The sequence below is a fragment of the Centropristis striata genome, chromosome 19 (genome assembly GCF_030273125.1).
Source record: "Centropristis striata isolate RG_2023a ecotype Rhode Island chromosome 19, C.striata_1.0, whole genome shotgun sequence".
In the NCBI taxonomy this organism is placed as follows: domain Eukaryota; kingdom Metazoa; phylum Chordata; class Actinopteri; order Perciformes; family Serranidae; genus Centropristis; species Centropristis striata.
In genome coordinates, this window is record NC_081535.1 from 35,592,834 (window position 1) to 35,726,855 (window position 134,022).

At 35.0% G+C, this 134,022-nt stretch overlaps 1 protein-coding gene across 1 annotated transcript; it reads left to right on the forward strand.

The window, feature by feature from the left end:
• Positions 1-43,002: 43,002 nt before the first annotated feature.
• On the forward strand, positions 43,003-120,281 carry LOC131992175 (zinc finger SWIM domain-containing protein 6). The gene is made up of 14 exons (XM_059357657.1): positions 43,003-43,683; positions 89,204-89,560; positions 95,335-95,483; positions 95,575-95,725; positions 99,410-99,589; positions 101,803-101,979; positions 102,794-102,940; positions 103,959-104,102; positions 106,518-106,781; positions 110,933-111,068; positions 113,062-113,219; positions 114,397-114,560; positions 114,658-114,739; positions 117,604-120,281. Exons 1-14 carry the CDS (start codon positions 43,251-43,253, stop codon positions 118,464-118,466), a joined length of 3,405 nt encoding a protein of 1,134 aa, XP_059213640.1. The 5' UTR covers positions 43,003-43,250; the 3' UTR covers positions 118,467-120,281.
• The last annotated feature ends 13,741 nt before the right edge of the window (positions 120,282-134,022 follow it).

Genomic DNA, 134,022 nt, shown 5'->3' on the forward strand with positions numbered 1-134,022 from the left:
GTGAGTGGGGGTCACAGACAACATGCATATTAAATTGGGGGTCGCGACTCAAAAAGGTTGAGAACTACTGCACAACGAAATTTAAAGTGCCGCTGCATAAGGTGCATAGTTATGACAATCATAACAGAAAACAACATGAGTAAAAACATTTAAAAGAATACCGAGCTAAACAAGAACAAAAACAAGAACAAGGATGTAATAAATAAGAGTAAATAAATGGCTACTTAAAATGCTATAATTTATAGATAAATAGGTAAATTGAGTGTTTTGCACATATCAATTGTATTGCACATGTCCGTTTTATTGCACCTTTTAATTAATTTATCCTGTGTGTGTGTTGAGAGTTCTGAGTGTCTGTAGCTTTCAGTTTTCAGTATTTTTTCAGTATTTTCTGCTCTTCCTCCTCAGATCCCCAGAGTTCCTCTGAACGACGTCATCGACCCGTTTGCCTTCCCGTCTCTTCCCGCTGGGAGCATCAACCTTTCCCAGAACTCCGGCTCGTAGCTGCTCCGCACTGAACTCAGAGACTCTGACTGGATTTAAAGATGATGAGGAGTTTCCCTTCTGGGATATTTTTATAGATGTTGTGTCTGCTGTGACCGAGAAACATGAGCCTTGTCATTTCAAACTAAAAAAAGACATTTGCTGCATTACAGTTTTTTTTTAAGAAGATTCTGTAGGTTTCTGAACATTTGACTTCAAATATTTATCAAACAATCTTATGCAGTAATTAACTTTTTTATAAATATTTCATGCTGCAAGTAAGAAACAATGTTGTGAAGCGTCCTGTCAGCTGATTGGCAGCTGGACTTTACTCTTCATATGGATGAGTTTATAACACCAGTTATAACTCTTCCTCCTGTACATTTCAATGTGAATCTGTGAACTCTCTGTTCTTCCTGTTCATATCCAGTTTAAATGCAGTTTATAGCAGCGTTCTCCTGCTGAGAGGACACGTCATAGTCCAGGAGGACTTTAAATCAGATCAAGGACAATTCATTCCTGATATTTTACACTTTAACAGTAAAAAAGATTTTTGTTCTCGTTCAGGGAAAGTAAATGCAGCTTCTTCGTACCAGTCAATCCAACCAAAGGGAGTTGTTTTTATTATTAACGCTGTAATCTTTCCTCATGTTCATGCTGCAAAGATCATTTCCAAGCATAATGGGGGACAAAATCCTCATTTTGTGCAAAAATGCTTTAAATTAAAGTCAATGTATCTCTTTTCCTAAATCCGAGTAACACATATGAAGAGAAAGTCTCTTTTTTTAAGGACAATATTCCCTCTTTGTGCAGAGAAACCGTGCATCTGTTGTGTTGCTCATTTTCAGTTTTTCAGTATTCAAAGTGGAAATGCTGATATAGTGCAAAAAAAGGAGTGCAATGGAAACGGGCATTGCTATAATCATAACGTACATGAAGAGCTAAATAAAGATCAGATCTGTGAGGAGACTGGAACCTTCAAACTAACAACTTGTACAGCACGTTTTCCTCATGGATCAGTCAGGTCAAGTTTAAAAAAACATACGGATAAAATTGTGCTTCATTTAACACTCTTTAAATGTGAGCATTTAATAAAAAAAGGTCAAAACATCCCTCAAAAATACCACATTAAGGCACCAAGACTTTGAGGAACACCCAGTGGTGGAACAAGTATTCAGATCCCGTACTTAAGTAAAAGTACTAATACCACACTGTGAAATTACTCCACTACAAGTAAAACTCCTGCATTCAAAACTTACTTTAGTAAAAGTACAAAAGTATCAGCATCAAAATGTACTTAAAGTATCAAAAGTAAAAGTACTCGTTTTGCAGAATGAACCCACTCAGATTGTTAAATATATTCTCAATATATGATTTGATGATTATTATTGATGCATTTATATAAGCAGCATTTTATTTTCTCAAGGTAGGGCTCATTTTAACTATTTAACATACTTTTATGAGGTCTAATTTAGAAAATGTCACTTTAAACTTTAAACCGATCATGTTTTTCATGTTAAATCCCGATCTGAAAAGTCACTAAAGCTGCTGGCTAAATGTAGCGGAGTAAAAAGTACAATATTTGCCTCTAAATGTAGTGGAGTAGAAGTATAAAGTTACATAAAATGGAAATACTCAAGTAAAGTACAAGTACCTCAAAATTTTACTTAAGTACAGTACTTGAGTAAATGTAATTAGTTACATTCCACCACTGGGAACACCATATAAAAGTCCATGCTGTCTATCAAAAATATTTTGGACATTTCTGAAAATTGGGCTCATTGAATCCACCAGAGTCTCAGCTTTCCAGTCACACCCGATTTATGCAGCACACAGACTATCAATATGCAGAAATATTCAAATATCTGTGCATGCATTTGTTTTGGCCCCATACTGAATGTGAAAGAGGAGACTTGTGGGTTCCAATAGAGCCCATTTTCATTCAGATATCTTGAGGTCAGAGGTCAAGGGACCCCTTTGAAAATGGACATGCCCGTTTTTCCCCTAACTAAAATTGAGCCCTACTTTGGAGAGTATAGTCTAGACGGATTTCAGAATAAAGGCCTCCTATAAGAAGTGAGGAGCATTTATGGGTACAAGTCAGGAACCGGCCTACCTTACATATCTCAAGCGTGCTGAGTCCAAAAAAAAATGGTTCCCAAGCGAAATTTTGAGTTTTTGACCTTCTAATTTGTATCAAATGGCCACCAAATTGCCCATCTTGCTCAGTCATTGGACCATTTCCCCTTAGTTTTTTTGTAAGTAGGCAATCAAAGATGAGGAAATTAAGTTTCTGGATCTATAGTCTAGGGTCAGAGCAAGGATATAGTGGAGGCTCAGTGTCTTTTTTATGCATATATATATGTAAAATACCAACTGGAACATTTGAAAGTGATATTGATTGAATATTTATGTTGGCCTTAAAAAATGACACAAATAATGCTTAATTTCACCTTAAAAGTTGGTATTTTGCATATATATATATATACATAAAAAAGACACTGAGCCTCCACTATATCCTTGCTCTGACTCTAGACTATAGATCCAGAAACTTAATTTCCTCATCTTGATTGCCTACTTACAAAAAAACTTGGGGGAAATGGTCCAACAACTGAGCAAGATGGGCAATTTGGCGGCCATTTTGATATGCAAATTAGAAGGTCAAAAACTCAAAATTTCGCTTGGGAACCATTTTTTTTTGGACTCAGCACCCTTGAAATAAGTAAAGTAGGCCGGTTCCTGACTTGTACCCATAAATGCTCCTCACTTTCACCTTTTGGACAATTCCGTCTAGACTAGTAATTTCTCCCACTTCCCCACAAGATCTCATGACGTTTGGTGCCAGTGGATTCCTTAAATCTTTGCATAGTTTCATATAATATCAGTATCTTTTTCTTCAGGCTGGCTGAAGACTTAACCATCCTTGTGGAGTTTAAGAAGTTCAATTTAAAACTGAATAAGTGGAACAATCTCAAGATGAATTAAAGCTGCTGATACAGGACATAATGGTCCAGCTATTAATTAATTATTTCTAATGGTTTCACATGATACGGGAGAGATGGCAGCTGTAGTGTGAACAGATCTCTGAACTACAGTACAGGCCAAAAGTTTATATAAATAAATCTATATATATATATATATATATATATAAAGAAAATGCATTGAATGAGAAGGTGTGTGTTCAAATTTCAACCCTAGAGAATATTGGAGGATGTTACATACTGCCATAATGTGTAAAAAAAACTAAAAAAAACATACGGACCCGGGGATGGGGGGAATATTTTGAGAAAAAAATGACAAATTTATGAGAAAAAAATCTCAAATTAATAGTAAAAAAGTTGCAAAGTGGAAAATCTACGAGAAAAAATCAACGAGAAAAAATGTGCAGATTTATGAGATTTAAAGTGGTGAATCTGTGAGAAAAAAAAGTTGTTTTTTCACTTTTTTCTTGTAAATCTGTGACTTTTATCGCGCAGATTTGCCACTTTAATCTAGTAAATTTGCAACTTTTTTCTCACAGATTTGCCACTTTAAATCTCATAAATCTGCGACTTTTTTTATGATAGATTTGCCACTTTAAATCTAGTAAATTTGCAACTTTTTTCTCGACCCCATTTTGATATCCACTTTTGGCCTGTACTGTATATAAACATGCTGTTTAGTTTCACTTTAAATCTCAGCTGTAAGAAGAAGAACTATTTTTATGTCAAGTCAAATCATAAACATAATAAAGATAAAGAACACATTTATGCATTTTACCTGCAGGAGATGTTATTGTGCTTGTGTAATTATCGGTTATGTAACTCTGTAGCAACTTTGTATTTCTTGTGTACGAGATATATCCATCGGGGACAACATGTCTAATTTATTTTTCCATTAAAGAACAGTAACCTTCTGTTGTTATCACCTCCATGTTTTATTCTCTGTGGAGGAGTTCATGTGAGGATATAAACCGGGTCACCAGATATGAGCAGATATCAGGTTAACCCATTGAGATCATGTGGCCGGCCTGTATTGTTATCTGTTGAGTATCTGTGATGGCACATTTAATGTTTTTGTTCCATTCTTCCTGCTTCGTTTTTATCATCCCTCCTCTGAGATACATGTGTTCCCACCAGCTGTTATATAACCGCCAGCAGCCTCCTTCCTCAGTTCTTTTTTATATATACACTACCGGTCAAAAGTTTTAGAACACCCCAATTATTCCAGTTTTTTATTGAAATTCAAGCAGTTCAAGTCAAATGAACAGCTTGAAAGGGTCCAAAGGTAAGTGGTGAACTGCCAGAGGTAAATAAAAAAAGGTAAGCTTAACCAAAACTGAAAAATAATGTACATTTCAGAATTATACAAGTAGGCCTTTTTCAGGGAACAAGAAATGGGTTAACAACTTAACTCTATGGAGTCTTGGGCTATTTTGTCCATTTTTGAATTCTTTTGGTGTCTTTTTTTGTCATTTTGTGTCTTTTTAAAGTAATTTTGTTTCTTTTGGTGTCTTTTTTTGTCATTTTGTGTCTTTTTTTTTGGTCATTTTGTGTCTTTTTTTAGTCCTTTAGTCCAACATAAAATGTGATTTTGAATCTTTTTTTATTTTCAAAACACTATCATGCTCAATAAAGAATTTTAAATGTTGCAAATGTGCATTAATTTCAGAGTACACTGAGACATTTAACTGCATCATTTTCAATTAAATTCTGGAAAAGTTGGTGTGTTCTAAAACTTTTGACCAGTAGTGTATACACACATACATACATATACATGTATATATACATACATACATGCATACATACATACATACATATACATACACATAAAACCAAACAAATAATAATAATACTAAATAAATAAAGAAAATGACATGAGGGACATTTAGAGGAGATATACAGAATGCTTGGAAAAAAAAAAAAATAAATAGCTATAACAATTTGTATATGTTGTGACTAGAGTTTGACCACCAAATCAGTATACTAAAAACAATTACTGGCCATTTAAAAGTTATATCAATTTATCTTAATTAGAACCATCTATGTCTCCACCTGCTGGCTGCAGAAATAGCTGTTTTCGGTGGAATTAATGAATTTAACAGAGGTGAAAGCAATGTGCAAAACTTTTATTTAAGTAAAAAAAATAGCAATAGCACAGTGTAGAAATATGCAGTAAAAGTCCTGCATTTAAAAGTGAAAAGATGCAAAAGTATAAGCATCAAAACTCAAAGTACCAAAAGTAAAAATGCTCATTATGCAGAATGACCCATTTCAGAATAATGTATATTAAACTACTGGGTTAAAATTATGAGGAATTAATGTGTACATTAAGATAAAATACATTTATTAATCCCACAATTTGGATTTTTTTTATTACAGCAGCATTAAGACAAACAAGACAAAAATACAGATGAAATAAAGTAAAAAAAATTACATAAATACATTTTTAAAAATAGCTGTATAGCTATATTTTATATACACTTTAACTTAAACAGATGTGTTCATGATGAATAATTGCACAGAATAATTTCACCTGTAATTATAAACAGGTCAAACTCATGATGTGCATCTTTAACCCTTTATCAGGCGAAGAACCGTATTTGGTAACTTCAGCGGATATCCAAAATAAAAAATAAAAATATTTCGCGAAAAAAGTTGCAAATTTACTAGATTAAAGTGGCAGATCTACAAGAAAAAAAGTCGCAGATTTAAGAGATTCAAAGTGGCAAATCTGCACGAAAAAAGTTGCAGATTTACGAGAAAAAAGTGGGAAAAAAGTAAATTTTTTCTCGCAGATTCACCACTTTAAATCTCATAAATCTGCAGATTTTTTTCTCGTAGATTTGCCACTTTAATCTCGTAAACTTTTTTCTCACAATATTATTTTCGTATGTTTTTTTTTTTACACATTCTGACAGTATGTAATATCCTCCACTATTCTCTAGGGTTGAAATTTGGAATTTGCAAGTATTTCAATGAGTGTCCTATTAAGGGTTAAAGTGGTGAATCTGGGAGAAAGACTTTTTTTCTTGTAGATTTGCCTTTACTAGATTAAAGTGGCAGATCTACAAGAAAAAAAGTCGCAGATTTAAGAGATTTAAAGTAGCAAATCTGCGCGAAAAAAGTCACAGATTTATGAGAAAAAAGTGGGAAAAAAGCAACTTTTTTCTCGTAGATTCACCACTTTAAATCTCTTAAATCTGCGACTTTTGTTCTTATAGATTTGCCACTTTAATCTAGTAAATTTGCAACTTTTTTGTCTAACCCTTTTTGATGTCCACTGAAGTTACCAAATATAGTTCTTCGCCTGATAAAGGGTTAATTTGGATGACTTCCTAATTAAAGATAATTGACAATAGCTGTCTTTTTTCTTGTGCGTCAGACTCACTGAATAGAACCTTTCCATCTGAAACTGAAGAGGTGAGTGAATGCTATTTAATCTCCTCAGGTTTTGTGTTGTGCTTTAAGGGTTTTTCCTTCAACAAACCACCTCTCTAAGTGAGCAGTCACCTCATGCAATGCTAAACTATTATTTCACTTTTAGAATTTTACAGCAAAAGACCTGTATTTTAGCTTTTTTTTCTCTTTCTTACGCTTGTGCAAGTCCAGCTCTGAAATCCAAGCTGTCTCTGAAGAAAAGCCTGACTGAATGGAGGATTAAAGTGAAGTAACCCAATATCACAATCAACCGGACCTGATACCACGTTCTCACGCAAGGAATCTGATGCAGGAGAGAAAAAGAAAGAGAGGAAGAAGGGCTGATGAGAAAAAAGCAGAGAGAGAGAGAGAGGGAGGAAGTGGCTCTTAAAACAAATGACTGCTCTGGGAATTGGCTCATTACAGCTAAAGGCACAGTAGTTCAACTTCAGTTCACAAAAGGTAGACCAGAGGGGAAAGAAAGGCCTCACACTGTTAAAAATCTTTGTAGAAATAACAGTAAAACACTGTCAAATACATCAGAAATAGGGCGTAAAATAAAAAATTGTATATCACCATATTAGACACTTTTAATGAATCAAAATCAAATCAAAGAATAGCACAAAACTTTTACTTTTTTCTGCCATAAAGTGGAAGAAACACACAGTTTTGCTGTAAAAATATAACATTTTCATGCGAAATGAATGGAGAAATACCATAACGTCACAAGGACATAACTACCCTAAAAATAATAGCAGACCAAAGGACCTAACAAAGGACCTAAAATGACCAAAAGAGTCACAAAACGACCAAAAAAAGAGACAGAAAACGGCCAAAAGAGACACAAAACCATCAGAAAAAACACAAAATGACCAAAAGAGACACAAAACTATCTAAAAAGACACAAAATGACCAAAAAAAAAAGACAGAAAACGACCAAAAGAGACATGAAATTATCAAAAAAAGACACAAAATGACCAAAAAAATACGTAAAATTATCAAATGAGACACAAAATTACCAAAAAGAGACACAATAGGGATAAAATGGCAAGTGATTTTTCAGTCTAAATGACAGAAATCTTTGTAGAAATAACAGTAAAACACTGTCAAATACATCAGAAATAGGGCGTAAAATAAAAGATTGTATATCACCATATTAGACACTTTTATTGAATCAAATCAAATCAAATCAAAGAATAGCACAAAACTTTAACTTTTTTCTGCCATAAAGTGGAAGAAACACACAGTTTTGCTGTAAAAATATAACATTTTCATGCAAAATGTATGGAGAAATACCATGATGTGTGAATGAATGACACAATTACCCTAAAAATAACAGGAATACTCAGTCTAAATTACAGTTTTTGCTGATATTTACATTTAAATTTAGAATAGAAAACCCACTCACTGTATTTTTTACGGTGAAGTTCTGGCAACCACAGCTGCCGGTATTTTACCGTAAATTAAACAGATTTTTTTTTACAGTGCAGACAGAAGATAGTCATTAACACAACATGAACTTCCTGTCAGTTTATTAATATTATCTCAAAGTAGATTGAAATCAGATTTTAAATGGTTTTGCAGACATACCTGAGATGTCAGTATTTGGGAAACCACCAATAGTATCATTGATCCTGGTGCAGCTTAACCCTTTATCAGGCAAAGAACTATATTTGGTAACTTCAGGTAATATTTAGAGAAAAAAGTAGCAAATTTACTAGATTAAAGTGGCAAATCTACAAGAAAAAAAGGCGCAGATTTAAGAGATTTAAAGTGGCAAATCTGCGCAAAAAAAGACGCAGATTTACGAGAAAAAAATGGGGAAAAAGCAACTTTTTTCTCCCAGATTCACCACTTTAACCCTTAATAGGACACTCATTGAAATACTTGCAAATTTCAACCCTAGAGAATATTGGAGGATATTACAAACTGCCAGAATGTGTAAAAAAAAACATACGAAAATTATATTTTGAGAAAAAAATTTACGAGATTAAAGTGGCAAATCTACAAGAAAAAAATGTGCAGATTTATGAGATTTAAAGTGGTGAATCTGGGAGAAAAAAGTTGCTTTTTTCCCACTTTTTTCTTGTAAATCTGCGACTTTTTTCGCGCAGATTTGCCACTTTAAATCTCTTAAATCTGCGACTTTTTTTCTTGTAGATTTGCCACTTTAATCTAGTAAATTTGCAACTTTTTTTCCCTAAATATTACCTGAAGTTACCAAATATAGTTATTTGCCTGATAAAGGGTTAAGAGGAACAGTTTTTAGCCTCTTCAGTATTATAGTAGTATAATAGTAGTAGTTTTATTCATGGCCACACGATGGAGCCAAATACTGTTCTGGGTAAATTTCCTCCCAGATTCACCACTTTAAATCTCATAAATCTGCACATTTTTTTCTCGTAGATTTGCCACTTTAATCCCGTAAACTTTTTTCTCAAAATATTATTTTCGTATGTTTTTTTTTACACATTCTGGCTGTATGTAATATCCTCCAATATTCTCTAGGGTTGAAATTTGGAATTTGCAAGTATTTCAATGAGTGTCCTATTAAGGGTTGAAGTGGTGAATCTGGGAGAAAAAAGTTGCTTTTTTCCCACTTTTTTCTCGTGAATCTGCCACTTTTTTCGCGCAGATTCACCACTTTAAATCTCTTAAATCTGCGACTTTTTTTCTTGTAGATCTGCCACTTTAATCTAGTAAATTTGCAACGTTTTTCTCGAAATATTACCTGACTCTAACTACCAAATATAATCCTTTGCCTGATAAAGGGTTAAAAAGGAGCAGACTTTTATTCTACCATGTGCTTCTTTTTCTGTACTTCTAGCTCACTACATTTCAGAGTAAAATAATGCACTTTCTATTACATTATAACCTGTTTTTCTTTGACGTTGATGGTTACTTTTCGGAAAAGGATTTGTGACCTCGTTCAAAGAAGCGGAGCCTACACTGTAAAAAATATTCTGTTTAATTTACGGTAAAATACCGGCAGCTGTGGTTGCCAGAACTTTACCGTAAAAAATACAGTGAGTGGGTTTTCTACTGTAAATTTCAATGTAAATATCAGCTAAATCTGTCATTTAGACTGAAAAATCACTTGCCATTTTATCCCTATTGTGTCTCTTTTTGGTAATTTTGTGTCTCATTTGATAATTTTACGTATTTTTTTGGTCATTTTGTGTCTTTTTTTGATAATTTTATGTCTCTTTTGGTCATTTTCTGTCTTTTTTTTGGTCATTTTGTGTCTTTTTAGATAGTTTTGTGTCTCTTTTGGTCATTTTGTGTCTTTTTTGATGGTTTTGTGTCTCTTTTGGTCGTTTTCTGTCTCTTTTTTTGGTCGTTTTGTGACTCTTTTGGTCATTTTAGGTCCTTTGTTAGGTCCTTTGGTCTGCTATTATTTTTAGGGTAGTTATGTCCTTGTGACGTTATGGTATTTCTCCATTCATTTTAAATGAAAAATCTAATATTTTTTACAGCAAAACTGTGTTTTCTAAAGTTTATGACAGAAAAAAGTAAAAGTTTTGTGCTATTCTTTGATTTACGGTAATTAAAAGTGTCTACTACGGTGATATTACATTTTTAATTTCAAGCCTTATTTCTGATATAATTTGACAGTGTTTTACTGTAATTTCTACAAACATTTTTTACAGTGTACTTTTGTCTCCATGCCACGTTCCAGATGCCAACAGCTGTGTCCTAAATTAGACGGTAAATGTTGGTGCATTTTATAGTAAATAGGGAGTGTTTTTGGTTACAACTTAGCAGTTTCACCAAAAAGTAAAATTACACCTCTGGTTGTAATTTAGATAAGTGTTTGAGGCCCAAAGAGGTTAAATAAAATATTTAACCTAACAGAGGAGAAGAAAACATCTAAAAATTGAAAACAGATTTATCCGAAGATCGTTTCATCTTCTTTCTTCTCCATGAAGATTGATTAAACTATCTAACTGGATATAAAAGTAGCTTTTACATCTTTCTGGAAGTACCATATACTTCTGATATGCTTAAGTTTAATTTGATAATAATAGATGGATGTTTTTTAACTTAAGTAGGATTTTGAATGCAGGGTTTTTACTTGTATTTTACATTGCTGTACTAGTACTTTTACTTAAGTAAAAGATCTGAATACTTCTTCCACCAGTGTTGCATATCTTGACACAACACTGCTGCAGAAAAATTTACCCAGAACACTATTTGGCTCCATCGTGTGGCCATGAATAAAACTACTACACTATAATACTGAAGAGGCTAAAAACTGTTATATCAGGCAAAGAACTATATTTGGTAACTTCAGGTAATATTTCAAGAAAAAAGTTGCAAATTTATTAGATTAAAGTGGCAAATCTACAAGAAAAAAAAAGTGCACATTTACATGATTTAAAGTGGTGAATCTGCGAGGAATTTTTTTTGCAGATTTACGAGATTTAAAGTGGTGAATCTGCGAGGAATTTTTTTTGCAGATTTACGAGATTTAAAGTGGTGAATCTGCGAGAAAAAAGTAGCTTTTTTCCCACTTTTTTCTCGTAAATCTGCAACTTTTTTCGCGCAGATTCGCCACTTTAAATCTCTTAAATCTGCAACTTGTTTTGGTAGATTTGCTACTTTAATATAGTAAATTTTTTTGTAAATGGTTTTGTATTTTTATTTGTATTCATATTTGGAGATTTAAAGTGGCAAATCTACGCCAAAAAGTCGCAGATTTACGAGAAAAGAGTGGGAAAAAAGCAACTTTTTTCTCCCAGATTCACCACCTAAATTTGAAACTAGCCTTAACTGTCAGATAAATGTAGTAGAGTAAAAAGTCTAATATGTGCCTCTGAATTGTAATGGAGTAGAAGTATAAAGTATAAAATGGTATAGTAGAAGTAACATTGTCCTCTTTGGCCTGCAGGATGTTGTCTGATGACTCTTTATTCTTTCACTCATTGTTTGAATATAATAAATACACAGTCCAGCAGCAGTCCAAATGGATGAGCTTTATTATTTTTATGTAGTGAAATCCTAATGTTAGTGAAAACAGAGAAATATTCCTGATTAATATTCCCCGGTGGTCTAGTCCCCAGTTGGGGTCGCGAGATGATTTCTGGGGGTCGCCAAATCATTTTGGAAGTCAGCTCTGTCTCCACTGTGTTAAAGTGTTCATGTGTTCTAGTCTTTTTGGTAATTTTGTGCCTTTTTTGGTAATTTTGTGTCTTTTTTGTCATTTTGTGTCATTTTGTGTCTTTTAATAGTCATTTTGTGTCTTTTTTTTTTTTTTTTTTATCATTTTGAGGTCAATTTGTGCCTTTTTTGGTCATTTTTTGTTCATTTTGTGTCTTTTTTGTCATTTTGTGTCTTTTATTGGTCATTTTGTTTCTTTTTTGGTCATTTGTGTCTTTTATTGGTCATTTTGTGTCTTTTTGTGGTCATTTTGTGTCTTTTTTTAGTCATTTTGTGTCTTTTTGTGGTCATTTTGTTTCTTTTTTTGGTCATTTTGTTTCTTTTTTTGGTCATTTTGTGTCTTTTTTAGTCATTTTGTGTCTTTTTGTGGTCATTTTGTGTCTTTTTTTAGTCATTTTGTGTCTTTTTGTGGTCATTTTGTGTCTTTTTTTAGTCATTTTGTGTCTTTTTGTGGTCATTTTGTTTCTTTTTTGGTCATTTTGTTTCTTTTTTTGGTCATTTTGTGTCTTTTTTTAGTCATTTTGTGTCTTTTGTGGTCATTTTGTTTCTTTTTTGGGTGATCTGAACTTCTTCTTCTTCTTCTTCTTCTTCTTCTATCACTATATTGATGCTTGTTCTGCAGATGCCTGCAGGTGGCGCTGTTGTATTAGGTGAGCGCTGCACCACTCGTCTGTCCTGGTAGTTACTGCTCACGGTGAGTAATTTCCCCCAGAGGAAACTCTTTTTCACAGTCAGGGCAGAAAACCATGACACACACCTACTGAGTGGAGCGTTACATCAGCTGTTTCCTGGATACTGATGAATAATCTCACCATGTTGTTGTAGTTCAGCTCAGAGCTGGACTGAATATAGCATGCTGCTATTATACAATGCAGCAAAAGCAGCTGATTTCACACATTCACTTGATTTATATATTTAAAAAAAACTAAGTAAGGTAAAACATAAATTCTATTGTTTTCTCTATAGGGTATGATTTATTGTATTGCTATGTGCAGGGTAGAAAATAAAATGTATTTTACTGGGTAACACCATAATATTTTAAATTTGAAGGCGTTTTTACAGACACAATTGCACAATATTTTTGCTCCTGTTATTGTATTTTTTTGGCAAAAACCTTTTACATTTGGTTCAGTTTTTTGCCTTATGCTGGAAATTATTTCTGACACTAACTGTGTGTATATTGTATATATATTATTTAAATACTTCAATGCGTACATGCCTCTGTGTGTATATCTAGTACTTGCATGTGTCAGCTAAGTAATTGAAATCAATACTAGAATCATAAAATTAAGTAATGTACAATCTGCAGTGTAAACAAATCAATGGGATGAGGACAGATAAATGACTCTTGATTATAGACTTAAATCCTCAGATTTATACACTGTAAACAAAACAAACACTAGCTATTGACCACAAAATGATAAAAAAAAGACACAAAATGAACCAAAAAAGACACAAAATGACCAAAAAAGACACAAAATTACTAAAAAAAGACACAAAATGACCAAAAAAAGGAAACAAAATCACCAAAAAAGACACAAATTGACCACAAAATTATCAAAAAAAGACACAAAATCACCAAAAAAGACACAAAATGACCAAAAAAAGACACAAAATGACCAAAAAAGGAAACAAAATGACCAAAAAAGACACAAATTGACCACAAAATTATCAAAAAAAGACACAAAATGACCAAAAAAGACACAAAGTGGCCAAAAAAAGACACAAAATGACTAAAAAAGACACAAAATGACCAAAAAAGACACAAAATGACCACAAAATTATCAAATAAAGACACAAAATGACCAAAAAAACACAAAATGATCAAAAAAAGACACAAAATGACCAAAAAAGACACAAATTGACCACAAAATAATCAAAAAAAGACACAAAATGACCAAAAAAACACACAAAATGACCAAAAAAGACACAAAATTACTAAAAAAAGGCACAAAATGACCAAAAAAGTCATCAATTGACCACAAAATGGTAAAAAAAAGACACAAAATGACCTAAAAAGACACAAAATGACCAAAAAAAGACACAAAATGACCAAAAAAAGACACAAAATGACCAAAAAATACACAAAATGACCAAAAAAAGACACAAAATGACCAAAAAAAGACAAAATGACTAAAAAAGACACAAATTGACCACAAAATGATCAAAAAAAGACACAAAATGACCAAAAAAGACACAAAATGACCAAAAAAATACACAAAATGACCAAAAAAAGACACAAAATGACCAAAAAAGACACAAATTGACCACAAAATGATAAAAAAAAGACACAAAAGGACCAAAAAAGACACAAAATGACCAAAAAAAGGAAACAAAATGACCAAAAAAGACACAAATTGACCACAAAATGATCAAAATGACCAAAAAAGACAAATTGACCAAAAAAAGACACAAAATTACCAAAAAAGACACAAATTGACCACAAAATGATCAAAAAAAGACATAAAATGACCAAAAAAGACACAAAATGACCAAAAAAAGACACAAATTGACCACAAAATGAACCAAAAAAGACACAAAATGACCAAAAAAGACACAAATTGACCACAAAATGATCAAAAAAAGACACAAAATGACCAAAAAAGACACAAAATGACAAAAAAAAAGACACAAAATGACCAAAAAAAGACATTAAATGACCAAAAAGACTAAAACACATGAACACTTTAACACAGTGGAGACAGAGCTGACTTCCAAAATGATTTGGCGACCCCCAGAAATCATCTCGCGACCCCAATTGGGGTCCCGACCCCAAGGTTGAGAATAAAATACATGTCCTGTTGCAGGATGAATGTCTGGTAAATATGTCCGACAGCGTTAAGGTATGTAATAAAGTATCCACACTAACAATGTGCTCTGTGACACGTTTCTTTTGTCCTCACACTTTACCACTCAGTCCTTCTCACTCTGTCAAAGAAATTATTCATGATTTTCAATCAGCAATTCGTCAGTGTTTAACAGTAATTGAATTTTGATATGGGGCAATTATTCATCATTTAAGGTTATTTGCATTAATTTGAAATATTAATGGGTTCTTTTGGGTGAGAAAAGAGATGAGTATTTGGTCACAGAGGAGCTTTTTTTCTGCAGGCGTTTATCCAGCGACATTATCCAGCATCCTGCTCCGTCTGAATGGCACAGGTCAAAAAAAGGACAGAAAATAGAGGAAAAAAGAAAGAAAGGGGGACTCTTTGAGCATGCAGAGAAGAGCTTAAGTTAAATCCTTCAATGTGTCTTGGAAGTGTTTCCTCAAAATTATAATTGCAAATGATGATTTTCATAAAACCCAGTATGCTCATTTAATATCATCTATATTCACTCCAACGACCCTGTCAAGAACATACGGTAACCATGACAATATCCCCTCAAACTGTGTGTAACTTGAATTCACAAAAAAAGAAAAGTTGGGTGAACTCTAAATTTCAAGGCAACAAACTCCAATAAAATTTTAAGTTGGACAATTAAACTAAATATTTTAAGTTTTGTTTTTGAGTTTGCTCAACTCTGAATTCAGATTTTTGTCAACTCATCTGTAAGTTGTACTAACTTATAATTTTACATTGTAATAACTTTTAATCCTTACTTCTGCTAACTTCTGCAATGTGCTGAATTGGCACGATTGTAACGCCGCTATGAAATGTCAGCTAATGTTGGGACCACAATTTTGAGTTAGCATTGATACGCTAATGGCTACTCTTGTAGCTGTAACAAGCAGCGCCGCTAGCATCAGTTAGCCGCTAGCATCAGTTAGCCGCTAGCTTTCGCTAATGACCGGATTTCCCAACAAAGAAATAAGAGTTATCAGAACTATTGTCCCTTGTTGTGAACCCCAACTTAAAGATATAAGTAACAACAACTCACCAACTTGTTTTTGAGCAGACAACTGGCTTCCTTTGTTGTGCTAACTTACATTATTGCCCTAAATGTCAATAATTTATATTTCCAAGTTTTACCAACTTAAATCACTGTTTTAGGCCAAAAAATATAAGTTGGCTTTTTTGCAGTGTATGAAGCCATGCTGCCATACAGATCTGGAACGTGAAGACAAGTTCAGGTCTTTCCAAACAGCATTTTGTTTATGTTGTAAAATATGGTCCCGTTTAGAGAAACTGAAAATAAAGCAGAGTCTGTACTTTTCTTCTTGTAGATTTGTCACTTTAATTTAGTAAATTTGCAACCTTTTTCTCAAAATATTACCATTTTGGATATCCACTGAAGTTACCAAATACGGCTCTTCGCCTGATAAAGGGTTAAAAATAGCTGTGAACTTGTTTTTGGTTGACCTCCAATTATGGAAACTCACTTTGTTAGCGACTTCACACCGACTTCACACAGTGCAGCCTGGAGCCCCGGGGCAGTCAGGCTGCTGCTAGGTGGACCTGAATAATAATGTTATCATGATACCAGAATTTTAAACTTTGATACAATACTAGCATAAAAATACTTCTCTTGATACCACAGCAAAAAGAAAAAAATCCTAGGTACACCATTTTAAATTATTACATTAACAACCCAGTAGAGCTGTCAGTCTTCTCTATTATCTTATTCAAATTTAATTTATTATTCATATTTTTAATATTCACAATTTTCTTTCTAGAATCAAGCCTTATTATTAATGTACACAGCCTTTTGTATTGCAGATGCCACAGTCAGCTTGTGTTTGTTATACATAGGCATCTCTCTAATGCATGATTTCCCAGACAATTTTGAAAGTTTAACATTTAGACTGGTGGATTAATCATAAAGTGAGAAAACACTTGAGAACAATTTTATCTATAAGGTCAAACATTGTCCAAAAAAAAATCCCCATTGTGTACATTACAAGAACCATTCAAAATTATGTTTTTTTAATAACCAAATTGTATTTTAAATACCTGTTCTCAGTCAGATCCATCCTCTTCTGGCTCAAAAAAGGAAAGCAAGCCACTTTAACCCTTAATAGGACACTCATTGAAATACTTGCAAATTCCAAATTTCAACCCTAGAGAATATTGGAGGATATTACATACTGACAGAATTTGTAAAAAAAAAAAAAAAAACGGACCCGGGGGAGGGGCGCAATATTTTGAGAAAAAAGTTACAAATTTATGACAAAAAATCTCAAATTAACGGTAAAAATGCTACAAATTTGTGAGAAAAAAATCTCAAATTTGTGACAAAAAAAAAATCTCAAAATTTACGGTAAAAATGTTACAAATTTGTGAGAAAAAAATCTCAAATTCCTGACCAAAATATCTCAAATTAATGGTAAAAAAAGTTTACGAGATTAAAGTGGCAAATCTACGAGAAAAAAATGTGCAGATTTATGAGATTTAAAGTGGTGAATCCGCGAGAAAAAAGTGTTTTTTTCCCACTTTTTTCTCATAAATCTGCAACTTTTTTTTCGCGCACATTTGCCACTTTAAATCTCTTAAATCTGCGACTTTTTTCTTATAGATTTGCCACTTTAATCTAGTAAATTTGCAACTCTAAAAGTCAAGTTCTCCTGGTACAAGTCACTCAAGAATAACTGTTTGTATGGCTGTTTCTTGCAGATTTTTTTTCTCAATTTTTCATTTTTACATTGGAGGTCAAGGTCAATAAAGTTATTATTATATTATTATTATCATACTGATTGGTCAGTTTGATATCCACTGAAGTTACCAAATATGGTTCTTCGCCCGATAAACGGTTAAAGCGGTTAAACTAGTGGGTGATGTCACTGTGACCCCTTTGACTTCTTTTATACCGTCTAAGCTAAATACCTGCAAAACTATTAACATTGCCATCATCTTCCTCAGCTGTGGTGAGAATGGTAAACATGATACCTACCAAACATCACATGTTAGCATGTTAGCATGCTGCTGCTAGCATGTGGCTCAAAGCAACACTGTGCCTATAAGTATAAGGCCCCTAGCAAGGCTGCAGATTTATTCTGTTCTTGCTTTTCTTTTCCATCTCCTTCCAAGTACAAGATGATAATAGTCAATCCCGTGGTGTTACATTCTCCTTTAAATTTCAAATGTAATGAGATTTTTTTTTTGGGGCTGGACACAGAGGGAGGTTACAGTACCCTATGTGAAGGTGTGAGATAAGAACATATTCATCCGTTGATAAAAAGACGGCTTCAGTCTGGAATAACTGATTTTCTGATTCGCTGCTCAGAGTGTCACATGTCATCCCCGAGATTGTTTTGACACCCCGTTAAGAAATTCAGGAGGAGGAACGGCCAGCTCATGAAATTTGCAGATCCTGATTAAATTTAGGATATTTTCATAAAGGCCATGCACTGTGTGTGTGTGTGTGTGTGTGTGAGGAGATGGGGGTGGGTTTGGATGTCTTTCTCAGCTGTTCTCTTCTTCTCTTGTGGGATTTGAGAGAGACTGCTCCTTCACTCATCAATGTAGGTGCTCTCTTACATCAAGCAGACAGATATTGGACCTTTTTTTTGTCTTACACACCTTTCTGTCTGGTCACGCTCCACTGAGCTCAGGCTTTGCACATTCTGACAGACCTCAAAGGCTTCAAAGAGTCCGACTTCCCCCCAGACACCAGCTACCACCCACACAGGAACTCTGACCACAGTCCTTAAGGAAAGGCTGCAAAAGAAAGTGTTTCATTACTTTTTAAAATATTTTGATATACAATTTTTGTACAACCCTTTAAAGCCTGAACCATGAAATAATTGCCAGAAAATTATTTATTTTAAAAAACCGAGTGCTTATTAACCTGCTGACGAATTTTAAAAAATAAATAAATTGCATATATGAATTCTAATTTGTATCATATTTGATACATCAGGTCTTTTTGTGCAATTTGTTGCTCACAGATTGTTTTTCTTGAACTAACAAAAACATATAAAACCTAACATTTTTAACCTATTAAGACTTTGACTTTTCCTTTTTCCTCAAACATGCAAAATACATATTTTTTCTATATAACACAACATCATACATCTGCAGATATGAAGTTTTTTAATGCAGCAATGACTGATCCATTCGTGGAACCTGCATATCATTTTTGCTACATCTGGTATTTTTGTGCAATTTGTTGCTCAGTTTGTTTATCTTCAACACATGTATACATCAGGTTTTTGATGATGTAGAGGTCTCAAAAATTACTGTATCTAATATGATACACTTGGCTTTATAGGGTTAAAATAGAGAAGTACATTAACCCTTTATCAAGCGAAGAACTATATTTGGTAACTTCAGTGGATATTATAATGAAGTCCCTACACTGTAAAAAAATGTCTGTAGATTTTACAGTGAAAAACTGCTAAACCATGACAGTAAAAGAGCGTAAAATGATAAATGAGTTAATTCACTTTCAGTAACAATGAAACACCGTAAATGTATATATCAGACAAAATGTTTGTATGTTTTACAGTTTTGTTTTTTGAAAAATACATTACTCTACTGTAAAAATACATTGCAATATGTTTTTAATGTAATATATATACAAGCCACCACTGAAATTTTTGCATTTCTTTTGTAAAAAATAATTTTTCTCACTGTTAAATGTACTAAACACCATATCTCTAACAAAAATATACTGTAATATTTAATGGTAAAAAATGTGTGTGGCATTTATAAAGTATTTTCTTTTCAATTATATGGCAGAACAGCGTTTCTTTTGATGGAAAAACCTTTTATTTATACAGTAAAAAATTGAATAAAATGGAAATCTCAAACATGAAATCAACAGTGCCAATATCTTTTTACCGTAATATTTAAAAAAAGTTCTACCGTACTTATTACGGTAAAGTTCTGGCAACCACAGCTGCCGTTTTTTTACCGTAAAAACAACAGGTTTTTTTTTTACAGTGTATGTCTCTCTGTTTGGTCGTATGGATTCCTTCCAGATAATCAGCAAAGATCAGGCACCATGACATCTGACCAATCAGTATGATAACAATATAATAATATGAACTTTATTGACCTGGACGTCCAACGTAAAAATGAAAAATTTAGAAAAACAATCTGCAAGAAACAGTCGTACAAACAGAGTTATTCTTCAATGACTTGTATGAGGAGAACTTGACTATGACGGCATATTTGGGCATATTAAGTATGAATAAAAATAAAAATACAAACCTGGGGGGAGGGGGGTAATATTTCAGGAAAAAAGTAGCAAATTTACTGGATTAAAGTGGCAAATCTACAAGAAAAAAGTTGCAGATTTAAGAGATTTAAAGTGGTAAATCTGCGCGAAAAAAGTGGGAAAAAGCCACTTTTTTCTCGCAGATTCACCACTTTAAATCTCTTAAATCTGCAACTTTTTTCTTGTAGATTTGCCACTTTAATGTCGTAAACTTTTTCCTCAAAATATAAATATATAAGCCACGGGATATGACTGTCATTAACTTGCATTGTAGCGAAATCCGTGTCAGTTTCACGGAAATTTGAGTGATTCCGTGGCTATTCCACGGATTTTGAGTTAAGCAAATCCGTGGCTATTTCACGGATTCCTGTGAGACCAGGTTCAGTGAGTCAGTGAACACTGAGGACATTTTGCAGCGGTTCATATATAAAATAATTATGGTCAAAAAAATGTAGATATTAAACATTATCTGTGGTTTGCGGAAACGTAAAATGCCAACATTTATTCTTGCGGGACGAGATTAAAGCAGCTTTTAATAACTCGAGGTCATACTAAAATCTGAATGGAGACTTCTCCCAAGTTCCCAAATTACCAGAAAAAAATGCTGACTGACCTTCCTGTGAGATCCTAGCATCAAGTATTTAATACGCGACTTTGTGAAGTCAGAATGATTCATTTTAATGTCCTAAATCTGCCATCCGCTCATGAAATCCACCCCGAGAAAATGAAGAAATCCCGCCAACTTCCCTGACTGAAAGATGTTGGCTAATATGCAGATCAGGGGGGCCGGAGCCAATACTTTCCCCTCCTTTAACTTCTCAGTTTTAATGTATCACCTTGAAATCCACAGGGCATCCTCCCAGGAGTCCCTTTGTCTATGAATGCTAATGGGATCTCTCTATGTTAATAATAAATAGCTGCTGATAAAATAATAAATTTCTAATGTCCCCCCTCTCAGACCTTTTCCTCTCTCCTCCGTCTCAGATTAGTTTATCAGGGCTTTGCCGCCCCAAACACTTTGGGCTTAATTATTTAAAATGCCTGAAAAATTCATATCCTTCCTTTTTTGGGTGCAAAAGCCATCGTTCAGCCTGTGAAAATTTGGAAAAAGAGGCGGAGGGGGGATGAAATATTCAGCAGCGTGCAGGCCCTTCAATTATTTTTCAGATGCATGAATGTTAAAAAACACATGCACACTGAAATGAGCATTTTAAGGCAGAATAATTCCTACAGCAGTATAATACAGCATTGTCAATTATTCAGGGCTAAATCTCCCCACCGACACTTTACACATTTATGTTTAATCACATTCAGGGAATTTGGATACAATCACATGGTTGTCATTTGTTTTTTTCACCCTGAAGCAATGCAATTAAAAAAAGTTGGAGGATATTTTATGCCTACAAATATTTAAAAAAGTGAGTTGTGTCCATAAGGGAGCAGAGCCCAGTGCTCCAGTTTACAGCTCGCAGGCTCCCAGTTCCTTTACTGGCTTCTTTGGATGGTCAAACACCGTCTCTGTCCCCACTGGTTAGGCTCCCATCAATGTTTAACAGACAACAAAACATAAAAAAAGAAAAGATGTTTCCATTCTCATCTGTAATTTAAGCATTCCTCTGTGTTATATCCTATCCCCGGTATCGCTCTTCGCTACACAAATGCTTTTGTTTTCTTACACCAATATTCATTATCACACTGCAAAAAAGCCAACTTTAAGCCAACTTTAATTTGGTAAAACTTGGAAATATAAATTATTGACATTTAGGGCAATAATGTAAGTTAGCACAACAAAGGAAGCCAGTTGTCTGCTCAAAAACAAGTTGGTGAGTTGTTGTTACTTATATCTTTAAGTTGGGGTTCACAACAAGGGACAATAGTTCTGATAACTCTTATTTCTTTGTTGGGAAATGCGGGAAAGCGGTGAAATTCGGTCATTAGCGGAAGCTAGCGGCTAACTGACGCTAGCGGCTAACTGATGCTAGCGGCGCTGCTTGTTACAGCTACAAGAGTAGCCATTAGCGTATCAATGCTAACTCAAAATTGTGGTCACAACATTAGCTGATATTTCAATTTTAAAAAGTTGGAGGATATTTTATGCCTACAAATATTAAAAAAAGTGAGTTGTGTCCATAAGGGAGCAGAGCCCAGTGCTCCAGTTTACTGCTCGCAGGCTTCCCAGTTCCTTTACTGGTTTCTTTGGATGGTCAAACACCGTCTCTGTCCCCGCTGCACTGTAAAAAACATTCTGTTTAATTTACGGTAAAATACCGGCAGCTGTGGTTGCCAGAACTTTACCGTAAAAAATACAGTGAGTGGGTTTTCTACTGTAAATTTAAATGTAAATATCAGCAAAATCTGTCATTTAGACTGAAAATTTTGTGTCTCATTTGATAATTTTACGTATTTTTTTGGTTATTTTGTGTCTTTTTTTGATCATTTCATGTCTCTTTTGGTCGTTTTCTGTCTTTTTTTGGGTCATTTTGTGTCTTTTTTTTAGATAGTTTTGTGTCTCTTTTGGTCATTTTGTGTCTTTTTTTGATGGTTTTGTGTCTCTTTTGGTCGTTTTGTGTCTCTTTTTTTGGTCGTTTTGTGACTCTTTTGGTCATTTTAGGTCCTTTGGTCTGCTATTATTTTTAGGGTAGCTATGTCCTTGTGACGTTATGGTATTTCTCCATTCATTTTAAATGAAAAATCTAGTATTTTTTACAGCAAAACTGTGTTTTCTAAAGTTTATGACAGAAAAAAGTAAAAGTTTTGTGCTATTCTTTGATTTACGGTAATTAAAAGTGTCTACTACGGTGATATTACATTTTTAATTTCACACCCTATTTCTGATATAATTTGACAGTGTTTTACTGTAATTTCTACAAACATTTTTTACAGTGTGGTTAGGCTCCCATCAATGTTTAACAGACAACAAAACATAAAAAAAAGAAAAGATGTTTCCATTCTCATCTGTAATTTAAGCATTCCTCTGTGTTATATCCTATCCCCGGTATCGCTCTTCGCTACACAAATGCTTTTGTTTGCTGGCTGTCATTGTGCTGTATTATTTAGAGGCAGAACAAACAGAAAGCCCTCGCTGTCTTCTTCTCCTCTTCCAAATTCATTTGAACACTGGCTCCTCAGGCCTGTCAGCGCATCTACCACAGGGATCAATTTCACCACTGCAAACCCACTGGATCAGATCAGATGGGACGCCCACGCTATCTTTATCTTTGGCGAGTACGGGCCCTCCGAGGGGCCGGGTGACGACATCTTTGGGGGGCTTTTCTTCATACACAGATGATTTTGTGAAACTTATCGGAAAAACTCTTTTTGAAACTTTCTGATTAACTTTTATGAGAAGGGTTTGCAGTATAATATCCATCCGAAGCTCCTCCATGTAATTGAAAAGAAAATAAATGATGATGAGAGTTAAATGATGGGCTTGGAGACGTATTTGAGTCTCAAATTAATTTAAATTGCTGCATGACATGCCCAGAGGTTCTGGGTCAGTACTATTTTTTTTTTTTTCCTCACTCCATCTTGCCGTCTGTCCCTGTTTAACCTGACTATTTAAATAAAGAATTAAAGGAAATAAAACAGAGCACATATAAAGATTAATCTTTGGGAAGAATCTTTAAGACACATGTCACATAATTACCCAAGGGAAGTTTTTGTAAATTGAATTTTAAAATGTTGTAGGGCTAAAACAATCGATAATCAATTAGCCAAAGTTGCCAAAAATCTGATAATAGAATGTGAGGATTATCACTAAATATATTTGGCTTTCTTGCTGTTAGTTGGACAAAGCATATGAAGAGATCATATATGTGTATTAACAAGTACATTACTTTCTCTATTTCTAACTGAGCAATCAATTAATAGAATTAATAGTCAGCAGATTAATTTATAATTAAGATAATTGTTCATTTCAGCCCTGAAATGGAGATTTAAACATCACATTTGACAAGGAACTGGCTGTCCTGCAATATAAGTATTTAACTATACTAACAGGTGCTATAAAGCTGCTAAAAAACTAGGTTTCATAATCCCAAGTAGTTCTCTCTCGAGCATTAAATATCCATTTCTAACTTGATCAAATACACCAACATTCATTATCACACTGCAAAAAAGCCAACTTGTATTTTTTGGCCTAAAACAGTGATTTAAGTTGGTAAAACTTGGAAATATAAATTATTGACATTTAGGGCAATAATGTAAGTTAGCACAACAAAGGAAGCCAGTTGTCTGCTCAAAAACAAGTTGGTGAGTTGTTGTTACTTATATCTTTAAGTTGGGGTTCACAACAAGGGACAATAGTTCTGATAACTCTTATTTCTTTGTTGGGAAATTCAGTCATTAGCGAAAGCTAGCGGCTAACTGATGCTAGCGGCTAACTGACGCTAGCGGCGCTGCTTGTTACAGCTACAAGAGTAGCCATTAGCGTATCAATGCTAACTCAAAATTGTGGTCACAACATTAGCTGATTTTTCAATTTTAAGTTGGACAATTAAACTTAAAATATTACGTTTAATTGTCCAACTTAAAATTTTATCGAAGTTTGTTGCCTTGATATTTTGAGTTCACCCAACTTTTCTTTTTTTGCAGTGCAATAATGAGTTTAACAATCCAAAATATTATGAGTATACATAGTATTCTCATGACGTGTCATATATTTCCTTTTCCCCAATATCACTCCTGTTTCCCTCTCGCTGTCTCATGTCATAATGTTGCATAATAAAGTAAAAGCAGCATTGATGTTTGGCTAATTCCTCTCAAAATTTTAGCCTGATTCTGAGTTTTGTATTGTTGTAGCCGAGCACAACTTTCATTACATATTACATAACACATAGATATATAATGCATCATAAGTATTAAAATATTATAGCTTTAACCCTTTGATGCACAACATGGGTCTAAAGTGACCCGACTAAGTTTTTATTTTCTATATCTTTGCAATAAATTAATTTCATCATTCAGTATTCCAGGTTTCCCTCAATTAACTTGTTTTTGATCATCATATGTCCTAATTTTATGATTTAATTTCTTACTTTTTGAAAAAAAAACTTTTTGTATCTCTACACTTCTAATGCACAAGGTCATTTTTTACCCATGTGTGTAAACTTGACAAAAACTATTTTTCTTCTAATGATGTAATAATAAAAAAAAAAGACATTCAAACACACAGCCAGCATTAAATAACATGGGAAGTGAATGCAGGTCATTTTTGACCCATGTTGTGTATTAGAAGGAGTTTATATGTTGTGCATCAAAGGGTTAAAATAGATTGCATGACATATCTAATAACATGCTATGGAAAAAGAAGCAGGACTTATAGATTTCTGTGGGGAAAACATATTTTTGCATCCTGTCAGTCTGTCCGATATGTGAATGAAAGCTGTGTTCGTTTGTGTTACGCTAACAGAGTTTGAAAGCATTCAGATGATTAAAACATTTATTAACCAGCTTCATGCAATAAATTATTCATTTGGACAGCTCATTTTAAAAATCATGTCTGGTACATAGCTTACATTATTATTATATTAATAGAGTTATATTAGCATTATAGCATGAATTATTAAGGATTATGGTTATACTGAATGTCTAAGCGTGCTCGCCGTGGTCGTGGGCCAATCACAAGTCACATTTAATATTAGATGAAGAGCTTGTGTTGATTGGCAGGCTGCAAAATTGCACAAACTCAATGCTCAAATTTTCTGAGTCTTGGAATGAAAGCAATCGATCGAGTGTTGATGTTTATTAATGTGAACAACACTCAATAAATGTTAAAAATATAAACCTGCACCACATCTAACATGTTATTTTGGGTGATAGTAGCAGCATGTGCATGTACTGTCATCGTTTTTTAAATGTATTGTGAATTTTTGTGAATTATTTTGCATATTTCATGGCATCATGAGGTCAAAATTTGTCTTTTGGTTTATGAAAAACAAATAATATTCCCATGCATGCTGACGGATGCTAACACAGTAAACTAAGCTGGTGAACGAGTTAAAAAGACAGTTAACTCCAAATAAAAAAATACATATTTTTCCTCTTACCTGTCGTGCTATTTCAGTTTAGATTGTTCTGGTGTGAGTGTTCTCTCTGATATAATGAAACCAGATGGCACTCCCAAAAAAATACAAATAAAAATAAATAAATAAAAGTAATCCAGCCTAAGTAGTTGTAGGTAGATTATTGGACATGTGGCTGTTTTGTTACTTTAAATTAGCTTATTCTTTGTACATATCAATCCTCATATTTAATTTTATATTTTACCCCTATTTTGCAGTTACTGCATTCTTGCTTTGTATTACTTACCAAAAACGTGGCACCATACCAATAAAAAAGGCAGTACAGATTCTGCAAAAACTATTTTGCCACAACTTGGGCTCTGAGTGTGTTAGATACACTGTATTTGAAATAATTTGAACCATTTGTTTTCCTGAACATGGATATACCAAACCAAACTAATTTGACCATTTTAGGTGAATATTTTCCACCCGGAAGCTGAAACGGCTGCAAGGCTTTTTGCAGTTTCTGTACAAACGACTACCATTTTTCTCCAAAACGACACACATTTGAGATAAGAGTGTCACATAACAAAGGATGCTTTGAATGTCATGAAAATTATAATAACTAATTTTTGACCAAAAATGCAGTTACTGCCTTTTTGCTTTGTAGGGCACCATAGTACTTATATTTATCCCTTTGCACTATTTGTAATTGTTTACAAATTACAGACATTTGACTTGCATTTAGACATTTTTTCTTGCTTTTTATATATATTTGTTAGTGTGGCTCCGTCTAGTTTTACTTAAAACGCACACTTCAATTATGGAGCGTGAGGATGTAGTTGACGAGTGTCTTAAGCCGAAAAAATCCCACAGTTTCTTTCTTATGGTTTATTGAAAACCTTTCGTTTGAGCATTACAAAATAAACGCAGCAATCCAAAATAATAATAATTATGAGCACGGTCAAAAACTAGTGTGCTCTCCTCGTCTCCATTATCCTAATTAAAGCAAAGGAAGCAATTATGACGCTACACACATTTTTTAGCCAATAAGAAGAGTGCAATTCCTACGAACCAATAGGCATTCTTACAACCTCAATAAAGAACTATGAACTCATGAAATACAAATCTGAATTATTTATCAGCTTCTCTACAATGTACAAAATGGCTCTAACATAACCTGCCCCTAACAATATTATTATCCATAACTATGTCACCCACTTGTCCATAATGTTTATTTCTGCCTCTCTTTGTTCCTCCTCGCCAAGGAGGACTTGTCTAGGAGTCAAACACCCTTTATGTTTGCACATACATAGCCAATAAATTAAATGTTATATATTTAAATCTCTGGTGTGTATGTATATATCCTGCAGATATTAAGAATGGAGGTGCATAAAGATTTGGCAGCAGAGATCTACATGACAGCAGGTGGAGGGAAGAAACACAAACAGCAGGCAAAATATGAGAAGATACTGTATGTTTTAAACATTAAGTGTATGCAGCGACGACAACACACACACACACACACACACACACACACACACACACACACACACACACAGTCTTATAATCCCTACAGGCCCCGGGGCCTCGCTCTCAGGCCCCTCAACTGGGTGACAACAAACCTGCCCCTCTGATTTATGGAAATGCAGATGGAGTTTTTATTATGCCTCCTGCTGACACACACACACACACACACACGCACACACACACACACACACACACACACACACACACGCACACACACATCCTTCTCCGTTCGGCTAAAGGGAGGACAAAGGAGGTCAAACACTGTAAGAAATGTGTCAACTCTGCAGAGAAAATGGTGATTAGATTATGATGTGTGTGTGTGTGTGTGTGTGTGTGTGTGTGTGTGTGTGTGTCGGGTCTGTACATGAAGACATCTTGATATTTAATTGCTGTAATTAACATGTTTTAAGGATGCAATAAATTATACAGTATTTTTAGTAGCAAATAATTCATACTCAGGTCAGTGTGTTGGCTTCATGTGAATATTTGTGTTTGTTGTTATTGTTTTATTTATTGTTTTTCTGCAGTAATGGGAGATGTATTTAGATTCTTTACTCAAGTAAAATTGCAGAAGTATTGTCAGCACAATGTACGTAAAATATCAAAAGTATAGAACTCCATCTGCAAAACACAATTGCCATCATATCTTAATTATATTCATATATTCACCACATCAGCTGCTTCAGTTAATGAACTCAACTTCTTACAATATATTGATATTAATATTTACTTACATACATTAGATGCAATTCAAGGGGGAAATCTTCAAGATCACTTTAGCTTTATGAAAACTTTATGTTTTTCATTTTCCCAAACATCTTATAAGCAATTTTTTGATTCTTGTTGAACTCTTATTGTCATTTGGTTGAAATGTCACAAAGAATATTTAAAGATGAACTTGTCTCTCTGTAAACCAGCTATTCTCAACCTTGGGGTCGGGACCCCAATTGGGGTCGCGAGATGATTTCTGGGGGTCGCCAAATCATTTTGGAAGTCAGCTCTGTCTCCACTGTGTTAAAGTGTTCATGTGTTTTAGTCTTTTTGGTCATTTAATGTCTTTTTTTGGTCATTTTGTGTTTTTTTTGTCATTTTGTGTCTTTTTTGGTCATTTTGTGTCTTTTTTTGATAATTTTGTGGTCAATTTGTGTCTTTTTTGGTCATTTTGTTTCCTTTTTTGGTCATTTTGTGTCTTTTTTTGATCATTTTGTGTCTTTTTTGGTCATTTTGTGTCTTTTTTGATCATTTTGTTTCAGTTTTTTGGTCATTTTGTGTCTTTTTTGGTCATTTTGTGTCTTTTTTGGTCATTTTGTATCTTTTTTTGATCATTTTGTGGTCATTTTGTGTCTTTTTTGGTCATTTTGTGACTTTTTTTGATAATTTTGTGGTCAATTTGTGTCATTTTTGGTCATTTTGTGTCTTTCTTTGGTCATTTTGTGTCTTTTTTGATCATTTTGTGTCTTTTTTGCTAATTTTGTGTCATTTTGTGTCTTTTTTTGATCATTTTGTGTCATTTTGTGTCTTTTTTTGATCATTTTGTGGTCAATTTGTGTCCTTTTTGGTCATTTTGTTTCCTTTTTTTGGTCATTTTCTTTCTTTTTTGGGTGATCTGAACTGTGCGTGTGAGATTCTGTTCAGTGAGTGGGGGTTGCGGACAACATGCATGTTAAATTGGGGGTCGCGACTCAAAAAGGTTGAGAACTACTGCTGTAAACAACTCACAGCCAAACTACACAGGCCACAGGTGCGTCACAATGTTCCTTTTTGACTTTAACCTCCAACAGGTAAAAAATACATGCAACTGTAAAAAAAGATTAAAATAAATAACTGACTGTAGCGGAGGCAAAGCGAGGCAGCAGAGCAGCACCAGTCTGCAGCATCTCTAAATCGGCAGCAGCACAAAAAAAAGAGAATCAAATCTTCAGCTGAGCTTGATTGTGTTGTTTTATGGATAAATCAGAGATGTGAGACATCAAAATAAGATTGCATGTACGACGTTCATTTGAGCTGAATATTCATAATCCCTAAATCATGCGTGTCAGAGGAGGAGAAAGAAAGAGTGCAGTGGGGGGAAGGTAAAGGTGCAAATAAAAACGCTTGGTTTTCATTATCATCTTTCTGAAAGAGAGTCCCTGTCAGTCTTTTAAAGAGGAACAAAGGGAGAAATAAAAAAGGAGCACTAACAGGAAGAGCAGGGCTTGTCTACACACTTGTGAGATAAAAACACATCATTCATCCTCTGTTCCAGCTCCTCAACACTTAAATATAAGAGCTCTCACCTCTCAATCCTCTTCCTCTCATTCTCCCCTCCTCCTTTTTATGCTCTTTGCTATCAATCCTTTCTTCATTTCTCACTTCAATTTCTTTTCTTCCCCCTCTCATCCTCTCTGGAGTGCTCTTTATCCCCCCAGTCCTCAGTATCCTCCCACACCTCCCTCCCTTCTCTCTCATCTCATCCCCTCATCCCCTCATCCCCGCCCCTCAGCGTTCAGTGATTAATGCGAGTTTTAATTGTCATGCTCACTTTTATGCTCATTAAAGTGTATTATGCAGCAGTTAGGGTATTAAAGTTCAGTGAGAAATTTCATGCATACTGATGAGAATGCAAATGAGCCCAGCGTGAAAGGATACTATGGTTTGTGTTGTGTCTATGTGCGTGTGTGTGTGTGTGTGTGTGTGTGTGTGTGTGTGTGTGTGTGTGTGTGTGTGTGTGTGTGTGTGTGTGAGTGTGTGTGTGTGATTATCCCCAGGAGTGAGCCAGAGTGTCATTATCAGCCGCACTAGCCTTCTTAGCTGAGCAGAGAGTGTCCATCCATAGAAATCGCATTAATGTGAGTCTTAAAGCATTCTCTATGCTTGAATACCTGAGTAGTATTTAACATATAATGCTGTATATTGTAAGGAATGATGCATGGGTTTTATTCTGGAAAAATAACCTCAGGTAGTCATGCACATACAAAATAAAACAGTGGAAAGTCGAAGGTTTAGAATTGATATCAGAGTGCTTTTTTTTCATGCGTCTCCGTTGAAAACATTGGATTTGAGCGTGCAAAATGTGTCTGTTCTTTGGGACAGTGGTGCTTTAAACCAGCTATTCTCAACCTTGGGGTCGGGACCCCAATTGGGGTCGCGAGATGATTTCTGGGGATCGCCAAATCATTTTGGAAGTCAACTCTGTCTCCACTGTGTTAAAGTGTTCATGTGTTTTGTCTTTTTTGGTCATTTTGTGTTGTTTTTTTGTCATTTTGTAAGTTTTTTGGTCATTTTGTGTCTTTTTTTTGATAATTTTGTGTATTTTTTGGTCATTTTGTGGTCAATTTGTGTCTTTTTTGGTCATTTTGTGTCTTTTTTGGTCATTTTGTGTCTTTTTTGATCATTTTGTGGTCAATTTGTGTCTTTTTTGGTCATTTTGTGTCTTTTTTTTATCATTTTGTGGTCAATTTGTGTCTTTTTTTGATCTTTTTGTGGTCAATTTGTGTCTTTTTTGGTCATTTTGTGTCTTTTTTTGGTCATTTTGTGGTTAATTTGTGTCTTTTTATGGTAATTTTGTGTCTTTTTTTGGTCATTTTGTGTCTTTTTTTGGTCATTTTGCATCTTTTTTGATCATTTTTTGGTCATTTTGTTTCTTTTTTGGGTGATCTGAACTGTGCGTGTGAGATTCTGTTCAGTGAGCGGGGGTCGTGGACAACATACATGTTAAATTGGGGGTAGCGACTCAAAAAGGTTGAGAACTACTGCTTTAAACTAAATGTAACAACAGCATGCTAACATGCTCACAATACCATTGCTAACATGTTGATGCTAAGCTGGTATAATGTTGTGAAGTGCCAATAACAGCTTGAAGCAACTTAGTCTATTGCAATATATCATTATATTGTAGGTCAGTATTTTGCATTCTTTAATTCTAAATGTTATACTTTGCTACTTTTTAAATGACATATAATATGCTCCATGACACCACTGCTTCAGGAGCATGTGGAAGCAGAGTAACAATGACAGAAAGGACTTGATTAAAGCATTATTGTTGCCCGTAGTGAGGCCTGAGGCCACATCCACACTCATATTTAGCTTTGGAAACAGCGTTTAAAATTAAAAAGGTCTCAATCTTCTTTCTTTCGCAAGCATTATTCATGCTTAAATTAAGAAATAGTCTCTGTCACAGATCACAGAGCATTCATGTACGCTATAACGCTGCTGGAGAACGGTCACATGACAGAGGTGTGATGAAACAGACGTGTTTTCTCCATTTATGCATGTCCAGACTAAAAAGCAACCCTGGAGTTTTCAGACTAAAACAGGGTCAAGAGAATTTTTTACACGTCTATGATTTAGGGCAGAGGTGTCAAACTCTGGCACGTGGGCCAAATTTGGCCCGCAGTATAATATATTTTTTATAATATATTTATATATTATAAAAGGAAATCCCAAATGACAACCAGAGCTGGCCCGCCGGTATTATACAGCGCAAATAATACTACAAATCCCAGAATGCTCTGCTGGTGTTTTGGCTTGAACACAGTAGATCAGTGTGGAGCAAACTGAGCAACAATTAAAGTTGTCTTTATGCACTTTTTCTTGCTAGTCCAAGGCTTGAATGGCTGCACATTCATTGAAGGATATTATTATTAGTCATTTGGTTTATTATTATTTTATTCTTACATTTATTTTTAGCCTGTGGAAAAAGATTACTGTTAAATTTAAATTTAAAGAAGGCCGCATATAAAATAAAGGGACATACGATTTTTATTTAAATTTTATTTAAGAAATGAATGCCATTGATGTGTTTGTTTGTTTTATTTGATATTCGATTTTGAATGTTTGCAATATTAAGTTATATCAAGCTTTGCTTGTTCCATTTCGTTTGAACTTGTTTAGGTCAATTTTTTCAATAAATATCAATGTTGGCCCGCGACTTTGTCCAAGTTTTACATTTTGGCCCACTGTGTATTTGAGTTTGACACCCCTGAGTTAGGGGTTTGGAAATGCTGCAAAAGTGAGAACACTAGCACAAACAAAGCAAAAGTTATGCAATTTAAAATAAAAAAACATTGGTGTGGATATAGCCAAACAATCATAGAGTCACCTTTAGTTTGGTTCTTCCTCTGAGGGCCACACATCTCTGTACCAAGGTTATAATAGTTTTGGATTTTTCATTAGTTTTAGTTTTAATTTCGTTGTGAATTTTTGTTTTCAAATTCAGTTAGTTTTAGTTAGTTTTCCGAGTGAGTTTGCTAGTTTTAGTTTAGTTTTTATTTTTTGAAAACGCTTAGTTTTAGTTTAGTTTTTATTAGTTTTAGTGTTAGTTTTAGTTTTTTTGTAATGGGTATGTGCCTTCATTTCCTTTGGTTTATCATCTCAGCCCCAATAAGGTTATTAACTCTTACAGTTCTGGGTGTTTTGTATTTTGGTTCTAGTGTAAACATCCCAGTCTCAGTAAACATATTCACCATGTGTTGCATGTTGAAATAGAAACACTGAATTATGAATGAAAAAAGTTGACAAAGACGAAAACTAAGGACATTTTCACTATAATTTCAGTTAGTTTTAGTTAGTTTTGTAACCACACAATACAGTTTCAGTTAGTTAAGGGTTGTTTTTTAAAAACTCACTCACTTATTTTTATTTCAGTTAACAAAAATGTTTTTTCAATTTTAGTTTTCGTTATTTTGTTAGTTTTCGTTAACTATAATAACCTTGTTCTGTACAAAATATAACAGCAACCCATCCAACAGTTGTTGAGATATTTGTGTGTGGACCAAAGTGTTGAACCAACCAACTAACACGCCGCTAGCGTGGCTAAAACGATGCAAACAGCAGCAGCAGCAGCAGCAGCGTGGTGTGTTGGATGAGGTGTCTTGATGAAATGTGTGCGCTCTCAGCGAAGCAAAGATAAGAACCTTATTAACATAATGAGCGTCTGAAATTTAAATGTAATACAATTAAAAAGAAATGCCTGAAAGATGAATATAAACTGAGTTGTTAGAAGGTGACTATCTTATGTGTCATGTTTGTCTTCATTGCTTTCTTCCTGCTGCAGCCCACCTACTGTTCCCACCATGCTGAGTGAATAGGCTCAGTCATTACCGTGCTTCTACTGCGCTGTCTGCGGGGTGAAATGAGACAATAGTAAAGATTTTCAACCAGGGGGCCTAAATCATTTACACAGCATGGAGCAAGTGTGCTGAAATGAGGCTGCTGATAACTCTGTCCTGCAGGAGCAGCAGGTGGTACTGTAACTGCAAAAAACAAGGGAGGAAACAAGACGGATAAAGTCATTACGGTGACAAACACACTGTTTACGCATGATTAAAACGCTTTAAAATCATGACTGAAATGTTCCCCTGGTGCTGATCAAACGCTGATATCTAACATCTTTGACTCTGGGACGCTGCAAGTGTTACCGTCTATAATAAAGTATTATTGTGTGGATGGTACGTTAAAAAGAAATGAAGTGGTAGAATACAGTGGAGTACATATATTCTAGTACTGTATTCAGTGAAACATTTAAGGTCCTTGTACTTTACTTGAATATTTCCAATTTATGCAACTTTATACTTCTGCTCCACTTCATCTCAGAGGTACAAAAATATGCTATATTCTGATCTAATAATCATTATTATCAAGATATGAAATTAGCTGTTTCAGCATAGAAGGTTTTGGCCATACACTGTAAAAAAAACCTGTTGTTTTTACGGTAAAAAAACGGCAGCTGTAGTTGCCAGAACTTTACCGTAATAAATATGGTAGAACTTTTTTTAATATTACAGTAAAAAGATATTGGCACTGTTGATTTCACATTTAAGATTGCCATTTTATTCCAATTTTTACCGTATAAATAAAAAGTTTTTCCACCAAAAGAAACGCTGTTCTGCCATATAATTGACAAGAAAATACTTCATAAATGCTGCATAAATTAAAGATTTTACCATTAAATATTACAGTATATTTTTGTTAGAGATATGGTGTTTAGTACATTTAACAGTTAGAAAAAGTATATTTTACAGAATAAAGATAAATTTGAAAATTACAGTGACAAACAGACTGTTTACGCATGATTAAAACGCTTTAAAATCATGACTGAAATGTTCCCCTGGTGCTGATCAAACGCTGATATCTAACATCTTTGACTCTGGGACGCTGCAAGTGTTACCGTCTAAAATAAAGTATTATTGTGTGGATGGTACGTTAAAAAGAAATGAAGGTTTGTAGTGGTAGAATACAGTGGAGTACATATATTCTAGTACTGTATTCAATGAAACATTTGAGGTCCTTGTACTTTACTGGAATATTTCCAATTTATGCAACTTTATACTTCTGCTCCATCTCAGAGGTACAAAAATATGCTATATTACTACTACTATACTATATACTATATACATTATTATCAAGATATGAAATTAGCTTTTTCATCATAGAAGGTTTTGGCCATATTGTGCAGCCAGAAGTGTAGCTTTCCTGTGAGAAAACTGAGAATTTGCACATTCCTGTCTGCAAAGTTCATATTTTTTTTAATATTTTTTGTATGTCAACCTTTTCTATTCTTCACATTTTCTATTTATGATGTTGTTTTTTCACTAAAGTACTTACCTTAATCTATATCTTTATTTTAGTTTGTTTGTTCTTCTTCCAAAAGGGTTTATAAATGCTTAATTCAGCTGAAGAAGGAGGATAATTTTCTCAACACATATAGGAACAACTTTAAGTTTATCACAAACATCCAACATCAACACATGTGGTGATACATGGTTTTCACTGGACATGAAGGGGATGAAAAAAGGTCATCTGAAAAGTAACTAAAACTGCCAGGCTAATGTAGTAGAGAAAAAAGTACTCTGAAATACTCCAAAAATAATATTTAAATCAATCAATCAGACTTTATTTGTATAGCACTTTTCATACAAGAGAGATACAACACAAAGCGCTTTACATAAAAAAGAAAGGAGAAAATAATGATAATAAAAAGATAACAAAACATAGAAACAAACACCCTTCATCCCTCCATCCTATTAAAAACAAAACACAAACTGAGGAACTGAGGAAGCTCTATCTCAAAATGGAGCAGTGAGGAAACACAAAATATATAAATTAGATAAAGGATAGAGTAAGATAATATAAAATAAAATAAGATAAAAAGATATATATAATAATAATAATAATAATAATAATAATAAAAAATAAAAACTAAAAAGTAAAAGTCAATAATGACAATGGAAAGTATATATATATATAAATAAAATATAATAAAATAAAAAGCTAGATAAAAAAGACAAAAACAATAAATAAATAATTAAGAACTTAGAGCATGATAAAAAATATATATAGAAATAGCAAATAAATAAATAAATAAAAGAGAAGATGTTATAACACTAAGATGCATGAGCAGAAAAATCTCTAAAAATGGTTCAGGTAAACGCCAAGTTAGGTCTTCAGGTCTGTTCCACAAACGTGGACCTCAGTGAGAAAACGACGCCTCACGGTGGGTTTTAGTTCTAACTTTTGGTTTTATTAAAAGGCTCCCAGAAGACCTAAGGGTGCTTCAGGGTTCACAGGATAAAAGTAAATCAGATAAATAGGCTGGACTAAGACCATTGACCTGATTTAAAGGAGTATAAAGTTACATCAAATGGAGCAATTAACTATAGTTAATTAAAAGTAGCTTAAATGTGTACTTGAGTAAATTAACTTAGTTACATTTCACCACAGGGATGTTGGGGAGAAATTATGTTTCTCTTGCAGCTACAAGTATCATCTAACCACAGAGTTACTGCATTATAACTATCTCATATATTATATATGTATATATGGGCCTGGCATGGTTTAGGGCCCTCAATCATTCACTGTCACATGCATTCATCTGTTGAACCAAATCACGCCACATTCACTGTCCACAGTGTATTTCAGTTTTAACCTTCTACGTCACATTTTTCAATTTAGCTTTCCCTCAGGCTATAAAACACCAGCGAGACCAGATTAGCTCTTTTCTTAAAGCTCTATTAATCAATATTTCCCATATTAACACTAAATGAAACTACTGCATGTAATGTGAAAGAACCCGCAGAGAATCATCACCCAGCTTTTTAGCCACTTTAGCCTAATTTACTATATGATTCAGTCTCTCTGCGCTCATCAACCTGGTTTCCAGCAGCAGGCTGGCTGTGCACTAACCTGACAAACAGTCAGCTGAGGAAAAGAGGAAAAACAAGGTGTTTTTCTCCTAAGTAGAAGAAATCAAACCGGAGCTTAAAGGAGAGAAAATATAGGACTTGAATTTGTCAGGTGAACGTAAACATGAGACTAAATCTATAAATGTAGATGTTTTTTTTAAAAATACTTTATTGCAAGGCTTCTTACTTTCACAAACATAATCAGTCATTTTGTTTTCTTTACAATATTGTACCTTGCATTTTTCCCCCTTTTTTTTCAAGGTATAAATTCACAAAGTAAATAACAAAACATAGGGTAAACAGAAGACAAACATACACTACTGGTCAAAAGTTTTAGAACACACCAACTTTTCCAGAATTTAATTGAAAATGATGCAGTTTAATGTCTCAGTGTACTCTGAAATTAATGCACATTTGCAACATTTAAAATTATTTATTGAGCATGATAGTTTTTTGAAAGTAAAAAAAAAGATTCAAAATCACATTTTATGTTGGACTAAAGGACTAAAAAAAGACACAAAATGACCAAAAAAAGACACAAAATGACAAAAAAAGACACAAAATGACAAAAAAAAGACACAAAATGACTTACAAAGACATGAAAAGAATTCAAAAATGGACAAAATAGCCCAAGACTCCATAGAGTTAAGTTGTTAACCCATTTCTTGTTCCCTGAAAAAGGCCTACTTGTATAATTCTGAAATGTACATTATTTTCCAGTTTTGGTTAAGCTTACCTTTTTTTATTTACCTCTGGCAGTTCACCACTTACCTTTGTACCCTTTCAAGCTGTTCATTTGACTTGAACTGCTTGAATTTCAATAAAAAACTGGAAAAATTGGGGTGTTCTAAAACTTTTGACTGGTAGTGTACATACAGGGCAAACTGGTATTCCCCAAATGAAGATCTCCAAATGCAGATGTTGAACCAAATTTTAGATCCTTTACTGAAGTATCTATCTATCTATCTATCTATCTATCTATCTATCTATCTATCTATCTATCTATCTATCTATCTATCTATCTATCTATCTATCTATCTATCTATCTATCTATCTATATAACTCTTAACCAGAAATCAAATAAGTAAATGTCAAAACATAGAACTATTCCTTTAAAGTCATAACTAATGACACAAGTTTTATGTTTGCATAATGCTCATCACAGTAAATACACTGTAAAAAAAAAGAAGATAAACAATAGCTACTCAATATAATTGAGGCAACGGATTGCATGCAATATTATTAATTCAATCTAATTATGTTACAAGTTGAGTTAATAACAACTAAACAGGAAGTGCCTGTCAGTTAAAAACAGACTTATTCTATTGTGTTGGATTCATTCAAAATTCTCTTGATTTAGAATTACAAACACATAAAGATTATATTTAATGTGATCAAAATAAGTAGATTCTATCTCAAACATGTTTATATTAAAGTTACTTAAACAACTGCCTCAAAATCAAGGACACATTTATATTTAATACATTTTTATCAAATATATTAAGTAAAATTAAATGACTACAGAATCCAGGGAACACAGAAACAACTGTTCACAACAGTTCAACCACCAAAACGGTGCAAAGAGTTTTCATACTGAAGCCTTTGTTTCCATTCAAGGAGTGATTTACACCTGGAGCTCCAGGTGACTGCAATTAACCAGCTGATAAAACACAAATCCAGCAGTTTGGACCCCAAGGGCAACTGGGCAGCAACAGCACAACCAGTAACCATAGTGAACTGTGTCCAGTTGGCCCGGGGTGAGAACACTCATGTAGAAGTAATCAGGATCAAGAAAACAGTAAAAAGGCCTTTATAGGCATTGTGTATTATCCTCAGTACTTTATACAAGTACTTGTGCAAGAGTATTTTTATTGTCTGCTACTTTATACATATAAACCAGTAGTTCTCAAACTTTTTGAGTCGAGACCCCCAATTTAACATGCATGTTGTCCGCAACCCCCGCTCACTGAACACAATCTCACAGTTCAGATTACGCAAAAAAGACAAAAAATGACCAAAAGAAGACACAAAATGACTAACAAAAGACACAAAAAAGACAAAAAATGACCAAAAAAAGACACAAAATGACTAAAAAAAGACACAAAATGACCAAAAAAGACCAAAAAAATGACCAAAGAAGACACAAAATGACCAAAAAAGACACAAGATGACCAAAAAAGACAAAAAAATGACCAAAGAAGACACAAAATGACCAAATAAGAAACAAAATGACCCTAATAAAGGCACAAATTGACCACAAAATGACCAAAATAGACACAAAGTGACCAAAAAAAGACACAAAATAGACACAAAGTGACCAAAAAAAGACACAAAATGACCAAAAAAGACAAAAAATGACCCAAAAAAGACACAAAATGACTAAAAAAAAGACACAAAATGACCAAAAAAGAAACAAAATGACCAAAAAAAAGGCACAAATTGACCACAAAATAGACACTAAATGACCAAAAAAAGACACAAAATGACCAAAAAAGACAAGAAAATGACCCAAAAAAGACACAAAATGACTAAAAAAAGACACAAAATGACCAAAAAAGAAACAAAATGACAAAAAAAGGCACAAATTGACCACAAAATGGCCAAAATAGACACAAAGTGTCCAAAAAAGACACAAAATGACCAAAAAAGACTAAAACACATGAACACATCTCGCGACCCCAATTGGGGTCCCGACCCCAAGGTTGAGAATAGCTGATATAAACAACTGCATTTCAGAGGGAACAATTGTACTTTTCACTCTACTACATGTATATAACTTTTATTTTACAGATTAGAAATATTAAATACAAATATATGATCAGTTAAGTGTTAACATGATGCAATATTACACATTAAACTACCTTACAGTGGGCCAATATAAAGTACCTTCATTTAACTTTACCTCAACCTTCTACAACAACATTATTCCTATTATATGATATAGAATATTATTACACTGAGCAAAATGACCCCAAGTAAAGGTAAATCGATACAAAATAGATGCAAAATGACCACTGGGAGACACAAAATGACCACATTAATTAAAAGAAAATTAATTGACAAATTAAGAAATTAAATCTACTAAAAATATATGCTTTTAGCCACTTTCAAATTTGCAGTACTTCTTCCACAACTGCAGCAATCCAAAGACCTCATATATGTAAATATAATAGTAAAACACTGAGAAGAAACATTTTTATTGCACAAAGATTTATGTATTGTTTTGATGTTAATAGTTTTGTACTTTTACTTTGAATGTAGGACTTTAGCTTGCTACTTTAACATATTGTCACACTTTTAAAATAATCATTTTTTGTCAAAATTGGTTTTTTTTTGCCTAAATCATCTCCTCATTGCCACCTATGGTAAAATCACCTACATCCTCAGTTGATCAGATCATGTGATTTTACCCCTTTAAGATAATGGCCTATGTCAAGTGTGACTTAAGCGATTTATCATGCTGAAGTCAAAATAAAATGTGACTTAGGCAATTGTTTGAACATGCCTTTGTGACGTAAGCAAGATATGGTAAGACTTTATTTTGAAGGTGTCTTCATAAGAGTGACATGAGCGTGTCATAAACATGACATGGGATGTGTCATGAACATTAATGACACTTTGATGTAACATTAATGCTCATGATACTTGTCATGTCATGTTTCTGACAGGCTTGTGTCACTCTTATGTAGACACCTTCAAAATAAAGTCTTACCATATCCAGTGGTGGTTCTACACAGGGGCCTCCAATTGTGTCAATTTAATAATAAAAAGATCAATTTATAACGATGAACAATTCTGACCTATTTTTTTAAAACCATATCTCTTTGTACACAAAAGGAACCCAGAATGTTACATTGTATAATAGTTGAATTGTGCAATAAAATCTTGTATTATCTATATAAAAAGATCATTCTCACTGTACCACACTTTCAAAATAAAATAAAAAGTAGTTGTGCACAAAAATGAGAAATGTCATTGTCGTACAAAAATAACTGATTTGTTGATAAGTCTCATTGTTTCAATCAATGCATTTGTATCTTCCAAATATACTTAAATTAGATTTTTTAAATAAGCTAAGATAAAGGTTTTTTAATGCTTAAATATCATCTTTTACACCATTTTTGTGTTTTATGTGCCCCCCTGATTAAACACTGGCCCCTCCTTGGCCCCCACAGTAAAACTAGTCTAGAGTCACAAAGCCATCCTTTGTTATATCCTCTTTGAGTGAAATGATCAATAAATGTCATATGTAACACTTTTGGTGAAGTTTTTTATGTATCCTGCAAAACTTGAAAAATAAGTTTAGAAAAATAGTTAGGCGATTATTTTAACAGGGTGACAATAAATTGAAGAAATGAGTACTTCTTCCATCCACTACTATATTTCCCATAATGAGTTTCTTCAAACGGCTCCACATTCCTGTGGACCTTTAAACGTCACGCGGGGGGGCGGTGCTGCGTTCACTGCCCCCTCCCCCCAAACCACGAGGCTCCAGTGTTGACAGGCCGGATCACCGCCCAGCAGGCTCTGTTCTCTCCGGCTCCTGCAGCTCCGCTCCGCCAGACAAAGCAGCTCCTCTCCCCGCCTGTAATACCCGCCGCAGCCTGCAAGCACACACGGTCATTTTTACCCCCGTTTTAAAGCTTTTCTGTTCTAAAACCCTCACAAAGGATTCAACCTCTCAAGTCCAGAGGATTTTGGTTCAAATTTGTCAACTTCCTCTGCATTAATTCCTGTCTCTATTCAGCATCTTTCAGTCTGTGCTTACATCACATGTATGGCTCCTTTTTCTCCACTGAAAATACTTGACTATCAGTCAGATTTTTCTTCTTTAAAAAAAAAAAAAAAAGTATTAAAGCTGCCAGGAACAAAAGACACAGGTTTCTATGGAAATGTACTTTTTATTTATTTTATTTTTTACTATTTATACACACAAAAACAGCATAAAACTGCAAAAAAATAAATAATAATAAAACATTCTTTTTGCATGTAAATTCAAAAATAGTCATTCCAGGAACCCAAAATACAAACAAAAGACACAGGTTTCTATGGAAATGTACTTTTTAATATATATATATTTTAATTATATTTAATTATAATTAATATATATCTTTATATATATATATATATATATATATATATATATATATATATATATATATATATATATATATATACTATTTATACACACAAAAACAGCATAAAACTGCAAAAATTAAAAATTTAAAAAATAATAAAACTATAAAACATTATTTTTGCATGTAAATTCAAAAATAGTAATTCATTGTAGAAAGGAAAACAAAAATTTTAAAAATGGTCTATAAACATAAATGGCACACTGCATGATTGCACTTTTAACTAGCTTTCTCAGCTTGTCTATATATGATATATAAATAAAATTATTACAATATAAAACATGCGAAATAGATGGACTCCAGAGGATTAACGGCCGTGCGGGAATTCCGCCGGGAATTTTTTTACTATTTATACACACAAAAACAGCATAAAACTGCAAAAATTAAAAATTAAAAAAACCAATAAAACTATAAAACATTCTTTTTGCATGTAAATTCAAAAATAATAATTCATTGTAGAAAGGAAAATTCTAAATTTTAAAAATAGTCTATAAACATAAATGGCACACTGTGTGAAAGTCCCTATGATTGCACTTTTAACTAGCTTTCTCAGCTTGTCTATATATGATATATAAATAAAATTATTACAATATAAAACATGCGAAATAGATGGACTCCAGAGGATTAACAGCCATGCGGGAATACATATATAATAATAATAATAATAATAATACATCCACTCTTCTTTTAAAAAAATTAAAAGTATTAAAGCTGCCAGGAACCCAAAATACAAACAAAACTCACAGGTTTCTATGGAAATGTATTTTTAATTTTTCTTTTTTTTACTATTTATACACACAAAAACAGCATAAAACTGCAAAAATTAAAAATTAAAAAAACAATAAAACTAGTAGTAATTCAATAGTAATTCATTGTAGAAAGGAAAATTCTAATTTTAAAAAAGGTCTATAAACATAAATGGCACACTGCATGATTGCACTTTTAACTCGCTTTCTCAACTTGTCTATATATGATATATATAAATAAAATTATTACAATATAAAACATGCGTAATAGATGGACTCCAGAGGATTAACGGCCGTGCGGGAATTCCGCCATCCGGTCCTTTTTTAGCCCGGCGCTAAGCGGACAGGCCCCGCCTCTCTTCATTTGTCAACAAAGGGGCCTGACAAGCCGGGAGAAGCCCCGCCCCCATTATTCCATAAAAGGATCGTCTGACCATATACGGCCAGCCACCGGGCCGTGGTGACTCTTCCCTTCCCCATCCCGTTCATATGCTGCGTTGACTTCCTCCGTCGCCGTTAAAGCGGAGCTATCATGGCGGAGCGCGTACAGCAGCCCCCAGCCAAGCGGCTCTGCTGTAGACCGGGATACAATGCGGCGTGCAGGCAAGGCCAGCGGGCCGCGGGGGCGCCGTGTGGCGGCTCCGGAGCCACCCAGGGCGGCTCGAGCAAGACCCAGAACCCGGAGACCCTGCTGGACATCGCGGCGCGGAAAGTCGCGGAGAAGTGGCCGTTTCAAAGGGTCGAGGAGCGCTTCGAGCGGATCCCGGAGCCCGTGCAGAGACGGATCGTTTACTGGTCTTTCCCGAGGAGCGAGCGGGAGATCTGCATGTACTCGTCGTTCAACACCGGCGGCGAGGAGATCGGAAGTAGCGGCAGCGGGGAGAGCGGCGACGAAACGCGGCTGCCTTTCCGACGCGGCATCGCTCTGCTGGAGAGCGGCTGCGTGGACAACGTGCTGCAAGTCGGTGAGTGATGAGACGGGAAATGCAACTACAAATGCAACCCCTTATAATAATAAATCATGCAGAAAACATAAAAAATACCCACATTAATGATTATATGTGAGAATATCGAGTGATTCAGGGAGAAAAAGTGTCCGGGTTTGACAACAAAGGGTGAAGCGGTCAGGCTCTACAATGGGGCTTTAAATCTGCTGTGTGCATGAATGGGAATGTGTGACTGGGGCATTTAAATCCTGTTTTTGCTTGGGGGCAGTTTGAATGTGAAATGTAGGGTACAAAGCCTGAAAAATCCCCTAATTGCGTTGAAAATCAAGCTGTGGCTTTGACAAAAGAGGGATCCCCACATTTTCACATGTATACACCAGCAGACTTGGTTTAGAAACTTCAACAGAATGAGAATAAATAAGCACATCTCTTGTCTGCTGATGGGGTTTTTTTTAGAGGCGTTAATAAATTAGGCTAATGTATGACACAAAAAGTAAGATTTCTGAAGCTGGTTTGCCTCTGACAGCCTCCTATAAGACCAGTAATCATGCAAAAGTGCTTTATATATCCTTAATCTCACTATTATTTTAAATTATCTGCTTTTTCAAAAGCATTTCAATGCAGTAAAGCTATTTTTATTCATATTATCACAGTGCCTTGCTATATCTCACACGACGTAAGAGTTTTCATGCTCAGAAACCCAGTCTGACCTTTTTAAAAATAATATTTTAATGATTACATAAAAGTATTGAGTAATAAGGGAAGTGCTCAGTGTTGGGTTGGGTGTCAACTGACACACATTACATTTGAATGAGTTGTTCTGTGTGCGGTACAGTTCACATGCTTGTTTATGCACGTTGTGTCTTTGTCAGCTTACATATTTGTTTGATCAGCGCACACATTGTGTAGCTAATAAATGTGAAGTACTGAGTTGGAGAGCAGTCAAATATGCAGTCTCACATTATCGCTGTTATATATTTAGATCGAGTGTCTACAGAGTGTTGTTACTGGAATGTTTAAGCAGAATAACCATTACAGAAGTGAATGTGCTCTCTTTCCAAACGGCAACTATGACAGTAGAGCATTTACTGTATGTGAGCTGGTTTAAAACCCACTGAAAGGAGAATTTTTTTCAGAGTGAAACAGGAACAGACACCTGTGTGCTGAACTGACAGCTGCTTGTGCATGACAACTTTACTCCACCACAAGCAGCACAAATCAGACACTTTCTATTCGTTTTTATTTAGTTGTATATTTCTTTTTAATGTGCTTTGGCCCCTTCTTTGAGATTTTAATTACCCAGCACACATATCAAATGCCCAGCATTCCTATTGTGAGTTTGGCACTTTGTTCCTATTTTCATGTTCATTTGTGTCTTTCAAGCTTCCTGTCGCCTCCAAAAGGAAGGCAAACAAAAGCATCTTTTCACTACCTTGTTAAGTAGAAGAGATTTGGAAAGGAGGAAGCGTATTGAGCACAACGATTCATTTTAAAAGGGACCATGATTCACACCAGTTTGCAGCCAATTGGTTCGGGTTTGTGTCTTTGTGCGTGTTTGTAGTCGACAACAGAGGACGGCTCTGGCTGCAGCAGACACGCTGTTGAAGTTGAAGGGCTGGTTTTTTAGTTTGCAGGCTTTGTCAGGACATGGTCCTCCCAGAGTCTTTGATTGTGTCTGTCACCTGTGAGTCCCCCAGATTCAGGACACCTAATTCCCAGTGAGCGTTGAGGACTGTAATCCCATTACTCTGCATGGTTAATTTGAATTGTAATGCAATCTGAACACTTGAGTTGCTGCGTGACATGTCCCTCTTCCCCCCCACTTTCATATGCATGTGGGCTTTGTGAGGGGCCACAGGGAATACACACTAACAACACACACCAGCCTCTGTCCTGCCAAAATAAGAGCCCGTTATATTCCCAGATATTGGGAAATGTTTCTGCAGGGCGGAAACAGAATCTGGCTTGTTATTCCAATGCGTGAGGGGGGGGGGGTTTGATTCGGCATGCTTGCAAAGAGGAATAACAGTAGTGCACACACACTGGGAGGGTTTCTTTCTTGGCTGATTGCACCCCAGCCTGGAATTTGCTAGAAAAATAGAGCCAAGAAGTGATAAATAAAAGATGTAATCTCCCCACGTGTGGGCTGTACCAGAGGAGGGAGGTTTTTTCTCGCAGCAGACCTTGAGGAAATGAATTGGCACACATTTGCTGTGGACCCCTCGTACTCCGCAACAAATCTTCACTGCTAATCAGCGCAAAGATAAAGAAAAGCTATTTTTTTTTCCTTACAAGAGCAAATACTGCAGCTTCTTGAGTTTAGGCTTGAGGGCTACTTTATTCCCCTGCTTGTAGCCAATATCATAGTTGGTGGTGGTGTTATTGAGCTGCGAGGTGACGACCAGCACCGGAGAAATAACTGAAGTGTGCTGCTATTCCAAATACACTCTAGGCTTAAGGCAATTTAATACCAAACAATAATAAAAGTCTCTAGAGCTGAAATAAGCCGACTATTTTGACAAGCAGTTACCCATTTAATAATTTGATGGTTTCAGTTTCTCACTGAGAATTTCCTCCTTGTCTTCCGTTAGAGTAAATTGATTTGTTGGCGGTTCGGTGTGTTGATTGGACCAAAAAAAAGCAATTTCAAGACATCACCTTGGACTCAGAGACACAATTATCAGTTGTTGTTTTGTTTAAATCAGTAGTTCTCAACCTTTTTGAGTCGCGGCCCCCAATTTAACATGCATGTTGTCCGCGACAAATTGACCACAAAAAGATCAAAAAAGCCACAAATTGACCACAAAAAGATCAAAAGAGACACAAAATGACCACAAAAAGATCAAAAGAGACACAAAATGACCCAAAAAGAAACAAAATTACCAAAAGAGACACAAAATGACAAAAAAAAGACACAAAGTTACCAAAAAAAGGAAACAAAATGATCAAAAAAGACACAAATTGACCACATAATAATTAAAGAAGACACAAAATGACAAAAAAAAGAGACTAAAACACATTAAGACATGAACACTTTAACACAGTGGAGACAGAGCTGACTTCCAAAATGATTTGGCGACCCCCAGAAATCATGAACTCATGAACATTATCCTCAGATTTTCATAAATGAATCGAATCTTTGGCTGCAGCCTTAAATAATTTAGTGTTTGTATCAGCTTGTTAACATGATTCAACTAAAAAAATCATTAGAACACACATTAAAAACACTGAAAAAAAGGCAGATTCAGGTTTGCAGTTTCAGTTATTGCTGCATTTGCAATACAGCACAATCATTTCTTCATAACTAGTCATTAATTGTTGCAATGCTTGCCCACAGTAACTTAATTGCCTTTAACATTTCATTGAGCTTCTAATTAAAAGTAGGAAAGTGAAAGTCACAGCTCTCGTACATAAAATTTAAAGACCTTTTACTGATTAATGCATAAAAAACAATCAAATCAGCTGTTTTTAAAATGTAAATGCAATCAATGTTAAGAGTGCATGCACTAAAGTATTGTCAGCTAATAAAACATGAGGCCGAGGTCCAACACAAACTAGATTTTCACTTAACAAAGACTTCTTACTGAGACCGATTCACCATCTTTCTCTTTTAAACCCACAGAGAAGATGAGTTCCTCTGGTCTCAAGTCATTTTGCATTTTGCAGTTGAGTTTCATGCAGAGAAGCAGCTGAGAATATGAAATCCTTTTGTTAAATTAATTTTGCATTCAGGGTTATAAAGCACATATACACCCTGTGTGCAAAAAAATAAGCTTTCTTCAAAGATTTATGTATTTACAGGCAAAAAAAAAAATCCCAAAACAATGAATTAACCCATAAGAACCCAGAACCAGTTATCCTTAAAGGACGTGTTCTATAAGAGGACCACATAGAACACATTTCTGATGTTTAAAAAAAAAAAAAATACTACCCCTAAATGTCAAAGATCTGTGATGTGACATATATATGTTACAATGGGCTTTTATGGCATTTATGTTTATATTATTTATTTAAAAATAAAATAAAAACTAGACACATTTTCTGCTTACAGAGACACAAATTTGCCTTTTTCTTTTGCATCTCCACAACATTTTATCAAACTTGTGACTTTAATTTGTTTAGGAAATATGGTCAGAACAAGTTAATGAGTTAAGGTGAAGCATAAAGCTGAATATGGGAGATTCTAGAAGACTTAAAATGTTTGTTACACCCGTGTCACCGTGGGTTCTTATGGGTTAAAAAGAAAAGCGACTTGGCCTGGGGTAAGGAAATGTCCTTCCATAATACAGCTTTGGTCACCACAAACATCACTTGACTTACCTCAAATAAAAACCCACTATTTTTAAGTAAATTTTCTCTAAGAACAGCTAAATATAGTGCCAGAAGCTAGAGCTGTAGACAAGGTGCCATTTATCAGTTTTTACGACAACTATTTGAAATTCAGAACAAGTTTCAGTTTTAATAAGGAACACTTTTTTGCAAACATTGTCCCTAATTGTGCTGTGATACTTTACTGGAGTCTTCAAGAACGTATGATGACACTAAATTAAAAGTTTAGAGATGAAACATGCAGGAAAAAATGGTGAAATGTTTGCTTGTTTCAGGAAATTGAGCCAGTAGTTTTTCTGTAATCCTGCTGACCGACAAACAACTTAATCAAAGCAAAACCATGTTGACGGTGGTAATTAATAAGGAAGCGAGCAAATGTTTCCTGGTGCATTCACTGACTTATATGAAACAAAATTGAGTCCAATACAAGAGACTTTATAGTAACGTCCTTCTAATGACAATGTTAGGATGCTAATGTTAAGAAGATTTAATGTTCATTATTATTAATGTTTATACTATCGTCTATCCCAGTAGTTCTCAACCTTTTTGAGTCGCGACTCCCAATTTAACATGCATGTTGTCCGCGACCCCCGCTCACTGAACACAATCTCACACGCACAGTTCAGATCACCCAAAAAAGACAGAAAATGATCAGAAAAGACACAAAATGACCAAAAAACCCCCACAAAATGACCAGTAAAGACACAAAATGACCAAAAAATGAAACAAAATGACCAAAAAAACCCACAAAATGACCAGAAGAGACACAAAATTACCAAAAAATGAAACAAAATGATCAAAAAAAGACAGAAAATTATCAAAAAAGACAGAAAATGACCAACATAAGACAGAAAATGACCAAAAAAGACACAAAATGACCAGAAAAGACACAAAATGACCTAAAAAATCCACAAAATGACCAAAAAAATCCACAAAATGACCAAAAAAGACACAAAATGACCAAAAAATGAAACAAAATGACCAAAAAAGACACAAATTGACCACAAAATGATAAAAAAAAAGACACAGAATGATCAAAAAAGACACAAAAACACAAAATGACAAACAAAAAAACCCACAAAATGACCAAAAAAAGACATTAAGTGACCAAAAACAATTGGGGTCCCGACCCCAAGGTTGAGAATAGCTGGTCTATCCAATAGTTTTTCAGATATTTCAGTCAAAATTCATAAATATGAATATCACGGTGGCACTAAAGGAAAAGTTATCAAAATCAGTAGGGTTCATCGTCTGGGGAACATGAATGTTAAAACGTAGTGGCCATTTATGACAAAGTTGTTGACTTATTTCAACCTTAACCAAACCATTAGCTCAATGGGAATTACCATCCCATCAGCCAAAAAAACTGCATTTCATAACAACACTTCTCGTATTTTCTCGCCAAAACAAAATTCCAGTATTGTGGCCAGTTTACGGACAAACTGCTGGATTGCAAAAGTATTCATGAATAAGCAGCATTTCATAGATTGCAACACTAAAAAAGGTCAGAAGTCTCCTGATCTCTGGATCCAATGAATGGCTGCCTCTAAAACAGAGGTGTCAAACTCTGGCCCGTGGGCCAAATTTGGCCCGCAGTATAATTATATTTGGCCCGCGAGGAAATACAACTGAGCAACAATTAAAGTTGTCTTTATGCACTTTTTCTTGCTAGTCCAAGGCTTGAATGGCTGCACATTCATTGAAGGATATTATTATTAGTCATTTGGTTTATTATTGTTATTTTATTCTTACATTTATTTTTAGCCTGTGGAAAAAGATTACTGTTAAATTTAAAGAAGGCCGCATATAAAATAAAGGGACATACGATTTTTATTTAAATTTTATTGAAGAAATGAATGCCGTTGATGTGTTTGTTTGTTTTATTTGATATTCGATTTTGCATGTTTGCAATATTAAGTTATATCAAGCTTTGCTTGTTCCATTTCGTTTGAACTTGTTTAGGTCAATTTTTTCGATAAATATCAATGTTGGCCCGCGACTTTGTCCAAGTTTTACATTTTGGCCCACTGTGTATTTGAGTTTGACACCCCTGGTCTAAAAGCTTCATTGTAAACATGACGTGGCCTCAAACGCACCAGTGCATGTTGCGGTGTATGTTTGAAGTGAAGTATAGGCTTAGCTACATGTTAAAGTATAGGCTGCAGTGTTTGTGTGTGCACTGAGCATGGTTATCTGCACCGCCTGCTCAAAACAACTTCAAAATGGAGGGTGAAAAAAAAATCAAAGATGTAAACTCATGAGTACATTTACCTGAGTGAAGATGGCTTCTATAAATGGTGGGAAAACATGTGCTGTAATGTGTTTACTGGTGTTATTAGGTCACATTTAAGCTGCTTGGCCTCTGCAGAAGGTCAAGTTCATACCTTTAAACACTCCAGAGGCCTTTTCTCTTCTCTCATCTCATGCTAATGTGCTTCCATCTTCTAGTTTGAGGTCAAAGGTCGTTAAAACGTCAATGCTGTTAGCATGCAGTGTTTGTTAATGATGTTATTGTGCAAATCCATCTCTTAAAGGAACTGGACTTAGACGTGTTATTATGCTCATTATTGATACATTTGCAGATTATTTTCTTGATTCTTTGAATGTTTTGGTCTATAAAATATGTTTATTTTGTCCAATCGACAGGCCAGAAGCCAGTATTTTCAGTTTACATGCAAGAAAGACAAAGAAAACATTCATATAATCACGTATGAGAAACTTAACCTGTACATGTTCTCGTGTTTTGGATTTAAAAACAACATATTGCTTTTCCCTCTGAAGTGTTTCTATCAACTACTTGCTTCCTCAGTGATCAGAACATGGTGTTTTGTTGATGTACCATTATTTATTCACCTAAAAGAAAGGGTTTTTTTCAGGCAAAAACATCTTAGTGAGGTGCCACAATTTGCTTTAAAAACCGTCCTCCTCGTTGAAGTCATAATGGTGACGTATTTCCAGGGACTGTCCTATAAATCTGCTTAGAAATCCTAAAAAAAGACACTCCTTATAACTCCAGAATTTGCCAAGAATCATCACATTTTCAACCTTTCTTCCGTATCACAGTAATCCAGTGATAGTTGTCGGTTCATCCACTGCAGACAGGATCTGCTAATAGTTAATTCAGCATGCTTTTAATTTGAAATGACCAAAAAAGACAGAAAATGACAAACAAAAGACACAAAATGACCAAAAAAAAACACAAAATGACCAAAAAAACCCACAAAATGACAAAAAAATATACAAAATGACAAAAAAGACACAAAATGACCAAGAAAGACACAAAATGACCAAAAAAAGACAAAAATGACCAAAAAAAGACACAAAATAAGACACAAAATGACAAAAAAAGGACACAAAATTAACAAAAAATGACCAAAAAAGGCACGAATTGACCACAAAATGACCAAAGAAAGACACAAAATTAACAAAAAAGACACAAAATGACTAAAAAAAGACACAGAATTACCAAAAAAAGACACAAAATGACCAGAAAAGACACAAAATGACCAAAAAATGAAACAAAATGACCAAAAAAGACACAAATTGACCACAAAATGATCAAAAAAAGACACAGAATGACCAAAAAAGACACAAAAACACAAATATAGATCAAACTTGTATCCGTTTATTCTCTTGAAAGTAGACTAGATTTACAACCAATGAAACGTCTCCATGGCAACACTATAGTTCCTGTTTATAACCCCCGAAACCCCCAAATTATGGGAACTGTAGTTCCAAAAGTAAAAGCATACATTTTCTGTCTGAGGGAGATTTGTGTGTGTGATTGTTTGCACAAGCCTACCAATTAAAACTCAGCTGCCCCTGAAACGCTTATAACTGAGTTTACGTCAACATTACTGTCATTTTGTACACTGAAGTGCAGAATTTGAGAGTCGCTCCTCAAGTCTGTCACCGTCCTGTTGCTGCAGGGACAGATGGCCTACGGGGACCGAGACTCTCGCTGCAGTCTGTGGATTCTGAGGCTACCGAGTGTTGTGTATCTGTAGTTTTTCACGGGCATTCTGCTCTGTTTCTGAGCTCAGACGCTGGTTTGGTTCTGCTGGCAGCGCCGACAAACTGTCACCACACAGTGAAATCTCTCCGCGTCCCTCCGATGCACTTCTGTCATCCGTGGAATGAGGCCGAGCGCCGCTAAGATCTCTGCCAGGACGCTCTGGCTCGCTGTTGTTGTGTTCTTGTAGTGTTGGAAGTACTCGAGTGCTTAAGTAAAAGTACAAATACCACAATCTAAAGCAGGGGTCTCAAACTCTGGCCCGTGGGCCAAATTTGGCCCGCAGTGTAATTTTATTTGGCCCGCGAGGCAATACCAAATTATTATATAATTATTGTACTATAAAAGCTGACCCGCCGGTATTATACGCCGCATTTACCGCTAATACTAGATTTATTATTGTTATTTTATTTTTAAATGTATTAACCTGTTGAAAAAGTTTATTTTGATATTTAAATCAGAAGGATGCAAATAGAAAAGAGGCATACGATTTTTTATTTAATTTTTATTTAATAAATTAATGACATTGATGTGTTTTTTATTTTAAATTTGATTTTGCATGTCTGCACTATTTAGTTATATATTGTATGTTTATAAGCGTTGCTGGTTCCATATTTAATGTTAAAGCAAAACATGTTTGGTATATATTAAAAGGTTTATTTGTTCAATGTTGGCCCGCGATTTTATTCAAGTTTTACATTTTGGCCCATTGTGTATTTGAGTTTGACACCCCTGGTCTAAACAGTTATACATTCAAAATCCTACTTCGGTACAAGTTTTATCAACTAAATGTCCTTTAAGTATCAAAGTACAAGGACTCATTCTGCAGTAAAATGACTGTGTGTGAGTAATATCTGATTCTATGTGACATTATTAGATTAATACTGATGCATCAGTGTCACAGCAGCATTTTACTGTTGAAGTTGCTTGAGGTGGAGCTAATTTAAACTATTTAACCCATTGAAGCCTGGAAAGTGGATACGTCGTTTTGTAGTATTTGTATAAGCTCTCAAATACTTTTTGAATGTCATTTCTATCTGCTACAGAGGCTGAAAAATCTATTATTTAGTAGAAGCATTGACACTTCTGTTGAATTTCCAGAAAAACTTCAGGTTTTAGGGGCTGATTTTAAAATCGCCCAGAGGTTTTACAGGAAGTTTTAGGCGTCAATGGGTTAATATACAGTTGGCTAGTTTAATCCAGAGTTTCCCAATCTAGGGGTTACAGAAAAGTCTGGGGGGTCATGAGATGATTAATGGGGAAGGAGAGGAGAAGAAACACAGTTCTGATACACAAATCTGCATTTAATTAAGATTATTTTTCTCTCTCACCTTTGCTTTTCTGTCAAATGTTAGAGGATTTAACTTTTTCGGGTCTTTTCACTTAAATGAAACCATGAGAGGTTTAGAGGAGACGTCCTTCAGCTGGAACTGAAAACAACTCGTAGCCACCTGAAACTTGACAAGCTCTTCAGCTGCTAAATACTCGATGTGCAGACTAACTACAGAGTGTCTAACTACGTCTGCAAAGAGACTTTTACATTCTATAAAGATATTGGTCAGTGAAATCTCTGATATTGTGGTTCACGACATATTTATACACTTGCCTGCTTAACTCAGCAGACTGTATTGAATTAAACTTGAGCTAAGCATATCAAAGCACTATTGGTGTTATCTCTCTCTCACACACACACACACACACACACACACGGTGTTGCATACATGAAGCCTGAGGCCTTTCTGTGTACACTGATTACTGCCGGCTCGCTCTCTCATCTGCAATTTTATGAAGAATCAATGAATCGGCGCACACCTATTGAATGATGCAAAGCTTTGTAAGTATGCTGAGAGGGAGAGAGCGCACACACACACACACACACACACACACATTTAGCCTTGCAGGTTGTTGATCAGCATTAATGGTGTATGCATCGCACCTCAATATGCTTCTGCTCTGCAAGATCAATTTTTATTAGACGACATCGGGCGCACGCTTTGAAACCAACGATCGGCTGCATTTCACTGAGACCGCTCTTTGGTAAAACCTGACGTTTCTGAAAAATGGGTTTACACTACAGCAACTACAGCAGCCATACTCGTATAAAATTAAGCATGACGGAGGCGCTCGACGTAAACGTCCCACACCGGAGTCAGTCTGTCGGTGCCGGCTGCAGTCTCAGTTATTTTCCAGAATCTAGCAAAGTTTTTCCTTTCTGCTTCTACGTGGAAAGAAGAAGCTTTTTTTTATTTTTTTTATTAATTTAGACAAAACACAACACAAATCACCAATGGACAAACACAGAGAAAAACAAAACAAAAAACACAACAACAACAAAATCACAAAACCAACCCAAATAAATAAACACAACCACAATAATAAACAAGAACCTTAACACATCAAAACTAAACAAGACACAAACAAACATCAGACATAATTACCACATAAAACATACAGTATATCAGTAAACTTGATAACCTAAGAGAAAATAATAATAATAAAGGGTTATGTTAAATGCCAGCCTTCCACGTCCAACATCACCATTCTTATTCGCAATATAACCTTCCAAAACAAAATAACTTTTAATAAGCATCCTAAATTGATTAATATTCAAAGAATCTGCATTGACAGCTTTAAAAAATAAATATTTTCCCCAACAAGATAATTAAATTAATAATATAACTGCGAAGAAAGAAAGAAGGAAAGAAGAAGCTTAATAATTACATTTAAAACATGTTTCATTTTTCAGTGGAGTTGAAGACTTGAAGTGTCTATATTTTAAGTTATTATTAAAAAAACAATATCAATAATGCGTTTATCCATCATTCCAAATATCTGGACTCCTGAAGACTTAAATCTTTAAAAACAGATCTCTAAAATATATTTATTTAGCCTTTTCTTCTCGCAATTGTTACTCAAACAAAAGAAAGCAGTGCATTTGTTGGGGACTATTTTCAGCAGCGGATTAACCCACATTTTGTGCTCTAGTGAGTATTTGTGGTAGCAGGATGGTGTGTGAGTCAGAATAAACTACAGTGTGTGTGTGTGTGTGTGTGTGTGTTTATAATAGTTTTTGGATAACGATGGTGCAGAAGAAGAAGATATATTTGGCTGCTCCACATTATTAGGATCAGTTTCTTTTTACTTTAGTTTTTTTCATGGTATTTATTGACAAGAGGAGTAACACTATACTATGCAATATTATTAATTAAATCTAATTACGTTACACGTTGAGTTAATAACAACTTAACAATTAAAAACGGACTAATTCTATTGTGTTGGATTCATTCAAAATTCTCTTGATTTAGAATTACATACACATAAAGATTATATTTAATGTGATCAAAATAAGTAGATTCCATCTCAGACATTTTTATATTAAAGTTACTTAAACAACTGCCTCAAAATCAAGGACGCATTTATATTTAATACATTTTATCAAATATATTAAGTAAAAAAAAAAGACAAAAAAATGTAAAATTTGGATGAACTTAATTTTTTCGAGCTAAATAATATAAGACTGTCATAATTCTGACAATATATGTTGAAATGACATGTATTTTATAAATGGAGTTAAATAACATAATTCCTATTAAAATATGCTTAAATAATATATGTAACAAATCACTTTTTTCAGTGTATTTCATCCATAAAGGTTGGTTCGTAGTTAAAATGAGCTCCTAGTCTTCCACCAGCTGCTCCAGACTGGTTTAGCTCTCTTTCCACATCCGTCCACGTCTCCCTGATCTGTATTCCTCCGCCGTATCCTTCATCATTAACCTTCAACTCGAGGGAGAGGAGAGGCGGCGGAGCAGGAGCTGGAGGAGGAGGAGCAGGGAGGTGGAGGAGGAGCAGGGAGGTGGAGGAGGAGGAGGAGCTAGTTTACCTCCGTCTGCACCCAGTCACACCCGTGGATCTGTTCTTATCTTACTTCTTGGATGCGTCATTAGAACGTTAAAAGCTGGTGAAGATGCACGCAGGTCTGCATGTAGTTTCCTGTTCAATTAATAATTTGCATTAAATTACATAAAATGTTAAGACTTGGTGAAAAATGTCCATCACCACTTTATAAAGCCCAAGGTGACATCTACACATATGTGATGTCCAACTCAAGTCTTTAGAAAAACCCCAAATAATCAGGTTTAGACCTGTGTAGTGGCAATTTTGTCCGAAAAAATAACAAAATTAAACTTAAAACAAACTTAATCAAAATGCCACTGATGCACCATGAGCGTGTGGTGTACGCAGGCAAAGAAGGTGAAGTCCATGCATGATTGATAGTTCCAAAGGTTTATTTTAAAATATATAATATGTAAACTAAATATGCTAAACAATAATAATGATTAAACTAAACAATTAACTAGCAAAACAAAATATTATCAAAATAAACAAACGTCTAGAATAATCAAACAACACTCATTGTTAATAATAAACTAAACAGACAACTAAATACTAACAAGAACTAAATAGCTCCAACAACCTGTAACAATTAGATCAACAGAAACTTTCATAATCAATTAATAGTTTGTCTTTTTTTCAAGCAAAAATTGCAAACCCTTTGCATCATTTTTGCAAAATTGCCTAATTTCTCTTCATATATGACTATGAAGGGCTTTTCTCTGGGTTTTTTTGGACTGTTGGTTGAATAAAACATGCATGAGGCAGGGGAAATTATAACAAGCATTTTTTCACCGCTTTCATGGACAAAACAATCAATCAATAAGGAAAGTGACTGTTTGTTAGTTGCAGCTATATTTGGGTATACTATCACAGAAAATAAAGAAAAGCAGCAGAGCCACACAACTTAGAATCTGGAGTTGAGAAATGTTTTGATTGTCTGTAGATCGACTAATTCAGCTATTCTCAACCTTGGGGTCGGGACCCCAATTGGGGTCACGAGATGATTTCTGGGGGTCGCCAAATCATTTTGGAAGTCAGCTCTGTCTCCACTGTGTTAAAGTGTTCATGTGTTTTAGTCTTTTTGGTCACTTAATGTCTTTTTTTGGCCATTTTGTGTCTTTTTTTTATCATTTTGTCGTCAATTTTTGTCTTTTTTGGTCATTTTGTTTTCCTTTTTTGACATTTTGTGTCTTTTTTTGGTCAATTTGTGTCTTTTTTGGTCAATTTGTGTCTTTTCTTTGGTCATTTTGTGTCTTTTTTGGTCAATTTGTGTCTTTTTTGGTCATTTTGTGTCTTTTTTTGGTCAATTTGTGTCTTTTTTGGTCAATTTGTGTCTTTTTTGATCATTTTGTGGTCCATTCGTGTCTTTTTTGGTCATTTTGTTTCCTTTATTTGGTCATTTTGTTTCTTTTTTGGGTGATCTGAACTGTGTGTGTGAGATTGTGTTCAGTGAGTGGGGGTCACAGACAACATGCATGTTAAATTGGGGGTCGCCACTCAAAAAGGTTGAGAACTACTGGACTAATTAGCTGCGTGATAGTTTCAGATATAGATCCAGAGGAGACTGAGGGATGGTCTCTTTCTTCGGGGTATCTGGGGAGTTTTAACTGTCTCAGCAAGTCGAAGCCTGCCGTGTCCTGCCTCGTGGGGACGCCGGGCCTCTCGGGGTGGTCTCTGAAGAGGAGCGCCCTTCGGACCTCTCAGCTCTGCAAACAGCGCTTGAGTTAATAACAGAAGAAACGCTTTGAGCATTTCAAACATATTAGCACCGCTCACGGTTTCCTCTAGGTCGTCATCGACTAACTGCCTGTTTTTGATCTTTTTTATTCTCATGAAAAAAAGAGGCTGAAGTCACAAAGAGAGAAAATGAAAATAACTGTCTGCTTTAGCAGCTCTGCAGAGCGAACAAGAAGCTTTTGTCTCTGCAGAGCGTGAAACAGAAGCTGCTTATGAGCAATGCTTACCTTTTTAATGGGAACTTAAAGGTGTCATCCATCAGAGGCTGTTAGCTTCTAGCTCCCAGCCACAGCAGCTTAATGAAGACTGATGGTCCTCTCTGCTCCTCACACAGACACATCAGAGCAGTCCAAGCCCAACTTAAATTAAAAATCTGTTTGTTTTGACGTGTACTTTTTTGCTCAAAATTGTTATTTAAAAAAAAAAGAATAAGTTGAAACTGGCCGTAGGGTTGCACATTATATCATTTTTAAAATCATCATGGCTATGTCATCTCTTGCGTTTGAGTTATTGGTGTCTTTTTTGCGTTCTGTTCCATTTTTTTATTCAAAATAAATAATAATGTGTGGCGTATCATGCAGCCTTTACATGCACTACAGATTTTTGTGGATACAACTTGTGAACACAGAAATTGACATACCATCACCTTTTAATAGAATAGAACTTTATTGTCATTGCACAAGACAACAAAATTTTGTTTAGAGCAGTCCTCCTCCAGTTGCACAGTACAAAATATTGATATTTATATCAATATAGAAAAATACTTCAAACAAAACAACATTATCAACACTGTATAAATAAAATGTATATCTAAGTAACAATGTTTTAAAAAGTCCAAGTCCTTAAGTGCAATAGGGCAATAGTGCAATCATGTGTTGTTAAGTTGATTTAACTAATTTGTCGCTTATTTAACCCTCAGTTTGGACACAGCATTCAAAATAAAAATATCTTTCCACATTAGCTAAATTCTTAGCTAACTCACCATGTGGCTAATTTCACATTGTATAATGTATAATGGATTATGTCTCTTTATAATACCGTAAAAAGGTTTGTTTCCATCTCCATATAACAGCCTGAGTAATTAACACCCATATTTCCCATTTATTCCCATTATTTCCCAATAATTTCCATTCATTCCTAGAGAAAGTTTACACCTTGAATATTCCCAGAATTTTGCAACACTCCTCCCTGCTGCATGTGAACTTGCTCTGCCAGATAACGCTCCTGCCATCTGCATCCAGTTTCTATACGCCTGTTCCTGTTTGGGCCCATGCAGGCAGAGAAACCATCCCAGTGTTAGCTTAGCCAAATCTACTAAGAGCCCAGACTGTGATTCTTCTCATGTAAACCCATTGACGGTGAAACCACGCTGCTGTCACGGGACCTAAAACATCCACTTCCTGTCTTCTGTTGTGTCTTTACCTGGGGATCTCCTGTCTGCTTTCACTTTATTATTCTGCCTCTTTGCATGCTCTACCTTCTTGTCCAGACATCTTTATATCTGAAACAAGAAGCAAATGATCTCGTTCTCCTGCTCCAACTTGTACACTGTAAAAAATATTTGTAGAAATTACAGTAATACATTGTCAAACTTCATGAGAAGTAGGGCGTACATTTGAAAATTGCGTATCACCGTAGTAGACACTCCTAATTACCGGAAATCAAAGAATAGCACAAAACTTTAACTTTTGCTGTCATAAACTGTAGGAAACACACAGTTTTGCTGTAAAAATATAACATTTTTATGTAAAAGTTATTTACATAAAGATATTTACATTTAAATTTACAGTAGAAAACCCACACTGTAAAAAAGAAAAAGTTGTTTTTACGGTAAAAAACCAGCAGCTGTGGTTTAGCAGAACTTTACCGTAATAAATACGGTAGAACTTTTTTTAATATTACGGTAAAAAAATATTAGCACTGTTGATTTCACGTTTAAGATTGCCATTTTATTCAATTTTTTACTGTATAAATAAAAAGTTTTTCCATCAAAAGAAACACTGTTCTGCCATATAATTGACAAGAAAATAATTAATAAATGATGCATAAATTAAAGATTTTACCATTAAGTATTAAGTAGGTGTTTAATACATTTAACAGTGAGAAAAAGTATTTTCAACAAAATATAAATGCAAAAATTACAGTGATGGCTTGTATATATATAGTATATTTTTGTTACACAGTGCCAGTGAATTTTACAGTAATGTATTTGAAAAAACAAAAGTGTAAAAAATGGCTGATATATACATTTACAGTGTTTCATTGTTACTGAAACTGAATTAACCCGTTTATCATTTTACGGTCTTTTACTGTCATGGTTTAGCAGTTTTTCACCGTAAAATCTAGAGACTTCTTTTACAGTGCACTCACTGTATTTTTTACGGTGAAGTTCTGGCAACCACAGCTGCCGGTATTTTACCGTACATTTGACAGATTATTTTTTACAGTGTAGCTGCAAACCTCCATCACTCGGAGACGTAGCGCTGCTTTCCAGGTGAATGCTCCAGCAGGTACAGCAGGTTGGAGCTGAGACGAGTAAAACCAGGTTTAAAGGAACATCCTGAAACTATTTAACCATGCATCCATTGTCTAAACACTTCCAGGCAAACTTGCACAACTGTATTGCCACATATGAAGAAAGTCCTCAATTTCCTGATAACTTAATGACGACATCAATGATCGTCATTGCAGTTAATCAGCAGTTTTTTTTTTTTAAATGGATGTGTTTGTCACTTTTCAAGCAAAAGTCATCATTAAAGCCATTGGTAACACTTTACAATAACCATCTAAGTCAGTAGTTCTCAACCTTTTTGAGTCGTGACCCCCAATTTAAAATGCATGTTGTCCGTGACCCCCTGCTCACTGAACAGAATCTCACACGCACAGTTCAGATCACCCAAAAAAGAAACAAAATAACCAAAAAAAGTAAACACAATGACCAAAAAGACACAAAATTACCAAAAAAGACACAAAATGACTAAAAAAAAAGACACAAAATGACCAAAAAAAGGAAATAAAATAACAAAAAAGACACAAAATGACCAAAAAAAGGAAACAAAATGACAAAAAAGACACAAATTGACCACAAAATTACCAAAAAAAGACACAAAATGACCAGAAAAGACACAAAATGACTAAAAAAAACACAAAATGACCAAAAAAAGGGAAAAACATGACCAAAAAAGACACAAATTGACACAAAAAAAGACACAAAATGACAGAAAAAAGACACAAAATGACAGAAAAAAGACACAAAATGACTAAAAAAAAACCCACAAAATGACAAAAAAAACCCATTAAGTGACCAAAAAGACTAAAACACATGAACACTTTAACACAGTGGAGACAGAGCTGACTTCCAAAATGATTTGGCGACCCCCAGAAATCATCTCGCGACCCCAATTGGGGTCCCGACCCCAAGGTTGAGAACAGCTGATCTAAGTAATGTTTATAGATGGTTTATAAACCAATTATTATTAACCATTTACAAAATTCTATACATATTTAATCTTTAAATGTTTTCAAGCAATTTCTTAAAGGCATAAGAATCATTTTGAAATCATTTACATACTTAATATGGTGTTTAAAAAGTTATAATGAGTGTAAATCTATTAATAAACTAATAATTATGTTTGTTTATGGTAAAGTAATCTATTTGGCATTTATAAATTATAGTTCAACATTATTACATTTTCTATTCACCATTCTAAATTGCCTATATACGGTTTATAAATGATTATTAAACATTAATAAACCATCTGTTTACCATTTATAAATGGTCTATTTACCATCTATAAGTGATGGTTATTGTAAAGTGTTACCAAGTAAAAGTAAAACACTGTCAAATTATATCAGAAATAGGGCGTGAAATTAAAAATGTAATATCACCGTAGTAGACACTTTTAATTACCGTAAATCAAAGAATAGCTCAAAACTTTTACTTTTTTCTGTCATAAACTTTAGAAAACACAGTTTTGCTGTAAAAAATATTAGATTTTTCATTCCTAACAAAGGACCTAAAATGACCAAAAGAGTCACAAAACGACCAAAAAAAGAGACAGAAAACGACCAAAAGAGACACAAAACCATCAAAAAAGACACAAAATGACCAAAAGAGACACAAAACTATCTAAAAAGACACAAAATGACCAAAAAAAGAGACAGAAAACGACCAAAAGAGACATGAAATTATCAAAAAAAGACACAAAATGACCCAAAAAATACGTAAAATTATCAAATGAGACACAAAATTACCAAAAAGAGACACAATAGGGATAAAATGGCAAGTGATTTTTCAGTCTAAATGACAGATTTAGCTGATATTTACATTTAAATTTACAGTAGAAAACCCACTCACTGTCATTTTTACGGTAAAGTTCTGGCAACCACAGCTGCCAGTATTTTACCGTAAATTAAACAGAATATTTTTTACAGTGTAGCATTCCCCTGTTCCAGCTTTTTTTTTGCTTTTTTCCTTCATCTTATTTGATAATAAAGTGATTATCTCTGGACGTTGAAAAGTTGTCAGCAATATAGAGACATATAAAGGCTTTGGGCTTTCACAACTTATGATGGACTTTGTGCTATTTTGTGCTATTTTATAGACTCATAAAATCCAAAAGCGAATTATCTTTAGGCTACAGATTGCAAAATCTGATTTATCCACACCGCAAACTGTAGCTTGTGCCTGTTAGCACTGCTGATGTAACAGATTTGGAGCTCTGTGATTGGATGATTGGATTTTTCCTGCAGAAATGCACCTCAGGACTCGTGCATAACGTGTCCTCTGTTGTTCTGAAGAACACAGGCTTGTAAATCTAGAAAACCCAGATATTTTCTCACACAATTGTTCATCTTGTGACCTTAAAACCAGGAGAGTTTCATGTCCATGAGAGCTGTACACTGTAAAAAAAATCTGTTTAATTTACGGTAAAATACTGTAAATACAGGCAATACAGCTGTGGTTGCCAGAACTTCACCGTAAAAATTACAGTGAGTGGATTTTCTATTCTAAATTTAAATGTAAATATCAGCAAAAACTGTAATTTAGACTGAAAAATCACTTGCCATTTTATCCCTATTGTGTCTCTTTTTGGTAATTTTGTGTCTCATTTGATAATTTTACGTATTTTTTGGTCATTTTGTGTCTTTTTTTGATAATTTCATGTCTCTTTTGGTCGTTTTCTGTCTTTTTTTTGGTCATTTAGTGTCTTTTTAGATGGTTTTGTGTCTCTTTTGGTCGTTTTCTGTCTCTTTTTTTGGTCGTTTTGTGACTCTTTTGGTCATTTTAGGTCCTTTGTTAGGTCCTTTGGTCTGCTATTATTTTTAGGGTAGTTATGTCCTTGTGGCGTTATGGTATTTCTCCAGTATTACTGTTATTTTTAGGGTAATTGTGTCATTCATTCACACGTCATGGTATTTCTCCATAAATTTTGCATGAAAATGTTATATTTTTACAGCAAAACTGTGTGTTTCTTCCACTTTATGGCAGAAAAAAGTAAAAGTTTTGTGCTATTCTTTGATTTGATTTTGATTCATTAAAAGTGTCTAATATGGTGATATACAATTTTTTATTTTACGCCCTATTTCTGATGTATTTGACAGTGTTTTACTGTTATTTCTACAAAGATTTCTGTCATTTAGACTGAAAAATCACTTGCCATTTTATCCCTATTGTGTCTCTTTTTGGTAATTTTGTGTCTCATTTGATAATTTTACGTATTTTTTTGGTCATTTTGTGTCTTTTTTTGATAATTTCATGTCTCTTTTGGTCGTTTTCTGTCTTTTTTTTTGGTCATTTTGTGTCTTTTTAGATAGTTTTGTGTCTCTTTTGGTCATTTTGTGTCTTTTTTGATGGTTTTGTGTCTCTTTTGGTCATTTTCTGTCTCTTTTTTTGGTCGTTTTGTGACTTTTGGTCATTTTAGGTCCTTTGTTAGGTCCTTTGGTCTGCTATTATTTTTAGGGTAGTTATGTCCTTGTGACGTTATGGTATTTCTCCATTCATTTTAAATGAAAAATCTAATATTTTTTACAGCAAAACTGTGTGTTTCTTCCACTTTATGGCAGAAAAAAGTAAAAGTTTTGTGCTATTCTTTGATTTGATTTTGATTAATTAAAAGTGTCTAATATGGTGATATACAATTTTTTATTTTACGCCCTATTTCTGATGTATTTGACAGTGTTTTACTGTTATTTCTACAAAGATTTTTAACACACTGTAAAAAAAAAACCCCTGTTGTTTTTACGGTAAAAAACCGGCAGCTGTGGTTGCCAGAACTTTACCGTAATAAATACGCCGCAACTTTTTCTAATATTACACTAAAAAGATATTACCACTGTTGATTTCACATTTAAGTTTGCCATTTTATTTATTTTACCCTAAAAAAAATAAAAAAGTGTTTCCATCAAAAGAAACACTGTTCTGCCATAAGATTGACAAGAAAATACTTCAAAAATGCTGCAAAAATATATTTTTTTACCATTAAATATTACAGCATATTTCTGCCATCACTGTAATTTTTGCATTTATTTTTTGTAAAAAAACTTTATATATATATATATTTTTTTTTTTTTCAGTTGAGTAAAGTATTTTTTAAAAAGAAAGTAAAAAAAATACAGTTTTGGCTGATATATACATTGACAGTGTTTCATTGTTACTGAAACTGTATTAACCCGTTTATCATTTTACGGTCTTTTACTGTCATGGTTTAGCAGTTTTTCACCGTAAAATCTACAGACATTTTTAACAGTGTAGCGGTGCTTTCAATGCTTTTAAGAAAACCAGTCGCTCTGCTAAAGTCACATGCACAGTCACACAAATCACAGATGACACAAGCTCGCACAAGCCCTGCAAACTCATCCGGTATGTTTCAGGGGTATGCCTGGCATGCGCCTACAAGTTGAGTCATTGTTTTCATCTGTTAAAGATGAGTAATGTCGGTATGTGTGATGGAAACGGGATGCACTTGAAAAGTATCGACTGGGCTTTAATGCAGTTTACAGCAGGGAGGGGCGGGGCGGCGGCGGTTAAAGCAGGACGATCAGATGAATGTGCAGCTGCATGCCGAGCTGAAATGAAAGGAGGAGAAAACACTCCTGCATTTAAACTGCTGCTTATATAACAGTACAGAAATATCAGCAACATGGACTTCAAGTTTTTTTTTGTTTTTTTGCACAATATTTTTATTTTATTTTCAGTTTATAACACTTTGACATACAGCTTTTACATTCATGTATCATCATTCAACTTCCATATTTTAAGATAGCTGCATTTACATAGACAGAAAAATAAAAACAAACAAAACATAACACTTGGAACAGGTATTATATGCTCCTCCTGTTAAAGAAAATGGTAATCTATATACAATTGAGTATCGTTTGTAATTGGTGTGAATTAAAACACACATATATAGAAAAGCAAAATGAATCTGACAAGACCGGAATCTGCATTGTCCACAAAGACTTTTATTAGTTATCCACTTCTTCATCTGTTAAATCTAAGTCTTTAATGTAGAGTAGTACAAAGTTCCTCTGGATTCCATACATTTCGTGCATTCATCTGGTATATTTTTATTGTATATATTTAATTAAAGTTTTTTTTTGCTGTTTGTTAGCTTTTGTTTTTCTGTTTCATAAGCCAGGTATTGATTTTGTTGGTTTTAAAAACCGTTTTTAATAATTTCTTTGACTGTTGAATCGGTATTCCACTTTTTGGTAAATTATTGAATTTAATATTGTAGTTTTTTCTAATAACTGCCAGAGATTCTAGATGCGTTTACTATGCATTTCAATTGTGTCCTGTTTGAGGATGCCAGGAAGAATAGCCATTACTCCCACAACAAAGTGATGGCTAATGGGGATCCTAATAAATAAATAAATAAATAAAGTATCAAAAATAAAAAATACTGCATAAAAAAAGTAGTTGTGACTATTATAATCTTCTTAGCATTATTTGATTGTATTTCAGAGGTTTTATCATTGTTAAAGCAGCATGTTTAGTTCAGTGGTTCCCAACCTAGGGGTCAGTCCCCCCTCAGGGTCACCAGATAAAACTAAGGGGTCATGAGATATGTAACGGGAGCGAAAAGAAGAAAACACAAAGTTCTGCTACACAAATTTGTTTTAATTTTTTTTCCGAGTTCTCAGTAATCTTTGCTGTTTTTGTGAAATATTGGATTTTACCTTTTTTGGGCCTCAAATTCAGATAAAACCGTGTGACAAAAGCACCCAGCAAGAGTTTTTTTTGTAAGGGATCACAAGATGAACAGGTTTAGGATCCCTTGGTTTAATATTCAGCAATATGTTGTGTTTTATAAGCTGATCAAGAAGCTGTTTAAAAAAAACAAAAAAAAACAATCCTGACCTCTAAGGTAGGGCTGCAACTATCAATTATTGTTATTATTGATTAATATGCCCGTCTGAAAAACATTAATTAATTAATTTTAGTTTTTTCCTGTGAATTTAAATGTAAATATCAGCAAAAACTGTAATTTAGACTGAAAAGTCCCTTTATTTTTTTTTTAGGGTAAATGTGTCTTTGTGAGAATATGGTATTTCTCCATTTATTTTGCATGAAAATGTTATAATTTTTACAATAAACTGTGTGTTTTCTACAGTTTTTCAAAAGTTTTGTACTATTCCTTGATTTACAGTAATTAAAAGTGTCTAATACGGTGATATAGATATGCATTTTTTAATCTTACACCCAATTTCTCATGCAATTTGACAGTGTTTTGCTGTAATTTCTACAAATATTTTTTACGGTGTAAGACTATTATAAAACAAAGAAAAGCAGCAATTTGAGAACTAATTGGAATATTTGCTTGAAAAATTTGTTAAATTCGTAATCTATTATAAAAGTAGTTTTATTTTCAATCAACTAGTCATTGCAGTTCTGCTCTAAAGCAACTATTAACCCTATAAAGCCAAGTGTATTATATTAGATACAGTTATTTTTGAGACCTCTACATCATGAAAAACCTGATGTAAACATGTGTTGAAGATAAACAAACTGAGCAACAAATTGCACAAAAATACCAAATGTAGCAAAAATGATATGCAGGTTCCACGAATGGATCAGTCATTGCTGCATTAAAAAACTTCATATCTGCAGATGTATGATGTTGTGTTATATGGAAAAAATATGTATTTTGCATGATTGAGGAAAAAGGAAAAGTCAAAGTCTTAATAGGTTAAATATGTTAGGGTTTATATGTTTTTGTTAGTTCGAGAAAAACAAACTTTGTGAGCAACAAAATGCACAAAAAGACCTGATGTATCAAATATGATACAAATTAGAATTCATATATGCAATTTATTTATTTCTTAAAATTCGTCAGCAGGTTAATAAGCACTCAGTTTTTACAAAAATTGAATTTTCTGGCAATTATCTCATGGTTCAGGCTTTATAGGGTTAACTAAAGATGTCAAATAAATGTAGCAGACTTCATCTACTTAGTTACTCTCCTCCACTAACGGGTTTCATCTCTCTTCAGCAGCAAAAAATGAGAAATGGAGATTAAAATCTGTAATTCTGAGCAGTCAGTTGGTATAACCATGATCATAACTCTGTTCAGTGTGTGTGTGAGAAGCTCTCTGTCGTAGCGAGGATGGATAGAATCTGCGAGGTGACATGACGGATCACACGGCAGCTGAACAGGAAGACGACTCCAGCTGGTAGATGAGATGCAGCGAGGAAAAAGAGCTGGTTGGTCTGTTGGTTTGGTTGTTTAGGTGCTCAGACAGGAAGAGAAGCAGATTAAACTGAGCCCACAAAGAGAGAAAGAGAAAGAGAAAGAAAGAGGCGATTGATTTGTCGTCTTGTTTATCTTGCAGGCCAGTTTCTCTTCTTTTTTCCCCAGAAATGTTGAGCAAGCCGTGCTGTCAGATTAGCCAAAAAGGAGGTTGAGGGTGTTTGGCTCTGGTTTGATGCTCGGCCATGATACGGCGTGGCCTGCATCCTGTTTTGACAGCGAGGGGCCCCTCCCCCCTCTGTGACGCTGTAGGAAACTAGTCTTTCCCCATTTACAGACGTTATGACGTGACGCCAACAGTTTAACTGCTCCTCTCGGTTGGTTGGAGACAAAGACAAGCCCAGATAATGCTGCTGGGCTAGTTGTTCAACACACATGTGGCTACATACGCCCTCCATTACACTGTTCTGTTCTTAGAAACGGCTTCAAATGAACCTGAAACTGTCCTAGTCAGAGCAACATGTCCAAACCTGCAGAAGTGTAAACCTTCTCACAGTAAACTGGATCAGAATGACTGCAGTGGTTAACCCATAGGAACCTATGGTGACACCCCATGTAACAAACACTTGTGAAATGATACAAGAACAAGAAGATAACTTCTTCTACGCTTCATTATAAGATCAAAAACAACCAAAAATAGATGCAAAGATGACACAAAATGATCAAAATAGACACAAATTGACCAAAAATACATGTAAAAATTACCAAACAACCAAAAAATAGATGCAAAGATGACACAAAATTATCAAAATAGACACAAATTGACCAAAAATACATGTAAAAATTACCAAACAACCAAAAAATAGATGCAAAGATGACACAAAATTATCAAAATAGACACAAATTGACCAAAAATACATGTAAAAATGACCAAACAACCAAAAAATAGATGCAAAAATGACCAAAGATGACACAAAATTATCAAAATAGACACAAATTGACCAAAAATACATGTAAAAATGACCAAACAACCAAAAAATAGATGCAAAGATGACACAAAATGATCAAAATAGACACAAATTGACCAAAAATACATGTAAAAATTACCAAACAACCAAAAAATAGATGCAAAAATGACCAAAGATGAAACAAAATTATCAAAATAGACACAAATTGACCAAAAATACATGTAAAAATGACCAAACAACCAAAAAATAGATGCAAAAATGACCAAAGATGACACAAAATTATCAAAAATAAACATCATTATGTGTTCTATGTGTCCACTTGTTCTGTGGTATATCCCCCATAATGTTCCTTTAAGGACTATGGGTCTGGGTTCTTATGGGTTAATCTATCACAATCAGCAACTGCTTTGATAATCGATCAATTAAGTCCATTTCTAAGCACAAAATGCATAATATTTTATGGTTCAAGCTCCGTAAACGGAACATTTTACAGCCTGTATTGTTCCTCTGGACATTGAAGTCTAAAATCTATTTGGTGAGCTGTGTGATTTCAGCCAAGTGGAAAATTAGTCCCATTTTCTTTTGTACTTAACACATTATGGTGGTTTAAGAGAGCTAATTTCCCATTAAATGGCTCCACAAAACACTGAAATAGTTTGGTGAACAGGCGAGCAAAAATTGGCTGTTAAATTGTGATTAACTTTTTCTCAAAAACCTGAAAAAGAAGGTGAGATGGAATACTAAATTAGTACCTTACGATTTTTCTTGTACCACACAGCAAATGTTTCAGTGATATATGAAAAACACTATACATTTTTAATTTAGAGGAGGGAAGCTGCCTAAATCTAAACTAAATAAATAAATCACTCGAGATATGAATATACCAAACATAATATTACAACTAAACGTAGATATTAATTAATGGATGAAATGTGGCATAACATGATATTCCAGTTTTGATTTTCAGCTATTTTAATTTAGATTTTTATTAACTCCCCTTAATTTTGACTTTATTTTTTATCTTAGTTATTTCTTTTATTAGTTAGTTTAAAATATATATATATTTTTTTGCAGTATTTTATTTTAAATATTTTATTTATCATTTTCACTTTTTTCTGCTGATTCATAGTCTAAAAAAATGTATCAGTCAACCTACAGAATCATCCTTAGCTGCAGCCATAAAAAATGTACACTGCAAAAAAGCCAACAAAGCTAATTCGGTCATTAGCAAAAGCTAGTGGCTAACTGATGCTAGCGGCTAACTGATGCTAGCGGCTAACTGACGCTAGTGGCTAACTGGCGCTAGTGGCTAACTGGCGCTAGCGGCTAACTGACGCTAGCGGCTAACTGATGCTAGCAGCGCTGCTTGTTACAGCTACAAGAGTAGCCATTAGCGTATCAATGCTAACTCAAAATTGTGGTCGCAACATTAGCTGACATTTCATAGCAGCGTTACAATCGTGCCAATTCAGCACATTGCAGAAGTTAGCAGAAGTAAGGATTAAAAGTTATTACAATGTAAAATTATAAGTTAGTACAACTTACAGTTGAGTTGACAAAAATCTGAATTCAGTGTTGAGCAAACTCAAAAACAAAACTTAAAATATTTAGTTTAATTGTCCAACTTACAATTTTATCGATGTTTGTTGCCTTGAAATTTTAAGTTCACCCAACTTTTCTTTTTTTGCAGTGTATTGATTAAACAAATCCTTTAATTTGCAGAAATCAAAGAGTTCCCAGGATGATACGATCTGGTTTAGTTAAGTTATGTTTCAGTTGTCAGAGTCTCTGAGTCATTATTTACTTCAATGCAACAACATGAAGGAAGTGAAGCCTTTCTGCTTCTCTTTATGACCTCTTCGGTCTCACTTTTATATATGTAAATATGCAGATGCAGCGTGTGAAAGTGGAGATGTGAAAATGCACATACTTACTGGAAAAGGTTAGCCAGGTCACATCTGTTTGTTTTTAATACCACGACTGCTATAAAGTCATTTATAGGCGTAACGTGCGGCTTCTGCATGACGTCAGTTGGGTTTTAAACGTTGCTGAACTGTAAAAAGAAAAGTGAAAATATATGGATGCTCTAGGTTTTTTTTTGTCAGACGATGCTCGGATATGATTTTAATTTTCTCCCATGGCCGTCCTGCCTGCAGGCTGCTCAGACTACACACACCACCATACAGTAAACCCACACACACCACACACACACACACACACTGGTGTTACTGGGCTGTTTGTGACCTCAAGGAAGCAACTGCTGTCAGTTCAGAGGTCAAAGGTCACATTTGTGGTCACGGAGAGAAGCTGTTGTTGTCTTGTGCTGTAGTGTACAGCAGGTGTGTGTGTGTGTGTGTGTGTGTGTGGGTGTGTGTTTGTCTTCATATAGTTGTGAGGACCAACCCATGGCAGAATACCAACATTTTGAGGACATTTGTAGTTGTGAGGACATTTTTCCAGTCCTCACCAAGAAAATGCTAGGATAGCCTCTAAAGGCCTTAATTAATCATCTGTATGAATTTCAGGGAAGGTCCTAACAGAGATGGTAAACCCTGAAATGTGTGTGTTGGGCTAGGGGAAGTGGTGGTCCTCACAACTACACAAAGACATGTATGTATGTGTATGTGTGTGTTTGTCTTCATATAGTTGTGAGGACCAACCCATGGCAGAATACCAACATTGTGAGGACATTTGTAGTTGTGAGGACATTTTTTCCAGTCCTCACAAAGAAAATGCTAGGATAGCCTCTAAAGGCCTTAATTAATCATCTGTATGAATTTCAGGGAAGGTCCTAACAGAGATGGTAAACCCTGAAATGTGTGTGTTGGGCTAGGGGAAGTGGTGGTCCTCACAACTACACAAAGACATGTATGTGTGTGTGTGTGTGTGTGTTTGGACAGATGCAGAATAGCAGCTGGACTCGTGTCCTGCAGAGTTTTTTCTCTCTCGGCTGTTATTTTGTGAGCGACTTGTCACGACTCTGTCAGTACAGCAAACATTTAAAGTTCAATATCCCCTTCCAATTATCAATATGAAATACAATGGTAACGCTTTATATTAAGGTCCTTGTAAGCTTATAAACACACAATAATGTTAATAAGCATCTTGTAAGGACTTACAAGGGCCTTTTTACTTGTTAATTAATGGTTATTACAAGGACCTTAATATAAAGCGTTACCCATTTATTTCACGCCTGTAGCTGGTTTAAAGATGTTGTTTTTAATTATTCAAAAATAAAAAAACTAATGTTAATTTATTATTATTATTATTATTATTGTCTTAAGTATAGATGAAGCTACCCAGCAGTATATAAAGTAATTAAAATTAGCTTGATTTTCACGAAAATAAAGTAAAAAACGATGCTTACATCTAAATGCATCAGTAATAAATTATTCTGTAGTCATTTCATTTTACTTAATATATTTGATAAAAATGTATTAAATATAAATGCGTCCTTGATTTTGAGGCAGTTGTTTAAGTAACTAGAATTAGTCCGTTTTTAATTGACAGGCACTTCCTGTTAAGTTGTTATTAACTCAACTTGCAACATAGTTAGATTTAATTAATAATATTGCGTGCAATCTGTTGCCTCAATTTTATTGAGTAGCTATTGTTTATTATTTTTTTTAATATTCTGAAATCGGCCATTCTGCATAATGAGCTTTTTACAAATATTAATATTTTTGGCGCAGTAAAAGCTCTCCGTACTTCTTGTAATAGATGAAAAGATGTCAGCTCATGACTATTAGGTGCCAAGGTGACCAGTGATCTATTATTATTATTATTATTATTATTCTATTACTAGAATAAGAGGCCTGACTCAGAGGAGGAGGTGGTGACCTGAAAGGGGAACCGAAGCAGCAGAAGCAGCAGAACCCTGGTCCGGTTCCTCTGAGTTAACTCCTCTAGACGCTGAAGTTTCCCGACTCATTTGTTCCCACAGAGTTCACAGAGTTTATTCTCCCATCGGCCTTCTGCTGGCCTGCTTCACTGATGTTCTGCCTTATTCCCACGTCGAGTTTTTCCTTTTTCTTTCTGGTTATTTTTGTCAGTATCTGTGCTGAAGTGATCAAAGACCTGATGTAAATAATTTAGAGAACTGAGAATACTTACTTTCATCTTCTTCACTTCATTCAGCTCCCCTGAACACTATCCCAGATATCAAAGGCACTTTAGCACAATATATGACCTTCAATTAATCTCAGTTTCTCAGCTATTTAAAGGAGCGGCTCAACGTGGGAAATATTTACCTGCTGGCCGAGAGTCAGATAAAGTAAGACAGTAAATGCCACTCTTCTGTCTCTATGGTAAATATAGAATATAATATATAATATAATATAATATATTAAAGAATATAATATATAATATAAATATAATATAAATATAGGCTGGCAGGAAGTCGTCCAACCAACAACTAGTTTTGTTTTTGTTTATATCATATAGACCAGGGGTCTCAAACTCGCGGCCCGGGGGCCAATTGCGGCCCTCGTGATGATATTTTGTGGCCCCCACCTTGATATGAAAGTTTAATGTGAGTTTTATATGAATGGCACTTTACCGTGTTGGGTGTGGAAGGTCCCTTTAATTACTGTTTTTGGGTAGTTTTGTGTTCTTGTTTTTGCAATTTTTTGTCTTTTTTATATATATATAATTTTGCGTCTTTTTTAATAATTGTGTCATTTTTTGGTCATTTTGTGTCTCTTTTTTGTAATTTTGTGTCTTTTTTGGTAATTCTGTGTCTTTTTTTGGTCATTTTGTTTCTTTTTTTAAGTAATTTTTTTTCTGACATTTTTTGTCTTTTTTTGTAATTTTTTTTTTATATATACATATAATTTTGCGTCTTTTTTAATAATTGTGTCATTTTTTGGTCATTTTGTGTCTCTTTTTTGTAATTTTGTGTCTTTTTTGGTAATTCTGTGTCTTTTTTGGTCATTTTGTTTCTTTTTTTAAGTAATTTTTTTTCTGACATTTTTTGTCTTTTTTTTTGTAATTTTGTGTCTTTTTTTTGTCATTTTAATACTGCCTCCAGCTGCCCCCAGGTAATTTGAGTTTGAGACCCCTGATATAGACTATTTTGTTGAATTACCAGAAAACATTCAGTGTCCATATGGTTGCTGGAAATCCCAGAAAATGCTTGAATTTAAAAAACAAAACAATTTGAATGGAAATGTATGTTCTATAGGCCTCCAATCTACCCAGTGACACATCTTGAATTATAAAACTGCCGTGTTTTCCTTTTTAATTTGTCACCCTTCTATAAACGGCTGTCACAAAATATAATTATGATTGTTTATAGCACAATAACATCTAATTTAATATGATGAAAGTGTAACAATCAGTACACTGCATATACTTTGTTTACTTTACATAAATATGTCATTTACCACAGCACACTGCAAAAAAAAGAAAAGTTGGGTGAACTCAAAATTTCAAGGCAACAAACTTCGATAAAAGTTTAAGTTGGACAATTAAACTAAATATTTTAAGTTTTGTTTTTGAGTTTGCTCAACTCTGAATTCAGATTTTTGTCAACTCAACTGTAAGTTGTACTAACTTATAATTTTACATTGTAATAACTTTTAATCCTTACTTCTGCTAACTTCTGCAATGTGCTGAATTGGCACGATTGTAACGCCGCTATGAAATGTCAGCTAATGTTGCGACCACAATTTAGAGTTAGCATTGATACGCTAATGGCTACTCTTGTAGCTGTAACAAGCAGCGCCGCTAGCATCAGTTAGCCGCTAGCATCAGTTAGCCGCTAGCATCAGTTAGCTGCTAGCTTTCGCTAATGACCAAATTTCACCGTTTTCCCGCATTTCCCAACAAAGAAATAAGAGTTATCAGAACTATTGTCCCTTGTTGTGAACCCCAACTTAAAGATATAAGTAACAACAACTCACCAACTTGTTTTTGAGCAGACAACTGGCTTCATTTGTTGTGCTAACTTACATTATTATAAGTTTTACCAATTTAAATCACTGTTTTAGGCCAAAAAAATACAAGTTGGCTTTGTTGCAGTGCAGTAAGATGCTGGAAAGCACCATGAAAATGCTTGAGAAGTGCCTGAATTAACTGGAAAATCTGTAGTAACCCTGATATATACTGTTTTCGAGATATAAAATGACCTGTATCAAGATGTTTTCTGTGTCGTCCGGCCCTAAACGTTCCCTTTCATGGACACGATTCAAACACAGGTTCATGATTTAATCGAGGACAAATAGGTAAACATGTAAGCAAGCACTAAAAGCTTTTTATTTGATTTTATTTGTGTCTTGGTGGGATTCCTGTGCTCATTAGCAGCAGCAGCAGCAGCAGCAGCTCTGTGGAGACCGAGCTGGATCTCTGGAGTGGGAACAAATGCATTTGTAGAGGAGAGGCTGGCCGGCCTGCTGATGGTCCTCAGAGGCTAAACAAATGACTTTCACTGAGCACATCGGGAACAGACAGCACTCAAACAAATGCTATTAAAAGGAAGGAAAGACGGGGAGGGGAAAATCCTTTTCTTCCCCTTTAGGAGATTGTTGTGAAACCTCTCATGGCCGTTATTTATCTTAGGAAAGACACATTGACGCAAATATGCTGCATGTTTGTGCGTCCACGGCTCCACCAGGGAGCTGAAACATGACGTAACTGTTCCTGAAACACATTTTCATATCACTTTGACTATATTTATCATATCGTGTATAAAGAAATAGGGGTAACGCTTTATAATAAGGTCCTTAATAACCATTAATTAACAAGTAATAAGGCATCCGGTAGTAGCAAAAAGCATAGTTAACTTATAGTTAACTTATAGTTAATAGATGATTATAAGATCCGCCCTCCATATATTATAAGTATAACCTGAACAGGTTTATATTGCAGACTACTTATTACGACATGATCTGTGCTAAAAGTTTGATATTTTATTATATACTGACACATACAGCTAAGAAAAAAATGGTTTAATGTGGCAAAACTCTCAGAAGATCAATCTGAATATTTTATTTTTGTTTTTTAGCTCAGTTTTCCTGCCACGCTCCAAAAATATGTACCTCACAGGAGATATTTGTGTTGTAATATATTATTTTTATTGAAAAAATACTTTAAACATGTTCCAGTTCAGTAGCTTATATACATGCCAAACTTCCAGAGGTAAAATTGCTCAGATTTATCCTTTAAGCATGCTCTTAATACAGACAGGATCATTAAATTAGGGTAACGCTTTATAATAAGGTCCTTAATAAGCATTAATTAACAAGTAATAAGGCATTGTGCTTGCTTTAGATCCAGTAGTTGCAAAAAGCATAGTTAACTTATAGTTAACTTATAATAGATGAGCAATAAAGTATATTTTAATATCAATAAGCAAACAAAATAAGATTAATAAAGGCATGGCAAAGACATAATGGGTGGGTCGTGGGTGTTTGTAATGCCATTATTAACACTTATATAAGCTTATAAACACACAATAATGTTAATAAGCATCTTGTAAAGACGTACAAGGGCCTTAATGGTTATTACAAGGACCTTAATATAAAGCGGTACCGTAATAGGGGTTAAATTAACCTTTTAAATGTCCTGAAAATACTCAAACATTAGGAAAAAAAAAACTTCTGGAAAGAGACGAAATCAGTTGTTTGTTTAAATCATTAGAAAATTAATTTAACAGCTATTTTGATGATCCAAATAATCATTTTTTTAAGCAAATATGTGAAATCTATGCCTTTTTTCATCTTCTTAAATGTGAGACATTTGTTTAATTTCTCTTTCTTTTACAGTAAATTAAAAATACAAAACAAGACATTTGAAGAAACCACCCTGAATATTGGGGAACTATAACCAGTCTTTTTTTATTTTATTTTTTTTTTTACAATTTTTGGACATTTTTATTTATTTTTTATTTTATTTTTTTTTAAACATTTGTTTATTGATTTTTCAGTGACATAATTAAATCAAGAGATGACATTACGAGAGTCAAAACAGTGTCAAGTGTAACAAGTAAAATAATAATAATAATAATAATAATAATAAAAATAATACATAAAATAAATATAAAATAATAAAATAAAATAAAATAAATAATTAAATAAATAAAAATGGAAGCAAACAACAAAATACACAGAACAAAACAAAAACACAAATAGGTCACCCACTGCTAAATAAAAGTCTAATAAAATGTTCAATTTTTGGACATTTTTAGACCAAAAAAATCAATGAAATAATCAGTTAAAAACAGAAGAATTAAAATGCAGTCAAATCAAAATGACTTTATTTACCCCCAAGGGTAAATTCAGTTCGTCTGTTAGCTCTGTTAGCTCTGTTAGCCTGCAGCATGTGTATGTGAGTGCTCTGATAGTTGTTTTACTAATTGATTCATACTCTGCCACCACTATCTGCTCTGATAAAGCCACTGAGAGCTGCTTGTGCTGTTAAAAGGCCGTCTCTCATCACTGTTGAGTCATTCTCTGAGTGCCGTGGCTCTTTTCAAAGGTTTCCTCCCGCTGCTCGCTGCTCGCTGCAGGCCAGACGGACCGCTGAGACGGACGCTATAAAACCACCAGAGGCTTCTCAGGGAGTCGTTTTCTTGTCTGAGTGACGAGACTGTTTGCAATGTCTCACGTGTTGTAAAGGCGACCTCTTTGTTTTTCTGACAGAGCTGAGGAATTTCTGTCCACTGGGTCAAGGAGGACTCTGTCCTCCATGTTGTATTTCAGCGCTGATTGTTATTTCTGCAGGAGAGAGAAGCCGATAACTGGCTGAAATCTAAAAATACGATTAGTGCCAGGTGTATTTATAGTCACACACGTATCAGGTGAGCATCGATGCAATGTGCTGAATTGGATTGTAACGCCGCTATGAAATGTCAGCTAATGTTGCGACCACAATTTTGAGTTAGCATTGATAGGCTAATGGCTACTCTTGTAGCTGTAACAAGCAGCTAGCCGCTAGCATCAGTTAGCCGCTAGCATCAGTTTTCCGCTAGCTAGCTTTTTTGCAGAAATCAGCTGCGTTGAGGCTAAAAAACACGCGGTGACCACTAAAGATCTCGCCCTTTTACATACATGAAATCCATTGTGAATATAAAAATGGTGCATTAAATGCAGCAAAAATATATACTTTACTACTACTTTACTATCTTGATGATTCAGTACAGAATTTCCACTCTTGAAGAAACAACAACACACAAACAATGTGTTTCAATCTAACTTTGATACTATCACACTGCAAAAAAAGAAAAGTTGGGGGAACTCAAAATTTCAAGGCAACAAACTTCGATAAAATTTTAAGTTGGACAATTAAACTAAATATATTAAGTTTTGTTTTTGAGTTTGCTCAACTCTGAATTTCTCTGGCACGATTGTAACGCCGCTATAAATGTCAGCTAATGTTGCGACCACAATTTTGAGTTAGCATTGATACGCTAATGGCTACTCTTGTAGCTGTAACAAGCAGCGCCGCTAGCATCAGTTAGCCGCTAGCATCAGTTAGCCGCTAGCTTTCACTAATGACCGAATTTCACCGCTTTCCCGCATTTCCCAACAAAGAAATAAGAGTTATCAGAACTATTGTCCCTTGTTGTGAACCCCAACTTAAAGATATAAGTAACAACAACTCACCAACTTGTTTTTGAGCAGACAACTGGCTTCCTTTGTTGTGCTAACTTACATTATTGCCATAAATGTCAATCATTTATATTTCCAAGTTTTACCAACTTAAATCACTGTTTTAGGCCAAAAAATACAAGTTGGCTTTTTTGCAGTGCAGTAAGGAGCTGGAAAGCACCATGAAAATGCTTGAGAAGTGCCTGAATTAACTGGAAAATCTGTAGTAACCCTGATATATACTGTGTTTGAGATATAAAATGACCTATATCAATATATTTTCTGACAGAGCTGAGGAATTTCTGTCCACTGGGTCAAAGGAGGACTCTGTCCTCCATGTTGTATTTCAGCGCAGATTGTTATTTCTGCAGGAGATTGGTTTGGAGAGAGAAGCCGATAACTGGCTGAATTCTAAAAATACAATTAGTGCCAGGTGTATTTATAGTCACACATGTCTCAGGTGAGCATCGATTAGTGTTTTCAGACTGTTGGCGATCACTTAAGAGGGACACTGATTGACCCAGTTCACTGAAATACGCATTGACCTAATTTTGAACTCACATGGAGGTGCATCCCTCAGCTTCCAGCACACACTTCACCCCTCCTCCTAGCATATTATCCTGTTAGCTGCTGGCTCTCGGACACAGTTGACCGCACGCTAAGCCCTCAGTTTAAAACAGAAACAGCAGCAGATTTACCTCGATAACTTCAGTCACAGTTAGACAGAAATAGGACTCTGATTTGACTCCCTGAGTTGTTTGATTGACCCTGGCGTGCCGTAAAAGAGAAGCCTGAAAAACAGAAAACAGAAGCTAAAGCTAGCAAAGTTAGCATCTTCTCCCGCTGAGACATGGACATAAAGAAACAGAACTGTTGTGTTGCAGTGTAGAGATGTTTAGATAAAGAAAATGTAAGATCCAACTGTTGTTTTTGGCTGCTTAACTTATGAACTATGATAAGCTAAAAAACATTAGGTGGCTTTATTGTTCATATTTGCAAAAACTGGTGTTAGTAATATTTCTAATAAAACACTTTACTGGAGTTGTTGTAGTTTAAAGAGATATCCTCCCCATAGTCATGAAGCCTTTTTTAAAAAAAAACATAACCCAGCAGGTCATAAGACTGTACAACACCAGCACAACCTGAACATTTTTGCATATAATCTGCACTCTGCACATTCTCCACTTAATTTGCACTAAGTTGTATTTAGTATATTATATATTGTATATTGTTAAATGTTTTTTCTTAGATTGTTTATTTTTTATATTCTTTATCTTAAAAATTGTGTGAAAATTTTGCAGCTGTAACAAAGAAAATTCCCCACTGTGGGATTAATAAATTCAATCTAATCTAATCTAAAATAATCAGATTGCAAGAGAAATACAGTAAGAATTTCAAGCATTTACAAGCACTTTATCCAAATTCCAAGCACTTTTTAAATTTAATCTAATCTAAAATAATGTAGCTTTCTATCTCTTGGTGTTGAGCTGTTAGTTAGCTGGGTATGCTAATGTTTGCTTACATTGAAGGCAGATAAACACACAATTTATGAAAAACATTTTATATCCAGACATATTTTTCAGCCTGACTCTCTCTCTTAGCACTAGCATATTAGCAACACCATCATAAATTTATATAAGTGTAATGAGGAGCTGATCAGAAACCAGTTGTTTTAATGACAGATGGTAATTAGCGTGCTGTGACTATTGATTGGTTAATATTAAGTTAACTTAATATTCAATTAAGTTAACTAATCTAAAATAATGTAGCTTTCTATCTCTTGGTCTTGAGCTGTTAGTTAGCTGGGTATGCTAATGTTAGCTTACATTGAAGACACAATTTATGAAAAACCTTTTATATCCAGACATATTTTCCAGCCTGACTCTCTCACTTAGCACTAGCATATTAGCAACAGCATCATAAACTTATATAAGTGTAATGACAGTATATAAAGCCCTATACATATACATGCATCTGCCCTGTTTTAAGTAATAAGATAGAAATAAGAACCAGTTAACTTAATATTCAATTAAGTTAACTAATCTAAAATAATGTAGCTTTCTATCTCTTGGTGTTGAGCTGTTAGTTAGCTGGGTATGCTAATGTTTGCTTACATTGAAGACACAATTTATGAAAAACATTTTATATCCAGACATATTTTTCTTAGCTCTTAGCACTAGCATATTAGCAACAGCATCATAAACTTATATAAGTGTAATGAGGGGCTGATCAGAAACCAGTAGTTTTAATGACAGATGGTAATTAGCGCGCTGTGACTATTGATTGGTTAATATTAAGTTAACTTAATATTCAATTAAGTTGACTAATCTAAAATAATGTAGCTTTCTATCTCTTGGTCTTGAGCTGTTAGTTAGCTGGGTATGCTAACGTTTGCTTACATTGAAGGCAGATAAACACACAATTTATGAAAAACATTTTATATCCAGACATATTTTTCAGCCTGACTCTCTCTCTTAGCATTAGCATAGCAGCAACACCATCATAAACCAGTATAAGTGTAATGAGGAGCTGATCAGAAACCAGTAGTTTTAATGACAGATGGTAATTAGCGCGCTGTGACTATTGATTGGTTGTTTACTTCTCCTTCCGACAGCCCCAGAGGTGTCTCTGCAGCTTCACGGGTGACAGATTAGCTTCCCCATTGTCCCCAGAAGTACACACACACACACAATACACACACACACACACACACTCACACAAAGCACACCTTGGCTGAGAAGCTCTCACTTCCGCCTGACTGGCCAGCTTTGGAGCTGAATGGCCGACTGGTGAGTGGAGGAGGAGGGGGCGTCGGTGTTTCTGGCTTTTGTGTGGAGTTAAGTGAAGGCTTTGGCCACATAGCTGAGCATGACCCCCCCCCATAACCCCCCCATGACCCCCCCCTAGCCTGGGTTAGAGTGGGCGATGCTGCAGCAGCCTGCAGGTCCTCAGGCTGCTGGACTCTGCAGGGAGCTGAGGTCTACTGCTCTTTCACAGGCTAACGTCCCGGCCTCACGGAGACATCCTCCTCTTAATCCTATAGAGACGGCTTAAGTCGACTACCTCGGGCTTAATTGGGAGTGAAGTGTTAAACCTCGGTTTCCAGGCGAGTGTATTCAGAGGATCTGCAGGTCTTTAAAAGTCTGATAAAAGCTCTGAATGTAGTTTTTTATTTAAAAAGGCTTTAGACCAGGAGGGGTGTCAAACTCAAAATTTAAAACTTGAATAAAATCGCGGGCCATAGCCTATTTGTAATGTCTTGATGTCCACTTTTTTTTTTTTTTTTTTCCCCTCTTATTTCTTTATATATGGATGTGTGTATGTATGTATGTGTATATATATATATATTTTTTTTTTTTCATTTTAGTTTATCTTTATTTACATAGATATTAGATTTATTTTGTATTACAATATTATTTTAACCTTGTATATATTTTCATGCCTGTAACTTTTTATTTATTTATTATTTTTTATTTTCAGTATTGACAGCACGATGGGGATGGGTGGGGGGGGAGAAAATAAGAAAAATGATGGGTTGAATATCTGTGATCAATACTCATTTCTTCAAATAAAAACATGTTTAAAAAAAAAAAAATCGCGGGCCAACATTGAACAAATAAACCTTTTAATATATACCAAACATGTTTTGCTTTAACATTACACCGTAAAAAATGTTTGTAGAAATTACAGCAAAACACTGTCAAATTGCATGAGAAATTGGGTGTAAAATTAAAAAATGCATATCACCGTATTAGACACTTTTAATTACTGTAAATCAAGGAATAGTACAAAACTTTTGAAAAACTGTAGAAAACACACAGTTTATTGTAAAAATTATAACATTTTCATGCAAAATAAATGGAGAAATACCATATTCTCACAAAGACACATTTACCCTAAAAAAAAAAAGGGACTTTTCAGTCTAAATTACAGTTTTTGCTGATATTTACATTTAAATTCACGGAAAAAAACCCACTCTGTAATTTTTACGGTGAAGTTCTGGCAACCACAGCTGCCGGTATTTTACCGTAAATTAAACAAATGTTTCTTTACAGTGTAAATATGGAACCAGCAACGCTTATAAACATACAATATATAACTAAATAGTGCAGACATGCAAAGTCAAATTTCAAATAAAAAACACATCAATGTCATTAATTTATTAAATAAAAAAATAAATAAAAATGGTATGCCTCTTTTCTATTTGCATCCTTCTGATTTAAATATCAAAATAAACTTTTTCAACAGGTTAATAAATTCTGCCTTTCTTTTCTCCATTTTTGGGAAGGGGTAGCTGGGAGACAGCTCTAGCTTGAGGTTGCTATGACGACTGTCACATATAGTACAATAATAATATAATAATTTGGTATTGCCTCGCGGGCCAAATAAAATTACACTGCGGGCCAAATTTGGCCCGCGGGCCAGAGTTTGACACCCCTGATTTTTGTGTCTTTTTTGGTCATTTAATGTCTTTTTTGGTCATTTTGTGGTCAATTTGTGTATTTTTTGGTCATTTTGTTTCCTTTTTTTGGTCATTTTGTGTCTTTTTTTAGTCGTTTTGTGTCTTTTTTGGTCATTTTGTGTCTTTTTTGGTCATTTTGTGTCTTTTTTTGATCATTTTGTGGTCAATTTGTGTCTTCTTTGGTCATTTTGTTTCCTTTTTTCGGTCATTTTGTGTCTTTTTTGATCATTTTGTGCTCAATTTGTGTCTTATTTGGTCATTTTGCGTCTTTAATGCGTTGTATAATACCGGCGGGTCAGCTTTTATAGTACAATAATAAGATAATAATTTGGTATTGCCTCGCGGGCCAAATAAAATTACACTGTGGGCCAAATTTGGCCCGCGGGCCAGAGTTTGACACCCCTGCTTTAGACGGTATTAAAAACTCTTAAAATTAATTCAGAAATCTCTTAATATTTTCTCTTGTCTGCAGTAGACAGTTATGGTATTATTACAGGGCCTCAGTTATTCAGGTCATTATTCAGGTTATTCAGGCTTCGGTTGAATCAAATGAACTGAACTTGGTTGAAGATGGTTTAAAACATGTCGCAGCTTATTAAAACACTGTTGTCACAGCAGATTACAGCCTGCAGGGAGATGTTAGACACACAGAAACTTAAAGTGAGATTGTTTTCAGATTGCATTTTGCTGCAGGAGGCCGTTTTAATCCCCCTTTTGGTATTTTTTTTGTTTGTTTTGTCCTCAGACTGTCACTAATTCCAGCTACTAGACCACTGAGTCTAACATCGGATTTAAAGCCCCACACCTACAGCGGGGCGAGGATTTTCACAGGCATTTAAATGCTTAAAAGGAACAATTCTGATTTAATTAATGGTGCACAGAGTGATTTTGCGTGTGCAGTTGAAGGTGACCCTGTAGAGCCGTCACAGCAACACATCTAGAGCAGCAGAGAATTCATTCAAACTCATTAAATTCACTTTTGAGAATGCACTTGGACTCTTTTCTGGTGAAATAATAAGATGGCAGGCATCCTTTTATTCTTAATGGTGGACAAAGGCCGTGCGGGTTTTGTGCCTATATGATTTTAGTAATTTGGATTATTTTTATTATGTCTCACTGTGGCTATCACCCAACCCTCCTAGCTAGCTAAAAGTAGAGTTTTAGCAAAAAAAAAAACCAATTATGTAATTGTGTATTTGATCTATTACACATATGATGATGGATTGATGCCTGTTCAGGATTATTATGAAGCTTGCAGTCATTTATCTATTAAAACCTAATTAATTGAAGATGTTGCTTCTGTCCTGAACTTCTGTTGTTTTGAGCTTTGATGTGTAGTTTACACTGCCCTCTGTGTGCAAAGGCCTTTTTTTTAAATTGTATTTTTATATTTTATTTCTTGAAGTATGCATAGGTTGTTCTTATTTAATTGTGTTGTCATTGTCTCTGTGTGTAATGCTGCTGCTACACTGTAATTTCCCAGCTTGGGATAAATAAAGTATATATATATATCTATCTATCCATCTTTACCATTGGCAAGAAAGTATAAGAAAATATCTCCCAAAATGTTGAACTAATTATATCATTATGAATTAGTGTTATACTGCTAGGAAGCACTGTAGAAAAGTCCTATAATGATAAATAATGCTCGGCCATACAGTCCCCGCTAGCTTTTCATCATGCTTTGATACTTTTGCATTAGATTAAGACAGTTATTTCACACTTTTTTGTTAAGTACATAATTCCACATGTGTTCATTAATAGTTTTGATGAATCACAATGTAAATAGTCATAAAAATAAAGGAAACGCATTGAATGAGAAGGTGTGTCCAAACTTTTGGCCTGTACTGTACATTCAAAATCCTACTTCGGTACAAGTTTTATCAACAAAATGTCCTTTAAGTATCAAAGTACAAGGACTCATTCTGCAGTAAAATGACTGTGTGTGAGTAATATCTGATTCTATGTGACATTATTAGATTAATACTGATGCATCAATGTCACAGCAGCATTTTACTGTTGGAGCTGCTTGAGGTGGAGCTACTTTAAACTATTTAACCCATTGAGGCCTGAAACGCCTGTAAAACCTCTGGGCAATTTGAAAATCAGCCCCTAAAACCTGAAGTTTTTCTGGAAATTCAACAGAAGTGTCAACTCTTCTACTAAATAATAGATTTTTCAGCCTCTGTAGCAGATAGAAATGAAATTCTAAAAGTATTTGAGAGCTTATACAAATACTACAAAACGACGTATCCGCTTTCCAGGCTTCATTGGATTAAGACTAAAGAAGTCTTAAGTATAAGTTGTTGTTGAACTCTGCAGGAACGTGCATATTATGCTGAGTTGGCAGTGAAGGAGTTAAGTTTGGTTGCCATGCAGTGCACAGAGCTGTATTATGCAAGCTGTGGAGCAGACACACAGAGAGGAAGTGCATTACAGAATGCTGAGCTCAGGGCTTTGGCTCGCTGCCAAGCATACACTCCTGCATGTGCACACACACACACACACACACACACACTCAGCTGAGGGCATACCGATTTTTCCAGCAGCACAGCGGTCCTCCTCCTCCTCCTCCTCCTCCTCCTCCTCGAGTCACTCTCTCTCTTTCTGTTACGTCACTAGTTCAGCTGTGGGCCAGGCATGACTGGGGCACGGCTGGGTAACGGAGAGCACTATGCTTCTACTGTGTGTGTGTGTGTGTGTGTGTGTGTTTTAAAAAGACAGGATGTGGATTGTGTGTGTGTGAGATCCAGCAGTGTGTTTGTGCGTCCGCTCAGCAGGAAAAGCAGCAGTAAGAACGAACACATCAGGGTTTTTTTTCTTTCTATTTCTATACAAGTTTCACTCTTTTTTTAATTTTTTTTTTTTTTTTTTTGCACGCCTCTTTTTGTTTTTGCTCAGCTCTTTTTGACACGAGCTCCACCACATTATAAGGCAGACACCTACTCTGTTTACAGCCATCTTCCACCCTGCAGGAGTGAAATGTGTCAGCTCGTTCTCATACATGTCACACACACACACACACACCACAGAGTGGAAATCAAACCTTCCACTTTATGCTCCGGGGTAAATAACACAGCTAGCACCCTTTTTATTTATCATTATTATACTGTTAACTGTTTAAAAGACAGTTTAATTATGCACCTTCCACCTTGATGTGCATCAGTTTATATTTATGATACTTGATACTATGATACTGTCATTCTGTTTACATTTTGGGCATTGTGCACAGTTGTTTTTATTCTGTTTTTAGTCTATTTGCATCTTACATATCGAGCCATTTGTCAGACTTGCATGACATGAAATATCTCAATTCCACACTGTTGAAAATCTTTGTAGAAATAACAGTAAAACACTGTCAAATACATCAGAAATAGGGCGTAAAATAAAAAAATGTATATCACCATATTAGACACTTTTAATTAATCAAAATCAAATCAAAGAATAGCACAAAACTTTTACTTTTTTCTGCCATAAAGTGGAAGAAACACACAGTTTTGCTGTAAAAATATAACATTTTCATGCAAAATTTATGGAGAAATACCATGATGTGTGAATGAATGACACAATTACCCTAAAAATAACAGGAATACTCAGTCTAAATTACAGTTTTTGCTGATATTTACATTTAAATTTAGAATAGAAAACCCACTCACTGTAATTTTTACGGTGAAGTTCTGGCAACCACAGCTGCCGGTATTTTACCGTAAATTAAACAGATTTTTTTTACAGTGTATTGTTGCACCATTTCAGCTGCAGTTTATAGCCACAGCAGAAGTTTTTACCATCTTGTGCAGTATTTTCACAGCTGTTGTCATAACAGGAGATAGAAACAGCTCTGACCATAGATGACCACAGTATAAGGATTATAGATGGGGTTGATAGCTGTGATATTAGAAGTTGGTGGCTCACAGTTATTGTACATTTATTTTTATTTATTTGTAAGTTATTGTAATGAACATTTAATTAAATAGTTGTTTGTTGTTCTGAACAGCAGTGAAAATGCAATTATGTTGAAAAAGATGGACGAAAAGCTTCTTTTTATTTGTATTTATTTGATATTTGATGGTATCGATCTGAAACGAAAACATGCTACACAGACCTCTAGCTAGCATTGAAGCTTCCTGCTAGCCTAAGGTTTAAATTCAAATGATCCTATGCCCTATTTTAGCATTCAATAACTCCTAAACTATGTAACTTTAAAGAGAAGAAACAACAAATTCTTCCTTTTGTAAACAAAATTTTAATTCCCAATAAATAATTGGTGGTCTGGTATGAATAGGAGCTCCTGGTGGCTAATGTTAGCAACCTTTAGCATCAATTTGATTCATTAACTTCTTCTTCTTCTTCTTCTTCTTCTGCTTCTGCTTCTTCTTCTTCTTCTTCTTCTTCTTCTTCTTCTGCTTCTTCTTCTTCTTCTTCTTCTTCTTCTTCTTCTTCTTCTTCTTCTTCTCTATAAAACAATAGTTTGATATTGTTAGGAAATGCACTTATCTGCTCCAAACGTAGGAAAAATCAGACAACCAGTACCTTTTAAAGTTCACTGATTAAGATGTTTGTGTAATCCATACAAAAAACAAAATGTAAAACCCGCAATTAAGTATTTTATCGGGGTTATGTGTCGGTTTATTATCCTTTTTTAACACCTCAGTAAGACGTCCACAGGCTTGCCTATATATGTAAACAGTACCTGTTTTATTATTGTGAAAAATCCATGAAACGCCTGTTTATGTTGCATTTATTTGATAAAAAGCGAAGTTTCAGCAATGGTATCTAAGAAGAAATATGTGAATCTGCAGTACAGATTTTCAGTTTTAACGTGCCCATAGAGGGAATTTTTGTCGTAGCATTTTCCATTTTCTCGTAATGTAATCAAATACTTTTGTAAGACTTTTGTCTGTACACTATCTTTAAATGTTAACATACAGAACTATTGTGAGACTGAAACACTACAGACATGACAAACTGATGATAAACTAACTGTTCACAGCAGTTTAGCTCTGACTAAGCTCCTGACACCATCTGTTATCTCTGCTAACCAACATATATGTTTTCACACACTCACGTTGTCTTATTTTTGTTATTACTGAAGAAGTTTGCTCATAAAGTGTGTATTTTTCATGCATAGTCATCTCATATCCATCTGCTCTGCTGGTCTGCACTGCAAAAAAAGAAAAGTTGGGTGAACTCAATATTTCAAGGCAACAAACTTCGATAAAATTTGAAGTTGGGCAATTAAACTAAATATTTTAAGTTTTGTTTTTGAGTTTGCTCAACTCTGAATTCAGATTTTTGTCAACTCAACTGTAAGTTTTGTAGTAACTTATAATTTTATTTATGTCAGCTAATGTTGCGACCACAATTTTGAGTTAGCATTGATACGCTAACGGCTACTCTTGTAGCTGTAACAAGCAGCGCTGCTAGCGTCAGTTAGCCGCTAGCATCAGTTAGCCACTAGCTTTCGCTAATGACCGAATTTCCCAACAAAGAAATAAGAGTTATCAGAACTATTGTCCCTTGTTGTGAACCCCAACTTAAAGATATAAGTAACAACAACTCACCAACTTGTTTTTGAGCAGACAACTGGCTTCCTTTGTTGTGCTAACTTACATTATTGCCCTAAATGTCAATAATTTATATTTCTAAGTTTTACCAACTTAAATCACTGTTTTAGGCCAAAAAATACAAGTTGGCTTTTTTACAGTGTGGACTGAAACACTATTTAAACTCCAACAGCAGCTACTGTTTTTTTTTTCCAATCTATGTTAGTCATGGGTTTTTGTTAAAATAGAGAGCCTGGTCCTTCCTTTCAAATGAAAAAGCTTCAGGGTTTATTTTCCTGTCACAGACTCAGATACTTGAGCTTCAAGAAATGTGAGTTCAAGGAGTAAGTTTAAGGTCAAATCCACATAGAAAGCTGCTTCTCTGTTTATGTTTACATTCCCTCAAACCCACCCAGAGACCTCCAGCTCTCAGCTGAGAGGGTTCACTGTCCAGCAGCCTCGTGGTGAAATGATCCCTACGAGGTGTTCAGGGAAGGAAAGCACTGGAGGTGTTGTGGAAGGGAAATGAAAAGGAAATGAGAATATTTGGGAGAACTTTTGGGGGAGTTTTCCTGCACTGCAAAAAAAGCCAACTTGTATTTTTTGGCCTAAAACAGTGATTTAAGTTGGTAAAACTTGGAAATATAAATTACTGACATTTAGGGCAATAATGTAAGTTAGCACAACAAAGGAAGCCAGTTGTCTGCTCAAAAACAAGTTGGTGAGTTGTTGTTACTTATATCTTTAAGTTGGGGTTCACAACAAGGGACAATAGTTCTGATAACTCTTATTTCTTTGTTGGGAAATGCGGGAAAGCGGTGAAATTCGGTCATTAGGGAAAGCTAGCGGCTAACTGATGCTAGCGGCTAATTGATGCTAGCGGCTAAATTTTATGTCTTTTTTAATAATTATGTGTCTTATTTAGTAATTTTGTGTATATTTTTGGTCATTTTGTGTCTTTTTGGTCTCATTTTGTGTCTTTTTTTTTTATAATTTTGTGTCTTATTTAGTAGTTTTGTGTATATTTTTGGTCATTTTGTGTCTTTTAGGGGTCATTTTGTGTCTTTTTTTAAATCATTTTGTGTCTTTTTATGTAATTTAGTGTTTTTTCAGTCATTTTGTGTCTTTTTTCTAATTTTGTGTCCTTTTTTTGGGTCATTTTGTGTCTTTTTTTAAGTAATTTAGTTTTTTTTTTGTCATTTTGTTTCTTTTTTTGATCATTTTGATGCTGCCTCCAGCGGCCCCCAGGTAATTTGAGTTTGAGACCCCTGTGCTAGACTGACTCTAGATGTTTCCTGTGTTTCTGTGCAGGTTTCCACCTCAGCGGCACCGTCAGGGAGCCGGCCACGCCCTCGGAGCCGGAGCTGGTCTGCAACGTGAGCGTCAGCTTCGACCGCTGCAAGATCACCGCCGTGACGTGCAGCTGCGGCAACAAGGACATCTTCTACTGCGCCCACGTGGTGGCGCTCTCGCTCTACAGAGTACGGAAGCCCGAGCAGGTCAAGCTGCGCCTGCCCATCTCAGAGACGCTTTTCCAGATGAACAGAGATCAGCTGCAGAAGTTCGTCCAGTACCTGATCACGGTGCACCACACCGAGGTGCTGCCCACCGCCCAGAAACTGGCTGACGAGATCCTGTCGCAGAACTCAGAGATCAACCAGGTTCATGGTGAGTAGAGGGGCCAAAATAATGCTGCTTGTTTTTTATTTCAGTGTGCAAAGATACACTACTGGTCAAAAGTTTTAGAACACACCAACTTTTCCAGAATTTAATTGAAAATGATGCAGTTTAATGTCTCAGTGTACTCTGAAATTAATGCACATTTGTAACATTTAAAATTCTTTATTGAGCATGATAGTGTTTTGAAAGTAAAAAAAAGATTCAAAATCACATTTTATGTTGGACTAAAGGACTAAAAAAAGACACAAAATGACTAAAAAAAGACACAAAATGACCAAAAAAAGACACCAAAAGACATAAAATGACTAAAAAAAGACACAAAATGACCAAAAAAAGACACCAAAAGACACAAAATGACTAAAAAAAGACACAAAATGACAAAAAAAGACACAAAATGACCAAAAAAAGACACAAAATGACCAAAAAAAGACACCAAAAGACACAAAATGACTAAAAAAAGACACAAAATGACCAAAAAAGACACTAAATGACTTACAAAGCCATGAAAAGAATTAAAAAATGGACAAAATAGCCCAAGACTCCATAGAGTTAAGTTGTTAACCCATTTCTTGTTCCCTGAAAAAGGCCTACTTGTATAATTCTGAAATGTACATTATTTTCCAGTTTTGGTTAAGCTTACCTTTTTTTATTTACCTCTGGCAGTTCACCACTTACCTTTGTACCCTTTCAAGCTGTTCATTTGACTTGAACTGCTTGAATTTCAATAAAAAACTGGAAAAAATGGGGTGTTCTAAAACTTTTGACCGGTAGTGTATGTGTTTACGTCACATACATGCTCCAGGACAGGAAATAAAGAAACGTGGGATTATTTCCATGGTGGGACCTTCAAGCTGCTCTGGCAGCTCTAATAAACTTACAGGAGTCTTTCCACCAAATGTCCAGGATATGTACAGATAGTATTAGTGAACAGAGAAGGATCTGGAATTACCTCCATCACATTCTGGATGCAGCGATTGGTGGGAGGAGCCAGACGGCTGTGAACGAGACCTGGGAGATCTAGTGATGGTGGAGAACTTTGTGGAAGGAGTAGTAATGGCAACAAAAAGACACAAAATGACAAAAAAAAAAGACAAATTGACCAAAAAAGACACAAATTGACCAGAAAAAGACACAAACTGACAAAAAAAAAAAGACACAAATTGACCAAAAAAGATGCAAAATAACCAAAAAAAGACACACAATTACTGAAAGATGAAAAATGACCCAAAAAGATGCAGAATGGCCAAAAAAAAGATGCAAAATGGCCAAAGAAAGACAAAAATTGACCACATAAAGACACAAATTGACCAAAAAAGACACAAATTGACCAGAAAAAGACACAAACTGACAAAAAAAAAAGACACAAATTGACCAAAAAAGATGCAAAATAACCAAAAAAAGACACACAATTACTGAAAGATGAAAAATGACCCAAAAAGATGCAGAATGGCCAAAAAAAAGATGCAAAATGGCCAAAGAAAGACAAAAATTGACCACATAAAGACACAAATTGACCAAAAAAGACACAAAATGACCAAAAAACACACAAATTGACCAAAAAAAAAGACAAAAATTGACCACAACAAGACACTAAATGGCCAAAACCAGCCAGACGGCTTTGGAGGAGACCTGGGAGATCTAGTGATGGTGGAGGACTTTGTGGAAGGAGTAGCTGATGAAAATGTGTGGTGTGAAAACTTCCACATGCCCAAAGATGCTCTTATGGCTTTAAGTGATGCCGCCTGGCTGCATACAATCCAATTCCACACACTTTAGATCACCGTATGCAGCAGATTTCCTCCTGAAAACGCTCGTCTAAACGAGGAATAAAAAGTGAAGACGTGACGCCACTTTTGCGTCTTCTGTTCAGACCGTCACCATGTAAACGGAGCCTGAGTGTGCAGGAGAAACTTCTCCCTAACATCTCTGCAGTGCAGACAGCAGTAAACACAGGAACACAGGTAGATTTCCTCCGTCTCGCTCCAGTGGAGGTCCAGCTGCAGGCTGACGTCCTCAGAGAGAACTCAGGGAAAACAAGCTGTTTAGGCAGAACAGGACACACACACACACACACACACACACACACACACACACACTTAAATCACGTCAAGTTTGACTTGACTGCATCAAACATAGGAAACAAGTTTGAGGAGTTTCGAGGAAGTTTGCTATGTGTTTTAGGTATTCAGGGTTCCTGCAGTCGTGGAAAACCTGGAGTTAGTACCTTTCAGACATAAGGTAGAATTTATGGCAGATTTGTTGCAGTTATGTGTATGTATAGTACAGTTTGTGGTACTTCATGTGCACTTTAAAGTATGATTGAACACATTTTAGTGGGAATTACATGCACTACTGGACTGATCTTGGACTCTGTAGTGACTTTTTTTGGTACTTTGTAAACTTTGTGGCCCTCTGCTCTACCTGGTAGTACCAACTTGTTTGCGTTTATATACTATTTGCTTAACCCATTGAAGCCTGGAAAGCGTTTACGTCATTTTGTAGTATTTGTATAAGCTCTCAAATACTTTTTGAATTTCATTTCTATCTGCTACAGAGGCTGAAAAATCTATTATTTAGTAGAAGAGTTGACACTTCTGTTGAATTTCCAGAAAAACTTCAGGTTTTAGGGGCTGATTTTAAAATCACCCAGAGGTTTTACAGGAAGTTTTAGGCGTCAATGGGTTAATCCAGTCATTATTTTCTTGATTTATTAGTGAATTTTTTCGTGTGTTATGTCAGAAAATAGGGAAAAAAGTCTATTGTAATTGCCCAGTGTGAGGTTTTAGAATTGCAAAGGAAAGCCTAAAATTCTTTTGATACTTCTTTTTTTTTAATCCATGTTTCATGTTTTTTTAAATTTATGTTCTATCTACAGTACAGGCCAAAAGTTTGGACAGACCTTCTTCTCATTCAATGCATTTCCTTTATTTTCATGACTATTTACATTGTAGATTCATCAAAACTATTAATGAACACATGTGGAATTATGTACTTAACAAAAAAGTGTGAAATAACTGAAAACATGTCTTATATTCTAGTAAGCAAAGGGTGGCTACTTTGAGGAATCTAAAATACAAGACATGTTTTCAGTTATTTCACACTTTTTTTGTTAAGTACATAATTCCATATGTGTTCATTCATAGTTTTGATGCCTTCAGTGAGAATCTACAATGTAAATAGTCATGAAAATAAAGAAAAACGCATTGAATGAGAAGGTGTGTCCAAACTTTTGGCCTGTACTTTACTATTTGCTTAATCCAGTCATTATTTTCTTGATTTATTAGTGAATTTTTTCGTGTGTTATGTCAGAAAATAGCGAAAAAAGTCAATTGTAATTGCCCAGTGTGAGGTTTTAGAATTGCAAAGGAAAGCCTAAAATTCTTTTGATATTTCTTTTTTTTTAATCCATGTTTCACACAGTATACAAAAACATAATCTATGTTTTTGTATACTGTGTGTTTTAGAGCTTTATGGTACATTCAGTTACTTTTGGATACTTTGTTGTTGAACGTTCTGCTTTGTGACGTGTTTGCTTTATTATTCTGTGACGTGGAGCACTTTGTGTTCCAGTACATGAACTATTGGTCATTCCAGTTTTCTTGCAAACAGATAAATGATTCAGCAACTGTTCATGAATGTTCACTGTATGTATGTAAATATTATGTCTGTCTAAAGCAGGTTTGGTTTGCAGGTACGTGGTTTATGTTTACTTTAGATAAGGTTCCAGTTCACTACCTCCAGTGTTTTATATGCTAGAAGCTGTTCTGCTTTTGCATCTCATGAATTGAATCCTTCCCTGTTAAGTGTTGTTGGCTGGTTATTGTTGCAGGTTATGCAAAGTTTATAGTATTGATCAGTTTAACCAGCACTGCATTAATGCATTAATGCATTAATGCAGCAGATGAACTGAGTGCTGATGCAGCAGTATTCATGTCAGCTCCTCCCTCATTTTTATTTAATTGTCTGTTTCGTAATCATAATTTAAATCTAGACAGTGAAAATTTAATTAATTTAAGTACAATTTTGAGGCACTTTTTCTTTCTTTCCATTTAATGCTTCTTTATATTTCGGTAACACTTTACAATAACCATCTAAGTGATGTTTATAGATAAATTCTTAGACAAAATTAGACAAAATTCTATACATATTTAATCTTTAAATGTTCTCAAGCAATTTCTTAAAGGTTTAGAATCATTTTGAAATCATTTACATACTTAATATGGTGTTAAACATGTTATAATGTGTGTAAAGCTATTAATAAACTAATAATTATGTTTGTTTATGGTAAAGTAATCTATTTGGCATTTATAAAATATAGTTCAACATTATTACATTTTCTATTCACCATTCTAAATGGCCTATATATGGTTTATAAATGATGATTAAACATTAATAAATCTGTTTACCATCTATAAATGTTCTATTTAAATGATGGTTATTGTAAAGTGTTACCTATATTTCTATTGTGCTACATCTCTGAGGGAAATATTATACTTTTACTGCATTACACTCATGTGATTACTTTAATTCCTTCAGATTCCAATGAATAACACATAATCAGTGGTGGAATGTAACTAAGTACATTTACTCAAGTACTGTACTTAAGTACAATTTTGAGGTACTTGTACTTTACTTGAGTATTTCCATTTTATGTAACTTTTTACTTCTACTCCACTACATTTTTAGGCAAATATTGTACTTTTTACTCCAGGATTTAGCTGCCAGCTTTAGTTACTTTTCAGGTGGAGATTTAACATAATATATATGATCAATGTAAAGTGATTAGACGTTTTTTTTTAATTAAATCTTTTAACAGTATATTAAGTAATTAAATGAGCCCTATCTTGCGCTGCATACATTAAAACACCAATACAAATAATGTAATAATATATTTAGAATATATAAAACAATCATAGTGGGTCCATTCTGCATAACCCGAGTACTTTTACTTTTCATACTTTAAGTAGATTTTGATGCTGATACTTTTCTACTTTTACTTCAGTAAGTTTTGGATGCAGGACTTTTACTTGTAGTGGAGTAATTTACCAGGGTGGTATTAGTACTTTTACTGAAGTAAAGGATCTGAATACTTTTTCCACCACTGTTCAAAACACCCAGAACTGTAAGAGTTAATAACCTTATTGGGGCTGAGATGATAAACAAAAGGAAATAAAGGCAAAATTTATTATGACCTCTTTGAATCTGGCACCCAACATATAGCCCATTACAAAAAAACTAAAACTAATAAAAACTAAACTAAAACTAAACATTTTCAAAAAATAAAAACTAAACTAAAACTAGAAAACTCACTGTAAAAACTAACTAAAACTAACTGAATTTGAAGACAAAAATTCACAACAAAATTAAAACTAAAACTAATGAAAAATCCAAAACTATTATAACCTTGGCATTTACCAACTGAATAAATCAGAAATACTTCTTCCACTGAAAGGAATAAACTGATTTAACCCATTGAAGCCTGGAACGCGGATACGTCGTTTTGTAGTATTTGTATAAGCTCTCAAATACTTTTTGAATTTCATTTCTATCTGCTACAGAGGCTGAAAAATCTATTATTTAGTAGAAGCGTTCACACTTCTGTTAAATTTCCAGAAAAACTTCAGGTTTTAGGGGCTGATTTTAAAATCGCCCAGAGGTTTTACAGGTGTTTCAGGCGTCGGTGGGTTAATAAAACCAGTATTGCTCTGATGACATGGAGCTCTTGTAATAAGTTGCTGACTGGTGGTCTTTGTGGGCTTCAGGAGCTCCAGATCCGACGGCGGGCGCCAGCGTGGACGATGAGAACTGCTGGCATCTGGACGAGGAGCAGGTTCAGGAGCAGGTCAAGCTCTTCCTGTCCCAGGGAGGCTACCACGGCTCGGGGAAGCAGCTCAACTTACTGTTCAGCAAGGTAACACAATCATCTCCAGCTCACACACACACACACACAGCTCTGTGGTAAAACGCTTTACCCACAATGCACCTGTGCGTCTCCTCGGCAGGTGAGGGAGATGCTGAAGATGAGGGACTCCAACGGGGCGCGCATGCTAACGCTGATCACAGAGCAGTTCATGGGCGACCCCCGGCTGGCGCTGTGGAGGCAGCAGGGGACCACCATGACGGACAAGTACAGACAGCTGTGGGACGAGCTAGGTAACACACACACACACACACACACACACACACACACACACACACACACACACACACACACACACACACACACACACACACAGCGGCATATTTTGTAGCTGCATGGCAGTTTTATTCAGTTTTATTGGCAGTTTTCAATTCTAAGGTACTGTCCTACCAACTGATCTGTTTTGGTTTTTTTAACTTCTTAAGTGTCCTTGTTCTATTCTGTGTTTTTTTCTACTGTTGTTTTTATTTATGCTACCTCAGTATTTTATTCTATTGTATTTTATTGTACTTGAATACCGGACTGCTGTGACAACCGAATTTCCCTTCGGGGATGAATAAAGTAATCTATCTATCTATCTATCTCTCTATCTATAAACGCCCCTTTTATTCTTGTCAGTTCAGTCAGGAATACTCTCGTCATAGATTTTAACCATTTATTACAAGATGGTTGGTACAGTTGTATTAGGCGGTGTGGGTTCTGCTCTAGAAGCTATCAGCCAGTAGAGCAGCAGAGCAGAACCTGAATATGCTATATGCAATAGTATGACAGTTGCAGACATTACAACATTGCAAATAATTCATCCTAAAATGACTCTTACTCTGGCTTGTACAGGTGGTGCTTGGGGTGGTGGAGGGAGTTTTAGTGCAGCAGAGTGATGCGATGCAGGAGGAATGAGAGGCAGAACAGTTTAAATGGACCGCCTGGTTGTGTGTGTGTGTGATGGTGATTGGTTGGGCTTTATTTTTCTGTACACAAACTAACTGATTATTTGGCTAATTTGTTAATACCACTACTACAGCTACTAATAGTTTCACTAATGTTTTAGGCAACAATGCAAAAAACTGTCAATCAGTTTTTCTAGTAAAAATTGTGTTGCTTTTCTCTTTGTTTTATATATTTGTAAACCAAATATATTTGGGTTTACAAATATATAGACCCTTCAGCTGGGGACTGAGGAAGCATTTTTTGTGCACTGGCACTTTTAGTAAACAATTCAAACACTCTCCCAAAAGGTAACAGATCACAACAGGCTGTAAAACTGAAAATACAAGCTAATAGAGAAATAAAAACTGAAAGAAACGTGTGCAGGAGGACAAAAACATTCATCGTTCTGATGTCGTTCCATGTGTTCACATGTTCCATGTTTCTCTTTAGTGGAGCAACACTGACTGAATGATGTGCATCACTCTTTATACATGGTAGCCTGCGTGCTCCACACTGTGACCCCTGCACCGACACAGTCCGGTACTGATACGTGACTGTTAGAAAAATTGCATGAGTAAACCTTGAAAATTGAATTATCTGACACATTTCTTGACCTATTGTAATAAAACTATGTTAAACTGAGAACTCGGACGTCTCCAGCTCATCCTTTCCCCATCAAAGACTGCGCAGAAATAATTGGTGAGGTATTTTCCTGTTGGTGTCAGATAATTCAATTTTCAAGGTTTACTCATGCAGTTTTTCTAACAGTGACCCTTAATATATTCTAATACTATTCATCTATAAAAACATTTGTTTTAGTGCCTCACAGATATGATCCTCCCTGTGCAGAAACAGCTTTGCACTCTGATAGAAAACATTTGAAATAAGTAGGGTTTTTTTTCAGAAACAATAGCGTGATGCAACCTGTAAAGGAAGCATCCTGCAGGTTTCCCTCCACCTTCTCTCTCTCTGTTTGTTTGTTTTCTCCTCCTCCACCCTCCTGCTGTAGATTCTTGCTCTGCATTTCGTCACTCACGTCTGACATCATTTAGTCGGCGCTGTGTTTTCCCTCCTGGTTGTTGTGTCCTTGAAGCAGCCGTAACAAAGAGAGGAGGATAAAGCCTCCTGTCCCCTCCCCCATCCTCAGCCTCCCTCCCCCTCTCCTCTCCTCCTCACCTCTCCTCCCTTTTTTCTCACTTCACTTCCTTTCTTTTCTCTCTCCTGTTTCATTTTGTCATCTGTCACCCGTTATTTATCCTTTAACGTGTTCATTGTTTCCTCCTTCGTTCTCTTTGTGCTCCTTTTTCAATCTGTATCCGCTGTCTTCATGTTAGCACACGTCTTCTTGATACATTCATCGATTGTTTTAAGTCATTTTTCTTCGTTTACATCATTTAAACAAACTGTTTGTTGTTGTTTTTTTTACTGATTTTTCCAGACAAAATAAGACAAAGAAAAGAATCTTTAGTTGCAGCTTTACATCTTTATGTGAGCAGAAACAATTTAATTAAATCTAATTAAAGCAGCTCTTTATTCAGGTTTGAACTGATATTTAATGCATGTATTATTTTTCCATTCATTTTTTTATCCTACTGCAAAGTATTTAATGTAGTTTGTCATTTGAGTTCGCCAGCATCACCATAAAGATGATGATTTTGTCATTTTATGGTTGCAGCTTCTCAAGCGTAAGAATTTGGTTCTTGTTGGTGTCTCACATTATTATAAACTGAATATCTTTTTTTTATTATAAAAACAAGGAAATTTTGATTTTAAAAAATCAGTTTATAGACGAAACGATTGATTGATAATGAAAATAAAACTAGTTGCTCAGACTAGCGTGGGATGATTCATCTCTACTTTAGATTGATGTTAGATTAGATTCATAATGACGCTAGATTCATTTTATGGTTTGTATTTAGATAGATAGATAGATAGATAGATAGATAGATATACTTTATTTATCCCAAGCTGGGAAATTACAGTGTAGCAGCAGCATTACACACAGAGACAATAACAACACAATTAAATAATTAAATAAAAAAGAACAACCTAGGCATACTTCAAGCAGTTAAATATAAAAATACAATAAAATGTAATGTAAAAATACAAATAAAGTGTCTAAAGAAGGAGTATGTATTAAGGAGTAGAATTCCAGTGCAGAATAAATATGAATATGCAGTATAAAAATGTTGGTGCTATGAAAACAAATAAGGTGCAATGAACAGTGTGCATAAAAAACACATAAAGTGCATAACGACGGTTTTTGAATGAATTTTGAATGAATGCTTTATTTCGGTTACAAAAAACAGAACAAAAACAACAACAAAAAACAAAGACAACAAAATAAAATCGTGTTTTTACAAAAGAATCCATCAGACAGCAACCGAAAAAGGATGGATTCTTTTGTAAAAACATGATTTTATTTTATTTTGTTGTCTTTGTATTTTTTTTTTTTTTGTTTGTTTTTTGCAGTATAAAAAGGTGTGCATGTCAGGGGATCTAGGGATAAATTCTTTTCTGTTTGGGATCCAGTGCTGACATACTTGGGTAAACTTAAGGTTGTGCCCACTTAAAGCCACTTAGCAGCCCTCTAGCATTTGTATTTACACTTGTGACATTCATCCATGTGAACTGTAGTGTGTAGTACACGACATCAGCAATGGTGAGCCTAGGTTGTTTTTTTTTTTTTTGTATTGTTTTTCCTTACTATAAGTATAAGTATTATTGTTATTGCAATGCATACAGTGTCCTACATGTTTTGTTTTGGTTTTGTTTCTTTTTTCTGGGGGGGGGTAATTCATACAAAAAACTAAAAATTATGTGAGCATTGGTCCAAGTTTTCTTTTGTGAATGTTGTATTTTTGTACATGTTCTGTACTATCAGCGCTCAATAAAAATAAATGTCCAAAAAAAAAAAAGGTGTGTATGTGTATCAGACCTCCTGATGTTTATTATGTGTGTGTGTGTGTGTGTGTGTGTGTGTTGGACAGGAGCCCTGTGGATGTGCATCGTGCTGAACCCTCACTACAAACCGGAGCAGAAAGGTTTCTGGCTCCGGCAGCTTCGCAGGTGGAACAGCGTGGACGTCTGTCCCTTAGAGGACGGAAACCACGGCAACGAGCTGACCAACCTGACCAACGCTCTGCCCCAAGGGCCGCCAGGAAACCCAGGTCAGACGCCACCAGGGAGGCTTTTTTTTATATTTTATTCACAATTTCCTCCTCCTTTCAAAATATTTTTATTGTCAATTTTCAGAGTGACAAATAACATACATACACAAATAATAAAGATAATAATAAAAGGCAAATAAATAAAAATTAGACACAGACTATGACGTATCAAAACAAAGTATACACAATATAATGTCAGAGTCGAATGTCCACTTAAGTGTATCAAATGTCACAATAGGTACATTTCAAGAACACACAATAATAATAATAATAATAGTAATAATAATAAATAAAATAGAAATATAGGTGAATAAATATATGAGACAAAAAAATAAAATAAAAAACTTGACAAATACCATATCATACCAAAACAAATTAGAAACAAAGAGGCGTATCTCGTATCTCAGTTTTGTCCTCCTCCTCCTCCTCCTCCTCCTCTCCTCTCCTCTCCTCTCCTCTCCTCTCCTCTCCTCTCCTCTCCTCTCCTCTCCTCTCCTCTCCTTTCCTCTCCTCTCCTCTCCTCTACTCCTCCTCTCCTCTCCTCCTCTCCTCCCCTCCTCTCCTCTCCTCCTCCCCTCCTCCTCCTCTCCTCTCCTCTCCTCTCCTCTCCTCTCCTCTCCTCTCCTCTCCTCTCCTCTCCTCTCCTCTCCTCTCCTTTCCTCCTCTCCTCTCCTCTCCTCTCCTCCTCCTCCTCTCCTCTCCTCTCCTCTCCTCTCCTCTCCTCGCCTCTCCTTTTCCTCTCATCTCCCCTCCTCCTCCTCCTCCTCACTATAAAGTCTTCTTCTCCCCCTCCCCCTCTCTTTTAATCAAGTCTCCAGTCTTCCTCCGGTCCGTCTGCCTGCTAGCCTTATTACCTTTTAGTGCAGCTAATAGAATGAGCCTAATAACACAGTTGAGGTCCTGCAGCTTTCTTTTTTTCCACCAAATCAAGAGAAAATCCGTGCACACAAACGTTTCTATCAGCTGGTAATAAAAACGTTTCCAATGAGAAGACAGGCGCTCTTATTACTGCTGCAGTTTGTCTGGAATGGAGCTGCATTTCTTCTCTTATTGACATTTTTTATCCTGCGATAATAGTCTGACAGAAGAGAGGTTCGGATAAAGTCTTGAAAGTTTAGAAAATGCTTAATTTTTTTTCTTCCAAGGTTAGGAATGTAAATATACTGCTTGACTAAAAATACTTTATTTTCAACATAATCTGGTGTTTTTTATGTATAATCTATATCTATAATAAATGCTTTATTCAAAGAATAAGTTTTCAAAATAATCTGCTGGCTCTACATGTTTTTCCTGCTGAGCTGCAGCTTTCACTCTTTTTATTTTTTATTTTTTTGGAGGCAGACCATTAAATTAGCATAATAAAATGACAAAAATACCCCCAAAATCACCCGTCGTCTTGTGTTTCGTGCACTAGCTGCACTTTATTTCTGCTGCAATATGGACCCTACATGCAATACCCATCTTTTATTCATTTTATTGTTATTTAAATACGTTATATATATATATATATATATATATATATATATATATATATATATATATATATATATATATATTATTATTATTATTAGTGTTATTGGCTTTGTTATTGGTTTCGTATCATTTTGTTTTTATTTCTATTTTATTCTGATGCTGCTGGGCTGATTGATACCAACAAGTATTTTTTGGTCATTTTGTGTCTTTTTTTGATCATTTTGTGGTTAATTTGTGTCTTTTTTGGTCATTTTGTTTTCTTTTTTTATCATTTTGTCTTTTTTTTTTATCATTTTGTGGTCAATTTGTGTCTTTTTTGGTCATTTTGTGTCTTTTTTTAGTCATTTTGTGTCTTTTTTTGATCATTTTGTGGTCAATTTGTGTCTTTTTTGGTCATTTTGTGTCTTTTTTTTGTCATTTTGTGTCTTTTTTTGATCGTTTTGTGGTCAATTTGTGTCTTTTTTGGTCATTTTGTGTCTTTTTTTTGGTCATTTTGTGTCTTTTATGGTCATTTTGTGTCTTTTTTGGTCATTTTGTTTCCTTTTTTTGGTCATTTTGTTTCTTTTTTGGGTGATCTGAACTGTGCGTGTGAAATTCTGTTCAGTGAGCGGGGGTCACAGACAACATGCATGTTAAATTGGGGGTCGGGTCTCAAAAAGGTTGAGAACTACTGATTACAAGGACCTTAATATGAAGCGTTACCAAATGTTGTTGTGTTTACAAAGTGTCTTCTGTCTCAGATTCTCTCAGTCGGCCTCACCGGACCGTGTTCACGCGGGCCATCGAGGCCTGCGACCTGCACTGGCAGGACCCCCACCTGCAGCACATCATCACCGAGGACCACTACACCAACTACTGTTACCACGACAACCTCGACAGCTCGCTCTTCGACACCCGAGGGTGGCCGCTGTGGCACGGTGAGAGGGCGGGACACTGAAGGAGTTTAATGAATAAGAAGTAATAAAGATGGACCTTAAAACAGAGCTGGGCATTGGGCGAGGTTACCCAGAAATTAGAAACCAATATAACCGCAGCAGTGCTTTTATTTTGAAAAAAATAGCAAACATTAGCATTAGCACTAGAGCTAACAGGCACTTTTACTATAGTTAAGACAACAAATATAGCCACTAATATGTATGACAGAATAAATAAACTTTAACAAACCTTGTTTCCTGTCAGTCAGCCACTATAGAAACATTTAGATACTTTATATCAACTTTATATGAATTACTACGCACTCGTTATTATTTACCGTTCGTTTTTTCATTTAACCGTTCTACCGGTTATTTCCTGTCACTACCTTTCAAAATGAAAGCACCCGTTTCACACTGGACGGCACCTTTTCAAAATAAAAGCATCACAACTTTGTTAAACACCTAAAAACAAGCTATATAATACAAAAACACAATTAGGAAGCTTACTAAAGGACATTTACAGTTGTGTTTAACATAAATGCTAAAGTGATACAGTGATTGGAGTATTTACTACTTTTTACTGCTATATTTGATTTACTCCACATTAACAGTCTCATCATAACATGTGTTCCTATCAGTAGCAGCTCAAAACCAGATAATTTACTGTATTTTATAAAGCGATTACATTAATATTGAGCAGAATTTGTTCAGAGTTTTGGTCCGGCCCCTGCGACCTTCATGGTATTGGTCATGAGGCCCCTTGGGAAAATTAATTGCCCACCCCTGATTTAAAACATCTCTTCTTCTTCTCCTGCAGAACACGTCCCGACGGCGTGCGCCCGAGTGGACGCGCTGAGGTCACACGGTTACCCCAAAGAAGCACTGCGGCTCGCCATCGCCATCGTCAACACGCTGCGGAGGCAACAACAGAAACAGCTGGAGTTCTTCCGCTCTCACAAAAAAGGTCCGTTTATATCATGCTTCTTACTTTGTCTTTCAGTTTCTATTATTATGGATTTTGTCTCCAAAACCATTTTTGTTTCACATCCTGTTCAAAACTGAAATATACATAATTTTAGTAATCCATCATTGAGAACAAGAATTCACCAAACAAATTTTCCACAAATAATTCATAACATTTAATATGGTGCTGTAAGCTTTTACCAGCCACAAAAAATAAAGTTTAAATGTATGTTTGAAGACTAGAATGACGTGTATTTTTGTCACTAGGAACCCTGACAGTTATAGCAACGAGCAGAGTAAAAAATGAAATATATATACACTACCGGTCAAAAGTTTTAGAACATCCCAATTTTTTCCAGTTTTTTATTGAAATTCAAGCAGTTCAAGTCAAATGAACAGCTTGAAAGGGTCCAAAGGTAAGTGGTGAACTGCCAGAGGTAAATAAAAAAAGGTAAGCTTAACCAAAACTGGAAAATAATGTACATTTCAGAATTATACAAGTAGGCCTTTTTCAGGGAACAAGAAATGGGTTAACAACTTAACTCTATGGAGTCTTGGGCTATTTTGTCCATTTTTGAATTCTTTTCATGTCTTTGTAAGTCATTTTGTGTCTTTTTTTGGTCATTTTGCGTCTTTTGGTGTCTTTTTTTGGTCATTTTGTGTCTTTTTTTAGTCCTTTAGTCCAACATAAAATGTGATTTTGAATCTTTTTTTTACTTTCAAAACACTATCATGCTCAATAAAGAATTTATAAATGTTGCAAATGTGCATTAATTTCAGAGTACACTGAGACATTAAACTGCATCATTTTCAATTAAATTCTGGAAAAGTTGGTGTGTTCTAAAACTTTTGACCAGTAGTGTAAATATTCATGGGGATATTTTTCGGGTGACTTTTGTTGAAATTTCCAGGCATTAACATATAACATGATTGTTTTGTTAATATGGGCTAAATCCCTTGAATTTGTTGGGGTAGTTGTATAAATGTATAATTAACAGGTTGTGTTTGTGTCCCTGCAGAGCTGCTTCATAAAGGAATAACATCAGTCACCAACCTGGAGGGCTGGGTGGGCCACCCACTGGACCCCATCGGCACCCTGTTCAGCACCCTGATGGAGACGGGGCGGGGCCTGGAGGAGGGGGCCGCCCTGCAGGACTGCTCAGGTAAACACACACACACCTGGAAGAAGTGCTCAGATGCTTTTATTTTGGTTAAAGTACCAATACAACAATGTAAACTTACGTTATTAAAGTAAAAGTCCTGCATTCAGAAATATTATCATCAAACAGTAGAGCAACTTGTTACTGTTGTAGCCGCTCCAGTTTCAGACATAATATATATCTAGAGGTTAGAATCGGGCCTGTAACTGGAGAGTCGCTGGTTTGAATCCCGGTACTGACCCCAATGCAGAGGTTGAATTTCTCCATTGTGGGATGGATTCATAAAGTCTTCTTCTTCTTCTTCTTCTTCTTCTTCTTCTTCTTCTTCTTCTTCTTCTTCTTCTTCTTCTTCTTCTTCTTCTTCTTCTTCTTCTTCTTCTTCTTCTTCTTCTTCTTCTTCTTCTTCTTCTTCTTCTTCTTCTTCTTCTTCTTCTTCTTCTTCTTTTTCTTTTTCTTTTTCTTCTTCTTCTTCTTCTTCTTCTTCTTCTTCTTCTTTTTCTTCTTCTTCTTCTTCTTCTTCTTCTTCTTCTTCTTCTTCTTAATCTCACACGCACAGTTCAGATCACCCAAAAAGAAACAAAATTATCAGAAAGACTCAAAATTACCAAAAAAAGACTCAAAATTACCACAAAATGACCAAAAAAGACACTAAATGACCAGAAAAGACACTAAATGACCAAAAAAAGACACAATATGACCAAAAAAAGACACAAAATGACAAAAAAAAGACAAAATGACAAAAAAAGACACAAAATTATCAAAAAAAGACACAAAAAGACTAAAAACCCCCACAAAATTATCAAAAAAAAGACATCAAGTGACCAAAAAGACTAAAACACATGAACACTTTAACACAGTGGAGACAGAGCTGACTTCCAAAATGATTTGGCGACCCCCAGAAATCATCTTGCGACCCCAATTGGGGTCCCGACCCCAAGGTTGAGAATAGCTGGTGTAGATAATAGCAGTCAGAAATCATCTATATTTAGCACACACTTAACCTTAGTATGTAGGTATCTAACCACATTTAGCTGTACATTGATGATCTACTGTAGTAACACACCGACTGTGGAGAAATCTTTACTGTACCTTTAAGTACAGCACTTGAGTAAAGTACTTGGATACACAAACACACATTTTCCCCGTGTGTGTGTGTGTGTGTGTGTGTGTGTGTCCCACATTTACACTGCAGTGATTGCGTCTTCCTGTCGGAGCTGCGGGCCCTCAGGTTGCAATCAGCAGTGATGACACAGACGAGCTGATTGGCCCGCAGTCATCCTCCCAATAACAGCTCATGAATAAGAAATGCAGCAGGAAAAACACTCCAATTAAAACGCATTAATTATGCAGCGAGCTCAGCGAGACAAATTCTCAACAAACTGCAGCCAGAAAAGGACGAAGGAAGACGTCCTGGACTCGGTTTGTTTCTCGCCGAAAATGTGGTGAAGTGACAAAGAAAGCCATTGCAGGGAAGAAGTTGTGAAAGTTTTTCAATTAAGACTTGCAGCACTGTGTGTGTGTGTGTGTGTATTCATTAGGGACTGTTAACCCTCCTGGGAGGAACCATGAGGTCTGCCAACACATCATTAAGCCATTAAAACACATGATTACCGTCCTCAGGAGGATACGCACTCTAAAAAAGAACAGCAGAATGAACAAATGGATCAATATATTTATCAATACTCGACTCTGTCCGGCCCCAAAGGGAACGTCTCTTCTCCCCAAAGTCATCTCTTACCATTGGGTGGAAAAATTTGACCCGTTTCTTTATCATACCCAAGATTAACCCTATAAAGCCAAGTGTATCATATTTGATACATAACTTTTTGAGACCTCTACATCATCAGTGTGATATTTTTTTCCTGAAAAACCTGATGAATACATGAATTGATGATTAAAAAAACTGAGCAACAAATTTCACAAAAATACCAGATGTAACAAAAATGATTTGCTGGTTCCACTGGTGGATCTGTCATTGCTGCGTGAAAACTTCATATCAGCAGATGTATGATGTTGTTTTATATGGAAAAAAATATTTTGTATGTTTGAGGAAAATGTTAAAAGGAAAGTCAAAGTTTTATTTGCTTGAAAATATTAAGTTTTATGTGATTATGTGAGTTCAAGAAAAGCAAATTGTGAGCAACAAATTGCACATAAAGAACTGATGTATCAAATATGATCCAAATTAAATTCATATATGAAAATTGATATTGAATTCAAAAAAAGGTTAGCCGGTTCAACAAACACTCCAGTTTTGAAAAATTTGAATATTCTGGCAATTATTTCACGGTTCAGGCTTTATAGGGTTAAGTGTTTTTTTCTTTTGTTGTGTATGTCTCTTGTGTACATGAAAAAAAACAACCTAATAAACATTCCAGTTTAAAAAAAAAACATCTCTTACCTTGTCTTCCCCTTCAGGTTCACAGGGTTCAGGAGGCAGGAGGGCGGAGCTTCCCGTGTTCCCGCCGCAGCGTTTCCTGGAGGACGGCGAGTCGTTCGTGTCTCTGGCGGTGGAGACGGCTCTGATTGGTTTAGGGCAGCAGAGGGTGATGCCGGACGGCCTTTACGCTCAGGAGAAGGTGTGTCGCAACGAAGAGCAGCTGTTGGCCAAACTTCAGGAGGTCGACTTAGACGACACGCTGGTCAAGATCTTCCGGAAACAAGCCGCTGTCCTGCTAGAGGGTGAGTCACACGCTCTGATTGGAAGGATTTGCTGCTTTTCTTCGTCTTTTATGACATTAAATTCAATGGATTTGGGGTTTTTGCAAAAAACAAGGCTTCTGGACATGTAGTAGACCAGAAGCTGAAGTTAAAGCTAACATGCTGCTGGTGTTAAGCAGGTCTGATGTTTGCAGACACTTGAAATTCAAAGGAACAGTTTCAAAGTTTGGGAAATGTGTGTGTATATATATATATATATGTATGTGTGTGTGTATATATATATATGTATGTGTGTGTATATATATATATGTATGTGTGTGTATATATATATATATATATGTATGTGTGTGTATATATATATATATATATGTATGTGTGTATATATATATATGTATGTGTATATATATATGTATGTGTGTATATATATATGTATGTGTATATATATATATATGTATGTGTATATATATATATATGTATGTGTATATATATATATGTATGTGTATATATATGTGTATATGTTTATATGTATATATATATATGTATATATATGTGTATATATATATATATATATATATATATATATATATATATATATATATATATATATATGCACCCTCATGATTTGACACCCTAAACCACAACCAGGTTGTTGTGTTAACTCTGTGTACTTTTCTGTGCCGTACGTGTTCATTTACACTTTGAATGTTTGCACTAATTGTGTGAGTGTGTTGTCAGTGTGTTTGCTGACGTTGTTTGAATGAGTGTGTGTGTGTGTGTGTGTGTGTGTGTGTGTGTACAGAGGGTTATAATAAGCCCGTGGGTGTGTGGGTGTGTGTGTGTAGAAGATGTGGCTCATCATGGTTCAAGGCCCTTTTCACTCCAAACCCACTAATGATGGAGCCGCTCGGCTTCTTGTGTCTGTGATAATAACGTGGAGGCCCACAGGAAGTCTATAATGTTCTTATTGTCAACAAATCCCATGAAAAGACCAAAACCAACAGTGAACTGATCCTTAAAGCTAAAGAATCAAAGCCTCATATATCTTCTTCCTCTTTGCCACAGAGCTCCATATTCCATCATTACACACTGAAGCTTATTTAAACTCAAATTCTACATGCACCATCCTGCTGCCACAAATACTCACCTCAGCACCAAATATGGATTAATCCGCCACTGAAAGTAGTCCCCATCAAATTAATCATTTACTTAACTTATAATATAATGAAACTTTAAATCTGTGCCCTGTTAGATCTTCTTCAGTTAGAAACCAAAGAACTTCCCGACTTTGCGAAAAACAAACAAAAAAAAAAGCAGGAAGACCTAGGATTGAACCATGAGGAACACCCAAATTACTTTATAACAGCCATTCCTCGCCCCATAACCTGTCATGTTGTTATTAGCCTGTTATATCTTCTTCAGTTAGAAACCAAAGCATTTCTCGACTTTGCGAAAAACAAACAAACAAACAAAAACAGGAGGACCTAGGATTGAACCATGAGGAACACCCAAATTACTTTATAACAGCCATTCCTCGCCCCATAACCTGTCATGTTGTTATTAGCCTGTTATATCTTCTTCAGTTAGAAACCAAAGAACTTCCCAACTTTGCGAAAAAACAAACAAAACAAACAAAAACAGGAGGACCTAGGATTGAACCATTAGGAACACCCAAATTACTTTATAACAGCCATTCCTCGCCCCATAACCTGTCATGTTGTTATTAGCCTGTTATATCTTCTTCAGTGAGAAACCAAAGAACTTCCCGACTTTGTGAAAAAACAAACAAACAAACAAAAACAGGAGGACCTAGGGTTGAACCATGAGGAACACCCAAATTACTTTACAACAGCCATTCCTCGCCCCATAATCTGTCATGTTGTTATTAGCCTGTTATATCTTCTTCAGTTAGAAACCAAAGAACTTCCCGACTTTGCGAAAAACAAATAAACAAACAAAAACAGGAGGACCTAGGATTGAACCATGAGGAACACCCAAATTACTTTATAACAGCCATTCCTCGCCCCATAATCTGTCATGTTGTTATTAGCTTGTTATATCTTCTTCAGTTAGAAACCAAAGAACTTCTCGACTTTGCGAAAAAACAAACAAACAAACAAAAACAGGAGGACCTAGGGTTGAACCATGAGGAACACCCAAATTACTTTATAACAGCCATTCCTCGCCCCATAATCTGTCATGTTGTTATTAGCCTGTTATATCTTCTTCAGTTAGAAACCAAAGAACTTCCCGACTTTGCGAAAAACAAATAAACAAACAAAAACAGGAGGACCTAGGATTGAACCATGAGGAACACCCAAATTACTTTATAACAGCCATTCCTCGCCCCATAACCTGTCATGTTGTTATTAGCCTGTTATATCTTCTTCAGTTAGAAACCAAAGCATTTCTCGACTTTGTGAAAAACAAACAAACAAACAAAAACAGGAGGACCTAGGATTGAACCATGAGGAACACCCAAATTACTTTATAACAGCCATTCCTCGCCTCATAATCTGTCATGTTGTTATTAGCCTGTTATATCTTCTTCAGTTAGAAACCAAAGAACTTCCCGACTTTGCGAAAAACAAACAAACAAACAAAAACAGGAGGACCTAGGATTGAACCATGAGGAACACCCAAATTACTTTATAACAGCCATTCCTCGCCCCATAACCTGTCATGTTGTTATTAGCCTGTTATATCTTCTTCAGTTAGAAACCAAAGCATTTCTCGACTTTGTGAAAAACAAACAAACAAACAAAAACAGGAGGACCTAGGATTGAACCATGAGGAACACCCCAAATTACTTTATAACAGCCATTCCTCGCCCTCATAATCTGTCATGTTGTTATTAGCCTGTTATATCTTCTTCAGTTAGAAACCAAAGCATTTCTCGACTTTGTGAAAAACAAACAAACAAACAAAAACAGGAGGACCTAGGATTGAACCATGAGGAACACCCAAATTACTTTATAACAGCCATTCCTCGCCTCATAATCTGTCATGTTGTTATTAGCCTGTTATATCTTCTTCAGTTAGAAACCAAAGAACTTCCCGACTTTGCCGAAAAACAAACAAACAAACAAAAACAGGAGGACCTAGGATTGAACCATGAGGAACACCCCAAATTACTTTATAACAGCCATTCCTCGCCTCATAACCTGTCCATCCTGTCCCATAATATGTTGTTATTAGCCTGACACAAAATCCACTTTACAGCTCCATTATGTTTGATTACAAGACAACATTTGATTAAAAAGGGTAAAGGGGCTATAAAACCTAACAAGTTCATGCAAAATGTTTCTTTTTAAATAGTTGAATTATTTGAAGTAGATGAAAGTGAACACCTGGGAAGTCTTTGGCTGCACTCGATCTGACGGCAAACTGAACTATAAAAACAAATAAAACACCAGCTCATACAGCTTACAGTACATCTTGTTTCAACATGAAACCAGTTAACTAGGTCAACAGAAGTTGCTTTCACAACATGAAGCCTTCCATCTCACCAGCTGATCTACACAAGTAGGGAAACAGGAAACAGAGCGAATGGGGAGGTTTTTAAAAAAAAAAATTGTGGCAAACAAAAGGAACAGGGACATACAGTAACTAATTGCTTATTTAAAAACTTAACTAAAGAACTGAGTACATGCATTACTACAAAGAATAATAATAAGTACTCTTGTTACTTTACCAACACTGGTAGAGTCAATATCCTAAACTAACAAGCACTAAAAAAGCACGAATTAAACTAATTTAATATATTCCTTTTTGTTGCATGAACTAAATTTGCTTCCAAGAAAAGAAAGGTGAGAAAGGCCTTTTCCTCTCAGCTGTCAAACTTATAATTCATCTGTGATTCTTGTAAATCTCTTCGAGGTTCATACTTTGTGTCCTCACACGATGTTTCCAAGACTTTCCAGGAAGTCACTGGTCTGAAACAAAGTCTCTGAACGTTTGTGGTGGTTGACTAACAAAGTGATCATCAGACTGAAACTCAGCCGAGTCATTCTCTTCAGATCAGTCTGTGTGTTTAAATCAGCCGTATCAAACTGTGTTGACATGTAAGGCGAGGAAAATAATCTCAAACACAAGGTCACTGCATCATATGTACTCATCACGCAGCTCTTTGTTCCTACAGATACTAAAACCAAATCTTTTTCTTCTTCTTGCAGCTGGTCCTTACAGTGGTCTGGGGGAGATACTCTACAGAGAAAGCGTCCCCATGCACACTTTTGCCAAGTATCTCTTCACCTCCCTGCTACCTCATGACGCTGAACTGGCGTACAAAATTGCACTGAGGGCCATGCGGTGAGTACAAAAACCTTCAGCTAATTTGATGGAGTTTTAAATAGATACTACACTACCGGTCAAAAGTTTTAGAACACCCCAATTTTTCCATTTTTTTATTGAAATTAACCCATAAGAACCCGGACCCAGTTATCCCTAAAGTTATGGGGGATATACTACAGACCTAGTGGACTACATAGAACACATTTATTATGTTTTTTCAAAAATTCTACCCCTAAATGTCAAAGATCTGTGATTTGACATATACGTTATATTGGGCGTTTATGATATTTATGTTTATAATATTTCTTATTTTAAAATTTAAAAAAACTAGACACATTTTCTGCTTACAGAGACACAAATTTGCCTTTTTCTTTGCATCTCCACAACATTTATCAATATTGTGACATTAATAGTGCTGTTTAACAATAAATTAGTTTTCAGATTTGTTCTTAAGTAGCATAATAATAATAATAATAAATCAATAATAAATAAAAACAAATAACCATTTGCCTTTTTGTTTGCATCTCCATAACATATATCAAAATTGTGACTTTAATTTGTTCAGTAAATATGGTCAGAACAAGTTAAATGCAACACAGGACAAACTATTAACGGATTAGAATTGTTAAATGGGTTTAAACTTAGCCTTGTAACAAAAAATAAGCTCTCGAAGATTTAAAGTGTTTGTTACACGGGTGTCACCATGGGTTCTTATGGGTTAAAGCAGTTCAAGTCCAATGAACAGCTTGAAAGGGTCCAAAGGTAAGTGGTGAACTGCCAGAGGTAAATAAAAAAGGTAAGCTTAACCAAAACTGAAAAATAATGTACATTTCAGAATTATACAAGTAGGCCTTTTTCAGGGAACAAGAAATGGGTTAAAAACTTAAAGCAGTTCTGCAGCAACGGAGGTTGATCAAGCCTTGAAAGTTGCTAAGTTGCTACAAATTCCTACAGGTGTCCCAACTTTTCTTGATCACTTACAACCTACAAGTTGCTCCACATTTAAGGGAACTTCTGCAACAGAGTTGGGAAGAACTTTCTGAAGAATATTTGATTTCCATTGAGTGTGTTCAGCTGTTCTATCTGTTAAGGTGCTACTTCCATGAGTCAACAGTTTAGAATACATTTTCCTTTCTAAACTGATTCTATGATTTATTTTTTAACTTCAATTGTTTATTAGTTACATGCATTAATTTCAGAGTACACTGAGACATTAAACTGCATCATTTCATTAAAATTCTGGAAAAATTGGGGTGTTCTAAAACTTTTGACCAGTAGTGTATGTTAACAAAGTTATTATAAGTATTTGCAAAGGTTTTGACGGTTAAAAAAAAAAATCCAAAGTTATTCCATCATTTTTTTTACTGCTGCACACACTGAGATACCAAGCTGCCGTTTTAGTATACAAACACTGTGGAAAGTGTTTCTGGGAAAGAAAAAAGCCAAAAAAAAATCAGAGAGAAAAAGATTTAGCCGCTCAGTGTGATGAGAGGAGGAACAGAAATAAGGAGAGTGAAGCAGGGAGTTACTGAGGCAGATTTAGGAGCTATCTGGGGCACTGTTTAATGACAAAACCTCCTTTTGCTGGAATATTCACTAAATAATTCAACGCTGCTGAAAACGAGTTTTATAAAAACGTGTGAATAATAAATACATGATGTTGGTTTCCTCCTCCCCTGACCGCCGTGGCTGTTACGAAATTTTATATCCCCTCGCCCAAATGAAACCCCTTTGATTTTTATGATATGTAAATCTTTATATTTTTTTAATTCCCAACGTGAAATTACAAAGGAAGAACATTAAGAGTGCAGAAACGGTCTCCCAGCAGCTATAAGAGGATCTAACAGGAGCGTTATTTTTATTCTCAGTGTTCTCGGCCCGAGGCAAAGATCCACCTGAGGAATAATATTAATCGATTCTATAAAAGGAGCAGCTGATAACTTCTTTATGAAATGTTCTTCAGATCACTTCATGTGTGTTTACCTCTAATAAAGTTGTTTTTCTCTCTCAGGTTGCCGGTCCTGGAGTCCACGGCTCCTTCCTCCGACTTGTCTCGACCTCACCACATCGTGTCCGTGGTGCCGAACCGCCTCCCCCGCTGGTTCACGCTCAGCCACATAGAGACCCAACAGTGTGAACTGGCCTCCACCATGCTCACTGCTGCTAAAGGTACACACAACACACACACACAGATACAATGTGTTTGCATAGGTATGGGCCAAACTGACATGGCCATTTTTAAAGTGTTTCCTTGACCTTTGACCTCAAAATATCTGAATAAAAATGTGTTCTTTGAGTACCAACGGGTCGCCTCTTTACAGACATGCCCACTTTTTGCTTTTCTCATGCAGTAAAATGTGTTATTTTCTGCAAACTGGGGTCCCCAAACAGTCTGTGAGTTGCAAAAATTGGGTATGACTGAGGCAGAAGTTTACAGAACAGCCAAAAAATACAATTCTTGCAGAAATCTCCAAAATGTCAATCGTTCTTTAACCCATTTAAGGCGGGAAAGCATTATCGCATTTCTACCATTAAAACCAGGAGTGCTGTTGTGTTACTCTACCATTAAGGCCAGGACAGCGGATATGTCGTTTTGTAGTATTTGTATTTTTTTCCACCTATTTTCGGTCTCTTGGTCAATGAAATGCATCAGAATCATGATCAGAATACATGCGGGAATGTCGCAATGCATCATGGGACTTTTCCAGAACTTTGAAATCATGGAGGAAGACGACTATAGCGGAGGCATATCTATTTATATATATAGATATATATAGATATATAGATATGAGCGGAGGAGCTCAGCAGTAAGTGACGGAAGCGATCTTGATGAAAACATCGCCGATAATTTTATTGCTGATCTGGACTTTGAACCCTCGGAACCAATCGACCGGCATTTATGGATGAGGAATATGTTTTTAGACGATATATTTTCACAGTAGAACAGACAGATTTGTGGCCATCTGGGAAAAGAAAAATCTTCTGTTGAATTTCCAGAAAAACTTCAGGTTTTAGGGGGTTCTTTCAAAATCGCCCATAGGTTTTCCAGGCATTTTTTTCCAGGCTGTTTTAGGCGTTAATGGGTTAAACACAGCATGGATTTTCATATGATTGGTTTCTTAATGTGCAATTTGGAGCTGCGTCCAAATTTAAAAATGGCTGAATTTAGTACCAAATCTGTGCAACTAATGAAACATGAAATTGTCCTTCATATACACATTTCACCATTTTCTAAACCCTTACAGTATACTACTGTCGACCTGCTGCCTCTCCCATATCCCTCTAAAAATGGACCTTTTTGATGGTTGTATAATCATTACCTTTCTGTTTGTTTGTTGTGTTGCAGGCGATGCTCGTAAGCTGGAAACAGTGTTAGAGTCCATCCAGAAGAACATCCACTCCTCGTCCCACATCTTCAAACTGGCCCAGGATGCCTTCAAAATCGCCACTCTCATGGACAGCCTGCCGGACATCACGCTGCTCAAAGTGTCCCTGGAGCTGGGTCTTCAGGTAAACAACAACAACAAACAACAGGAACAGACTGAATATACAGTATAAACACAGTTACTATCAGGCAGATTCTGAGTGAATGTCATGTGACTCGCAGGTGATGAGAATGACGCTGTCGACCTTGAACTGGCGGAGGAGAGAGATGGTGAGGTGGCTGGTCACTTGTGCTACTGAAGCTGGTGAGTTTAGTTAATTCTGTCACTGTTTATACTGTAAATGTGGAAAAACACTTTTACACCAATTAGTTACTAGTTATTTTTGAAGGAAGTTACTTTTTTTCTGTTAAATCAAAGACAAATGCACAGTGTCAAAAACAATTTTACAGAGATATCATTGTATCATCATTAATTGTCATTATTCAACATTAATTTAGGAAACTATAGATTGTGAAAATATATTATGTCACAGACAGTGACACCATGACATCTGACCAATCAGTATGATAATAATATAATATTATTAACTTTAGTGACATTGACCCCCATTGTAAAATTTAAAATTTTGAAAAAATTAGGAATATTAGGGCCAAGTATGAATAAAAATAAAAATACAAACCCAGGGGGGAGAGAATATTTCGCGAAAAAAGTTGCAAATTTACTATATTAAAGTAGCAAATTTACAAAAAAAAAAAAAGTCGCAGATTTAAGAGACTTAAAGTGGCGAATCTGCGCGAAAAACGTCGCAGATTTACGAGAAAAAAGTGGGGGAAAAGCTACTTTTTTCTCGTAGATTCACCACTTTAATCTCTGAAATGTGCACATTTTCTTTCTCGTAGATTTGCCACTTTAATCTCGTAAACTATTTTCTCAAAATATTACTCCCTCCCCCGAGTCCGTAGGTTGTTTTTTTTACACATTCTGGCAGTATGTAATATCCTCCAATAATATGAGATTTAAAGTGGTGAATCTGCAAGAAAAAAGTTGCTTTTTTGCCACTTTTTTCTCGTAAATCTGCGACTTCTTTCGCGCAGATTTGCCACTTTAAATCTCTTAAATCTGCGACTTTTTTTCTTGTAGATTTGCCATTTTAATCTAGTAAATTTGTAACTTTTTTCTCGAAATATTACCTGTAGTTACCAAATATAGTTATTTGCCTGATAAAGGGTTAAAAAAAGATAAGCATATGCATATGTTTATATTCTGTAAAAGATTTTCATAAAAACAAGTAATACTATACTATGTGTATACAATGTCAAAATTGTTTTTAAAATAATCAAGTCAAGTCAAATCAGATTTATTTATATAGCGCATTTACAGACGGCTGAGCCGCACCAAAGTGCTTCACATAAAAGTGCAAGAAAGTGCAATAAAATACAGAATTGACAAAATTGACAAAGGTAACAAAGAAAACAAAAAAACAAAGCAAAATGTAATTTAATCATAGTATAGTATGCTATAAAAACAATAATTTAGAAATATCGTAGAGTAAATGTAGTAGTGAAAACAACTTAGTAAAAGCATACCAGGGCTCTCAGCAGGAGTAAAGGAATGACTGGCATGGTGGTAATTAATAAAGATTTGGGTCTTATTAAGATTACCTTGTGGGGTCTTGAATACTGAAACTCAGAGGCTGAATTTCCCTGAAGTGGACAGGAAGCTGTAGGGGAAAAATAACCCTCCTCCCAGATGATTTCTAGTGAATGTAAGAGGAGTGACAAGGAGTCCCTGTTCCTGTGAGCAGAGTTTGAATGGACTCATTGAGAAGAGGCTGGTTGGTGACGTAGAGCGGGCCAGACCTCATAATGTAATGAGAATCAGACACAGAATATCCAATCAGAAGGTAAAAGGTCATTGGAAGAGTGTCGACGCATTTATTCTGTTGGAATTTTTATGGTAGAAAGTTTAGGGAGCCATATTTTACATTTACATTCTTTTTGTTTGCAGATTACAGCTAGTCAAACAAGACATTATTACACGCAACAAAGCAAACTTTTTCTCCCTCTTCCCCTCACCAAATAAGTATAAGAAAAACACGGTAAACCTATAAAAAAAAGATGGAAATAAAGCAAAAATTAAATAAAAATAAATGAATAAATAAAAACAATAAATAAAAGTAAATAAAAAAATAAAAAACATACATACATTAAAATAAAGAAAAAACAACAACAAAACATATATATATATATATATATATATATATATATATATATACACACATTTAAATTTAGTTATATAGACAAATACTGAAAACAGTTATAACACAGATAGATTTCAAGGGTGTCTCTCAAAGCATCATCACCAAATAAACATTTACTTTTACATTCTTAAAGGTAGATTGATTTTAATATCTTCAGAGACTAAAAGGAGCATTATTATTATTTTGCTGGCAGTAAACAGTTGTTAATTTGTTATGCACTTATGGATAAGGCTGATAATATTTTACATTGCTGTCAATAAATCCTTGATATTTTTAGCAGTCGAGTACTGTAGTCTCTAAAACAGGAGGACGGGTCAGACCGACACCCAGCTGTTGGTTTCAAATTTATTTACAAAAAAAAAAATCTAAGATGTCACTGGATTTATAGATCATATTTGGGGAAAGAAAGAAAGAAAGAAAGAAAGAAAGAAAGAAAGATAGAGAGATAGAGAGATAGATTACTTTATTCATCCCCGAAGGGAAATTCGGTTGTCACAGCAGTCCGGTATTCAAGTACAATAAAATACAATAGAATAAAATACTGAGGTAGCATAAATAAAAACAACAATAGAAAAAAACACAGAATAGAACAAGGACACTTAAGAAGTTAAAAAAAGAAGATCAGTTGGTACGTTGGCAAGATGATGGTAATAATTAAACTGGTGATATGATGGCAACAATGCTATAGTGACTAGATAATAATAATAATAATAGTACAGTATATAATATATATAATATAATATGTAATAATAGATAATAAACAACAGTCATAGATAATACATAATAGTCATAGATAATAAAAAACAGTCCAAAATGGAAGGGGACCTATGATTGAACCCTGAGGAACACCAAAATGAAAGTAATCTCTTCCTCTGATGTAAATCTAACATTGTTTTGTTTTGTCTAGGTGTGTTTGCACTGGACAGCATCATGCAGAGCTGGTTCACGCTCTTCACGCCCACCGAAGCGACCAGCGTGGTGGCGAGCACCGTCATGTCCAACAGCACCATCGTCCGCCTGCACCTGGACTGCCACCAGCAGGAGAACCTGGCCAACTCCGCCCGCACCCTGGCGCTGCAGTGCGCCATGAAGGACCCCCAGAACTGTGCCCTCTCCGCTCTGACGCTCTGCGAGAAGGACCACATTGCCTTCGAGACAGCCTATCAGATTGTACTGGACGCGGCCGCCACGGGAATGAACTACACGCAGCTGTTTACGATAGCACGCTACATGGAGCACCGCGGCTATCCGATGAGGGCGTACAAGCTAGCAACGTTAGCCATGACTCACCTGAACCTCAGCTACAACCAAGACACGCACCCGGCCATCAACGACGTGCTGTGGGCGTGCGCGCTCAGCCACTCGCTGGGGAAAAACGAACTGGCGTCCGTCATCCCCCTGGTGGTGAAGAGCGTGAAGTGCGCCACCGTCTTGTCGGACATTTTGCGGCGGTGCACGCTAACGACGCCGGGCATGGTGGCGCTGCACAGCCGCAGGAACTCTGGGAAGCTGATGCCGCTGGACAAGGCGCCGCTCAGGCAGCTGCTGGACGCCACGATCGGGGCGTACATCAACACCACGCACTCTCGGCTGACGCACATCAGCCCACGCCACTACAGCGAGTTCATAGAGTTCCTCAGTAAAGCCAGAGAGACGTTCCTGATGGCGCACGACGGACACATCCAGTTCACGCAGTTCATAGACAACCTGAAACAGATTTACAAGGGCAAGAAAAAACTCATGATGCTCGTAAGAGAGAGATTTGGTTGATCAAACAACCAAAATTGCCCTTTTTTTTTTTATTTTTTACATCCTTTCTAACTTGAAGTGAAAAACAACATTCATGCAAATCTTATTCCTATGATTTGTCGCTGAGGGGTCGAATTTGATGATGGAAACCATTTCCCGAAGGCCAAATGTAAGACTGTGATGTGAAATATTCCCCTTTTTCACCGTGCAGGAGCAAAAAAGACTAACTGGAATAAGATATGAAACATGTTTTAGGGGTAAATTTTCTCCTAAAAACAACAAGTTTGAAATTGAAGAAGAAAAACACTGTAAACCATGAAAGTAACAGCTGGTGTTGATGTGTATAAAACCATTAAGTTTTGCAGAAGGAGTCAATTTGTGAAAGTTTGTGTGTTTCCCTTTATATATGTATGAAAGCGAGAGAGTAAGAGTTTTACACTGAGTATATTATACTGTATTGTCCAGTGGCAAAATGTCCACCTTGCACTCCTCCTACTTCCCTCAGCTAACGTTCAACAGCCTCAAAGGAGAAGACAAACGGCTTTAAACCAAATGGAGAAACTCCATCTGAAGTGACAAGTACCTCTTTAAAAAACAAAAACAAAAAAAAAAAGGATCCAGCTTTACTCTTTCCCCTCTCCAAGTCCTCGCCCATCTGATCTGTGAAGAAAGAGAGAAAAAACATTCACAATCAGAAATAATTTTACTGGGTTTGATATGTTTTCATCTTCAGGCTGATTGTTTTTGGCTTTGCAGTGTTGTCTCAAACATTCAGTGTGCTTATTTTACTGTCACAGAAACACAAAACTGTCTTGTGGAAACTGTCAACATACATTCTCAGGGATTTCTCAAGAAAAAAAAAGGCAGACAAAAACAAAAAGCATTTTATTGTCGTGTATATATGAAAGTATATGTCTGAATATTGAAAAAAAAAATGTATATGTTAACTAATTTATGACAGAATATTCTATGTAAGGCACAATACTTGAAGCTGCAGTACTTTTTGGTTTTTGAAACAAACAAAAAAACATATCAGAAGGACTTCAAAAATGCCTTGCATTGCATCAGGGGCCAATTCAAAGCAGAAACTGGCTGTTTTTTTGGCTCTGCAGACATGTAATGAACTGCACAAACCAAGACAGGAAGTGGACATGCAAAGTGTGTATTCTCCTGAACACAGAAGTGTATTGAGGATTGTAGGAGTGCAGAAAAAGAGACGACTGTGGAGGCAAAGCAGCGAAAAATACAGCTGTGATATTCAAGTGAAATCTGCCTTCGTGTCTCTTACAGAAAGCTGTTTTCTTCTGACATCCCGACTTTGTGCAGGACAGAAAGTTGCTCTTTACTGTCGGTCTGGACTGTTTTTTAAATTATTATTTCTTCTCCTCTTCAGTTTAATTTCTCTCTAGAATTCCTCACACAAGAACAGCCTTCTTTCTTGCCTTGTCTTAATGCTTTAAAATAACCAAATGGGAGTTCTAACTACCAAACTTTACTCATACGCCAATACAACTTTGGTTACAACCTTTTTTTTTTTTTCTTTTTTTTTTTTTAGTGTCGTTAATTTCTTAGCTGAACTGTATTCTGTGCTTTAAAAGCTCAATTTCATCTGTTTTTCAGTGTCGTCTCTTGTTCGTAGCTCCTTTTTGTTTAGGAATATGCTCCCTTTTTATTTATTATGTTAGGTAAATGATTGTACAACCATGTCAACATGCTCATGAAGTTGAAACTAAGATTTGATACACTGATCAATTTATTTATGTAACTAAATCACTGTTTTATAAACTTGTTAATGAATCAACATTTTGTTTTTATTAAATTTGTTTTTTGAGAGGATGATGTCTTTAAAGTCTTTGAATTTCATAAACATATGTTAAAGAAATATCATTATGATGTCCATATGAAAAAACTGCATATTATATTGTGGGAGAAAAATGGTTAAAGTGTAAAATGATAGAAAAACACCATATTATGAGATGTCCAAAATTAAAATAAAGTCATATGTTGATTTTTTTTCAAAAATTGTTAAACTTTAAATTGCCAAAAGCTGCATAAAATTACCCAATTATAGTCTGTTTATACGTATTAAAGCATAATATGGCCAGAAATTACACAATGAGATGTTTAAAATTTGAAAAAAAAAGTCATAGCATGTCTAAAATTTTCTACTTATACTCTCAAAATGGTCTTATTATAGTCTGGTGATACATGTAGTAGTATAGTTTCTCCAAAAATTACAGAAAAACACCATAATATGAGATGTCCAAAATTAAAATAAAGTCATATGTTGATTTTTTTTCAAAAATTGTTAAACTTTAAATTGCCAAAAGCTGCGTAAAATAAGCCAAATATAGTCTGTTTATACGTATTAAAGCATAATATGGCCAGAAATGACAGAATGAGATGTTCAAAATTTGAAAAAAAAAAGTTTTCGGGGGGAAAAGTCATTACTTTTTTAAATGTTTTAAATTTAAAATGGTCTTATTATAGTCTGGTGATACATGTAGTAGTATAGTTTCTCCAAAAATTACAGAAAAACACCATAATATGAGATGTCCAAAAATTGAAAAAAAGTCAAACTAGGTTGTCAATTTTTGTCAAAAATGGTCTAATTTTAAAATGGCAAAAAATGCTTTAAATTATCCAATTATAGTCTGTTTAAATGCAATATGGCCAGAAATGACAGAAAACACCATATTATGTAATGTCCAAAATTTGGGTAAAAAAAAGTCATACTATAGGATGGAAATTTTCGGTAACGCTTTATATTAAGGTCCTTGTAATAACCATTAATTAACAAGTAATAAGGCCCTTGTAAGTCCTTACAAGATGCTTATTAACATTATTGTGTGTTTATAAGCTTATATAAGTGTTAATAATGGCATTATAAACACCCATGACCCACTCATTATGTCTTTGCCATGCCTTTATTAATCTTTTGTTTGCTTATTGATATTAAAATATACTTTATTGCTCATCTATTATAAGTTAATTATGCTTTTTGCAACTACTGGATCTAAAGCGAGAACAATGCCTTATTACTTGTTAATTAATGGTTATTAAGGACCTTATTATAAAGCGTTACCCAATTTTTTTTAGAAAAGCGCCAAATTTTAAAATGCCCCAACATGCTTTGAATGGTCTTACTATACTTGATACGTCTAGAAGTATAGTTTGTCCAAAAATAACCATATAATTGAGTGTTTTTTGCTATCCAAAAATGGCAACTAAAAAAAAACACTATAGAAGAACACGCTGATTATGGTTATAGCATAGTAAGTCCAAAAATATCAAGAAAACCCCATATTATAGTATGTGCAAAAACTGAAGAAAAAAAGAAAAAATGCCATAGTATATAGAACATTTTCAAAAAAGAGTCATAAAATTTTAAAATGCCTTGGAATGCTTAAAATGGCCGTATTTTAGTCTGCTGACACATAATAGTATAGTCCGTCCAAAATGACAGAAAACACCATTATTATAATTTAGCATGTCCAAAAATTGAAGAAAAACAAACAAAAAATGTTTTTAAGGTTGAGTTTGGTCTGAGGGTGATTACAGATTTGTTCCCCCGAGCAGGAAGTCATAATTTCTCTTTGTGCCCATTTTACTTCCTGCAGAAATAATTTGGGAATTTTAAGCTTTCCTCATCCCACTTCCTGTCTGTTCTAGGCAGGAAGCTCTCACAAAAATGGAAGTTTGTTGAGGAAACAAAGGAGCATTAAGTGATGGAAATATTATTATATATAAAAAACTAAAGACTGAATTGGTGTCTGCAGTGACTTAACCCTTAATAGGACACTCATTGAAATACTTGCAAATTCCAAATTTCAACCCTAGAGAATATTGGAGGATATTACGTACAGCCAGAATGTGTAAAAAAAACATACAGAATTTAATATTTTGAGAAAAAGAATTACGAGATTTATGTGGCAAATCTACGAGAAAAAATTCGTAGATTTATGAGATTTAAAGTGGTGAATCTGGGAGGAAAAAGTTGCTTTTTTCCCACATTTTTCTCGTAAATCTGCGACTTTTTTCGTGCAGATTTGCCACTTTAAATCTCTTAAATCTACAACTTTTTTCTTGTAGATTTGCCACTTTAATCTAGTAAACTTGCAACTTTTTTCTCTAAATATTACATGACATCTGACTAATCAGTATGATAATAATATAATAATATAAACTTTATTGACATTGACCTCCAATGTAAAATTAAACATTTTGAAAAAATATTAGGGCCAAGTATGAATAAAAATAAAAATACAAACCCAGAGGGGAGGGAATATTTCAAGAAAAAAGTTGCAAATTTATGATATTAAAGTAGCAAATCTACAAGAAAAAAAGTCGCAGATTTACGAGATTTAAAGTGGCGAATCTGCGCGAAAAAGTCGCAGATTTACGAGAAAAAAGCTACTTTTTCTCGCAGATTCACCACTTTAAATCTCGTAAATCTGCAAAAAAAATTCTCTTAGATTCACCACTTTAAATCTCGTGAATGGGCACATTTTTTTTCTCGTAGATTTGCCACTTTAATCTCGTAAACTTTTTTCTCAAAATATTACCCCCCTCCCCCTGGTCCGTATGGTTTTTATACACATTCTGGCAGTATGTAATATCCTCCAATAATATGAGATTTAAAGTGGTGAATCTGGGAGAAAAAAGTTTCTTTTTTCCCACTTTTTTCTCGGAAATCTGCGACTTTTTTCGCAGATTTGCCACTTTAAATCTCTTAAATATGCAACTTTTTTTCTTGTAGATTTGCCACTTTAATCTAGTAAATTTGCAACTTTTTTCTCGAAACATTACCTGAAGTTACCAAATATAGTTATTTGCCCGATAAAGGGTTAAACATTGACATCTTCACACAGAATCCAGCACAATATCCATTTCATTTAGATTTTTCTGAGCTTTCTTTAGTTAATATTTGTACATATTTGTACATTTAGTGTCAGTTTTTTTTGTCATCCACATTTAAAATCCCACCAGCATCAGTCTGTCAGTCACACACATATCATGGTGTATATCTGAACACTTAACCCGGCACGCCATCACTACTTGAGGCTATTTTTTGGTACACACACACACACACACACACACACACACACACACACACACACACACACACACTCACACACTCACACAGCATATCCTGTAACCAGACAGCAGCTTGTTTCTGTAACCCCATCTGTGTAACTGGCACGGCAGATAAATGTTATCACCTTTAATTACACATATCCTGCGTTGAGCGGCCTGTTATTCCACTCCTGCTGCTGTTTCAGTGACTCTGTTTTTATCTATCAGTGACAGGAAACGCAGAGAAGGTTCGTCTCTTGATTGTGGAATTTAAAATGATTAAGTATCAGAGAGATAAACTTTACATACTACATTAGTGTTGTATTTTAGGCTTGTTGTAGGTGATTTTTTCTTATTTAACCCTTTGATGCACAACATAAATGGGTCTAAAGTGACCCGACAAAGTCTTTATATTCTATATCTTTACAATTAATTAATTTCATCATTCAGTATTCCAGGTTTTCCTCAAATAACTTGTTTTCGATCATCATACATCCTAATTTTTTGTTTTCATTTCTTACTTTTTGAATAAAACCCCTTTTTTTTTTATCACCGCTTTTTTGACCCATGTTGTGCATTAGAAGGTGTTTATATGTTGTCACCAATTTAAAACCTGTCAAAGAAGACACAAATAACTATCCTATATTGTTAAATTGGTGTTTTTCCAATGGAAATTATTATTTGGTGGCTCTAATAAGTCTCAAATGTTAAAATATGTGATTTTCCAATGTAATCTGGTGGTTCTAACAACTCTTTTAAAGTTAAACCTTCAAAATAAGACAAACATAGTGACACATATACTCAAATTATTAATTTAGTGCATCACTTTTTGTATCACTACGCTTCTAATGCACAAGGTCATTTTTGACCCATGTGTGTAAACTTGATGTAATAACAGAAAAACTATTTTTCTTAATAAAGTATGAAAGGAAAAATGGATATAATCTGTTGTAATAATAATAAAAAAAAGATATTCAAACACAGCTAGCATGAAATAACATGGGTAATTAATGCGGGTCATTTTTGACCCATGTTGTGCATTAGAAGGTGTTTATATGTTGTGCATCAAAGGGTTAAAGGTTTCAAGAAACACTAACATTAAAGGATAAGTCTGGTGGTATTCTATATTTTTCCAACTGATATTAAAAAACAAAAACACTGAATATATCTACTAACAAGTACTTTTTGTCTGTATGAAACGTATGGTTCTAGTTGACAGCAGATACACTGCAAAAAAAGAAAAGTTGGTTGAACTAAAAATTTCAAGGCAACAAACTTCGATAACATTTTAAGTTGGACAATTAAACTAAATATTTTAAGTTTTGTTTTTGAGTTTGCTCAACTCTGAATTTCTCTGGCACGATTGTAACGCCGCTATGAAATGTCAGCTAATGTTGTGACCACAATTTTGAGTTAGCATTGATACGCTAATGGCTACTCTTGTAGCTGTAACAAGCAGCGCCGCTAGCATCAGTTAGCCGCTAGCATCAGTTAGCCGCTAGCGTCAGTTAGTCGCTAGCATCAGTTAGTCGCTAGCATCAGTTAGCCGCTAGCATCAGTTAGTCGCTAGCATCAGTTAGCCGCTAGCATCAGTTAGTCGCTAGCATCAGTTAGTCGCTAGCATCAGTTAGCCGCTAGCATCGGTTAGTCGCTAGCATCAGTTAGCCGCTAGCATCAGTTAGCCGCTAGCATCAGTTAGTCGCTAGCATCAGTTAGCCGCTAGCATCAGTTAGCCGCAAGCATCAGTTAGCCGCTAGCATCAGTTAGTCGCTAGCATCAGTTAGCCGCTAGCATCAGTTAGCCGCAAGCATCAGTTAGCCGCTAGCATCAGTTAGTTGCTAGCGTCAGTTAGCCGCTAGCATCAGTTAGCCACTAGCATCAGTTAGCCTCTAGCGTCAGTTAGCCGCTAGCATCAGTTAGTCGCTAGCATCAGTTAGCCGCTAGCTTTCGCTAATGACCAAATTTCCCAACAAAGAAATAAGAGTTATCAGAACTATTGTCCCTTGTTGTGAACCCCAACTTAAAGATATAAGTAACAACAACTCACCAACTTGTTTTTGAGCAGACAACTGGCTTCCTTTGTTGTGCTAACTTACATTATTGCCCTAAATGTCAATAATTTATATTTCCAAGTTTTACCAACTTAAATCACTGTTTTAGGCCAAAAAATACAAGTTGGCTTTTTTGCAGTGTATCAGCTGTGAGTGTTCTGTTGATAGACCGTTTTATTTCTATATGAAGTAAAGAGAGGATAAAAGAAAAACATTCATACCTATATGGAGAATCCAGAATGTAGCGCCTCTCGCGAACTTATTTAATAAAGATGTTTCCATATCAAAACTTGCACATTAATTCTCTGAACACCAACAAGCTGCTTCAGGGCTTTTTTTTGCTCTTTATACATTTTACTCACTATGTCCTTGTTTTTCAATGCAATATATAAAATCTATATAAAGACTATTAGTCCTGCTTAACATTGACATCTTCACACAGAATCCAGCACAATATCCATTTCATTTAGATTTTTCTGAGCTTTCTGAGTTAATATTTGTACATTTAGTGTCAGTTTTTTTTGTCATCCACATTTAAAATGACTATGAAAGTAAGTTCATCACATATTTGTCACATATTCACTGTGATTTTTTAATAAAAATGTGTAAAGTGTCCAGTTTGTACCAGAGCATGCTTTGGCTACAAGCTCAAAGAAGTTATTTTTCCACAATCAATGAGCACCCAGTGTTTTCATTGAGTATGAACATAACTACAGACATATATAGCAATCTACACTGTGAGATATTTTAATTAAAAACAGGGTCTGGTATTCCAGATATGAACTGGATCTATGTGCTGAGAGTCTGACCCTGGAGCAGCACGGCGGTACATCACTGATTTTTTTTTTTCCTTCCTGATGCAGAAATACGAGGTTGGACAAAGCACCTTGGTGAAGATTACTCGACTGCAGCAATCATCCATCACGCTCAGGCTCGTCCTTGGAATACATAATGTAATGATAATCTGATCCTGTATGCAAATGAAGGCTCGGTGGGGTGACTGCAGGGAGAGCAGTCCACCTGCCCCTCAACACCAGTATAGCCCCCCAAACTACAGATCTGCAGGCAGATTACAGCCCTCCGAGGCTCTAAAGCAGAGACGAATGCAAAATGAGATTAACCCTATAAAGCCAAGTGTATCATATTTGATACAGTTATTTTTGAGACCTCTACATCATCAAAAACCTGATGTATTCATGTGTTGAAGATAAACAAACTGAGCAACAAATTGCACAAAAATACCAGATGTAGCAAAAATGATATGCAGGTTCCACGAGTGGATCAGTTATTGCTGCATTAAAAAACTTCATATCTGCAGATGTATGATGTTGTGTTATATGGAAAAAATATGTATTTTGCATGATTGAGGAAAAAGGAAAAGTCAAAGTCTTAATAGGTTAAAAATGTTAGGGTTTATATGTTTTTGTTAGTTAGAGAAAAACAAACTTTGTGAGCAACAAAATGCACAAAAAGACCTGATGTATCAAATATGATACAAATTAGAATTCATATATGCAATTTATTTATTTCTTAAAATTCGTCAGCAGGTTAATAAGCACTCAGTTTTTACAAAAATTGAGTTTTCTGGCAATTATTTCATGGTTCAGGCTTTATAGGGTTAACCCTATAAAGCCAAGTGCATCATATTTGATACACAAGTTTTTGAGACCTATACATAATCAGCGTGATGTTTTTTTCCTAAAAAACCTGACGTGTTGAAAAAAAAACAACTGAGCAACAAATTGCACAAAAATACAAGATATAGCAAAAATGATATGCAGGTTCCACTGGTGGATCAGTCATTGCTGCATGAAAACTTCATATCAGCAGATGTATGATGTTGAAAAATATTTTGCATGTTTGAGGAAAATGTTAAAAGAAAGTAAAGGTTAAAAATGTTGGGTTTTATGTTTTTGTTAGTTCAAGAAAAACAAACTGTGAGCAACAAATTGCACAAAAAGAACTGATGTATCAAATATGATACAAATTAGAATCATATATCCCTATTGTTTTTGGATTTTTTTTTTTAATTATCTGTCAGCAGGTTCAATAAACACTCAAGTTTAAAAAAGAAACATTCTGGCAATTATTTAATGGTTCAGGCTTTATAGGGTTAAAAGGTTTTAAGTGACGCCGTCTGTGTCGTCAGCAGCATTTGCATGTGATTTAGCTTCTTTAGAGATTGGCGGCGGGGCGAGCCGCATCAGAGATGTTGTGGTTTTTCTGCAGCTCTGTTTCTAATCCATGTCAGAGCTGCTGAATCCTCAATCCCTTTGGATAAACGCGCCGTGACTGTCACACCAACTTAGCTAATTAGACGAGGTGTCTGGCTCTGGTGAGACCACAACACAAACACACACACAGAGACACACATGCAGATATGTTGATGCTGTGGTGGGAAATCATGTGGTACATGTTTAAAAGACATCTAAAAAATACAAAATAAAATATTTTTATTGAAGGACATGTTAAATAAACTACAATGTATACAGAATAGAGTTGCCCGCCCAATACTAAAGTGTGACTACAGGACAAATATTATCTCTATGCACAAGGAACTTAATTGGTTATTTGTTTCACCAAGAGTTATGATGAAAAGATAAAAAAAAACTCCCGTTGATCTTTGGAGTTTTGGCCTGTTTCCCCCCATTTTTTAATCCTTTTTCATTCTGCCTGTATATAACAAATAAAATATGTTTACCATGCCATGTTGCTGTCATTGTTTTCAGCACAAGCTCACCTGTATGACCGAATAATTATTTTTTCACTCTGACTTACTGGATCAATATTGAACCCAAAAAATAAAGAAAAACAAACATAAAATCAGACATTAAAATGCTGTTTCTGTATTAAACAGCAGTGATAATATTCAGAATATAACTTATACTTCTGCCAAACAAATACTTTTCCTTAAAAATCAATCTCAAATGCAGGACTTCTAACCTGCAACAGAGTATTTTTACATTTTTACAGAGCAATACTGCAACTTTTACTTCAATTAAAACACACCAATACGTATTTTTACTGTTTGGAAGCTCTCATCTGATGCTATTTGATTTATATTTAATCTTTACGGAGTGTGAACTGCCAATGATTTGTAGTGCCGATGAATTCTGTTGAAACTGTTCACACATCTGAGTACTACATCACACGTCTGCTGTCTGAGCTGAGCATCATTTCTATTAGCGGCAGAGTTCAACAACCTGTGAAAAGGCCTTTGTCTCTCTCAAGAAGCATCATATTTATGACCTTTTCTATCAGGATGAAAACACTGTCACTCTGGCTTCTCTCATCGCTCTTTCATCTGAGCCAACCACACTCTTGTTGTTGTTGTCTTCATTTTAAAGTCCTGTGGCCCAGAAAGTAAAAAAAAAGATATTCACAGCTTTAAAAGGGGATCCAAAATGTCACAAGCTGGACTGATTGCTGTCCATAAAGTTTTCATAAATGTCACAGTGAGAGGAAACAGCCAACAGTAATAAGGTGTTTCCTGAAAGGCCATCACTTCAAAATAAAACGCGTCTGACTGAAGCACAGAAGGATATAAATCAGGGGAAACAGCATGTTGTTTTACAAAACACAGAGATAATTTAGTCAATTTGAGACAAAAACATTTTTTTCATTTTCAATTTTGAGGTTTTTTGCGCTAGATTTCTCTCATAACATGTCTTCTTTTAGAATAGTGGAAAGAGAACATCCAAAAACAAATCTTTAGGTGTATATTTTACTATATTTAACCCTTTATCAGGCAAAGAACTATATTTGGTAACTTCAGGTAATATTTCGAGAAAAAAGTTGCAAATTTACTAGATTAAAGTGGCAAATCTACAAGAAAAAAAGTCGCAGATTTATGAGAAAAAAGTGGGAAAAAAGCAACTTTTTTCTCCCAGATTCACCACTTTAAATCTCATAAATCTGCGCATTTTTTTCTCGTAGATTTGCCACTTTAATCTCGTAAAACTTTTTTCTCAAAATATTATTTTCGTATGGTTTTTTTTTACACATTCTGGCTGTATGTAATATCCTCCAATATTCTCTAGGGTTGAAATTTGGAATTTGAAAGTATTTCAATGAGTGTCCTATTAAGGGTTAAAGTGGTGAATCTGGGAGAAAAAAGTTGCTTTTTTCCCACTTTTTTCTCGTAAATCTGCAACTTTTTTCTCGCAGATTTGCCACTTTAAATCTCTTAAATCTGAGACTTTTTTTCTTGTAGATTTGCCACTTAGGTGTATATTTGACTATATTTAACCCTTTATCAGGCAAAGAACTATATTTGGTAACTTCAGGTAATATTTCGAGAAAAAAGTTGCAAATTTACTAGATTAAAGTGGCAAATCTGCGAGAAAAAAGTCGCAGATTTACAAGAAAAAAGTGGGAAAAAGCAACTTTTTTCTCCCAGATTCACCACTTTAACCCTTAATAGGGCACTCATTGAAATACTTTCAAATTCCAAATTTCAACACTAGAGAATATTGGAGGATATTACATACTGCTAGAATGTGTAAAAAAAACATACGAAAATAATATTTAGAGAAAAAAGTTTACGTGATTAAAGTGGCAAATCTACGAGAAAAATATGCACAGATTTATGAGATTTAAAGTGGTGAATCAGGGAGAAAAAAGTTGCTTTTTTCCCACTTTTTTTCTCGTAAATCTGCGACTTTTTTTCTTGTAGGTTTGCCACTTTAATCTAGTAAATTTGCAACTTTTTTTCCGAAATATTACCTGACTCTAACTACCAAATATAGTTCTTTGCCTGATAAAGGGTTAAAGTAAGGCATGGTTAGAAAGCTCCCACTCTTCTGCACAATATTATGTGTTTTGCATGTTCTATGTTGCTGTTTCTATGAATTAGATTCAATATTTTGTCTTCAAATACTAATTTATATCTTCAGTCATTCCACTTACAGACAACACATTTACCACTTTTTATTCTGAAGGTTTTAACAGAGGTGTTTGTCAATATATCACTCATACTATGACATTTTGTCCCTAAAAACATGACGAAAATTGACTTTTTATGGCATTTGACAGTATTTCCTTCTGCAAAAAATTTGAATCTACAATATCAACAAAATAAGATAATAACTTTGAAATTTGCTTAATCCAATGTCCTGGAAATGCATGCAAATTAGTACATATTTATCTGATTTGCACCATAAAAAATGTTTGTAGAAATTACAGCAAAACACTGTCAAATTGCATGAGAAATTGGGTGTAAAATTAAAAAATTCATATCACCGTATTAGACACTTTTAATTACTGTAAATCAAGGAATAGTACAAAACTTTTGAAAAACTGTAGAAAACACACAGTTTATTGTAAAAAATTATAACATTTTCATGCAAAATAAATGGAGAAATACCATATTCTCACAAAGACACATTTACCCTAAAAAAAAATAAAGGGACTTTTCAATTTAAATTACAGTTTTTGCTGATATTTACATTTAAATTCACGGAAAAAAACCCACTCTGTAATTTTTACGGTGAAGTTCTGGCAACCACAGCTGCCGGTAATTTACCGTAAATTAAACAAATTTTTCTTTACAGTGTGCATACTTTTGTGGGTCTTTTTTGTGTCTTTTTTAAGCAATTTAGGTTTTTTTTCTGTCATTTTGTGTCCTTCTTTTAGTAACTTTGTGTCTTTTTTTAGTCATTTTGTGTCTGTTTTAAGTAATTTAGTTTTCTTCTGTCATTTTGTGTCCTTTTTTTAGTAACTTTGTGTCTTTTTTTGGTCATTTTGTGTCTTTTTTTAAAGTAATTTTGTGTCTTTTTGTGTCTTTTTTAAGCAATTTAGTTTTTTTCTGTCATTTTGTGTCCTTCTTTTAGTAACTTTGTGTCTTTTTTTGGTCATTTTGTGTCTTTTTTTAAAGTAATTTTGTGTGTCTTTTTTGTGTCTTTTTTAAGTAATTTAGTTTTCTTCTGTCATTTTGTGTCTCTTTTTTAATTAATTGTGTGTTTTTTGTGTCTTTTTTAAGTAATTTAGTTTTCTTCTGTCATTTTGTGTCCTTCTTTTAGTAACTTTGTGTCTTTTTTAAGTAATTTATTTTTTTTCTGTCATTTTGTGTCCTTTTTTTAGTAACTTTGTGTCTTTTTTTGGTCATTTTGTGTCTTTTTTTAAAGTAATTTTGTGTGTCTTTTTTGTGTCTTTTTTAAGTAATTTAGTTTTTTTTCTGTCATTTTGTGTCTTTTTTTGTTGTTGTTGTAATTTTGGTCCTTTTGATACTGCCTCCAGTGGAAAGAAATTAAGCTAGATTCAGAAATGATTACGACTCTCGAGACGAGACACGAGGAACTAACTGCACTTGTGGTCAGTTACACCAGCGAGTGTCAGTAATGACGGACCAATCACAGCCTCCGCTCCAGTCTCCTAGCAACAGAGCAGCCTCTCCGCCTGTTGATTGGCATTAAGAGCTGCTGATAGTGAAGCTCTCAAGTATTAACCAGCTCCTCTTCACTCAGAGCCTTGTTTCAAATATGAATGATGCTTTAAAAAAAAAATATCTGAACAATGATTTTAGCAGAAGAAATACCTCTTGAACCAGAAAGTGTTCAAGTTATTTAACATGGTAATAAAATAAAAAATAATATCCAGTTGTAAGTGTATATTAAGTGAACATCTGAAAAATGTTTTATGAAGAATATTTTTGTGCTACAAAATGAATTAAATTGTATTTACTTTGATTTGATTAATTCTTTGTCTATTCTATTTTATTTATTATTTTCCCGTTTCTCCGTTTTTCCCTCTACTTATATCCCAAAACGTATTAATTTCTGTATCATTTTATGTATTATTTCTTTATGCATTATGCAATTTAAAAGTAAATGTAAAAATAAACAGATAAATACAGTTAAAATACATTTAAAAATAAATACAAGGGAGATATGAAAGTAGGTAAAAAGGGCAACTAATAGAATGGTTAATAAAAAATAAATATGTAAAGAGGCAAAAAATAACAATGTATATCACATTTTATTTAAAAAAAACAGTGATATTTGGCTCATATATTTTGTACATTAAATAGCAAACTAAGTTGTTTATCGAGTAATTTAAATTAAATCTAATTTATGGTTTTGCAGCTCAAACAATATCTCATTGTACACAGAAACCCAGAATGTTACATTGTATAATATTTTAACTCTATGGAGTCTTATATGGATATTTTGTCCATGTTTGAATCATTTTCATGTCTTTACATGTCTTTGTAAGTCATTTTGTGTCTTTTTTGGTCATTTGTGTCTTTTTTTGGGGGAATTTTTTTGTCTGTTGTGTCTTTTTTAGTTATTTTTTGTCTTTTTCTGGTAATTTTGTGTCTGTTTTAGTTATTTTGTGTCTCTTTTAGTTATTTGTGTCTTTTTTTTGGTCATTTTGTGTCTTTTTGTCATTTTTGTGTCTTCTGTGGGGTTTTTTTTTGGTTATTCTGTCTTTTTTAGTAATGTTGTGTCTGTTGTGTCTTTTTTAGTTATTTTGTGTCTTTTTTGTCACTTTTATGTTTTCTGTGTTTTTTTGTGGGAATTCTGTCTTCTCATTTTGTGTCTTTTTTGGTCATTTGTGTCTTTTTGTCGTTTTTTGGTAATTTTTTTGTCTTTTGTTGTGTCTTTTTTAGTTATTTTGTGTCTTTTTATGGTAATTTTGTGTCTTTTTTTGTCATTTTTATGTCTTCTGTGGGTCCCTGTGGTTATTCTGTCTTCTCATTTTGTGTCTTTTTTGGTCATTTTGTGTCTTTTCCAAGACATTCAAAGATTTTGAATGCTTAAATATCATCTTTGCCATTTTTTCATGTGCTAATGTGCCCCTCTGATTAAACACTGGCCCCTCCTTGGCCCCCACAGTAAAACTGGTCTAGAACCGCCATTGAGTAGAAGTATAAAGCTGCTTAAATGGAAATACTCAATTAAAGTACAGGCAGAGTACTTGAATTTGTACTTTGTTGTGTCTTTTTTAGTTATTTTGTGTCTTTTGTAGTTATTTTGTGTCTTTTTCTGGTAATTTTGTGTCTGTTGTTGTGTCTTTTTTAGTTATTTTGTGTCTTTTTTGGTCACTTTGTGTCTTTTTTGGTAATTTGTGTCTTTTTTGTGTCTTTTTTTGGTAATTTTGTGTCTGTTGTGTCTTTTTTAGTTATTTTGTGTCTTTTTATGGTCAAAACAGTGATGTTTGTCTCATCCCTCTCATGTCTCTGCTCCATCCTTCATGTTTCCAGTGTCCGCAGCAGCTCTGAGGGGGTTTGAATCATCATGAGGCAGTTTCATCTTCCTCTCTTCCTCCCGTCACCTCTGTCTCCTTCGTCCTCCTCGTCTGACAGGCTGACAACAGTCTTGTTTTATCTCTGCTCCTCACGTCGAGGATGACACTTCATCCAGGTAGAGAAACATTCTCTGAGTGACACGTTACTGCTGACGAACAGAAGGAGCCGTTTTAAACATGATATTTCATCCCGAGGCAGAGAT

Excerpts from the sequence above, each read along its gene's own strand:
- LOC131992175 (XM_059357657.1), top strand. The coding sequence starts at position 43,251 with ATGGCGGAGCGCGTACAGCAGCCCCCAGCCAAGCGGCTCTGCTGTAGA. Across the intron at positions 114,561-114,657 it reads CCCTGGAGCTGGGTCTTCAG|GTGATGAGAATGACGCTGTC; the intron begins GTAAACAACAAC and ends TGTGACTCGCAG. Across the intron at positions 114,740-117,603 it reads CACTTGTGCTACTGAAGCTG|GTGTGTTTGCACTGGACAGC; the intron begins GTGAGTTTAGTT and ends TGTTTTGTCTAG.